We start from the raw sequence: 144,179 nt of genomic DNA, 5'->3' as shown, positions 1-144,179 counted from the left end.
CCCGACATTTAAACGTTTTCTGTAAAACATTTTTTGTTTGCTGAGCAGTAGATTATCAAAAAATGTTTTTTAAGGTTTTGAAAACGTTTTATACTCTTAATATACCCTTTACATAACCCGACATTTAAACGTTTTCTGACAACCTTTTATAACCTTTTGCGAATGATGTCGAAAACGTTTTGTGTTTGCTGGGATATCTGATATCATAACATCCACTCCAGCAATGAGAATCGTTGGGAGCACACGACAGGGAACACACAGAACTGTCAGACCACCTGTGAATATAACATCAATTACAGTGATAATGAGGGGGATACAAGTTGATATATGTTTGTAACCAATGTATAAGTGTGTTATCAGACCACCTGTCAAGTTGATATATGTTTGTAACCAATGTATAAGTGTGTTATCAGACCACCTGTCAAGTTGATATATGTTTGTAACCAATGTATAAGTGTGTTATCAGACCACCTGTGAATAATGTTATGATTTTCGAGACATAACATCAATTACAGTGATAATGAGGGGGATACAAGTTGATATAAGTTGATGTAGAGTAGAAGTTATCACACTCTGTTGGCTGCGCCCAACTCGTGTGATAACATACACTTATTACATTGTCGACATAGCGAATTTTTTAAAAGTATTCGACAAAGGACATAGCGTACCTTATCTCCACTTTAGTTCAATATTATAATATCAAGATACAAATGTTACAATTACAAAATAAAATACTATTGGGAGATAATCGAAAGGCCAAAAAGACTAGATATGATCATCCCCTAACCTAAATGTTTAAACAACGCTTACAATGTTCAATATAATGAACTTTCGACAATCAGTGACATTGCGCTGGGGCTTACCACCAGGTTGTCTCATATCCAATAATATATCTTCCATAGCTTAAGAGTTGACTAAAAGTTTTGCACTCACATATTCAAGGTCATTCTAGAATAGTTAACACATTGCGGTTAACAGGTCTGAATCCTAAAAACCCGGGCTTAAAAAGTATCTTTCAAGATCAATAACATCATGAGGAGATTTGGTATTACAGAAGTTAATGACATTCAACTAATCTGATAGAGACATGACTATTACAACATCGACAATCTATTTGTCTCATACATCAATCTTCAAATCTAAAGTATTATCCATTTGGTCTGAGTGGAGAATATCACATTACACGCAGAACTTCTTTGGTTTAAGTAGGTTTCTCAAGGTCGATTGTCTGGTCGCTAAGCTTTCTTGTCTTTTACATTAGATTAATATCAAATTTACTGGGATTCTGGACTGCGATGCACTGATATTGATCAGCTTAAGATGTAGCCCTAGACGGAAATGAAAAGCGGATTACAAATCACATGGATATACATAATAGTTATTGCAATATCGAAACACATGTCTGGCATATAATCTTCCAAAATGGGTAAAATAAATTTACCCAACTTCTTGCTTTTTGACGCATGCTCTGTTACCTTTGCCAAATTGTTCAGGTGTTGTTTTTGGTAAAACATAATTTTTTTCACTGGCTGCCATTTATGTATATGGAGAATGTGTTCAAAACCTTTCTCATATAAAATTTAAACATAAAATAATATAATAGTATAATGTATAACTCTGCAATAATGATTATATTTGTTTTATTCTCTATACTGCCCCCCCACCCCCTGGAGAGCATTATTACTGCCCATGGTCTCTCCTGTATGAAGTTTGCTGATGATTCTCAACTGTATATCAGTTTCAATGTCAAAAATCAGGACAGCGCTATAGGAAAAATTGAGAATTGTGTCAAGGACATAAAAACATGGATGGCCTCTAATTTTCTTGTTTTAAATGATAGCAAAACAGAAATTATTCATTTCACTTCTCGTTTTGCAACGCCTCGCCAATTACCTTCTATCAGTGTGGGTGAAGCTGCTGTCAATCCTACACCCCAAGTGAGAAATCTTGGTGCAGTTTTTGATCAACATCTTAGGATGGACAAGCATGTCAATAACTTGTGCCGCGGCGCTACATTTGCATTGAACAAGATTGGGAAGCTGCGCAAATACCTTGACCTGGACTCCACTCACAAACTCATCCAGGCTTTTGTCATCAGCAGGCTAGATCATTGTAATTCTCTCCTCCACGGTCTCCCACAGAAAGATATAAACAAACTCCAAAGAATCCAAAACATGGCCGCTCGCCTAATTTCTGTGACTAAAAGGCGGGATCACATAACTCCAATTCTTCGCGACCAACTTCATTGGCTCCCAATTGAGGAGAGAATTCAATTCAAAATCCTCCTCCTCACATACAAGGCGTTTCATTGTATTGCACCCCCATACTTGTCTCAATTGATCAGCCTTTATATTCCACCTCATGGCCTTAGATCAGGTAATGTGCGTCCCAATGACCATCTGCAAATTGTCTGTTCCCGAACAAAGACCTATGGCGAACGGGCTTTTGCTGTTGCCGCCCAATACTGTGTGGAAAGCCCCTCCCGGAACAGATCCGCAAATCACCCACTCTTGCTCAATTCAAATCGCAGCTAAAAACCCACCTGTACAGAATTGCTTTCCTTGTTTAACTTATGTCATGTTTTCCCCACATTATTTATTTTGCATTGTAGTGAGTACTCTTTGATTGTTGCTTTTGTCATTTTGCTTGTTAGCGCATTGAGATGTTTTTTTACGTCTATGCGCTTTATAAATGTGTTATAATAATAATAATAATAATAATAATATATGCTAAAGACATGACGTACGAAAATTTAGTAAACTTTGGCTCTCGTAAAGGCACATACATAAATAACAGCCAGTCTCTCACTGAACAGTGCAAATATTATCTCGTTTGGACATTAAGAATACAGCACTAATTTTTTAGGATGAAAAAATTATTATCCTGTTTTGCCAAATGAAACATAGCTAAATCTTAATCCTTTGTTAGTTCTAACTGGCAATACAAGTAAAAATTTTAATATTTGCCAATTTTTTTGGATGTTTTTCGTATGCTATGACAATCAGCATGTGGTGGCTGTATGGAGTTATGTGTACATGGTGTAAGTGCTGGCAAGTTTGTGAATGGCGTGTTATACATGTGAGTTTGATGTTGGGGATGTGTGGGGGTGTATATGTGTGAGCAGGGTAGGTAAATGAGGATTAATTGCTGTGGACATTGATTATTTTGCAATTTTGATATTTATTATATTGTGCAATATTAGTATATCTCTTTTCTTAATTAATGCTATTTTGATCATTTATGTGTAATAATTTGGTTGCAATTTTTGATGTTTTAATATTTTAATATTGTAAAAAATGGCAGCAATTTGGCCGGTGGGCCACGATGTTATTTTTAATAAAATTGAATTGAATTGAATTGAATTGAATCACACCCAAAGACTAAGACTAATTTCAGTTTATGCATTCTAATTTTTTAAAAAGGCATGTTTCATTTGTATAACCAATCATTTAAATATAGTAACACAGCAAAAGTGAGAATTAGAGCAAAATTTCGGCATATATTCAATATTAAAAATATGCTTAAACTTGTTTTTGATTTTTAGGAATCGATTGTCAGAAATTAGTTCTTTTTTCAAGAAATTAGTGAAAATAGTGAAATTTTTCTACTATCTCCAATTAGTACTAAATTAATGATTAGGATTGAGCTATGTTTCATTTTGCAGAATTATAATATTTTTACTCCCAAAAAATTAGTGCTGTATTTTTCTGGAATAGGGACTTCCAAAAAACAATCTTGATATCGTCAAATTTGAATTACGATCTGGTGTACCAGAACGAAATTACAACAGTGGCCTATAGGCAGTGTATAGAGTATAGTGTGTATTATAGAGCAGTGTAATACACATTATCATGCATAAGTCACAAATGCAAAATCGGAATCGAAATTTTGGGAATAAGCTTTTTTCGTGGATATCTACTGAAAATGTCATAATAAAAATTCCCTTTAAAAGGGAAAGCCAGCCTCAATGTAGAAGAGGTCTTGTAATTAGTTTTGGTCAATGTGAAAGGCATTTTTAGGATCACGGCTTACTACATCCATGTTACATGACAGTCCACCAAACCATCAACGGTGAGAAGATGTACACTGAAACTGCAGAAAACATTAACTCCTAATCTCCTGTCAACTCTTTAATTCATTATTGTTCATTATTATTAATTCATTATTGTTCTCTAAATTGTTCTGTTCTGGTTTTATTTGTCTTTTCAGCTTTTTACCCACGATATTTCAATTCCAATTTTTTAATACCATAACTTACGAACTCAATTTCTTCGCTTAGGAATGTCCGATTTTATTGGGGAAAACGGCGTTGTGGAGCAAAATAGCTCTTTATGTGAAAGCCTCCAAATTTATAAGCTGTCCAAAAGATGTCTGTTTTTGACATGATACGCCACATTTCTTAAAGACCCATTCAGTGATCCCAGTGCAAGAGTAAAAAATTAAAATTGTTTATAAATTGCTTAAAAGAGAAGGATAGGCCTAAGTCATTCAAATTGTCATTTGGTATTTTTGATACTGTCAGTATCTAAAAATACAGATTCGTGTAAAATGTCTTATTTTGTCTTAAATAGGCCTACACGGCTTTTGGCTGAACCATTCGCAGACTTAGCACATCTATGTAATAACAAAGGTACGGTACCAAAATTTTGATGATTTTTACGATATTCCGGATGAGCAAATCACTGAATGGGCCTTTAATATTAATAATAGATAAGCTGCCTTTAAAAATATAAATTGCTTAAAAGAGAAGGATAGGCCTAAGTCATTCAAATTGTCATTTGGTATTTTTTGAAATGCCAAATTTGGCAAAAAATGAAGAAAACAGCAGTACTGACGAAGTTCAAGCCCCGCCATTCAAATACTTGTAGCTAATTTTAGATACTGTCAGTATCTAAAAATACAGATTCGTGTAAAATGTCTTATTTTGTCTTAAATAGGCCTACACGGCTTTTGGCTGAACCATTCGCAGACTTAGCACATCTATGTAATAACAAAGGTACGGTACCAAAATTTTGATGATTTTTACGATCGTCCGGATGAGCAAATCACTGAATGGGCCTTTAATATTAATAATAGATAACCTGCCTTTAAAAATATAAATTGCTTAAAAGAGAAGGATAGGCCTAAGTCATTCAAATTGTCATTTGGTATTTTTGAAATGCCAAATTTGGCAAAAAATGAAGAAAACAGCAGTACTGACGAAGTTCAAGCCCCGCCATTCAAATACTTGTAGCTTATTTTAGATACTGTCAGTATCTAAAAATACAGATTCGTGTAAAATGTCTTATTTTGTCTTAAATAGGCCTACACGGCTTTTGGCTGAACCATTCGCAGACTTAGCACATCTATGTAATAACAAAGGTACGGTACCAAAATTTTGATGATTTTTACGATCGTCCGGATGAGCAAATCACTGAATGGGCCTTTAATATTAATAATAGATAAGCTGCCTTTAAAAATATTATTGACAATGTTGAGAGTAGGAATTACCTTGAAAAATGTCTCAAAAATACAACATGCCAGTTATATTCCGGTCTGAAACGATCAGACAATATTTTAAACATTAATAACATCATAAACCCAAATCGTGAAAAAATCACCCCGGGTAGATTTTTGGCTATTTCTCCAATTACGATCCTGCCCAAAAGTGTCTGCTTTCGATATACCACGTCACAAATACTACACTGCACTGACTGCAGGTTTTAGTTAAAAGGGCATTTCGTGATCCACAGCATCATCCCCTAACTTTTCTCAAAAAAGTTGAGATTTTTATATCACTGGAAACCTCTGGCTACATAATGTTTATGTACAAAATATTTCTTGCAGATTAATTCGTTAGCAAAGTAATCGTGAATTTGAATTTCGTTCTGGTATACCAGAACAAAATTGCAACACATTGTGTACACATAACCATGCATAACTCGTAAAGGCAAAATCGGAATCAACTGAAATTTTTAGAATAAGCTTTTTTGTGGATATCTACTGAAAAATGTCATAAAAAGAGGATGCTAGGATCACGAAATACTCCTTAAATTCGCCATATAACATAATATAAACTCACCTTACATGTACATTTTTTATTTTAAAATAATTTGATATTAATTCGCAATGTATAGTTTACTATATGATAGATGGTGGCAAGAACATTTATAAAGGACTGATTACTCACTGCAATCTTCACTCTTGTGTGTTTTGACTGTAAGTTTATGAATCAAATAAAAAAGATAGAAAGTAGCTTCACTTACGTTATGTGTCATTTTATTTATAACATAGAAGTTATTAAATTAATAAAGTAAGACAATTTATTTATCTATAAGTGCATGTCAAATGGGTACATTGTTCAATACTATAGGCCTACATGCATAAATTATGCCCATATTATAGCTAGGCCCTAAAAACTTTATTTTGCATCGGATTTTTCCCGTTGAAAAGGCAAAACTGATGTTCATGATAGCAACTATTTCATCAATAGCATTTTGAGTCATTTTTATCCATAAAACGACACAGGATAGGATAGATAATTACTTTGACATCAATATGGTCCATATGATGAAGATTTTGATTCTTAGATCTGTTATCAACATGATATCACCACATCTGTGATATCACGCTGTTCAGTGGTCAAGGACCCCGGGTCAAAGACACTGAAATGACATACTTTTCTTCTGCTGACCATATGATGCTGTATATTAACTATTATTGTTACATTTTAGGCCTATACCTAAAACTTTTAAAGTCATATTAATTCAAACATAACTTTGGTAATACTCACTCGTTTTCGTTCGTTGAAACGGCAAAACATACTTACTTTTCCTAACCAATCGAATTAAAATATTTAAAAAAATTTAACCACAAAAAGTAAAAAAAAAATCATTCCAATACCACTAAAATATAATCTCTTGAGTAAACTGACCCCAAACCTGAAACAGATCCAGCCCCGAATGGGCTGGCGAAAAGAAGATGCTAGGATCACGAAATAAATACTTCTTTCAGTTTTGAAACGGTTTACTAAGTTTTAATCAATTTTAAGCTGACAAGGCAAAGCAGAGACATTTCCTCTGGTACTTGTACCGCTATCTTAATCCATTTCAGCTGAATAGTCCGCATTCCTCGATTAATATGTATACGTCATGTACGTGTGGCTGTCACGGTGATACTTCTTTATTTCGTCGGTCGCAATACTGCAATGGTACTTTTCTTCTTTATGGCCTTGAACATATATCGGTCAAGTATACTTTCACCCTCGATGCTTGACAAGGATTTCATAAGAATCATGAGTCACGAGGAATGCAATTTTCTTTTTTGCGAACTATACTCCCCTTTCCTAGGAAATGTGGGGTAAACTTGTGGGGATACAAAGCGGGGGATCAGATGGTGGAGAAATAATGGGTATGGAAATGGAGTTAAATGTAATTAGTATATGAGTACAGTCCAAAAATACTTGCCCCATCATGTGCTCACATTCCCCGAGATACGCGATCTTCGATATCCAGGGCCGGATTTACCATTGGGCCAGATGGGCCCGGGCCCAGGGCCTCCAAATTTGCCCTGTGCATCTTCCTTTTTAGGAACACCATGATTTGGGCCCAAATAGGGTAAAATTGCCACATTTTTGCGCGCTTCGCACGCACTGGCCAGTTATATAGCAAAATTCACCTCACCTTCATTTTGCGCTAAAATAGTCTGAAATTAGTCTAATCTCTCTCTTTAAATTATAATGCTCCAGCCGATACCGTCGATCTATACCTAAACCAAAACTTGGCCACTTAAGTGCACATGCCTTCCTCACGGTGTGTTAAATACCAGAAAGTTAAATCCGGTCCTGTCGATATCATACATCGGAAAGACTGAATGTTCTCTCAAATCCAGATTTCTTGAAGCACTACTTCGTCCGAGGTTCCAACCACATCCATATTGAGTCACCGGGCCATACACATCAGGGCCAACCAACCATCTCTGAACAAGGACGCAGGGCGCTACAAGTTACCAATGGTCTATGACCCGATTATTACGTCACACTTCAAGTGTGCTCGATCGGGTCATTCCGCTGATGAAGGCTGTAGTAGCAACAGCTGAAAATTACGGAGGTAAATATATTTTATTGAGATCAAGAGTTAAAATATTTCTATAATTATATGGATTACCAATACAGATGAACTTTCATGCTAATTATGTGACATAAAAATATGATTACTTTTCAGTAAATAAGGTAAAATTGATGGAAACTACATATTTTTAAATATGTAGTTTCCATCAATTTTACCTTATTTTATGTTTAAAAACACTGCACTATTCGTTATAGTCCTTGAACCTTTATTGATTGATTTGTACCCAGTATGTGTGCTACATTATGACTCCTTATCAAGTCAGTGTCAACAGGTGTATGTATGAATGAGTTAACGGAAGTAAAAATATTTAAAATTTGTACCTGCATCATTTGCCGTCATATCACAAATAAACCGGAACACCCTTGTACACATTGTGATCACATTAATTGATCTTAACTGTGGAGTCTCTTCAAAAACTGGTGCCATATCTATTGTGCGGACTTTGTACTACATTTTTAGCGTTTTGGATTTGTTCGAATATGGAAAAGGCAGCAATTGAAGTGCTAATTTGAAGGAGTTCACGATAATTATTTTAAAAACTGGAACCCGTTAAAGATGGATGACCCGATCAACAGCCTCATCCCCCCATTTCAAAATAGAGATTTTGGCATCAGAATAAAGCTCATATTTTTTCATAATCCCGGTAAAAAGTGATAGCCTTGGTGGTATACCACAAAATTATATGGTTCTATGGGCTGATGTGAAACACGTTTTAGTTAATATCAAAACGGCTAGTTCAATTTACCTCAAAACTTTGGAATTATATTATTTTGATACAGGCCCCAATGTGAGGTACAAAACACAATACAAAATAATCTGACCACCTACCTTTAACAAAATATTAGCTCTTGTTTGTCGCGTCTGAAGTTGTCGGAAGTGATGTCAAGATACCGATATGGCGGTTAATGAATTCTGTTAATTATTTCTCTTCCGTTTACTTTTTTGCATAATTCAATACACTTCAGTAACCTAAGGGGACACATACACTTGCCATGCCACAGCACGGCAACCAGTGAACTTGAATTCATAAGGTGTTCGTTAGAGACGAGCGATTGAATTAAGACCAATGAAGTTGGTTGCTCTTTTGGAAGGAACAAGACATGACCGGGCCTTTTGGTTACACGTTCTCATCGCTACCGGCTATTGCTGCAACTGAAGTGTTATTTCCGAGTGTTGTTTTTGTATTAGTCAAGTTGCTCTCCTTGCATGTTTGCTTTTTCTGTAGCGATCAACACAAACGTAACGTTCTGCGATAGATTGTCCGCTATTCCACGAAACGTACTAATCTTGATTATACGTTTGATTATACATATTGTTAAATCATTTACCGTTTGCATTAAATATTCACAAATTGATTTTTGAAATTGAAAGACATTATGACATCAATATTTTTTATATTCAAGAATATAAATTATCAAAAACAAATCAAGAACAAAGTCTAAAGTAAACCACTTCTGAGCCTCTGACAATGAGTCTCCGGGCATAAACTTCCTGTACCGCCCAGAGCCCCTGAAGTCCCTGAAAAACACGTCGATGGGCAACAAAAATGGAGGATCCCGAAGGCACTGGTACTTCAACACACAAAACACTATTGGGGGTTTGGGGTTGAGTAACAACCTGCAAAAAGGTATTCGTAATTTACGAACAGTTACTTGAGTTACGAAGGGTAAAATATTTACTGAAATACACCCCACAGGGTTTGTTATGTCGAAAGAAATAAGATGCTCTATCATGTACAGTGTTCGACATAGCGAACCTTATTACATTGTCGACATATAGCGAACCTTCAATAAATCGAACTCTGTCATTTTTTGATTTGATTTGTTCGGGTTTTGACAACCTTGGATAACCCAAGAAAGCCTCTATTGAAGCTTATTTCCATTGGGGTCCATTTGAACACCGGGGCGGGTTGGGAACAGTCAGGGGTTAACACCCTACTCTTTTCGAAACTGGCTGCGAGATACATGTACAGGTATGGCTCTCTGTACACGGGACCGACGGCTTAACGTCCCCTCCGAAGGACGGAGTACTTTCATGATTCATTTACCCAATTCTAAATGAACCATGGGGAGAGCGGAAGTCTGACTTTAATCTACAGATGTTGCCAATTAATTTCAGACTTTTTTTTTCCAAGTCAAGATCCCAGCAAATCGCCACCGCCGGGAATCGAACCCGGGACCTCATGCACTAAAGGCAAGTACCCTAACCATTGCGCCACGCTCTCCCATATATTCGACATAACAAACCCTTGACATTGACTACCTTATCAATCAATCAAACATTCTTTCAATATCATAACCTTAAGATGCAAATCTTAAAACGACAAGAAATTATTTTGGAGAGAAGATTGAAAGGCCAAAAGGACCAGATTATGAACATTAACTAACCTTAATGTTTCAACAACACACAGAATATTTGGTATAGCAAAACTTCGATATACAGTGATATATGAGTATCGCCATGCACCAGGTTTTAACCATCATAACTCAAAAGTTGTGTATTTACCCATTCAAAGATCATTCAAACATAGTTTGCATATTGAGGTTACAGGACTGAATTCCAAAAAAACAGGGCTTAAAACGTGGCTTTCAAAATCAAGAATATCAAGAAGATTTAGACACAGAAGTTCATGACTTTGAAATAATGTGATAGAGAAATCACCATTACAATATCTGCAATCATTGCCTTATAAATCCATCTACAAAGTGTTATCCACTTTGCTCTGAGTGAAGAAGATCATATTACACGCAGAACTTCTTCAGTCCAAGAAAGATATTTTCAGGTCAACTGTCTGGTCACTAAGTTTTTTGTCTTTTACATCAGCTTTATATCAAACGTACATGATCTCAGACTGCTATGTACGTGTGTTGCTTGCGTATATACAAGTGAAAAAGTGTATCCTCGTATATGACTCTGCAATAAAGTAATAAAGATATGACGTACGAAACATTAGTAAACTTTGTTCCGCGTAAAGATATTAATGATAATAAATCAAATTAAAAACTGTTTTGATCTAAGTCAAATTATATATATCACATTACATGCGATACTTGTGCCGTCAAAGTAGGTTTTTCAAGGCCGAATGTCTGGTCACTAAACTTTCATGTCCATTACACCAGCTTTATATCAAATTACAGTGTAAGCTGAATTTATACTCCATCGCAGAGCGACGAGCGATTGGTACCTATGAGGTAGCGCGCTTTTCCCAACGCAACAACAAGCTCTCCACCTCATTGGCTAAAAACCAATCGCTATCGCTCAGTCAGCTTTAGATTCAGATGGAAATAGAAAGATCATAACTACATAGGAGAAAAACAACTTGACACAAGGACGAAAATAAATGATACTTATTCAAAATTGCTTAGCCTATATCTAAATAAGTCTCTCTATTAACAGTAACAATCATTTGAACGTCAGTATTATAAAAATGATTATACGAGGGCCATTCAAAAGGTTCTACCTCTATCATCACATCTCTGTTATATCTTACTTACCAGAATATTTAAATTACTCATGCTTATACTTTTAAATCTAAGCTAAAGAATACATGTTATTTGATGAAAATGGTTGTTTAGATATGTTGTTTAAAGCGAATACGGATTTGGTACGTCGAAAAAGGGTACAAACTGAAGCCAATAGTTCAGTAAGCATCAAATTATAGCTTTGGATAAGCGGCATAAAAATGCCTAACTAACAAATAAAAGTCAGTCGCTTTTGGAATAATTTTACAAGAGCGAAATGAAAATCATTGATTTTACTATAGAAACAAATGGTGGACCTCACGAACGTTTTTTTTTTTATGACGGGTTAAAATCTTGTGGTGGGGTTGGTATAACCCCCCCCCCCCTCGTAGTTCTAGGGTTAAGGGTAATTCGTAATTACGTCACTATTTTAAGCAATCGATGCATCTTGACGTGGAAATAAGATGAACAGTTCGTTAACAAATATGTAGCCCATATACTTACCAAGTAAAGAAACTGTGCATACGACTTATTTGATTTTAACTTATGAAACAATTAATACGCCTTAAACCAACAAGTGCTCACTCTATCGAAGTCAACAACCAATGGAAAATGGTCAATATGAAGTCTATTCTGAACATGTATAGATTTTGTTGTGCAAAAGAAACACTTTACAATCTGCAGGCATTAGATATTGCTTAAATTATTTGAACAATAATAAATCAATTTAATCATTTTTAGAAATAACTCTGTAATGATTTCTACAGAGATGTGGGCAGTCTTTTTAATCAAAACAAGTGGTCTTTCTTTTCAGACCTTTCAGACGTACCAAATCTGTATTCGCTTATTAAGGTGGTACGTTTACTACACCCCCTGATACATTTTATGACTAAATTTGTATTTTTCTCAAAAAAACAAACAAACAAAAAAAAACACTACACGGTGTAAAGAAAAGTTATGTATATTATAGGGGCAAGGAATCCAATTCTCTGAAATTTCAGTGATTCAATACAAGTGGTTCATGAGGTACATTCTAGCGGTACCTCTTTTCTTATCATATATAACGTACCGCTTGTCTGGATTCACTGAAATTCCAGTGTAGTAACTGGAGTCCTTGCCCCTATAATACACATAACTTTTCTTACCAGTGTGTTATTATTGTTTGAGAAAAATAGTCACAAATTTATCAAGGGGTGTAGTACCTCCTTAAACCAACACATCTTTTAAGATGTTAAAACAACCAACAAGCACATTGTAATCAAATAACTTTTTTAAAGCCAATATATAAATGTTGATTAATACCCATGGGTACATGGTGTCCCTTTGCCATTTTAAACGTTTTTTAAACATTTTAAACTCAGCAACTGACCACAAACATGAAGCTAGCTTTGTATAGAGAAAGCTCGTGCAATTATTTTGACACCAAATTTGACTTAAATATACCAGGCGAGTACCAGGCTTTGACGGTTCGAAACGACAGAAGTATTCCTGGTTTGGGTTGTCGTTCTCACCAAATTTCTTGACCTTGCAACAATCTATGGTGATTTGACCCCAGAAGACTCCAAAATGTCCGAGAATAAAGGCGGACAGACAAACTCACAGGCAACCACAGCTTGTTATTATATAGATATTATACATAAAGCAATACAATAAGATTTACACATCTCTGGATCCCATTACCTTCAAGTATACCTTCTCTCTCGATGCTTAACTAGGATTTTATAAAAGTCACGAGGAATGCTCCTCTGTTTGTAAAACCCGATTTGGTCAAATTACGTGATATTCGATATTATTTTTTATAAAAAGCATATAGAAAATGTATTTTAAAGTGATTATTTGCATCAAAATGTCATGAACTTGTTTAGTTCTTAAAATAACCAGTTCAAAATAACCCGCAGGTTATTGAATTACTTTTAATGACTATACCGTTTTCACTGTGCAAACTGATTATTGTTAATTTGCTTCCTACCGATAAAATATTCACATATCATAATCTGATTTGTTATCTAAGCCATAAGTGTATTTACCAGCAATATGGTATTACATCTATGATCTAGTTTCATCTCTGTTAAAGTAAGCCTACGGTTCACAGCAGGAAATCAGGGCGGAGTGAATAACGGAAGAATGTTTATGTACCAAAGTAAGTAGAAGTAACGGTTGTAGTGATTGAAGAAAATGTACCCATCACAATCGTCATGCTTAATATGTTCTCTGAACTCTGTTAGGAATGGCAGTTATTCTAAGAGTAACGATAATCATAAATATTAACCCTGAGTTATACGAAGGGTACCAACACCCCCAGGTTTTTCATTCGGTATTAACATAAACTACACAATTAACGCCCAAACTACTTAAGTTAATTGTAGATCCATCCTTTGCGCTCATAAAATTTTTACCCCAGCACTTTTACCCGTCAGTAGGGCCGACCATTAAAAATGACCTTGCAGGGAAGTTGATTTTCCCAACTACAGTAGGCTACAATCCATAATTTTCGTTTTATCAACTTGGTAATTACTTGGTAGTTAGATTGTTTTACATTGTTTTACCTTGTAACAAAAATAAACATAGCAAGACTTATTTATATGGTAAAATGATCTATCAAGGCTCATTTCACCATATCAAATATACGAAAAGTGACAAAAATGGCAAAGATATGTTCTGCTATCTTCAAAATGAAGCACGGTGGTGGATGTCACCAATGGAAAGAGTGCTCTCAGATTACCCAAAATATGGATTTATCTCAAAATGTCCAAATTTCAAGTTAAATCGTTTTACCAAATCAGGGCTGATCGGCCTAATAAAACCCAAAATTAAATATAATAATTACTACATGATAATGTGATGTATTATCTGCAAAACCAAAAACAACAACAAACAAACAAACAAACACAAACAAGAAAGAAACAATGCAATCGCGATCAATACCAAAAAAACAAACAAGGGGGAAAGCTACGTTTCATCATACAATATACAAATACATAAAAACTACAAAATACACACATGATACAAGTTACAAGTTATATAATTCTGTTGTATCACTGTTAGACATAAATATATTTATTTATGATATTGGCCAAGTGGGTGCTCTATATACCGTGTACAAAGATTTTCTTATATCTGTTATCTATTGTTTCTCATTAGAAGAAGCAACAGAGCAGAAGTAATGTAAATGTCACGCAATGATTCGTTCAACGCGAGAGTTTCATCAGTTTGAATTGTTTTGGAGATTCCATATTCTTAGCTCGAGATAATTAGCCCTGTATTGCTTTACAGTGCTAATTATACGCTTGACTGTGTTACGCTGACAATATTTGTTCTTCTTTTAAATTATTTCAGCTAACGCAGGTGTTTTTAATCATTGGTTACTTGCAGCGATTTATACAAGTTATAATGATCGTGCGTGATATGTGCCTTGATTAGGAATTTACTTGTACGCAATATTGTATGTAAATTGTGAATTTCGAAATGTTGGTTTAAACCCTCTTTGAAAGTAATAATATTGCCGTTGCATATATTAACTTCGCTTATGTAGTTGTCAATCTTTTTCTGAGTGCACTGGAGGTGATTGAACAATAATTTACCAGCGATCGTTCAAACAACAAAATTTCATGAGTACGTCTTAAAACATTTGAGAAGTTTTTATCAATTTATTTCGCTCCAAAAACTTCAAATATACATAATCGGGAGTGTGAACATTAGGCTCCCTATATGTTGACTAAATACTGCATTTCTCATCTTCGGTAAGATCAGTTTTGCAGAAAATACAACAGAGTCAAAGAATGTGCCACCATTACTATACCCAAGTATGTCACTGATTTTAAATATCTTGGTTCCATGATGGTCTCTAGCACCAGTGACCTCTCCCGACGGAAGGCGCTAGCTTGGTATGCATTTTGGAAACTGGAGCATCTGTGGAGAAGTCCAATAATCACTGATGCAACAAAGGTCAAGCTGTTTCACATCACTTGTGTTACAGTATTGCTCTATGGCTGCGAGTCCTGGTTGATATCTACTGACATGGAAAATAAGATCAACGCTTGTGGTACATCATGTTACAGGATAATGCTGAACATCAAGCGCACTGACCATGTTAGTAATGAAAGGGTCTATACCATCACCAACACTGTGCCTCTTATCAACTCTGTCAGATCACGACAACTGCGATTCCTGGGACATATCCTGAAGATGCAGGAAGATGAACCATGCGGAAGATATGCTCTCTACACCCCCATTACATGGTAAAAGAAGACCTGGAAAGCAAAGAACATTCTACATGTCTTATGTGCAAGAACTGTTGGGAATTTCAACTTTCTACTGCCAGATGCCATTTCCACTTTGGCTTCAGATCGTAGTACATAGAGAAATAATAATTTCTTGAGTCCCTTGAATAAATTGTGCAACATATTCTATCATTTATTATTTTTCACATTGACTTATTAACCAATTGAGAATTTTAAATGATGATGACTTAATATTGCGCTTTTGATTCGATTAGCCAACATCATTTACAATATTTATAGTTTTGAAAGGAATGCTGTATAACATTAATTTCTGTATCAAAATGTTCATTGATTCATATTAAATACTGTGAAATAAATATTTCCGTTTTGCCTTTTCCCTCGTTCAGCTCCGTTTGCTCTTGATGAGTATTCAATAATATTAATATGGACAATAATTATATTGATTAGCGTAAAGTTTTTTGCGAGGTAGAGCAAGTATACTTATCAAACATGCCGCGGTTAGACTAGCAACCCAATTAATTGTGAAATAAAGTCAGCTTCCTTCAGCGAACACTGACCGTCCGTTATATCAATATTGCCAAGGTTGACATTCATCTTACGTCAAATATTATTTTGTATGATGTTTAGTTGAGTTTAAAAACATGGGACTAGGGTCAGCGTTTCAAGCAACTACGCCAGGGTAAACACTCCAAGGCAAACACGTCAGATGATACATGACATGAAACATTAATTGCCGCCATTGTATGACTTTAAAACTTTAGAACAGGATTTTTGACCACTAACTTTTTCAGTGGATTTTCATTGCTTATAGGCTGCAACTTTAATTGTGCTTGCCATAGCGAGGTTATTGTTAGGACATTTTCTTTCAATTTCAAAACAAGACCATATTTGATTGATGTTTCAAAACAATATCTTCGCACTAGGACTATCATTCTATATATATGCCGAAATATGCCGGTGGACGACAATGATTGTATATTTCATGATATTTTGTCAGGTATAAAGCCAATAATAATATTTGAAAATTGCGACAACTTTTCTTCTGACAAACAATCTTCTGACATAAAAGTATATTAGTTATAATTTGACATTATGAACCTCGGGCAATCTGACATAGAATAAACTGAGAGACTCAGCGGGGCTTGAACTACCGACCGTCACTCGATCATACGGTGCAGATCTATACCATTGCGCCACTTGGGTTCTGAACTGGTATCTTATAATTATGATTAACTACTGTCTCAAAGCTGGCAATTGTCACTAAACAATGGCGGCACCAAGGGGAGGGGACATGGGGCAAATTCCCCAGTCAGTAGAAGTCTTGCCCCTCCCCCAATTGCCCCACTAAAAACCCAAAATTACGAAATTGTCCACGTTTGTGGCAATTTTGAGTAAAATTTGTTGATTTTGGCTCCCGCTAAAATTCACTATGCCCCCATGCCCCACCCCGAAAAAAATACACACTGAATTATCCAAATTATTGGTAAAGTTTGAAGTGATACGTGCAGATCTTGATGTCTTAGGCGGTGTTTGCTACTTGAAAAATGCAAATATTTCACCTCTTGTAATTGCATTGTGCCACTGTGTAATGGAATCAGCATTCCATTTGCTACTACTGTCTGTTCAATTAGCTTAGATTCTTGTATTTTTAAGATATTTGAAAAAATACAAAATTGTGGTCAAAGTCATCAAAGAAAAGTGTTAGCGCAGCCTTAGACCTAACGTGATTTATACTTTTCAAATTCTTAAGTTCAATTTAAAACCCCATTTCTTTTCAATTTTGGTCTTTTCCCGCGATATTTTTATAACAAGCCGCAGAACGTCGGGTACCATAAACTTTTTGAATCAATCCATTTAGAGCAATGGGGACGAATGTCATAATGCGCTGAGATAGTATTTATTCGACCATCCGCATCAAGAAGTATTGTCCAGCAAAATAGCTATATTTGCCAGTATGCCTATTTGTGTTGAAATCCTACTGTTAAAACATTACGTTATTATTTATGAACTAAGGTTTTCTAAAATATGCTCAGCTTATATAAATGCATTCCTTGCATATTTATTTATTTATTTATTTATTTATTTATTTATTTATTTATTTATTTATTTATTTATTTATTTATTTATTTATTTATTTATTTATTTATTTATTTTGCGAATGGGTCTGAGAAGGTGTGGCTGTAGGCCTATTATAAAACTACACATTTATTTTCAATTTGTTATTTCGTTTTGTTTGTTGAATATATACAAACTATGAGAAGGGCATTTGGAAACAAAAGAACTTATGTACAAGAAAATATTATTTAAAACAATCAGGTTACAGAAAACAATTCTTGTAAAGTCACTGTATCTGAAAATGTCAAGCGAATGCTGATATTCTTAGGAAGGAATGATGGTATTAAACAAAACTCAATTTACATTGTAAACCAGTTGAAATAAGAACGAAATCCATAATTGCATTGTTGAGGTCAAAATAATGCTCAGAATAATGTTATGCATAAAACGTAATCGCGCCATAATTATAATTTCGTGTAACAAAAACCGGTGGACCATCATCACCTATAGAACCTATCCAATAACCGGAACGGTATAACAATTGAAATGGCAGGACAGATTGTTTTGCTAAATTGGATAGGGTATATGCCCTAAGTTGAGAATGGACCGTCCCACTCGAATTGTAAAAAGGTCGCGAACCCTTTTGGTGGACCCAAGTAACTGCCTAAAATGAGGCAAAATTGAAAAGAAATGGGGTTATAAATTGAACTTGGGAATTTGAAAAGCAAAAATCACGTTAGGTCTAAGGCTGTGCTAACACATTTCTTTGATGACTTTGGCCCCAATTTTTAATTTTTTCAAAGATCTTAAAAATTCAAGAATCTAAGCTAATTGAACAGACAGTAGACATATTCCGTTTCTCGTTTTAAGTCCCGTGTGGTTGAAAGGGGGCTAAATTTGGTTTCATTTTTGCCCCATGCATATAATTCAGTTCGAACGTGCTTTATTATAGATTTATTTTCTTTCGTTCTCTTAGAAGTCTGGCTTTTAGGGACCGTTCACAAACACTTGTTAGGGGGGCCTGATGCAAAAAGGGGGCCCTTAAAATTTTTTGACCCTCCTAAGGGGGGCCCTGAAAAAAATGACCACAAATTTTTCTGGGAAAATTGAGTTTATATGCTTTTCTATGGGGATGACCCATAATTTTAATATCAAAAACGGGGGGCCCTGAAATTTGTGAGGTCTCAAAAGGGGGGCCCGAAAAAATTTCGCTATGAAATTTTTTTGCATCAGGCCCCCCTAACAAGTGTTTGTGAACGGACCCTTAATGAGTGGTGAGTGGGAATTTCCCGATGATATTTTGCACTTGTTCAACCTCTCGTCTTCTTTACAGTTTCCTGATTACAACTGTATCATGTTGGTTGTAATTTCTTGTTGTATAAACCATTTCTCGCAAAGTTGATAAAATATAATATCTAAATTAAGAAGGCGGCCTATCTGTTTCACACGAGCCGACAATAGTTAATGGATAGAGCGTTTCATTAACTGACTATCTGAAGTGGTCAAGGCCAGTTATCGATCGACAAATCACTTGATTATAATGGACGCTTGCAACTTCACTCGTTCATGTAGAAATAACAATATCCTTTATATTCCTTCAATTTCCATCAAAAGCACTTAATATCATCTGGGAAATGGCTTAATTTCAAGATATACAATTGTTTTATCATAACACCTATCACAAGCAATTAGGTTGGAAATTTAAATCTAGTAGTATTTCTACTCATTAATTACAATTTTTAATATTTCTTGGAGAAAATAAGTACGTGCGTTTGAAAAGCGATACAAGAAATGTAAATGAATAATTAAAGAGAGTTTTGTGAAATGCCGTACAGAAACAGTTACTTCCGGCCTATTAAACTGATTATGCTATATATTCAAAACCATTCTTCTGGAAGTCTGAACGTCGGCGTGATGAATATGCTTGATATAAAACTAATTATTTTACATTTCCTTTACAAAATTAAAATGTGTAGATTATCTAGCTGGAATACTAAATATTTGGTTTGGGTAAAGAGAACGCTACATGTTGAACATATGTTAAAATAATTTACTACCCAAGTCTTTTTATAGATTTGTGTGTGATTTCAATTTAAATATGCTCAGAATCTATCGATGGACGACGATTTTTGGACAACTTTCATAATAACTATATTAGATAGAAAGGCAATATGACCATCTGATGGTGAGTGACCAGATTAACATCCCCTTATCCCTATCAACATTTTGGCGTGAAATTCAAACTGACGTATTCACAAACCAGTAACATTTTAGGCCTGAGATATTCTCTTTCAGAAACTATGAACAAACAAGTGGTATGCCTTGCACCGAAAGCGTGTACTCTTAAATGCGACATTGCAATACGCACTTTGATGAGTATTTCGTGATCCAAACGTCCTCTTTTTATAACATTTTTCCGTAGATATCCATGACAAAAGCTTATTCCTAAAATTTCAGTTGATTCCAATTTTACGTTTGCGAGGTTTGCATAATTATGTGTGTTACATGCCACTGTGATGTACTGGTACACCAGAACGAACTACAAATTTGGCGATATTTAATCGGCAAGATTTTTTTTACATAAACATTATGTAGCCAGAGGTTTCCAGTGGTATAAAACTCTCAACTTTTTGAGATGGGGGATACGGCTGTGAATCACGAAATACCTTTAATGTCAAAAATAATGCTCAAAATGTGGTTACGTGGATCAAGTATGTTTGTAGTAATGGGCTCCGTATAAAATACCATGGTTGTCATGATAAAATCACCCTTGCGATAAATCAAAATCTCGGGTTCTATAAAACTATTTTCCTGTACATAACTGAATTAGTAGAATGTATCTTGATTTCTACAGGGAAGCTTACTGCATGAGAAGTTCACTAAGCTACCTATTTTAATTGCATTGTGCGGCTGTGGAATTAATTCAACATTTCATACTTTTTCTCCTTTGAGTCCCAAGTGAATTCCGTTTTTAAGTTTAATTTGGTTCCAATTTTGTTCTATCTAACAGAATTCTGTTTGAACGTGCTTTATTGTAGATGAGGAATGTTTCTATCATTTCGAAGTTTTGCTCATAATGTGTCGTGTGTATGACGGTCTTGAGAATTAATATGCACCTGCTCGTCACATCTTCTTCGTTATGGTTTCACTGATTAAACCACGGATAGTGGCAGGAAGGGATTAAAATATCCGCTCTAATTCTATAGAATTATCGAACGGAGCAGATGCTTTGGTAGTTTCCTCCTGTTTTCCCTACGTATTCCATGCATTCATTAGACTGTTGCGCAGAATTACGTAGATACTACAACAAAAATGAAAGAAAAAATCGGGAAGGCAAACGAAAAGAAAAAGGATGAGGAGCCCGTTTTCCACTAACACACATCCCGATCATGGGCCAAAATAGTGTAAAATACACATTGTTGAACGCTACGATAATACTGGTTGCATATATTAACTTAGCTTATGTAGTTGTCAATCTTTTTCTGAGTGCACTGGAGGTGATTGAACAATAATTTACCAGCTATCGTTCATACAACAAAACTGCAGGAGTACATCTTAAAACATTTGAGAAGTTTTTATCAATTTATTTCGCTCCAAAAACTTCAAATATACATAATCGGAAGTGTGAACATTAGACTTTCTATATGACGACTAAATATTGCATTTCTCATCATCGGTAAGATCAGTTTCGCCGAAAAATAACAGAGTCAAAGAATGTGCCACCATTACTATACCCAATTTATCGATGGAACATCGCTATACCGCATTTGTTGACAATGTAAACCAAAACCAAAACCAAAACCCAACAATAAAAAATAAAATTAAAAAAAAAAAACATGAAACATCCAACTAGGAACCGTGAGGCTGAATGCAGCAAATGCAATTTATTAACATAAATGTGAGAAAAGAATTGGTTCAAATTTAAAATAATGCCCTTGAATAAATTGTGCAACATAGTTTATTCTATCAAGTCCGAGGCTTAGCGTCATAAAAATGTAAGGAAAAATATAAATATGTTATATTTTGTTTATTGTTTTTTGCATTGACTTATTAACAAATTGAGAATTTTAAATGGTGATGAATTAATATTGTGCTTTTGATGCGATTAGCCAACATCATTTACAAGTATACATAGCTTTTGAATGGAATGCTGTATAACATTGATTTCTGTATCAAAATGTTCATTGATTCATATTAAATACTGTGAAATAAATGTCTCCGTTTTACCCTTTTTCTCGTTCAGCTTCGTTTGCTCTTGATAGGTATTCAATAATATTAATATGGACAATAAATAGTTTTTTGCGAGGTAGAGTAAGTATACTTATCAAACATACCGCGGGTAGACTGACAACCCAATTAATTGTGAAATAAAGTCAGCTTCCTTCTGCGAACGCTGACCGTCCGTTATATCAATATTCCCAAGGTTGTCATTCATCTCACGTCAAATATTGCTCATTCGTATGATGTTTAGTTGAGTTTAAAAACATTGTACTTGGGTCAGTGTTTCAAGCAACTACGTCAGGGTAAACACACCAAGGCAAACACGTCAGAAGATACATGACATGAAACATTAATTGCCGCCATTGTATGACTTATGATTCAATGTTGCAGGCACGTATACAGAACAGTGTTATTGACCACTAACTTTTCCAGTGGATTTTCATTGTTTAAGCTCCAACTTTAATTGTGCTTGCCACCGCGAGGTTATTTTTAGGACATTTTCTAGAACTTTTCTTTCAATTTAAAAACCAGACCAAATTTGATTGATGTTTCAAAACAATATCTTCACACTAGGACTATCATTCTATATGCCGAAATATGCCGGTGGACGACAATGATTGTATATTTCATGATATTGTGTCAGGTATAAAGCCAATAATAATATTGATATTTGAAAATTGCGGCAAGTCCTTTTCTTCTGACAAACAATCTTCTGACATATAAGTATATTAGTTATAATAGTTTGACATTATGAACCTCGGGCAATCTGACATAGAATAAACTGAGAGACTCAGCGGGGCTTGAACTACCGTCACTCGATCATACGGTTCAGATCTATACCATTGCGCCACTTGGGTTCTGAACTGGAATATTATAATTATGATTAACTACTGTCTCAAAGCTGGCAATTGTCACTAAACAATGGCGGCACCAAGGGGGGTGGACGTGGGGGCAAATTCCCCAGTCAGTAGTCTTGCCCTCCCCCAATTTCTCCACTAAAAATCCAAAATTACGAAATTGTCCACTTTTGCGGCAATTTTGAGTAAAATTTGTTGATTTTACCTCCCCTAAATGCCCTCCCCCCCCTCCCCGAAAAAAAATACACACTGAATTATCCAAATTATTGGTTTTGAAGTGATACGTGCAGATCTTAGGTGGTGTTTGCTACATGAAAAATACAAATATTTCACCAAGCTACCTCTTGTAATTGCATTGTGCCCCTGTGTAATGGAATCAGCATTCCATTTGCTACTAGACATATTCCGTTTCTCTTTTAATGTGGTTGAATGCGGGGCTAAATTTGGTTCAATTTTTGCCCCATGCATATAATTCAGTTCGAACGTGTTTTATTGTAGATTTGTTTTCTTTCGTTCTCTTAAAAGTCTAGCTTTTAATGAGTGGTGGGTGGGAATTTTCCGATGATATTTTGCACTTGTTCAACCTCTCGTCTTCTTTACAGGTTCCTTGATTACAACTGTATCATGTTGGTTATAATTTCTTGTTGTATAAGCCATTTCTTGCAAAGTTGATAAACTATAATATCTAAATCAAGAAGGCGGCCTATCCGTTTCACACGAGCCGACAATAGTTAATGGATAGAGCGTTTCATTATTAACTGACTATCAAGAAGTGGTCAAGGCCAGTTATCGATCGACAAATCACTTGATTATAATGGACGTTTGCAACTGCACTCGTTCATGTAGAAATAACAATATCCTTTATATTCCTTCAATTTCCATCAAAAACACTTAATATCATCTGGGAAATGGCTTAATTTCAAGATATACAATTGTTTTATCATGAAACCTATCACAAGCAATTAGGTTGGAAATTTAAATCTAGTAGCATTTCTACTCATTAATTACAATTTTTAATATTTCTTGGAGAAAATAAGTACGTGCGTTTGAAAAGCGATACAAGAAATGTAAATGAATAATTAAAGAGAGTTTTGTGAAATGCCGTACAGAAACAGTTACTTCCGGCCTATTAAACTAATTAGGCTATATTCAAAACCATTCTTCTTTGAAAGCTTGACTGGAAGTCTGAACCTCCGCGTCATGAATATGCTTAATTTAAAACTAATTATTTTACATTTCTATGTGCGCTACGAAACTGAAATTTGTAGATTATTTTGCTAGAATACCAAATATTTGGTTTTGGTAGAAAAGCACGCTACATGTTGTACATTATGTTAAAATAACTTTCTGTTCCATACGTGAAGGTTTTTTACAGATTTGTGTGTGATTTTCCAATTTCGGTATGCTCAGAAATTAACTCCCCCCTTATCCCCATCAGCATTGGTATTTTGGCACGAAATTAAAATTGACGTATTTTCAAACCCCCGGGCTATTCTCATTCAGATAGTATAAAAAGGGTGGTAGACCATACACCGAAAGCATGTACTCTCTATTGCCACGTGAAATCGCCTCCAAACGTGGACGCTGTTGAGGACTATGCAAACGTGGTCGACTGTATCTGTGCTCAATCGACATTCCGAGGACGTTTTGGCCAACTGCGGACATTATACCTTATATAACGATAGAAATCGTATTTCGCAAATATATTATACATGCATTTGCGGTCGTTTGCAGACCTCCAGAAACCGAGGATGGTCCCCCATTGCAGAGTGGTCCGCGGTTTGAATGTAAAGTGCGAGTGTGTGTCCTCGTTTGCTGGCAAACACCTACACACGTTTGCTTTTAAAATATAAAATATTACTCAAAACGAGGTTACATGGAACAAATATGTTTGTAAAGGTGGGCCTCAAATAAAATACCATGGTTGTCATGATAAAATCGCCCAACTATCATTAATTAAAATTTGCGATAAATCAAAATCTCGGGTGCTATAAGACCATCTTCCGTTAGATAACTGAATTAGTAGATAGTTGAAGTATGAAGCAGTAAGTGCCGATCATGATTTCTACAGGGGCGTTTACTGCATGAGAAGTTCACCAAGCTACATATTTTAATTGCATTGTGCGGCTGTGGAATGGATTCAACATTTCATACTAGACAAAGTATTCTTTTTCTCCTTTGAGTCCCAAGTGAATTCCTTTTTTGAGTTTAATTTGGTTCCAATTTTGTTCTATCTAACAGAATTCTGTTTCAACGTGCTTTATTGTAGATGATTAATGCTTCTATCATTTCGACATTTTGCTCAAAATGTGTCGTTTGTATGACGGTCCTGATATTTAATATGCACCTGCTCGACCCATCTATCTCATTATGGTTTCCCTGATTAAACCACGGATAGTGGCAGGAAGGGATTAAAATATCCGCTCTAATTCTATAGAAATATCGAACGGAGCAGATGCTATGGTAGTTTCCCTATTGTTTTCCTTACGTATTCCAGGCATTCATTAAACTATTGCGCAGAATTACGTAGCTACTACAACAAAAATGAAAGAAAAAATTGGGAAGGCAAACGAACAGAAAAAGGGCGAGGAGCCCGTTTTCCACTAACACTCATCTCGACCATGGGCCAAAATAGTGTAAAATACACATTGTTGAACGCTACGATAATACTGGGTCAAAATGATGCCTAAGTACTTTTGTTAGGAGGCTGACCCAAAATTCAAACCAAAAAATCAACTTTGACCAATAGCTTTTTTTACCCCTTTTCTCTCCTCTCCCCATGAAAGGAATTCCCAACGAAAGGACTTTCGTTTATAGAACATCGTCGGACTATTGGTTTGTTTCCTTAATACAGCCGGTCAAACGAAGTCAATAAATCAATAATTTTGATCAACAATAATTTACCTAGCCACTTCACTACAATCATATCTATCTGAGATACTCGTAAGATTTTTAAACCAACATTACACAGATGGATAAGTTGTTTCATTAACGGCACATCAGAGAAGTGGTGAAGGTCAGGCCAGTTATCGATTTTATAGAAGTCTGTTCTAAATTATTTGATTTTAATCGAATTGTTGAAACTACGCTCATTCCAGCAGAAATAAAAATTCTTCAGAAACCTTCAGTTTTTTATCAAGAGCACTAATGATATGTAAATTCCGACTCAGTTTCAAGTTATACAACTTTGTCATTCATACGCGAGATTGAAATAAATGGATTTTAGTGCTTGTCGATAAGAACATATTCCTATGCAAATTACATGTTACTTTTTACATCTTTTAAATTAAACTTGTAATACTTTGTGCAATTTGGCCATGGGGCAAAGAAATACAATCTGAGCCAAATATATTTCTGTTTTCATTGATTGCATTGTCATCGTTCTTATTATTCCAAAGCTTAATACCAACATAATTGTAAAAATAAAAACTGAATTAGTAATTCAAAGAGCTAGTAAAATGTAACATTTCCATACACTCCTGAAGCAAGTCTATATAACTTCCTGCTCATTATATTCACACCTCTCATTTGAGACTCTATTCACGTGCTTGCTACCTTCGTCTTGCGTGATTTATTTTCCTAGTTTGTCCTTGAAATAAGGTAGTCGGTTGTTATAACTATTTTAACTAGTTCACTGTTGCTGTTCTAAGTGATTCCACTAGGCTTTTTAATAAATCGCTTATTTCCATATTTCTTTCTTAGTTCAGGAATTTTTATTTCGTTTGTGATATTCGATGCAATTGGTTTTAGCTATTGAAAAATTGAGTTGTAGATATTCTTCTTTGTAATTGCTGGTTTTTTTTTTCAATTTTGATTCATATCAATTTCATACCTTGTCAATTTTTTCCATACAAAAATTACATAGCGCAATTACATTAGAACCATAAGACAACATGCAAGTAATGAAAATGCTTTAACTAAATAGTAAACAAAACCATCACGAAATACCAATTATTTTTAAGAAGTTAAAACTTCAGCCATAGTTTGACGTCGTTACTAATATTGATTTTGATTGGTGGAGCAAAGTATGGAAAACGTACTATGACAGCGAAATTGCTATAGCGAATAACCTGCCTGCATGGTACTTCTGGAACTTTTCTGAGCTGAGTTATGCGTAGAAGAGTTCATATTCTTTATGTCTATGTGCATCAAAAGTAGACTAAGCTTGTATTGAATTCCATGAAGAAAATACACTCAGGCTTTCATATCTTTGCAGGGGCATATGCTCCACTTAAGTCCAAGTTTCATTTGATCCAAGTGTGTTTCAGTATGGAACGACCATCAAATAGAATACCGTAGAATTCCGTCTAGAAGCATATATGCCTCTAAACGAGGGTTTCTTTAACGAAAGATATGAAAGGCCAATACCCTTCTCAAAAACATTGCAATAGATTGGTCTTACAAATATAAATGTTTGTACAGCCGCCTTTATCAGTAATATAGTTGTTCAAACTCCAAATAACGTTTTTGTTGAGAGTGTCTGCCTCTTGTCTCTTGTGTCAAAAAAAACCTCGTTTAGAGGCATATATATGCTTGTAGACGGAATTTTACGGTAGTTAATAAAAGCACCGCCGTAGTTTTGAAACTTGTTTTTATTTTCCTTTTACGAGAGTGATAACTTGCAATTGTTTATTGACTGGTTGGAAATATCCATATCTGGCAAGAATTAGAACTTCGGAAACTTATAGTTCGGCAATATGATTAGACTTCTCCGTAGTCTACTTGCCCATTGTGCATTCTCTGGCTATGTATAAAACTCTGATTTGTATTAATTTATGTACAATTGATAGATTTTCAAATCTGATCTTTTATAAGTCACCGCCGTACTCCCTCTGTTTGTTAGCTTCTGCTAAACTGGTAGATCTCAAAATCAATTGTTCAGTAAGTGAGCTCTCATTATAATTATGTCAAGATATGTTGCATTTAATATTATACGTATACTTTACTTTACTGTCACTATTGTTTAAACTTTTTATGACAATTATTGAATACTTTAATTGTGATAAACATCAGTATAATTTCGAGTTCAACTAAAATGTTTTTTTTATTGATCAAAAATCGACTAGGTATAGACTACAATATGATCAACAACCGTTTTGTTTATAAATCGAAGACGTTACAAAAGAAGCCCCAACCCAGTTTTACCACAATTAGTTAGAGGTAAATCGGAATCAGATAAATTACTCCAACGCCTTAGGGATCTTCAGCGGCATCATTGATCACCACGTTAGCACGTTTCCCATCCAGACAACTAACTTCGTTTTACCGTAATTTAATCAGAGACACAATTTAAAATTCAAATAGGTGCAACTTTGCATTCTTTCAGGAAAGGTCTTTTTGGGGTGCCAGATAATGAGTTTGGAAAGTTAGAAATTTCTCACTTTGGGTATTTGTGTTTTCAAAGAGGGCAAATTACTGCCATTAGAGACGCGATATTTATATATTATGTGCAATCTAAATTAAATATACCAGCGAGGTTTAAAATAAATCATGTTTTTCACAGGAGAAGGAACCCTGCTAAAACAGGCTTCCGTCTCCTGGCGAATTCGTTCGTACATCCCCTTTAAGGATTTTTGATATTTTGTAAACTATGTAATAAGGAACAGCCATCTTATGTTTCGAGTATTATGAAAAAGCAAAAAAAAAAAATCTGCTGCGATTTGCATGAAATGTTAATAGAAACACATTTGAGTAAAGGTTTTCATATCTTAAGGAACTATTTGTGTAATGTACGTCGTATACCTTGGAGTTATTTATTTACCATACAGCTAACTATGAATTACAGCAGCTAACTACTCACCATGTGTATTTTACATATTAAGTAAGGTTTGAAAGATTTGGAATGTTGCGAGTTATCCTGGAATATCAATTACACTCACAAATGTAAAGTCAGACTTTGTTTCAAGTCCTTAACAGCGTTCTGTAAAAGTTACAGATTATCTAATTTGTTGCGAATTATAACTTCAAGAATACAGAATTACACCTAAGCAAGAAGTATCTGTAATTCAATCATAGGCACATATCGGAATTCGTAGTTTAGGTATATGTTTGCATTTCTCTGAGGAAGAATTTGTGGCAACTTTTGGTTCGGAAATAGAATTAAAACTGAACAGGTATGTAATTAAATTGATTGGTAATGTAAAAGTCAACATGGGGATGTGTTACTAATTCGTATCTGTATTTGATTTCATATACGTTGTAATGTTACCACTCTTGCTTAATTTTTGCTTATCTTCAACTTGCACTCTAACTTCCTTTAATGAATCTCGCAACATTATATTTATATTTACATTTTTATTGTATATTGTTTTCATGATGATTGGATTAACAAATTTGATTTGATTTGAACATATCCGTTAATCAATTAGATACAGATTTTTAGAAGAATGGGGAGATTATTTTATTTTCAACGTAATATCGTTTTATAGAATAATACTCGTACTCCTAGAATAGCATGTGACAAAAAGATAAACATTTGAATTAATGGACAATTTTGAATTTTTTTACACATAAATGTAGGATACGTGTTTCTTTCGAATTTTACCACATGTATATCGAAATTGGATATGGTTTACCGTTATTTTATACAAGGGGTGTTATATTTCTGAACACAATATTCGCATTCCCTCAAATATGCTATAATTTGTGTAAGTGGTTTGTTATGTATTGTTTTATCTTCCTTACAATATCAAGTGAATCTATAGGTGGCTTTGTGAATGAATGATTGAATAAAAGAGACAAAACTTGAAGTAGAGAATATGTACATAAAAATTGCCTTCTTCTCTGACATTCCTAATATTTCTGATATTTTCATTCAGAATTAAAACTGGAGAATAGAGCACCTTCTGTCGAAGAACATTGTTTAGGGACAGTTGCGTTTTAGACCTGATAGGGCTTCCCGGGAGGACCCTGGTCAAAACAAGCTTAGCTACCCGATGAAATTTAAAGACTTGGACGGAAAAGCATGACCCCGAGATCGATAGTGCATTCAAACAGCAATTTGCGATGGCCAATTTCAAGTGCTTTGCTCTAGTGGTCAATTATAATAATAGCAGTGAGTACCGTCAATTTACAAGATCGATTCTCACGGCGGGCGGTTGTAATGCTCATCTCAATTATATGGTTTATCAATGTGACTTTTTCATACATCAGTGATTCAATGGACAAAGAATGGTGTAAAGAACACTGCCCGATTATGTATTCGTCTAGCTTGATCGTCAGACCAGAAAAAACAGCGGGTCTAATTCGCAATTGTCCTTTATGTAAATTACTCTGCGATCTTATCTTAGATTATCTCGTTAAGTTGCGAATCCTGTTTATGGTGTTCTATCTACATTTTGTATCAAAATTAATACATGATACTCTAAAGTCTCTCAGAATCACGTTGTTGTTATGTGAATCTTCGCATGAGTTGCTTTGATAACGTCCATCAGTTCCTTCCAAGATAAGTTAATTCGGCCTTGTTCGATGGAAGAGGGTATTTCCTTAATCGTATGTTTCAGATTCAGTATTCACAATCTCTCTGCATTAAGGTGTTTGCTATGAGAGTCTTCACCTGTTCTGCTCTGAAGACGTCAAGGCATCAGTCATGACAAGGTTGGTCCTAGATAAGATATCGATAAGTTTCGATTGGCGCGGGTATTTATCTTATCTTAGCTCATTATCGATAATCTGTAAGTTACTACAGTAAAATCAAAGCTAAGGTGTACATCAAATTTGATGTTGGCGACGAAGAGAACGTTGTTGATGAGGATGATGTTTATCCATATTGGTGCTTGTGATGTTGTCGCTGTTGCTGCTCATGATGATGATGATTTCAGGTGATCAATATTATTATTACTATAACGACGTTGATACTGATACTTCAGCATAATATGATGATTGATGGTGATGATGACGAGATTAAAGAAGAAGAGGGAATTAAGATTAGGACGATAGTGAGAAAAGTGGTGAAAAGAGAGTGTAAAATGCTTATTGCCCGACGAAAACCTAATTGAGAAGATAAAATTCATCTGTCGAATTCTCAGTTGGTAAACATAAATAAAACAAAGATAACAGCTGCTGCATATATAATTATATATTTATTTGTCAGGTACTTGGATGGTTTATGACCACGCTAGTTGTTGATTGCTCTATTTTCTTCTTCGTAGAATGATTGAAAACAGAAAATGCCCTATAACCTTAACTACTAACTATTTTATAGGAAGGACATTTTTTTGCGCTGCCGGCATATAACAAGTTATTCAGCTTGAACTAAGCAGATAACATTATGACCTTCCGTCGGTGATGCGATTCATGTACAGCATGTTATTTGCCAGGATATTTAAAAATTTGACAAAGCTAGCGATGAAATTCAAAATGTAGTCATTGACTCATACTATATATAACCTTTTGTGAAATGTTATCGTTATTGTGTGATATCTTTAAGGGGGTACTACACCCCTGTGGTAAATTTGTGACTATTTTTGCATTTTTCTCAAAAAATAATAACACACTGGTAATACAAATTATATATATTATTGGGGCAAGGAATCCAATTACTACACTGAAATTTCAGTGACTCAAGACAAGCAATTCAGTATTATATGATAGGAAACGAGGTACATCCTAGCGGTACCTTATTTCTTATCATAAATAACATACCACTTGTCTTGTGTCACTGAAATTCCAGTGTAGTAATTGGATTCCTTGCCCCTATAATATACATAACTTTTGTTACCACTGTGTAATTAGTTTTTGAGAAAAATGCAAAAATAGACACAAATTTATCGAGGGTGTAGTACCCCCTTAAAGGATTTAAATAGCCTCCAAATGTTTTGTTACTTAAAACATACATTTCAACGGGTTTAATGACCTTTTGATCTTGTTGCAATTAAAGTTTGTTTCATGGCGGCAACATTTATGTTGTGTAGAGAGTAATGAATGATTGAAAACAAATCTGGTTTGGAGGCAATTATTGTGCATTAACAATGTGTTATAATACTTTGTTCATATTAAAAGAAAGACAACGATCAACACAAACCAATGTTCAACTTGGCGTCACCGCAAAACAAACAAGAAGAATAAAAGGTGATAAATCAAACATTTTATCGCTAATATGAGTGTGAGGGATAATCCTAAGATTAATTTAAGTCATTTGGTAGCTTAGCGTTTTATTATCTTATGAATATAAGGGGTAATACACGGTGGTCGAGCGGAACGGGCTCCGACTCATAATCGGAAGGTTGCGGGTTCGAGCCCCGGCGACGCCATCGTGTTGTGCCCTTGAGAAGGGCACTTTACCCAGGTGTATAAATGGGTGAGTCTGGCACAATCGTCAATGAAAGAGAGATGGGCACTCCGATCACTGTTTATACAGGATCGTCTCCTTTACCTTTACCTTTACCTTAATACACTCTGAATAATCCAAATTATTGGTGAAGTATGAAGTGATACGTGCAGATCTTGATGTCTAAGGCAATGCTTGCTACAGGAAAAATGCAAATATTTCACCAAGCTACCTATTCTAATTGCATTGTGCCACTGTGTAATGGAATCAGCATTCCATTTGCTACTAGACATATTCTGTTTCTCTTTTTAAGTCCCAGGTGGTTGAATGGGGGCTTAATTTGGTTCCACTTTGCCCATGCTTATAATTCAGTTCAACCGTGCTTTATTGTAGATTTGCTTTCTGTTGTCCTTGTAAAAGTTAAACTTTTAATGAGTGGTGTGTGGGAAATTCCGGATGATAATTTTGCACTTGTTTGACCTCTCCTCTTCTTTACAGCTTTTTTTTTTATTACAACTGTATCATTTTGGTTATAAAGGTTATAATTTCTATTGTATAAGCCATTTCTCGCAATTGATTTCCGGGGGATGGGAAAAATGAGACAAAAAAATGCTTTTTCTACTAGTGACACATTGATGAGTAAAAAACAACTCCCCACCCAACTTCTGTATAACGGAATACATTAAAATAGAAAAATAAAATTGCCGCCGAAGGTGGTGAAGAAAATTCCGCCCAACCAAAACTCCCATGCCCCCTGAAAATCTAATGGTGCGTCCCTAAAGTTGATAAAAATAAAATCTAAATTAAGAGGCGGCCTATCCGTTTCACACGAGCCGACAATAGTTACTGGATATAGCGTTTCGTTAACTGTCCATCAAGAAGTGGTCAAGGTCAGGCTAGTTATCGATCGACAAATCACTTGATTATAATGGACTTTTGCAACTGCACTCGTTCATGTAGAAATAACAATATCCTTTGTATTCCTTCAATTTTCATCAAAAACACTTAATATCATCTGGGAAACGGCTCAATTTCAAGATATACAATTATTTTATCATGAAACCTATCACAAACAATTAGGTTGGAAATTTGAATATGTCATTAATTACACTTTGTAATATTTCTTGCACAAACTAAATACATGCGTTTGGAAAGCGATAGATACAAGAAATGAAACTGAATAATTAAAGAGAGTTTTATTAAATGCCGCACAGAAACATGTAATTCCGGCCTAAATTATTATGTATTCAAAATCATTCTTGTTTGAAAGCTTAACTAGGAAGTCCACGTGATGAATATGCTTAATTTAAAACCCATTATTTTACATTTCTATGTGCACTACAAAATCGAAATTTGTAGATTATTTTGCTAGAATACCAAATATTTAGTTTGGGTGAAAAGCACGCTACATGCTGTACTTTCTGTTCCATACGTCAAGGCTTTTTACAGATTTGTGTGTGTTTTCGAATTTCGGTATGCTCAGAAACTATCGATGGACGATGATTTGTGTAAAGCTTTCATAAAAACGATTTGGATAGAAAGACAATTGTGACCAGAAACATTTAAAGATGAGTGACTCGGTTAACTCCCCCCTTATCCCCATCAACATTGGTATTTTGGCATGAAATTAACATTGACGTATTCTCAAACCCCTGGGCTATTCTCATTCATATAGTATAAAAAGGGTGCTAGACCATACACCGAAAGCATGTACTCTCTATTGACACGTACCTCCAAACGTGGACGCTGTTGAGGACTATGCAAACGTGGTCAACTGAATCCGTGCTCAATCGACATACCGAGGACGTTTTCCGACATGTTGTTTGTGTATTTTTGTGTGTATGGAATTTAACCTAGCAACTGCGGACATTGTATCTTATATAACGATAGAGGTCGTATTTCGCAAATACATTATACATGCATTTGCGGTCGTTTGCAGACCTCCAGAAACCGAGGATGGTCTCCCATCGCAGAGTGGTCCGCCGTTTGAATGTAAAGTGCGAGTGTGTGTCCTCGTTTGCTGGCAAACACCTACTCACGTTTGCTTTTAAAGTACAAAATAATACTCAAAACGTGGTTACACGGAACAAGTATGTTTGTAATGGTGGGCTTCGTATAAAATACCATGGTTGTCATGATAAAATCGCCCAACTATCATTAATTAAAAATTAAATCAAAATCTCGGGTGCTATAAGACCATCTTCCGGTCCATAACTGAATTAGTAGATAGTTGAAGTATGAAGCAGTAAGTGCCGATCATGATTTCTACAGGGGCGTTTACTGCATGAGAAGTTCACCAAGCTACATATTTTAATTGCAATGTGCCGCTGTGAAGTGGATTAAACATTTCATACTAGACAAAGTATTCTTTTTCTCCTTTGAGTCCCAAGTGAATTCCTTTTTTGAGTTTAATTTGATTCCAATTTTGTTCTATCTTGAACGTGCTTTATTGTAGATGATTAATGTTTCTATCATTTCGACATTTTGCTCAAAATGTGTCGTTTGTATGACGGTCCTGATATTTAATATGCACCTGCTCGACCCATCTATCTCATTATGGCTTCCCTGATTAAACCACGGATAGTGGCAGAAAGGGATTAAAATATCCGCTCTAATTCTATAGGAATATCGAACGGAGCAGATGCTTTGGTAGTTTCCCTCCTGTTTTCCTTACGTATTCCAGGCATTCATTAAACTATTGCGCAGAATTACGTAGACACTACAACAAAAATGAAAGAAAAAATTGGGAAGGAAAACGAACAGAAAAAGGGCGAGGAGCCCGTTTTCCACTAACACTCATCTCGACCATGGGCCAAAATAGTGTAAAATACACGTTGTTGAACGCTACGATAATACTGGGTCAAAATGATGCTTAAGTACTTTTGTTAGGAGGCTGACCCCTCCCGGAAACATAAGTGTTAAATGTTGAAAATTCCAACCAAAAAATCAACTTTAACCAATAGCTTTTTTTACCCCTTTTCTCTCCTCTCCCCATGAAAGGAATTCCCAACAAAAGGACTTTCGCTTATAGAACATCGTCGGACTTTTGGTTTGTTTCCTTAATACAGCCGGTCAAACGAAGTCAATAAATCAATAATTTTGATCAACAATAATTTACCTAGTCACTTCACTGCAATCATATCTATCTGAAATACTCGTAAGATTTTTAAACCAACATTACACAGATGGATAAGGTGTTTCATTAACGGCACATCAGAGAAGTGGTGAAGGTCAGGCCAGTTATCGATTTTATAGAAGTCTGTTCTATATTACTTGATATGAATCGAGTTGTTGGAACTACACTCATTCCAGCAGAAATTAAAATTCTTTATAAACATTCAGTTTTTATCAAGGGCGCTAATGATATATAAATTCCGGCTCAGTTTCAAGTTATACAACTTTGTCATTCATACGCGAGATTGAAATACATGGATTTTAGTGCTTGTCGATAGGAATATATTCCTATGCAAATTACATGTTACTTGTTTACATCTTTTAAATTAAACTTGTAATACTTTTGGCAATTTGGCCATGGGGCAATGAAATGCAATCTGAATCTGATCCAAATATATTTCTGTTTTCATTGATTGCATTGTCATCGTTCCTATTATTCCAAAGCTTAATACCAACATAATTGTAAAAATAAAAACTGTATTAGTAATTCAAAGAGCTAGTAAAATGTAACATTTCCAAACACTCCTGAAGCAAGTCTATATAACTTTATGACTCTATTCACGTGCTTGCTATCTTCGTCTTGCGTGATTTATTTTTCCTAGTTTGTCCTTGGAATAAGGTAGTCGGTTGTTATAACTATTTTAACTAGTTCACTGTTGCTGTTCTAAGTGATTCCACTAGACTTTTTAATAAATCGCTTATTTCCATATTTCTTTCTTAGTTCAAGATTTTCTATTTCGTTTGTGATATTCGATACAGTAATTGATTTTAGCTATTGAGCAATTGAGTTGTTATATTTTTCTTTGTAATTGCTGCTTTTTAAATTTTGATTCATATCAATTTCATACCTTTTCAATTTTGTCCATAAAAAAACCCATTTATATAGCGTAATTTCATAAGAACCATACGTGCAAGTAATAAAAGTGCCTTGACTAAATAGTAAGCAAAACTTTGTACCACCAAGATTAAGAAGTTAAAACTTCAGCCATACTTTAACGTTTCCGTTCCTAATATTGATCTTGATTGGTGAAGCAAAGTGTGGAAAACGTACTATGATATTGAAATTGCTATAGCGAATAACCTGTCAGCGTGGTACTTCTGCAACTTGTTTGAGCTGAGTTCTGCGTAGAAGTGTTCTTATTATTTATGTCTATGTCATGTATGTGCATCAAAAGCAGACTTAAATTTCATGAAGAAAATACACTCAGGCTTTCACATCTTTGCTTGGGCATATGCTTCACTTAAGTCCTAGTTTTATTTGATCCAAGTGTGTTTCCGTATGGAACGACCATCAGATATAAAAGTTAATAAAGCACCGTCACAGTTTTGAAACTTGTTTTTATTTCCCTTATACGGGAGAGATAATTTGCGATTGTTTATTAACTGGTTGGAAAAATCGATATCTGGCAAGAATTAGAACTTCGGAAACTTATAGTTCGTCAATATGATTAGACTTCCACGTAGTCTACTTGCACATTGTGCATACTGTGGCTATTACATTTATGCATAAAACTCTAACTAGTATTACTAGTATTAATATGTGTACAATTGATACATTTCCACATCTGATCTTTTCAGTCACGGTACTCAATCTGTTTGTTAGTTTTCCAAGTGACTTTTTACTCACGCTTTCAACTGGTAGATCCAAAACTCAAAACTGTTCAGCAAGTGAGCCCTCATTATAATTATGCCAAGATACGTTGCATTTAATAACAAACGTACACTTTACTATACTGTCACTAATTATTTAAACTTTTTATGACCATATTGAGTACTTAAATTGTGATAAACATCAGTATAATTTCGAGTTCAATCATCATGATTAATAACATGTTTTTATTTATCAAAAGTCAACTATGGTATAGTCTACAATATGATCAACAACCGTTTTGTTTATAAATCAAAGACATTACAAAAGAGGCCCCAACCTAGTTTTACCACAATTAGTTTGATGTAAATCGGAATCAGATAAATTGCTTCAAGGCCTTAGGGATCTTTAGCGGCATCATTGATCACCCCGTTAGCACGTTTCCCATCCAGACAACTAACTTCGTTTTACCGTAATTTAATCAGAGACACAATTTAAAATTCAAAATAGGTGCAACTTTGCATTCTTTAGGGAAGGTCTTTTTGTTGTGCCAGATAATGAGATTGGAAGGTTAGAGATTTCTCACTTTGGGTATTTGGGTTTTTCAAGAAGGCAAATTACTGCCATTAGAGACGCGATATGTACGTAAAATCTGAAATAAATATACCAGCGAGATTTAAAATAAATCATGTTTGTCACTTTTGATCATTACGTTTAGTTTCAGTGTCGAGTTAGCTCAAGCAAAATAATTATGTTTGACATCTGTGTAATGTGGTGTGGCGAAAAAAAATTTTAGAACATGTAAATAATGCTTCAAATAAGCCATTTACTATTAGTTGTGGTCGAATTAAACGTATTCGTTCGTATATTCCATTTTAGGATACCTGGTAAATAAGGTACAGCCATATTATGTTTCGAGTTTTGACTTTACCTTAATTTACTGCCTTACTGATTATGGAAAAGCAAAAAGCAAAAAAGATCTGCTGCGCTTTGCATGAAACTTGTACACATTTTGTAATTAGAAACAAATTTGATTAAGGTTTTCATATCTTAAGGAACAATTTGTGTAGTTTAATTTACAACAGCTAACTACTCACTGTGTGTATTATAAATATTCAGTAAGGTCTGAAAGATACGGGAATGTTGCGAGTTATCTTGGAATATCGATTACACTCACAAATAAAAAGTCGGACTTTGTTTCAAGTCCTTAACAGGGGTCTGCAGATGTTAAAGATTATTAAATTTTTTGCGAATTATAACTTCAAGAATACAGAATTACACCTAAGCAAGAAGTATCTGTAATTCAATCATAGACACATATCGGAATTCGAAGTTTAGGTATAGTTTTGCATTTCTCTGAGGAAGAATCTGTAGCAACTTTTGGTTCGGAAATAGAATTAAAACTGAACAGGTATGTAATTTGATTGGTAATGTGAAAGTCAACATGGGGATGTGTTACTAATTCGTATTTGTATTTGATTTCATATACGTTGTAATGTTACCACTTTTGCTTAATTTTTGCTTATCTTGCGCACTAACTTCCTTTAATGTATTTCGTAACAGATCCGTTAATCAATTATAATATGCTATGAAGTGACATTCTTCTTGATTTGTGTAATTGGTTTGTTATGTATTGCTTCATCTTGCGAGTGTTGCTCAAAATATCAAATGAACCTATAGAGGTAGCTTTGTGAATGAATTTGAAGTCTAGATTTGCCTTCCTCTCTTTCATTGGCGATTGGGCCAGACTCCTCCATGTAATGTTGTTATAGAGGGATCGCTACATCTCCTCCCACATTCCTGATAGTTATTATTTTCACTTAAAATTAAAACTGGAAGATATAACACCTTCTGCCCATGAACTTTTTATGTACATATACCAATTACTCTGCGATCTTATCTTAGATTATCTTATAAGTTGGAAATCCTGCTTATGGTGCTCTATCTACGCTTTGTGTCAAAATTAATACAATCATGATACTCTAAAGTCTCAGAATCACGTTGTTACTATTTCAATCTTCGCATGAGGTGCTTTGATGACGTTCATGACAAGTTCCTTCCAAGATAAGTTAATACGACCTTGTTCGATGGAAGAGGGCACTTCTTTATCTTATGTTTTAAATTCAGTATTCAAAATCTCTCTGCATCAAGCTGTTTGCCATGAGAGTCTTCACGTGTTCTGCTTGGAAGACGTCAAGGCATCACGTTGATGATGAATGATGGTGAGATTAAGGAAGAAGAGGAGAATGAGATTAGGACGATAGTGAGATGGTGAAAAGAAAGTGTAAAATCCCCGACGAAACCTGATAGAGAAGATAAAATTTATATATTGAATGCTCAGTTGGTAAACAAACAAAAAACAAAGATAACAGCTGCTACACTTAGTTTAATAACTATATATTTATTTGTCAGGTACTTGGGTGGTTCATGACTGCGCTGGTTGTAATTGCTCTATTTTCTTCTCCGTAGAATCATTGAAAACAGAAAATGCCCTAAGCTTATAACTACTAACTATTATAGGAAGGACTTTAAGAGAATGGCATGTTTGCGCTGCCGGCATAAACAAGTTATTCAGGTTGAACAAAGGAGATAACATTATGACCTTGCGTCGGTGATGCGATTCATGTACAGCATGTTGTTTGCCAGGAGGATATGTAGAAAGTTGACAAAGCTAGCGATGAATGTAGTCACGACTCATACTGTAAATAACCTTTTGTTAAATGTTACCGTTATTGTGTGATATCTTTAAAAGATTTAAATAGCCAAATGTTTTGTTACTTCAAACATACATTACAACGGGTTAAATGACCTTTTGATGTTGATGCAATTAAAGTTTGTTTATGGCGGCAACATGAGTTGTGTAGAGAGTAATGAATAATCAAACACAAATCTGGTTTGGAGGCATTTAATGTACATTTAAAAATACTTTGTCTACTTAAAAGAACCGATTTTAAAATTGGACTTTAGTCTTATCGCCCAAACTCTGTGTCTATTATATATTGAATACATGCGAATACATGCCCTCTTCTCTACAATCACAGCCAAATCTTACCGAAGAATTTTAATCGGAAGTATCATGGACACATCTAAACAACTACCAACACAGCGCACTCAAACTTTGCCCTGTAGGGACTGATTAAGGAACCAGGTTATCTGGAAGGTCGCATCAGGGATCGCTTCCATGACAGCTACGAGTACAACATTTTGATATCACTGCAGCACGGAGAACCATCGCCAGTCGCTGCCATCTTGAGTATATAATATATTTTGCATGCAGGGCATCAAATCATGTTTATAACGTAAGTCGACGTATTCAAAATGCCGTGAGTCTTGGTAGAAAATGTTTAGAAAAATTATTAGAGTAGGTATTGAACTCTTATAACGAGTTAAAACTCGTTATTTATATAAGGTAAAGGTAAAGGAGACGATTCTGTATAAACTGCGATCGGAGTGCCCATCTCTCTTTCATTGGCGATTGGGCCAGACTCCTCCATGTAATGTTTGCTATAGGGGGATCGCTACACCTCCTCTACAGCGAGTCTGTTACCTTCCCAGAATTTAAGAATACCGGTACCCATTTAAACACCTGGGTGGAGAGGATTAATCGAGATAAAGTGCCTTACTCAAGGACACAACACGAAGGCGTCGCCGGGGCTCGAACCCGCAACCTTCCGATCAAAGTGACTTAATATCCTTTAATCCTTTAAGCACCCAAAGTCATTGGCGTTGACGAAGCTACCGCTATCTCAACACTCAACATCGGCAGTCTGCTTTAAATACGGCAAGTATCAACAGCTACTGTACATTTCTGTATAAAATTAAGACCAGCCACTGCCCAGCAATAATGTTTATATAGGGGTGCTATCATTGATTTAAATGTACAGCCCTCTTCCCTAGTAAAAGTGGCACAATTGTGCTTTTACCCTTTCGTTGTTAACTAAACATATCTCGAGATTAAAACAAGTAAATTGAACAGAACAAACATCATTCGAGAGCTAAGACTACGCCCTTGACGTTGATGTAAGCATCCTGTCACAACAGTATTTTCTATTTGCCAAAGAGGGCGCTTTTTACTTGCACAACTTTTTTTGAGACAGGCTGTATATTGATTTTGTTCACATTATGTATGAGCTTTTATGGACTTTATGTCACATTATATATTTTCCTTGGTCGACTACTCTCAAAATTACCCCATATGTTTATATAGGGGTCAAGAATGTATATTTCTGTGATCCCTACTATCAGATGGATAATTGTATATGCTTTTGAGAAAGACTCGAAATAACGCTTGATAACCCCCATTTTAGTCCAAAATGCTTCAATCATTTTACACAAGCACATTATTTGATATTTTGCTCTAGTTTATTGATTGGACCATCAGAGCTCCTTTTAAAGTTATCAGTTTTATTCAATATATCTTTCTGTTCATTGACCTTGTTAAATGTCTGTTGGAATATAATTGTTCAACCTTTGACTTTTAATTGGTTCTACCAAAACATGGATGTGTATCGTACCAAAAGTACAGTCGTTCTCATAGGTAGTGAGTGTTACGAGTCGTTTATGACTCAATGCCAAAAACACCTTTTACCCAAATTCACTTCAGAATGCACAAAGAAAAACACTGTTTGATTAAGTTAACAATATCTGAATCTTTAATCAAAAGCAAAGTATGATTTAACACTAAATTTGTAAGTGACAAAAATACATATAATCAGTTAGAATCAATCAAATACACTGTTTAGTAATATTACCTAACCAGCAGGCTTCTTCTTCAGTTGATTACAAAACTCTGATGGATATCCTGATTCACTTGTCCTGTGAAGATCACTGTTCAGGGAATTCCACTGAAGACCTTTATATCCTTTGCATAATAATTTAAAATCTCCACACAGATCTCCAAAATGGTGCTCTTTTCATCTTTCACAAAAAATCCTAATGGAAAACAAGCCTGCATTGCATGAAGTCCCCCAGTTTCCACTTACATTACAGGTGTGTTTTGTTTTATAAAACAGACTTCAGCAAGTCGACAGAAGAATTGGATATTCCGTTCTTACTGGATATCAGTATAATTGACTACTTAAGATTGTGTCTAGTTCGCAAGTTCCTTGCTTTGAAGGCATATGGACTGTAGGCACATTAACTAGCCCACAACTACACTATAATAATTATTCGCTTCCAAAAATATACATTTTCTCATTATACTATATAAGCATCAAAATGTCCCATTATATTAATAGTCCATTACTTTATGTTCTCAGGATGGGACTCCCATAACAGACATAAACACAGACATAAAGCCCTGACCATTAGCATCGTATTGTGTTAATGTGCACAGTTCATTTAATTTAGTGAAAGTGCAATATTACATCCTGAATTGATACATTATCCATCAGCGGTAACACAGGGCATTAAAGTGAATTGTTATTTTACCAATCTCGTGGCGAAACGGGATACGAATTTATTTGCGAGACTCAACCTGTATTTTGTATAAAAGTAGGCGTACTTTTAAACAGCTGAAGGTCGTGGCACTTTGATAATGCTGTTGGTGGAAGAAAGCTAATAGATTATGACACGATATACAATCACATTGGTGTGCCCCCAGCCTGTCTAGGCTATAATAGAGACCGCACAAAAATTAACTTATAAATACGTTCATTACTTAACAACTATTAATCGTATTTGGTATTTTGAAATAAACAGATAAAAGAACGTTTATGACATCTCGTCTGTTACAATAGAGGTTATCCACTTTACTCATGTGTGACTTCTAACAAAAGGCGCTATATAGTTCCCGTAGTATTCCTCATTCAAACCAATTCAATGCATGACCTCGGAGTTACCTGCATGACTTTGGCGGGCTATTTCAGTCATGGTTGTACATGCAGGTACTTCTTTTGAAAGTCCTAAACAAGGTATAGCAGTCGCTGACATGATATGCAGCTTATAGAACACGGATAACCTCTATTAATTGAGTATTATTGTGGTCTCATGCAGTGTAGGTTCGAAGGGGACAAGTGCCCATTTTCATTTTTGCAGTCAATTGTATTTAAATTTACAGCGAAGACAATGGCGGAGCTTTCATGTCACAATGCTTGCAAAATAACCATTGATCCTTCTGTAAGTGCTACATTTTTTAAATGCTTGTAAATAAATGATCGTTCTTTTTATTTCAAATATCGCGATACAATCTAAGTTATAAGCGTATTTTTTACGGCTGGGTTACTCTTTGTGAGGTATGTGTGTTTTTGAGTGGTCGTTTAGCAGAAAAGATGTTGGCTCAGATGTTAGTATCTAAATATCTAGTCAGTTTAAAATTTTAATTAGGCCTTACTGCTGTTCCGTTTAATTTTCTTTGGATATGTACCTTACTGCTTCTTTGGAATATAAATATAAGTGGTCGAACAATAGAAATAAAGTAGTAAAGAGAATAAGATTGACATAGAAATTTAATTAGTTTAGGATAAATAAATGACTACTTTCACGAAGACGACGCTGTCTATTTAATAAAAAGTAATCTATCACATTTTGTCGGTGGTATTGTCAGCTTATATATCTGAATATTGGAGGCTCCTTTCTATACATGCAAACCGCAAAAATATTGGGTGAAGCGTCCGTCCCAAGGCCAACAACAATTTGGTAATATCATGACAATGGTTCAAACAGTAGCAGCCGAAAAACATAAAAATATAACAGTTAACAATACCTTCTGTCTACTTGAACCCATCAATCGTATTAATCTCATACCATATTATTTATCCCTTGTAAATATCAATTTTTATAATAACATGCCAGCATTCATTAGTAAATAAGTATATGTGTACACTATTTTACATTGACTTTTATGATGTTAATACCTAGACGCTGGCGCCTGTTTATTAAATTTTAGCACTACAATATACATAGCATGAGTGAGATTTCTTACAAAGATTGTAGGCCCGCTTTTATATATATATATATAGAATGCTAGAGTGAACAATAGCCCATGAGGAGTGACTCAGGTCAAGAACTTATATAGGCACTTAGGCACTATAAAAGACAAACACATGGGCCAATCAGTGGTTCACAGCAGCTTAGGAACAACAAGAGTGAAGGAGTACAAAAAAGCATCAGATGCGTGAAATCAGCATACTGCAGTTACTGTCCGTTTTCCTATACACAATACACAGTGCTCTCACCATTGACGCGTGACCTCTACAAATGATGTATGTTGGAAGAATGGACACTTGCCTAGTTAACATCACTGTGTGAAAAATAACCAGCCAATATTTAATTTATTCTCCAAACTTCTAGCAAATATATTTATCTAACATGACCTAAAATTACAGCTAGGTTAGATGTTCAGAAATGGTCGCACTTTTGTAAAATATGAGTGAGGGCAAGGCATAGCTAGCCAACTCCTCGTGTTAATTGAATGGAGATTTGACCGAAAATATTGGTATCGGACCACTCACTTCTGAAAAAAAAAAAAAAAAAACGGTACAAGATACATTTAAATTATTCTATGAAATTCTAGAAAATATAGTTTTGTAACATGTCCTAAATTTTAGCTAATTTAGGTGTTTGGAGAGGGTCGCACTTTTGTGTTTTAGGAAGGATATGTAAACGACAGATAACACCAAAAATATGAAGAAATTATTTCCAAACCGTGTTAAGTCAACAATCATTATGTTGCTCATTTTCAAGAATGCTGGTTTACAAAAAGCACGCCATTGTCTCATTTCGTGAACAAAGGTACACATACCATTGTTTCCTTTCGTTTCCTTTATAATCGGTTACCCAACTGAAGCTCTAATACCAGCTTTATAGCGATATCGCACATGTAAAACAGACACTTGTGCACAACCAGAGAAGATCCGATTTAATCAGTTGAGCTGTTTCAATGAGTGTTATCTTGGTTTAATAGCTTTTAATGGGGTTTAAGTCCTGCAAAGGTCGAGATGAATTCTACTGTAGACATGACTGCATCATGGATGCTAAATACCCTCTGCTCTAGCAGGTTGGTGCGCCGTTGTCAGATATGTCTCCGACTACTTCATCTGGTAGGCTATTCCAAACGTGAACTGCAGTGTAGATGAATGTTCTGCCAGAAGATATGGTTCTAGAAACTTCTGACTACAAATGGCTTTGGTAGGCACAAGCTGGTGTGCATTTTGTAGAGGACTGTTGCTGCACTTGACGTCTTTGATGGGGAGATGTGATGTGTACTTGCTTCCTCTGCGCTCACGCCATACCAATGATTCGAATGGCCTTCCTCTGGCAATTTTAGAGTGGTGGCGCTGGCACTTATCCAAAACAGTCAGGCGTATTCCATCATACTGCAAACTTTAGCCTTGTAAACGGTTGCTGTCTAGCTGTCTAATTGGGAAACACTTCATACTTGTAATAGCGCAGCTTGCTGCTTGTCACTAATTGAAATAGTGTATTAGTATCTTCTTAAAACACACAACGTGACAATTGGCCCACCAGATATCACGCCCGACCACACATTCATCCCAATTATGTTTCTTGTCATGGTAATTTAAATTCAGCCAATTTAATGCTTGCGGGTACAATATTATTAGAAATAAGCGATAGATTCGAACATTGTATGAATTTTGTTTCCAAAACTATCAGTGAACTGATCTGTTGATTATTTTGCAAATGCTGGAAGTATGGTAAAATCAAGATGACCGTCCATGTCTTCATGGTCTATGGTTAAATACATCTACCTCAAAAATACGAGATATCGGTAACGGTAAGAACGCGTGTACATCTTACAGAATAATAAACATAGGTTCCTGGGCTTTTCATCTTGTCATCATAGTCGTGAAGCTTAGCATATTCTTTATTATTTCGATAGATGTATACGTTTTCTATTAAAAAAAAAAAACCGTGCAAGTCAGTTACTCTGTACAACAATTCAAATCATTTCCTATTTTCTGTTTGACAAGCGCTGCAAAACACTTAACATAACACTTACGTGCTGCATAACTGCATTATTAACACATTTGTGTTCTTTTTTTTTTTTTTTTTTATCTCACATCAAATGTTGCAAAATGGGCCGATCGGATAGCTCGATGCGGTCCGATTTCATGCGCTCGGTATTCTTTAAATCATCGTTTAAGTTTTACCTGTAAAAACAATTGTGAACGCCGCAACGCATTCCTGTAACCTGAGTTGAATCCACAAATCCCAGATGCACTATACGAAAGTATTCTTGGAAAGCTAACGGAAAAAATTGATTTCATCTTACCGTTTACTTCAAGGAATGTTTTGTTCGAATGTGTGTTCTTTCCTTACAAAATTTGTAGCATCGGTATCTGTGTATGTGGGATATACTTAGGTACCCAAAGAAAAATCGTTGATACTGGAATGAAACAATCTAGTTTAGGGCGCATTTTGATCATCTACCTATTCTTGTTCTCGCACATTCCTTAATAATTGCTATGGAACGACATTGGCATAAGAATATCGTAAAAAGTATTATATCAAGAGCAATAAAATGGAAAATATCAAATTATTTTTGGGCCGATCGGATATCGCGACTCGGTGTAATCCAATTGCACATATTTATTCGCGCGGGATTCATTAAATTATCTCTTAAACTTGTAAATAAATTGTAAAATAAAATAATTTTTCAAAACGCAATCATGGTTAAACCTGCGTTGAAGCCATAAATCTCAGTCACAAATCCCAGTTAACCTATAGGAGTATTCTTGGAAAGTAACGAAAAAATTTCATCTTACGGCGTACTCCAAGGAATATGTTGATTGTGTGAGTGATCCTTCGTTATCTGTGTATGTAGGATATGATAGGTGTTTCTAAAAGAGATCATTGTACTCTACTGGAATGAAACGATCTAGTTCAGGAAGCATTCATGTTGATCATTATAATAGATTATTATTCTCCCCATTCCTTTTTCAATATATCCCATAGTCATGGGGTCTTGTAGCCTCACTTCGGCACAAGAATATAATATCATAAAAAATATGCCACAGCAAAGAAACAACAATGGTGTGCTTATTCGGTTATTGTGTTCACAAAGGAACAAATTTACTTTGTGCAATTTGTTTGTCACTAAAAATCATATTATTATTACCTGTAATAAACATCAGCATGACTGGTAGCACATTAAAGCCCCGCCTTGGAAATCATCGTTTCCCAGGAATACAGCAGACAACAGGCCAGACCAATGTCAGATAGTAACATGAGTATGTTAACTTCACCTTGAAGGCATACATAAGAGCTTAGATATATTAATAACCTCCAGTGGTGTTTGCACAGTAAAGAGCAGAAGCAGACAAATTTACTTACACAAGTTTTGACATGGTACAATTGTTATTCATATTACATTGCAGGTATTGTACGGGAGATAGTTAGATCTCGTGTGCTTTTTGAACAGCCATTCCCTTACTTCTACATCAACCACAGCAAGTCCTATTGCTCCATTTGACAGGCGATAAAGAGGGCACTCGGAGATAACATAATCAACGGTCTTTTGCTCCGCTCCACATTCACATGATGGGCTGTCGAACAGACACCTTCTTTGCATGTTGGCCTTGAAAATTCCAACCCCTGAGTTTCACCCACGCTTGTCGACGGCGCCTGAACCTCTTTATGTTGGGTCGCAGTAAAGTTCTTGCTGTGCCACCACTTAATTGTCCTATGGTCTTTGGTCTCAGTGGGCAGGACAGATGGAATGAGTTCCTTGCCACAGGGAGCAAAGGGGTGTCACATGATATCATCAAAAAGGAATATCCCGAGTGTATCATTACAGCATCGCCATCTACTGGAAACACATCGCAGGTCACCAAAAAAATAATGTAAAATTTAATATTGAGGTTAAACGCTTTAGTTATTATAAGAGTAAGAGGAAAAAAAAAATTGATTCCACGATTATTATTTTATTTATGTTTTATACCCTTATATTCATAACAATATTTTTTCTTGAACTGATTTCTTATACTATCCCAACAATAACACTATCATGATTATGTTATTTTTTGCGTTTTTGTATCAGCTATTTAAACTCTTCTTCATTATTCATTCTTTAAGCAGTTCATCTTGTTCCCATTTGTCGGTGTTTTTTATCGTAATAATTTCAGCATCTTTGAGACATCGTGTGATGTGTTTTACCCATGTAATATTTTTAACCAATATTACACAAATCGATATAGTATTTCATTAACTGTGCATCATAGAAGTGGTGAAGGTCAGACCCGTTATCAATTTTAAAGAAATCCGTTTTGAATTTCTGATTTTAATCGACGTTTTGTACTTCACTCGTTCTGAAGAAGATAACCATATTCTTTATAAGCCTTCAATTTATTTTGATCAAAAGCACTTAAAGCAATGTATAAACTGGATCAATCTCAAGTTATACAACTTATATATGTTATTAAACCAATCACATGCAATTAGTTTAATAATTGAAAACCTGGCGATATATCTACTCTTAAATTACATTACATAATTTATTTGAAAAACAAAGTAAGTCATTTGAAAAACGAAAATTAATATGAAAGATAGACGTAAAGCACTTTTCATGCTTTCGCCTGCGTGTGTGTTGGTTGCATTATAAAATATTGATTTTGATTATTTACCTTACAAGGCTAGATTATTTTGGATTTGCATAATATTGGAAATAAATCTTACCTCTCATTTGTTCTCAGTTGCATATTTTGATTCGTTTCCTGCGCGCAATTGTAATTAATGGATATTGCTTTCGATAGGCATTATGTAAATTAAACTTGTAATACCTTGGCCATGGGGCACGGCAATACAATCTGAATATGATTCGAATATATTTCTGTTTTCATTGATTGCATTCTCTTACCAAAACTCGTTCTATTATTCCAAAACTTAATACCAACCTATTGTACTGATAAAAACTGAATTAGTGGATAAGTAATTCAAAGAGTAAAATCTAACATTAATTTTTATATACATTCCTGGAGCAAATCTAGATAACTTCATGTAGATTTTAATCACACTTTATTTTGACAATTGCTACCTACAGCTTTCGTAATTTATTTTTCCTGATTTGTCCTTGAATTAGGGCAGTCGGTTATTTTAATTATTTTCTTAAATATATTGTTGCTGTTTCTAAGTCATCGGTTATTCTCTACAGTTGCGACAGAGACATTAAACTGTAGGAGTGACATTTGCCATGTTTGCGAGCAAATAACACGGAAATGTAAATGTCATACTGTTTTATCCCAAACTGAAGATGAATTTTAGGCCAGTGCGCGCGATGCGCGAAAATGTACTATCTTTATTAATTATTTGTATGAGACACATGCCTCCATGGCCACGCTTCCCACGCTTCCGCCGCCAATGGCCAACTATACTTGTTGGCAGATCAGTTTGCCTTATTTCTTTCTTATTTCAGTAGTTTTTATTCGCTTATGACATTTGAGGCATTTTTTTTTAAATATGCATGCTTTGAAATGAGCATTTTGAGGTGCGATACTTTGTAATTGCTGTTTTTTGTATATAATTTTGATTAAAGTTAAAGAAAACTTTAGGGCCCTCCCCTTCGTAGGACGAGAGCTAAGATCAAGTGAGTTATATTAATTCACATATGTAATTCAAAACTATCAAGGGAATGAAATGCACAGAGGATTCCATATCCTTGCTTAGTAAATTTGCTACACTTCAAATTCAGTTAGATCCAAGTGTCTTCCCGTATCGAACGACCATGAAATAAAGAAATACAAATCACAGCCGCAGTTATGGATCTACTTGCTATGGATCTACACGCTAACTGGATTGAAGAACTTATATTTGCAGGAAATAGAACTTCGGAAACTTAAAGTTCAACAAAAAGGCCCCAGCCTAGTTTTAGCACAATTAGATTGCAGTCAATCAGAATCGGATAAATTACTCCAACGCCTTAGGGATCGTCAGCGGTGTCATTGATCACCCCGTAAGCACGATTCCCAGGTAGACAACTCCATTTTTTTTATCGTGATTTAGTCAAAGCCCAAATTTAAAATTCAAAGCAGGTGCAACTTTGCATTCCTTTTAGAAAAGGTCCCTTGTTGTGCCAGAGAATATGTTGGAATGGTAAAGGTTTCTCACTTTGGTATTTAGGCCATGATTTATTTCATTATGAATGTGGTAGATAGTAAGTTTTCAAACGGCAAAAGAATTAAAAGAAGGCAAATTAATGTCATTCGAAACGCTCCACGCATCTATATACCAGCGAGATTTAAAATAGGTCATGTGTGTAAAGTGATCATTATGTTTATTTATGTTTAGTTTCTGAGTCGAGTTAGCTCAATCGAAATTTGGCAATACATTAAGGACACTCTGCATTTACAAAGATACAGTGTGACAAAGATATAGTGTGAACAAGAAGCATACCGCTGATTAGTCCAGTAAATTTAATCTCGTCAGATAATTGAAATAGCTTATAATGCCTTTGGATAATAAACTACCTGCTTATTCTGTCTCTGTTTACCCATACGGTATCTCGGTGAGCTGATCTTGGTTAGAACAATGCAGGAGAAGAAGCATTTTATAATACTATTCAAAAATGTGAAGGATCATACTTTTACCCTTGAAAAGGATAACGTGGCCCATGCTTGGTTAAGCACCAAACAATAGGATTATTTACAATTGCTCATTTATGCGTTTTAGATTCCAAGTCAGCAAAAGTCTGAAACACATACCAGAAGGGACTAGAAAACAGGTTGTGATGTGTTTTGCATAGTTCCGGAACAAATTCAACATTTCATTTGTTGCCATATTGTGAGGACTTGTATTGCTGTTCGACGACAGATAATTAAAGTTGAAGTTGCCAAAGCAGATCAAAAGTTGGAAGTTGGGGAAGATTCAGAATTGGTTGGAGAATGGAAGTGGCTCCGTGTGACAGTAGCAGGGTTGTATAAAGGTAGAGAGACTGGCGAGTACCATAGGAGAGCTGGAACAGTTTATCCAAGGTTACATACACTGGTCAGGACCTTAACATAGGAATTCTTACACTCAGATACTGGTTCTACATAGCGGTCCAACAGCGCACTGCCTTTCACAATGTACAAGAGTTCAGGCCAATCGCACTCGTCTTCACATTCTTCACGCTCTTTACGTTCTAACTCCCTCAAACGGCTGAGAGTCCCTGGTGCGATACGCACAGTTGGATCAATCAACCCATTCTCTCTGCTAAAAGGCAAATAAATTTATTAAACACCTCACAGTCTTAAAGTGCTAATATTGAGCACTTTATTGTAGTGATAGCACCCTCTGTTATATTTAGTGCCATTACATTAACGCTATGCAAAGGTTTGTCAAGTTAAAATACGTTTAATAAGGTTATGCAAGGATTTGTCACGTTATAAATACCAATTCCGTTAGAGACAGCTCATCAACCATTTCATATTTTAATCAAACGTAAGGAAGCGACAGCGATGAACACAAATACTTCCATAGTAAAGACTTGCTTATGATGTGGTTGGTCCAATTTAGAAGAGCCCTGCAAAGCTAGTAAGTCGACTTCACCATTACTTCCCGTGAAAGTCACTCATTTCATATTTAACTTTTTACTCCTAACTGGTTTGCTGATTTCAGAAAAGCTACTCGCCGTTTGAATTATAAACATTCATTTAGCTTTGAAAGGTATGAATATGTTAAAAGTTGTCTTGAAATATCAATGTAAAGTCTGTCCTTAAAAGTGGCCTGTAAAAGTTACAGTTTATATACTTTGTTGCAAATATAACTAATACCGAATTACACATAAATAAGACTTGCAATTCAATCAGAGACACCTATCGAAATACAAAGTTTTGGTATAGGTTTGCATTTGCCTGATATAGAATCTATGTTATGCACCACTGAGTTTGTCTTTGCTTACTAGATAACAATCTCCTTATTTGTGGCAAGTTTTGTTTCGAAAATGCAATAAAATTTAAAGAAAATTTCTTAATGCGTAATGTGATAGCAAAAATGCTGCAATTGCTTTCTGCATTTGATTTCATATGCCTTGCTATGTTTCAAATCTTGTTTCATTTGTACTCATTTTCAACTAGGTCACTGACTTGGATCTTTTATTCGATCTTATCTTATCAGATACAAATTTTTAGATTAACAAGATTTACACATGTATTCCTCTAAGAAAAAATGTTGATATTGTCGATGTAATACTGTTTTATACCATAGTGCTATTTTTACGATTATACGCTGGCGAAGTAATGTAATAATCGGATTAACTATCATAGCAATAGTGAAAACAAATTTTGAATACATCGCACTTCAAGCAGGTTGCACTCTTCACCTGTGTATGTTTGCAATCATAGATTAAATACAATACCTGTCTTTTCAAAGATACTAATCTTACAGGTGCTATTGGGAAACATTTGTTAGATTTGTTGTGCACACAAAAATATGTTTAAATGGCAGATTCAAACAAACTAGATATACAGCTAGAAGACAAGGTTGTTACGTCGGCACGCATAGTAGTAGGTGATAAAAGTGGTTTTCCAAGTAAAGTGCCTATAAAATAAACGCCGTGTCAGACGAAAGTCTTTGAACATGGGAAAAGTTCGAAGCTGGGGCCCGAGCACTGATGAAGACCTCAGCATCGCTGTATTTCGATGTTTTTGCTGACTTCGAACTTTTGCCATGTTCAAAGACTTTTGTCTGACACGGCGTTTATTTTATAGGCCTATTGGTCTAACGGTACGCATCCAACACGTTACTTGGAAAACCACTTTTATCACCTAGATATACAGCGTCGTTTATCGTAGTTCCTTACAAGGGATAGGATAACGTTATTATTTTTTATGTTCTATTGCGATTGTTGCTTAAAATATCAAATTAATGTGAATGTAGCTTTGTGAATGAATAATTGAATGAAAGACAATCCAGGGTATGTAAATACCTTTGCGCAACCTAAAGACATCCCTAAATATTGCTTTTTGTTCTTTTTCATAGGTTTAATAAGAATGGCCTTCTGTCAACGGACATTTCGTATGTATTTCAATAACTTTGCGATCGTCATATGGGCAAGTTTTTAATCCTGCTTATGGTGCTGTATCTACGTTTTGTGTCACAGCTAAGACACGATTCAGTACTCAAAATCTCTCAGACTAAAGTTGTTAGCTTCGATAGTCTTCACAACATGTGCTTGAAAGACATTGAGATAATTTGTCATGACAAGTTCATGTCCAAGAAAAGTTAATAGGTCCTGGTTCTAGAGCATTTTTTATTCTATCTTGGGTCATTATCGGTAATCTGAAAGGGTATTTTGCGACATCTGGCAAACAAAATGAAAGATATAAAGCACAGCAATCGTGATGATAAAGATGATGATAAACGATACTGCGTTGCTGCTGTTTTTGTTACTGCTGCTGCTGCTGCTGCTGCTGCTGATGATGATGATGATGATTATTACGACATGACGACACGACGACGACGACTATAATGATATTGCTGTTGCAGATGGCGATATAATAATGGTGAAGAAGAAGGAGGCGGTTAAGGAAGAGGAGAAGAAGGAGGTTAGGAAAATAGTGAGATTGTAAAGTGGTGTACAGTCGTTATTGCTGTAATTCAATACTCAGTCGGTAAATAAAAAGAAGATATAGAAAACCTTTGTCACAAAGATCACCTCTAGGATGTACTTACATAATTGAGCAAGAATAACAACCGCATAATACTTGTGTGTCAGGTACTCCAATGGGTCATGCCCGTGTTGTTTGTGGTTGCTCTATTTTCTTGTACAATGATTGAAAACAAAAAAATGCCTTAAGCTTAACTAGAGACTAGGAAATACTTGAATAGAATGACATTGTTACGCTGCTGGCATTGATAAAGTTTTCAGGTTGAGCTAAAGATGTGTGACCTTACGTTGGTGATGCGGTTCGTGTACTGCATAGTATTGCCAGAAGGGTATGTTTTCTATGTAGGTAAAGAGTTGGCAAAGCTAGCTATGAATGCAGTCATTGACTCATACATAAATAATCTCTTGTAAAATGTTACCGTTATTGTGTGATATCTTTAAAGATTAAAATGTTTAGATTCTTACGATGTAAGTTTAGAAGGTTATAATGACCTAATGATCTTCCTCCAAGTAGAGTTTGTTTAATTGCGGCAACATAAAGGCTATGTTAAGAGCAATGCATAATTGAAAAGAACTGTTTGGAGGTTATTATTTTAAACGCATTTCGAAATGGACTTATATTCAAAACGGCGTGAGTCTTGATCGAATATATTTAGTTAAATACGTTGGCGATTTTTTTTAGAAATAGCAGTTGTGGCTAAACACAGGGTACTAGTATCGGAGAGACAACAAATAACCAAATACACTGCGGTTAGTGCAGAAAGCGATTAATGTGCCTAGTCCGTACATAAGAAATCTCACAAACGTGTCACTGCGACTACGGGATCAACCACAAAGTAAGTATCCACTTAATTTTACATTCAAGATGTTTATACCGATACAGTGGTGTGGTATTAGCGTCAAAAATATTACCAGAAAAGCCTCAGGAGATTATGTTCCAACTGCTAACCTTGTTTATAATAGAACAGACAAATACACATTGCATCATTATCATCCCATATTCTCTACAAAATAAGCAAAGAAAGACCCAAGCAATAATATCGAGCAGCGTTACCATATAATGAATTACCTAAACTGTCCACACACAATGGTCGTTACACTTTTTTTTTTTTTTTTTTATTGAACAAATTAATAAACACGTTGGTTGCTCCATTTTATTATGCGAATTATGAAACATCGTTTGTTGCTCTACGATCTCGTTTATAAAAGGTACAAGCATTTGAATGGAAAAGAGTCGGATATCAAAAGTTGCAGTTAGCCATCTACAAAGGATCCGACACATCAAGCTCTACAGAAGCCATCACATGCAAAGAGAAACGTGGGCATTCAAGAAGCATCGAATCTCGTGTTTCAATGGTGGAATTAACCCAACATCAATGATCATTGGCCTTTTTGAAGCCGGTGTTTCGGTTAGATGGACAGTCAGTCAGACAGTGACTCAACCAACAATAGAGAGACGGAGAAACGGGTATACAGGGACAGGGAACGTTAACAACCTTAATGAATATACATCATTATGTTACAAACCTTGTTAGAAGTTACTTCGGCAGGGGAAGGTCCTTCCTTATTGTCCGTGTTTCTCTTGGTCGAGGAATTCTGTTGGCTAATTGTACTCATCTCAAACGACTGTGGTATGATTTCAATAATATATTTAGTCCTTTTGGTCACAACCGATGCGTTCTATTCGGCTGACATGGCTAAAGCTATCTTTACATCATAAAATTGTTTAAATTTGGCATAAGTATTCAATGATTAGAACATAGTGTTAAGGTTTTTTAGGTGACTGGCTTAGACGACTATGACTTCCAATGCATAAATTTTGCTGAAACATGACTCCCGCAACTGACATTTCGCAACTGATAACATGCTGTTGTAGAGCCTAACCGTTAACCAAACATTGTGTTAGTTTGAACAGTCCATTTAAGTAGTTCAATCATTGAGGGCACTGATTTAATTTAGTGTAAGTGCAATTACATCCTGAATCTTTATTACCGTAGTGCATTACCCTTCAATTGTAACGCGGGCATTAAAGCAATAAGCAAAATGTTATTGTATCAAGCTTGTGGCAAAATGGGATACCAATTTATTTGACGAGACTCAACCAGTATTGATATAAATGTAGGTGTACTTTTAAACAGCTTTCCTGAAGGTCATGGCACTTTGATAATGTTTGCGGCGGACGAAAACTAATATATGGCACGACATGCAATCACATTATGTGCCACCGGACTGTCTATGTATTTGATTTGTTTTTCAGTGGAAGCTTAACAGGAAGGGTGTTGGCTCAGATGTCAGTATTCTAAAAACTATAATAACCGGGAATCTATTAGTCAATTGCTGATCCGTTCGGACATTATATCTTACTTATTTAAGACTAGCGGGATACGTAAAGATGCGCTAGATGAGTAAATGGGAACGTTCACTATAACAGGAAGAATTACTGAACAGGTAGAATCATTGAAAAGGTACATTTTATTTATCTAAATCTGTCTCTTCTTACATTTCCATTTTTTCTTTCTTTTCAGTTTCTTCTACATGGGGCTGTTTTGTTCCCATTAAAAAAAATTGCTGCTTAGCTTGTGATTTTCCGTTTTTTTTATTTGCTGCTTGTGATTTCCCGTTTCCATGTTATTTATTTAATTCTGTTCTCATTATTTTAGCTTCTTTTTTTCTTACATTTCCTGATTAGTTTCTTTCCTTCTTTGTTTCGTTCCCGTTTCATTTAGTTACTTTAACCCGTAGGCCAATACTCGTACCGTTTTTGTTCTCATTTTAATTTCATTTTACTTTATTATACCGCTTCATGTTGTTTATACAACACACATCTTTTTCCCGTTTTTATTACGTCCTCTCATAGTGTGTCTGCGGACATGTTCATCGGGTGACCCGCCCATGTACCTTTTTGTCCTTTCTTTTTACTTCTTTCCGTATCATGTCCACTGGTCTCTGGCTCGCTAGTCGCGTGGCTCTGCGCCGTTACGCGCGCATTGGCGTAGTGCGCATTACGCACGCGGCGCCGACGCGCTGCCTGCCAGCTGCAGTGACGCGTAGGCTGACAACCGATTTTCATGATAAAACCGCGTTTTTACCCATATTTTCACTGTTTTTGCAGCTAATTCTTGACCGATTTCAACCAAATAAAGTCCAGTCCATTTCCCGTATATTCCCCGATCTCCCGTATGAATTTGGCGACATTTGAATCAAAACTGACGGAGCCTTTCGATCTTCATACTAACATACAACATTAGCCTATTTATAGTAAGATACCGAATGCGCCTTGACTGCGTTGGACATACGCGCAGAGTTGCGCCGCGTCACGCGACGCGAATCGCGCGCGTAATCACAATATTTCGCATTCGCGCATTTCTGACTCATTATTTCCCGCCAATTTACTAAGCTGTCTTGAGCCATGTGACTTTTTAGAGTTAAAAAGAGTGAAATAGTCCATTTCCCGTATATTCCCCGATCTCCCGTATGAATTTGGCGACATTTGAATCAAAACTGACGGAGCCTTTCGATCTTCATACTAACATACAACATTAGCCTATTTATAGTAAGATTCGAAAATAATACCCGTTGGTCAACTTCAATGAAGAGGTTTTCAAATCTTTATTAAAGAAAGATTATTTGGCTAATTTTAAAATGCATTCTAATTTGATCAAGCATAATATTAAACCACACATGAATACATCATGTCCAAAGGATTGCATTTGTTACAATAGTAATAGGGATGTTCAAATATGAGGACAACCTACCCGGCAAACACACAACGTTTTACAGAAACGGTTTTTAAAAATATCGGATATTTAAAAATATCGGATTATGTAAAGGGTATAGAAACGTTTTAATAACATTCATAAAACATTTTTGAAATCGTGATGCAAAACCTGCAAACAGAAAGTTATTTAACTGTCGACAAAATGTTTTGCAAAAATGTTTGCCCAAATTGTTTTATAATAACGTTTTAAAAACGTACTCATGATCTTTCATCCTTTGGTATAGAGGCAAAACCAGCATAGCATAAAAGATGATACCGCTGTTGGCGCTATTGTGTATTCCATTCTTCTACTATCCGTAATTATATCAATGTGTTGTTTCAGGTTAATTTTCTTTTTGTGAATTTCAGGCATTTCTCAAAATGAGTGACTGCTCTATCTTGTGCAAGTGAAAAAAATAAACGTCGATGCACAGTGATTTTGGCAGGGCAAGTGAATATACATTAGTCGTCAGAGCATCAGAACATAAAGCGCAAACTTATAATCAACAAGAAAAAGACTGCCGGATAAGTAGTAATATTTTATGAGTTTGATTATATTGTATGTACATTTATTGTTCATGTGTACTGTCATTAAGACTCAGATATTGTTAACTTAATCAAACAGTGTATTATTGTTGTGCATTCGTGTAACGGGTGATTTTGGTCTTGAGTCTTTACGGTTCGTAACAGTAGACACAAGAGGAAACTGAGATATCAGGTGTTACCTTCAAGGGGTCACGAAATAATATTAATTTATACACAGTATGACATTGTTCCCAATAAAAGTAGACATTTAAAACTATATTACTATGGGCCATATGTACATATTAGAGTATTATTATTATTATTACATTGTTCGCGGGGCAATGGGGCATCGGGCCGAAGATCTGCATTGTGATAAAAACTAAATGGCAACATATTAAATAGTAAGCAATTTGAATATTAAAACAACATTGCCAAGAAACTTCAGCAAACATGATGTAAACAAATCCCCAAAATTGTAATCAGTCGGAGAACAATCATTTTGATACAGCTTGTGTTTTTTTACCTCAAAGCAATTTCACATAATGGATATAGTGTTTTATTAAATTGAGTTAGAGTAATTATTACATTATACATACAATAGGCTATCATTTACTGACAACACAAAAAGGTCTAGCATACTTGGTTCTAAAGTTTTTTATGTTTATTTTCTTATGTATTTTATTGTTTTTACTCCATATTTTTACCTTTATCTCAGTTTCAAATTGTCACATATCAACACACATAGAGTACTATTACTATTTCTTGACCATCAAATTCCTCGATTTTGTCGCCAAATGGACAATTGTCCACCTCACTTAATGGACGATTGTCCATGTTGCTATAAAATCTAGAAATTTGATGGTCACAAATTATGATTTAAATATAATAAGATTTGAAAATATATATATAATAACGTGTTATTATTACATTGTAGGTAGGGGCACGAGACATCAGGCCGAAGATCTGCATTATGATCAGACCTAAATGGCAACATAATAGTAAGCAATTTGAATATTGAAACAGCATCGCCAATAAACTTCAGCAAACATGATTTAAACAAATCCCCAAAATTGTAATCAGTCGGAGAACAATCATTTTGATACAGCTTGTGGTTTTTTTACCTCAAAGCAATATAAGATAATATGTTAAAACCAACATTACACATATGGATATAGTGTTTTATTGAATTGATATAGAGTAATTATTACATTATACATACAATAGGCAATCATTTACTGAAAAAGGTCGAGCATACTTGGTTCAAAAGTTTTTTATGTTTATATCCCCAAAATTGTAATCAGTCGGAGAACAATCATTTTGATACAGCTTGTGGTTTTTTTTACCTCAAAGCAATATAAGATAAGATTTTAAAACCAACATTACACATATGGATATAGTGTTTTATTAACGACACATCAGAGGAGTGGTGAAGGTCAGGTCAGTTATCGATATTATTGAAGTCTTTTCTAAATGACAAATCACTTGATTTTAATCGACTTTGTGTAACTGCACTCGTTCTAGCAGAAATAATATATTCTTTAGGAACCTTCAATTTTAATCAAGAGCACTTAATGCAATGTAAAATCCGGCTCAATTTCACGTTATGCAACTTTTGTTATTAAACCAATCAAAAGCAATTAGGATAAAAATTAAAACCTGATAATTATCTCTATCATTTATTGTGTAATAAGTAAATGCATTTGAAAAGGGAACAAAATGTAAATCAATGACGTAAATCGACTTTTATTTCTGTGTGTGTGATGATATAGGTTTGCATCAAACATTTATTAATTGGGGCTTTATTGTTTTACAAGACTATATTATTTTTGATGTACACATTGAAGACAAAATAGTAAACCTCATATTCTCAGTTTCATAATTTGATTCGTTTCATTAATGATATGGCTGCTTATCGATAGGAAGATATTACTATGTAAATTGCATGTCACTTTTACATGTTTCAAATGAATTGTGTAATAACTATAACTTGACATATAAAACTGATGAACATTCGAATTTGTCAATTTTGGAAAATTTTAGTGCGCACAAAACATGTTTAAATGACAGATGACCCATTCCATGTCAACTCCAGGGATGTGCACCGCAGCACCTCTTCAATTTTTTTTTTTTTTTTTGTGGTGGTAGATATTGATGAGAAAGTAAAATCCCGAAAATTTGAGCTTCATACTTCATTTCGTTTTCCCGTGGCATCAATTTGAAATTTAGGGGGGTCCTTCAGATATCCCACACCGTACTAGATATTAAGTATCGTTTGCCGTAATTCCACACAACGGATAACATAATTCTAAACAATATGTTCGCATTCCCTTTGCTAGCTATGATTCTAAAATTTGCATTTTTGCTCCATGTTGTGCAATAAACCAAGAGGTAGCTTTGAATGAATGATTGATTGAATAAAAGGGACAACATTTGTAATCCAGAGTATGTACATAACAATCTCCTCTAAGACATCCCTGAATATTTCTTTTCTTATCATTCGTTATGATTTAGAAAGACCAAACCCCAAGTCACTTGGGTTTTGGTCTTAACAAAACACCCTCAACTAATCTTTAATCTTCAATAATATGAACAGTGCAGCTTTTTGTGCCTATTTTTATAGCGCCTTAGTGCAATTTTTTGCGGGGTTTAGGTACTTTATAAATTTAAACGATTGATTGATTACTAGATTGATTGATTGATTGATTGATTGATTGATTGATTGATTGATTGGTTGATTGATTGATTGATTGATTGATTGATTGATTGATTGATTGATTGATTGATTGATTGATTGATTGATTGATCGATCGATCGATCGATTGATTGAATGAGTGATACAAGATGAATTGTGTGCAGTACATAATATATCATACAAGAAGCTCAGGTCTTACTACAACATGTTAATATCACCAGCTTGTTTTTGTTGCAATGTCATGTTGCATTTAAAACTGCGGATGACTCTCTGAAGTAATGCCCAGCTCCAAAATCCACTGCAGACTTCAGGACAATATTTTCAATGGCAATGATGGCACACAAAAACAATGTTACATTCACCAGTGACCCCTGTTTCAGAAATAGTTGATCCGCCCTTGACAGACAGTAAAATCCTCAAACCGGACGACTACGCAGACCAAATAATTATACAGCCTGTCTCAAAAAAAATTGTGCAAGTAAAAAGCGCCCTCTGTGGCAATTAGAAAATACTTTTGTGACATTATGCTTATATCAACGTCAAGGACGCAGTCTTAGCTCTCAAATACCGTTTGTTCTGTTCAATTTACTTGTTGCAATCTCGAGATATATTTATTTAACAACGAAAGGGTAAAATCACAATTGTGCCACTTTTACTAGGGAAGAGAGCTGTACATGTAAAATCAATGATATAGCTCTAATGCACTCACTCTCCCTTTGGGGCTCGTGCATTAGACGCATTATTCGCATCAACATCAGCGCGCGTGCATTATTTTGTCAAATTTCTCTCCCAACAAGTAATATAAACGTATAAGGTCCGTATGCACGAAAGAGTTAGACCGGGTCTAAAGTTAGACCCGATCTAAGTGGAATTTAGTACCATGAGAAAAGACATTTTCCTTTACATTTGCTTAAGTTATTTTGTATTATTTTTGAACGTTGCATTAAAAGCTACTCTAGGAAGGAAGGAAGGAAGAGTAAAGGACCATTCCTGGTGGAACTTAATTCCAGTTAGACCTATACATTTAGACCCTCTCTAACTCTTTTATGCATACGGACCTCAGTATGCAATATTTGTTTGTCTTTACACATGTCTTGAGTGACTAAGAGAACAGTATTTACCATGATAAAATCATTGACGTGCACATGTATTTAATTTTACAGCAGAATGTGAAATATTTATTTATCCTTTCTGTGGAAAAAGAGAATCATTATTCCTGCATCATGATAAAATAGTAAAAACAGTAAAAAAAAATTGTATTGTGTAATTGGTGCATTCTTTTGATTTTACGAAGGAAGTGTTGATAAACTTGATGCTATCGCTGATTTACATGCAAAGCTCTCTTCCCTATTAAAAGTGGCACAATTGTGATTTTACCCTTTCGTTCGTTAACTAAGCATATCTCGAGATTAAAACAAGCAAATTGAACAGAATAAACGGTGTTTGAGAGCTAAGACTACGCCCATGACGTTGACCTAAGCATCATGTCACAATGGTATTTTCTAATTGCCAAAGAGGGCGCTTTTCACTTGCACAACTTTTTTTGAGACAGGCTGTATATTTTGATCACGCAAAATCAGTTTCAAATTGAACATATACAATTTTCAGTTTCTTATAGGGTTGTAAATTCAAGGGAGTTTTCCTTTTGTGTGATTGGTTGAAGATTTCCCTTCCCATGGTGCTCATCAAACAACCAAATTATGTTTGAAAAGACTGCAAAACCTTCTGTCTAAGGACATTTGTATGTACTTCAATCACTTACATTAATTTCGTTCAGTTATTAATCCTGCCTATGGTGGTCTTTATACGCTCTGTCATGTTTGTGTCACAAGAAATAAAGGATTTTGTACTCACATCCTATCAGCATCAAGTTTTTTGTTACGAGAGTCTTCACATGATGTGCTTAGAAGGCGTCAAGGCAATCTGTCATGACAAGTTCCGACCACTATAATCTTATTATGTCCTGGTTCAATGTGAGAGGGCATTTCCTTTATCTTTAGTTATTATTGCTAATGGGAAAGGACATATAATGATATGTGGCGAACAGAAGCAAAGCTCAAAGCAAGCAAGGAATCACATGATGATGATTATGATGATGATGACGATGATGATGATTACCGATAATGCTGCTGTTGTTAATGTTGTTGCTGCTGCTGCTCTTCATGATAATGACGATTATTGTTATTATGATAACGACGGTGATGATATTCCTGCTGCAGGTGATGGTGTAAGATGGTGATGATGATGATGACGAGGATAAGGAAGAGGAGGAGGAGGAGGAAGTAAATAAGATATTGAGATGGTGATGATAAGGTATGCAATTGTTATAACGATTTTACACCGTGGGGAAGATAAAATACATCGATTTAATGCTCAGTCGGTAAATAAAAAGAGAACAAAGAAAACCTTTGTAGAAAAAAGATATCACCTCTAGGATGTACGTATAGATTTTACCAAAGATAACATCTGCACTTAGTATAATAATAATAATACTTATGTGTCAGGTACTCGGATGGGTCATGACCGCGCTATTTGTGGTTGCTCTATTTCCTTCCTTGTACGATGATTGAAAACAGAAAATGCCTTAAGCTTTAACTAGCGACTAAGAAGGACTTTAAGAGAATGACATTGTTGCGCTGCCGGCATTTAACAACTTATTCAGGTTGAACTAAAGAGGTAACATAATGACCTTACGTCGGTGATACGGTTCGTGTACTGCATGTTATTGCCAGGAGAATGTGTTTTGGGTAAAGAGTGAAGAAAGCTATTGAGCCATGGATGCAGTCATTGACTCGTGCCACAAATAGCCTCTTGTGAAATGTTACCATTATTTTGTGATATCTTTGAAGATTCAAATGGCCTCAACACGTTTAGTTTCTTATCATTTAAGTTTAGAAGGCTATTATGACCTTGATCTGGTCCTAGTAAAGCTTGCTTCATGGCGGCAACATAAAAGTTATGTTGAGAGCAATGAATGATTGAAAATGGTTCGGAGGAAGTTATAATAGCATTGTGTTTTAATTAAAGATACTTTGTCTTATATCAAATAACACATTTGGCAATTGACTCGTGATTTATAAACCCTGATTGTAGATGTAGGATTCTTTTGTGTCGTAATATATTTGAAATCATGACCTCTTTTGATTTTTTACTAAAATGACTGTTGTTTTTTCTTTGCTATAATCACAGCAGATCTTACTGGAGTATTTTAATTGAATATGTATCCTTTGTATAATTTGTTTAATTGTACTTATTTGTTTTTCATGTCTGCGCCTCGGAATAGTTCTACTAGATTGATGGCGCATTACAAATGCTTATTATTATTTATTATCATTATTTGTATCATCCACACATCTAGACAAACAATACATCATCATCATCAGCAGCCGTATTCAGCCCACTGCATGCAGGGCGAAAGCCTCCCCAAGTTGGCACCAAAGATTCCTGTCATTTTCTTTTGCCATCCAGCGGATCCCTGGAGTGTGAAACTTGATATCTCATCCCTCCATTTGACTTTCTGTCTGTCTTGGTGTCTTGAGCCCAGCCAAGGCATCAATTCTGTGATATTATTTGTCCATCTATTATCTTTATTGTATAGATTATGTCTGTAACCTCAGTTTGGCTCCTGATCCATGCCACTGTTTTCCTGTCCCGTTTAGTGAAGCCCAGCATACATCTGTCCATGCTCTGCCATGCGCGTATTTTTGGCGGGGATTTGGGGGCGCCAGTCCCCCCGGGGTAACGAAGGGGCGGCGGAAGAAGAAGGGGCGGCAAACGAAGGGGCGTCAGTAGAAGAAGGGCGGCAAAAAGAATTAGTAAGGGCGGAAAAAAGCGCGGAAAAAATTGTAGTACACATTGGTTGAAAAACGGATACGTAAGCTTAACCGATAATTCACTGAAAACTCCAATCCGCACCAAATTGACTTCCAACCTGTATTTTACAACCTGTTTATTATGACTGCCTGTAATCAGGGATGTTATGATCTTTAATACTAGCTCTCACTGAAAACCATGTAAGCTCTATAATAAACCCTATCATGTAACTGTTGCTTCCTTGTTCACACTAGGTAGGCCTACATGTAATACTAAGATAAACACCGGCTGAATAACAAGCTAGAAATCAGACCATTTATTAAATTTTACCTTTGTATATGATAATGACTTATCTGTCGTTATAACCTATGAACTAAGCACCCTAGAACAATATGATAATTGACTGTTTTATTACTAGTGATGAGAGTAACAATTTGAAATACGTTACAGCATGATATGGCCATTTTTGAGTTTTAGCCTCATTATGACTTTCAACCTCTGGAAGTATACATAGGAGGCAAAATGAAACCATTTAGTTGAGCTTGCCAAAAAGCTTTGGTTCCAGTAATGTAGTAAAATAAGTCCCAAAACACAGCGCCATTATACTAACGGTTTATTCTATAATAGTAAACACCCTTTGGTTTGGTAGTGACCATTTAAACACAAATCAGAAATAAGCGACTGTGGTATGATTTCAATTGTACTATTCACGCCTTCTTGGTCATTTGACGTCTTCTGACACGGCTGAAGATATAATTATGAATTTGAGCTGGAAATTGTTGACATTTGGCATTTTTTCAAGTGACTGACTTGGATGGATATGACTCTCAATGCATATTATTTGCCAACACGGGACTGAAAAACTGAAAACATGGTGTTACGAAGACTGTCCGCTAACCGCAAATTGTGTTAGTGTGCACAGTCCATTTAAGTAGTTCAATCATTGAGGGCACTGATTGAATTTAGTGTAAGTGCAATTACATCCTGAATCTATATTGCCGTAGTACTTTATCTATCAACGGTAGCTCGGGGTATTAAAACAGTAAGTAAATTGTTATTTTATCATGCTTGTGGCGAAACGGGATACGAATTTATTTGACGAGGCTCAACCAGTATTGATATAAATGTAGGTGTACTTTTAAACAGCTTTCACGAAGGTCGTGGCACTTTGATAATGTTGGTGGCGGAGAAGGACTCATCTATGGTACGACATGCAAGCACATTATGTGCCACCGTCTTGTCTATAATTATCATCCCATTCACACGTAGCCATACCATATTTGGCTACCTTTGCCATACTGTATGCCTACGTTATGTAGGCAGACAGTACCAAGTATACAAGCTGTTATTTTTCTCTACTGGAACAGGTGGTGAACACCGTGTATTCTCTAAATTCAGTAAATTTCCTTTGTCAGCCGTGTAATTGAATGGGATTATTTTGAAATTTAAAAACGCTTAAAATACCACAAACAAGTAGGCCGAATATATAATGGCCCCGCAGGGCAGGTGAGCAATAATAACCTTAATATATAACGTTGACCAACAGAGGGCGTCAATGTGTAGTAAATTACAGCAGAAAAAATTACATGCCGCTTAAAATTAATTGTTTTTCAGAGCTTCCCGAACATAGTTATTGCACAAAAACTAATATTTCAGTAGATTAAGGACCTCTCCATGCATTATTCCTTTATTTATATTTTTCAAAATGATACTTTTTTTGTGTTGAAAATTAGTCGCGTGGCAAGAACCGTCGTGACGCCGTACAAAACTGTCAATTTGAATGTCCACCGTGCGTATACTCCGTGCGGTTGTAACAAAGATGTCAATCGCAATCACTTTGTGTATACGGCCGTTTTCACACAAGAGCAGAGGGGCACAGAGATAATAGGCAATAGCCTATATGATGCAGAATTTGGAAACAACACCCTTGATTTCTTGTTTGAATCGGATATATGAACATTAACAATGTGGCCACTCTGGGATTATTATATTTCCACGGCAAACCCCGGGCCAAGTACGGCCAGGTGCATAGCAATTCCTGGCCCTTCGGCAAATACCGGGCCAAGTGCGGTCAGGTACATAGCAATCATTGGCATCAAGTGCATAATGTTTACTCCAATTTACACTGTACATAGCTTCCGTTTACTCAGTGACCTAAATGTGTCCAGTTTGCTACCCAATTTGAAAATTATATTTGAACTAAACCCTTCTTTTGAGGGCTGGTAAACACATACCCGTCACCTCTAATATGGATGTCACCCATCCTCATCCTCCTCCTCCTCCTCATCCTCATCCTCCTCTTCCTTCTTCTCCTTCTCCTCCTCCTTCACACAAGGTATTCCGTTTTGCTAACAAAATCTCGTTTAATGAAAAACTATTCCACCTTCACTCGTTGATATTTTACTTCTCCCAATGTAGTCAAACGTGTTTGATATTCCTTTTAGAATGAAAGAGGAATATATCAGCTGTATTATACATCACTGCATATTTTGCTCAAGGTAAAAAGAATATAAGACACAATCCTAATTTGAGAAAAAGTATAAGCAAAGTAATGAATAGCTGTTAAGTGAGACTGTCTGTACTAGCGTGTTAGTCGATGCTTGATTCATATGTCAGAAGCACCCATACAGGCCCACCAGATATCATGCCTGAGATAAGATTCATCGCCATGGGAAAATTTTATTTTTCTTATCATGGTAATTCGAATTCAACCAATTCAATGTTTGCTGTAAGGGTGTGCAATATTATTAGGTAAAGCGACAGATACGAATATATCATCAACTTTGTGCAAAGTAGAGCGGAGTTTCTTGAGCTACCTGAGCTACGGCTTAATTTGCAAATATACTGCGAAATCGAATCTTAATATTCTATATCAAAGGGTGAAATTTTTGTGCTTGCGTTTCAAAAAACTTGGACTATTTACATCAATATTTCCGTAAATTAATGCTTTTTATATACTTTGCGTTAAGTGATGTAATGGGAAGCAACATAATAATATTTATCATTTAATTCTGTTTTAGGTTTAATTTATAAAATGAAAGAATTCAAAGTAAACATTGATCCTGCTAATGTACAATTGACACGATATTACTGTTAAATACCGATTACATTAAACATTCATAATCAACATTCAAACAACATTCACCATTCCACGTCAAATCCAGCTGGTATCTTTTTAAAGTTACTGGTACCTATTGCTAATTCTGAACATGGAGATCGGAAACAATTACGTTAGACATTCATAATTAACATTCAAACAACATTCATCATTCCACGTCAAACGCAGCTGGTATCTTTTTTTTTAAAGTTACTGGTCTTAAAATTCTTAACATGGAGATAAAACGGAAACAATTGAGTGGCTTGATATCTCGATGTTTGATCATTCATAGGCGTTCGTACTAGTACATCGATACCAAAATATAACATTATATTATATACCGTATATTATAAAATCATAAGGGTACAACTCTTGTTCTATCCCTTCATGTTATCAAAATGGCTCATTAGAGTGGTGCAGTGCTTTCATCGATAACCATGCTAATTGAAGCAGTAGAATATCAGGCGCGGCAAGGGGACGAGTGTCCCAGACCAGACAGCTTTTATCGGGTTAGCCAGCTCCATCTACCAGGCAGAAATCAACAGGAATGTGACTCTTCTTTTTAGAAGAAGAAGCTTGTGTTAAAAATAGTAAATACATTTGTACCTTTTTTGGCTCTGAAATTGAGTGTGCATAAATTACGGCCCCCAGAACATTTTCATCTTTGAACAACTGAACATGATACGCCACTGCGTTTCAGTGGCCATTCTAACTTCCAATTCACACCCCTTGTGGTTTAAGACATATAAAAAAATATAAAAAATATTATCATTCGCCTTGTATCGGTCACCTTCTTGCTTTCCTTCCGGCCATGGAAATATCGTACATCTATACTTCAGCGGCGATTCACCTTTCTTATCAAGGTCTATCACCGTACTACCTAATGAAATATAGCCAAGTGCAGGTGAAACCAAGGGGTTAAGGACTCACTTTACGTGTCATATAAGACTATATTATTTTCCTCAAGTACCTGTCTTTACCTTTATTAACTTAACTCGCTTCATTAATGCTTTGGACATATTGGGAATTCACCGTCAATATGGCCATGATTCCTGTAACGTTCTACCTGTACTTTTTGTGTTTACCAGGGTGCGTTTGCACACAACTTACAATTCTGATATGATTTAAAGATATTTTGGATGCATGACATTATAGTACGCCTGTCAACATAGTGGGGTTAATTCGTTATGTCAGATGTGTCGTTATCATTACTACCGGTAACAACGTATACATGTTCAGGTACAATTTTTGAAACACACATATTATTCTTATTTTATTATGTCTATTGTGGTTTTAGTTCAAACGAAATCCCATTCTAGATGAATTTTTGAAAGCTATCTGTCCAAGTCAGTTCGTTAACATATGTAACAATTAATGCATTTCCTATTTTATAAGGAACCCATATAAACACTTACGTGCTGCAAAAATCCATTTTTGCACATTTATATCTTTTAGCTGACAATGATAAAGACTGTCAAATGGGCCGATCGTATAGCGCCACACGATATTATGCTATTCCACATATCTATGCACACAGTACTCTTTAAACCATCGCTTAAACTAACAATTAATTATTGTTATCAACGCTACGCAATCCTGTAACCTGAGCTGAAACCACAAATCCCATTATAACATAATAAGAGTGTATTCTTGGAAAGCTAACGGAAGATATTGATTTCATCTTACGACTTACTCCGGGGAATATTTTGATCGAGTCAGTGCTCCTTGTTTGTGGGATGTGCTAGGTACCCCCAAATGGAATGAAACGATCTAGCTTTAATAGCACGCATTTTATTATTTACCGATTCTTATTCTTATTCTCACCCATTTCTTGTTCCATCTATCTATTTATATTTTTCATGGGATCTGGTAGCTTCACGTCGGTACAAGAATATTTTTAAACCATTTTACCAGAGCAATTTGTAAGATATATATAAAAAGTTAAAAAGTTAAATCCTTCCCAAGCCTTTCGGCCCATTGGGCGGCGCATATCTCCGTTTCATAACCCTAGGCCACATTTCTGCAAGCAGAAAAGCTACAGCAGGGGGTTAGTCTACTGGTAGCCATGTGTTTAACTTTCCCTACTCCATTCTTTCAATGCCGAACGCCTGGCAAGAAGGCAGTAGGTACCATTTTTAAAGCCTTTGGTATGGCCCGGCCGCACACCGACATCGCCTGGCTATTAATTATTTGATGCAGCAGTGATATTCAAATAAATACACGGGATCGATACACGTGAATTGCTATGCACGATTTTGATATCAGACGAAAATCTTCGGATACCGGGTTGGAAAATGATGAATATCTCCCGTAAATGATTTTTTCTCAAGAAACCAGATTTGGTCTCATACACTTGAAAATACGTGTTGAACAGATATGATAGTCGTTAGTTTGCGCTTTGAACTTTGAGCTTGCGTTTTGAGCTGAAAAAAGTGACCAAAATTCAAGATTTTAAATAGCGCAGCGTAGAACCTCGTGGAGGTAGTCTCAGGCCAGACTATATGTGGCTATCACGAACATACAGGATCGACGAGTGTCAGACCGACTGACACAAACTGGCTGTGTAGGAGACTATCGAAGAGACAGTCTATAAGCATATGACAATGGTGAATGTATGCTCGCTGACCGTACAGAGGTCAGTCACAGGCTAATGTCATTAGCCTTAGTCGGATGTCCTTCAGCCTACTCTGCATTTAAAAACTATTAAACAGGTGGGAATACAATGGCCATCCGTGGCTGTGGATTCAACCTACCATGGCATTTTCTGCCATGAAGATATCGGGCCGATGACACTGTGGGCCGGGATTTGAACCCGCGACCTCCCGATCGTGAGGCGGACGCTCTAACCACTAGGTCACCACGCCGGTATATACAAGTATACTGTTGACAAGTTATCAAATTATGTCCTTTTGTGTTGTCTGAAGTCGGTCATATTCAATTATTAGTTTCTTATAGGGCTGGCATAACCAGTTCTGAAGATATGGACATTTAAAGAGTTTCCGAAACAATAGGAAACCAAATGAAATACTTCCTTTGTTTTGGGACAACCAGTTCTTATCTTAGATATGAACAGTTAAAGAGTTTCCGAAACAATAGGAAACCAAATGAAATATTTCCTTTGTTTGGCTATATCTCAAAATCAGTATTTCCACTTCGACTGGTTTTGCTTGATCACATCACATATAGTTCATTGCAGCTACCAAACCCAGATTGATTCAGAACAAATTTAAAACCCACATGATAGCTCATGCACACAATAAGTGGACTTCTATGAGCAAATTCCCTTGGGCAGGTGAAGCCATGAAGACCCAGAGATGAACACTTGTTATATTTTTGCAGCGTATATTCTTACCATAGTGATAAAGGTTCACTGGCTGATTAAGATATTTTCTGGGTTTAATTTTTCAAAATTTCTGGGTTTTGTTTTTTCAGACAAGCGAATCTCGTGATAGTGGTACTTGGTCGTGTCTTTTTTTTTGTACAATCAAGCAAACAATATACCTCGTCGTAGGTAGGGGGTGTTATACCCTTGTGTTTACACATAAATGACTTAAGGGCTCATATAGCGACGATTGTACAGTATTCCTCGTATTTAGAATACAATTTGATGTGCTCTCAGGCCCCTTACAAATACTGTGCAAAGGTGGGTGACCAAGCCCGTACACTATTAAATCATAGATCCAACATTTGCCCTCATATTAGGGGTCAAAGGTTAAGATCCATGATTTCATTCTGCTCTCTGCTCTGAAGCATATGGACTTGAAATGTCATGAAAATCGCATATTTGTGGGGTTTTTAATAGTTTGTCTATACTTTTGCACATGGCCAAAATTATCCAATTTGCGAGGGCGCACTAATATTATGATGCCATATCGACATACGTATGTACTGTCTGTACTTATTTTGATATCAATGGGTAGAGAAGACCCGTTGCTATACATTAAGTGATGTGCGCGCGGATTTACAACGTCACGTAGTGGCACAGCACTCAACAACATGAAAACAATTATTTACCGAATTACTCAACTTTTTAATAATTTAATTTTTAGGTTAATTTGTAATACGATGATAATAATAGTATTATTTGTTTAAAAAAAAAACTACATTTCAAGACAGCTACATTTAAATAATTTTGTGCAATGTGACTCACATAAAAGAAGGTTTTTAAAACGTCTCCGTGCACATAATTGAAATGTAAGTAGCAACTAGCAAAGGAAAGAGAACGCAACCAAAAATACCGAATTGATAATTCAATTACTGATTAGCCTATATAAGAACTATTTTATTGAGCAAATAAAATTCTCAAGTTTAGTTCAAAGAAATCTTGTAAATAATTCTAAAATATCTAATTTCTCCGTACAATATAATTTGATTAAGATAGTGTGAAATTCAAGTTCGAGAATGTCACGAGAAAACTTGAATGTAGCTTACCTGAAATGTCTATGTCGACTTTTAAAGAGTATTACTACGTGTATTGAGCTGAAAGAATATTCAGAAGAATTTCCAAATGACTCAGATTTTGTAGAAAAATACCACAGCATTTCTCTGTTCATAACGATTCAGAAAACGTACACTGCAAATTTTCCCGAACACATGACGTGTTTTTGAAAGTATGATAAGCCTAGCACATTAGTGTTCTTTTAGTATAATGTAGAACATACAGTATTGATCAGACGTGTCACAAGTGTTCTGAATGATTATATTGAATACTGGTGTTCAAAAATGGAACGCATGAGGTAATGATACCGATGTGGATGAGCAGATAGAGGCGTTGGAGAGCTGCGACGTGTCAGCGAGAAATACACGGTGCTCCTTCGAAGGAGGGATATAAGTGACTACAACAACAATGGCGATGCAACGTGGAAACGCTCTTTTTCAAGACAAATGGGATGATACTGAGAGTAAATTCGAAGGATTTAGGGAAGAATGAAATTCAGGGCAACTTTGGGAGTCCGTATATCTGTTGACAGCGATGAACAAGCATCGGAGAGACACAAAGGCGAGATGGCCGAGCGGTTATAGGCGTTGCGCGGTCAGCCGGGAGATACGATCGGCGAGGGTTCGAGCATTGGGCTTGCCTTAGGTGAAAACTCTCGGATTTCATGGGAATTCTTCTGAACACCGCCATTATCTTGTTTATACTACCATGCATTTGTTTAATGTCGAGTAATGAGATTTTCAAAATGTATGAATAAAGGTTGAACACCAGCATTCTGAAAAGTAGTTGAACACGTGTCATGTGTTAAAAAACCGTTACATTTCTTTCATGTGTCCGGGGTGTTCATAGATAGTAATTTTGAACACCAGTGTTTAAAGGATTAGAACACGTTACACTAGTGTTCTGTGGTAATAACACCTGTGTTCTCTACATTAACACTAGTGTTCTCTAAATAAGTTGAACACGTGTCACGTGTTAAAAAACCGTTACATTAATGAACGCGTTCCATGTGTTCTGGCCAATTTGCAGTGTATAGTTTGGCCTATCTGCAACATACAGTTCTTGAGTATAAGCCAAAAAAGGTCACACCCGGGGTTGGTCAATTTTGTTTAGGTTACAACGCAAATGGTGATGCTTCAGTAGCACATATTTGCTTGTTCCAAAAGTATGAATAAAGTTTGATGTTAACCGTTACGCCCCCCCCCCCTCCGTGCCCCTTTGACTCTACGCCACTGATTGTTAAGAGAAAAATCGACGAATCATTGATACTTAGTAATCTATATATTCCCTTAAAGTAAATCCTGAAACCACTTTCCCCTTGATAAGTGATTTTATACTGTGATGTGCCCTGAGTAATTTAATTTGATTACTTATCTTTGTTTACCATTTAAAGTTATTTCATGAGAGAGATGAGATATGAAAATCCCCTTACAAGAGTTGGTCATGCAATCAAGTTGATCAATAACAAATTCAATCATATCTATTTTTGGATCTTTGGAAATTCCTTGTTTTCCAGAATGTTCACTGTACTACACCATGTAGGGAAATTATACCTGGGAAATACCAGTTTACCACTTTAGTATATAAGAGAGAGAAGGGGCATATTCTCGTGGCAGTTATCATGAAGAGAGTTGCTCTCTCCATCATGTGTTGGTAGTAAATGTCCTGCAAAAAGAGGTACCCATATAAGCCAGTCAATTTGCATAGCCAATAATGTGCTATTATTCCAGCAATATAATCGAAGGAGAAATAAGGGAATGAAGTCTTCTATCGACTTGCTGAAGTCTGGTTTACAAAACAACACACCTGTCAATATGGACCAGCGAAGAGAAAGCCTGTTTCCTGGAGAAAGAGATTGATATGTAAAAGCAACACAATTTTTGGAAATATTATTGTCATCTGTGCAAGGACATTAAACGCAAAGGATATATAAATTCAAGTAACCAGTGGACTTCGCTTAACAGCGATCTTCGTAGAGCATGTGAATCAGGATGCATCAAGAACATTGAGTGTAACAAAACTTTGTAATTAACAACAAGACGATGGCTGCTGGTTAAGTAACAGTCCTAAAAAGTGTATTTTATTTATTCTAAATAAATGTAATTATGCTCATTTGAAATTTCATTTGAAAGATCATTTTAGGTCAATGTTAAGTCATACTAGACTTTTCATTAAAGGAAATCTGTACCATAAACTAATCAATGGCTAATATAGTTATATACCCCTAAATTAAACATACCAGACGGTCTATATGAATTTCGGAATAAAAAAAAAAAAAAAAGCACTTTTAATCCTTCGTTTCTGCGATTCAAGGAAGCCGCCATGATAGCTGCTTGCGAATCCTTTCTGCCACAAGCGGTAGTGTAACCTTTCACACAGACCCTCGGCAACTTTTGGCGGGTGTGTGTTGCTGTGTGGCATTCGCGACTCCCACAGCGAATTTTGGTTTTTAGGGCTGTTTTTACATTGTTCGTTCTCAAAAGACATTGTTGATCATAAATATTGCTTAAAATACATTTTTTTATGTTCTTCTGTAGTTTTATGGGTAAAAATGGTTGCGTTTTCTTTTGAACGAATGTTGAATCTGAACTTTGGTAGTATTCGCTTCGTGTCTCCAAAGTTCACGAGGGACGAGGCTTGTGGCACGGATTTCGCTGGGGTCAAAATCGGGGTAACGTTACAGCGTAATAAAAATACATCGGGTATCAATATGGCAGCCACCATGGATTGCAAACTGACCGCTGATCGTCGTAAGGAATTAAGAATTTCTCCTTTATTTTGACGTATATAAGTTTGGGACTTTAACGGTTTGTCGTTTTTATTATTACTGCAACTATATAGTCATTGATTTATAGTTTATGGTGCAGATTTCCTTTAAAGATTCAGATATGAAGAATTGAATTGCAAAACTGCTTAGGGACCATTGCTTTTTTTTCAAAATTGAGTTTTTGATGTTAAGTTATAGTTATGTTAACTTAATCAAAAAGCGAGTTTTGATGTACATTCTGAAGTGAATTTGGGTATAAGGTGTTTTTGGCCTTGAATCATTAACGGCTTATAACGAAACGTAGTTGCTGAGCGACAAGCGATTCATATTTGACAAATGAAGTAGAGCGCTTTTCACAACGCAGCAGGTAACAGCTTCCTCGTTGGTCAAAAATAACCTCAATCGCTCATCGATCAGTGACTTTTAAAGTGTATAATTAATACGGCTTAAATTAATCCTACGTAGCCATGACGTCACAATTCTTATAGTATAATTAAGAACTTGATGGGATTAATCTATCAAACAGATGGGAGAAATTCCAGATTCAGGTTGATGAAGCTGCTAAATATAATACTGCAATTATGTATTTCTATTACAAGATGGATTTCCGCGTGTGATTGCATATTGCAGATTGTGTTCGGACGTGGATAAGTAAAGTTAAAGCACGTTTTTTTAGCCCACAGCTAAGATGTTTATAATGATCAGGTAATAAGGGAGACAAAATCCCAAATAACTGAACACAATGTGGTGATTTCTCAAAAGAATTATACCCGTGCTTTTTGTCCGATCATATTTCACGAGTTCAAAATCAACAATACTGTTGTGAAGATTAACTGGGTCATTATTGAATAGAGATTTTACCACATTTACACTTGACTAGAACGAGATTTCATCAAAAGAAATACAAATCACAGATATGGTACTTTACAATGATTTCTATACACATGAAAGACATTACTATGGTGAATATATGGACCAAGGATAGCAGAACTAGCACGTATGCTTCTTTGTTACTGGGCACGATCTCAATCATGTAGTTCTGGGTGATTAGATGCTCACATAACATAGCACGTATGAAAATGGCCGAAAGGGATCTATACCATCAACCAGTAGTTTCCCATTCCCAAAATTCATTTCGTTAGCTTCAAACTTTAATATGTCACCGATCTTGTCTGGAACTAGTGCTAATATAGTGGGATATGTGTAAATGGCATTGTCATGGCACATCGTAAGGAACGATATTAAGACTACCTGAAATTAAGGAAGGAAATAATGTAGACAGCTGAAAGGTGAAATCACACCACTTATAATTATAGTAAAACCTAGAAGGTACCTTAAGTCGAACAACTTCTACCCCTCGCGACTTCGAGTTAATCACACACACTATTGGGCGTTTTAAGGGGGCAGGCAGGATCACTCAAAGTGAGAAATTTTAGGCATTGTTACGTATTGTATCTTTAAAACTAATGATGATAAGTATATAAAAGTATACATCCAACTAGCACGGCATATTTCTACAAAAATAAGAAAAGCGTTAAAATTGATTTTCCATGCCATTTTTTTTTGGTCCGTCATAACAAATTTTGTCTTCGTTTTAAAAATATGGGTCAAATAGAATCTTTGACTTTGACTAATACAATTTTGGATATTTTAAGGTATATTTTTAAAACGAAGAACAGCATTTAATTCAAAACTTGATAAAAAAAAATGTCTAGTTCTGTGTCTTTACAACACAAATATGCAATTTTCCTCAATTTATGGTAAGTTGTTATGGTGGACCAAAAAATTTGCATGGAAATTAATTTTGGCGCTTTCCTCAAAAATTACTAATTTTTCGCTGACATCTGCTGTACTAGTTGCATTTCTTGCATCATTTCCTTTCTGAAAAGGTATACTTTTATGTACTTTACATCATTACTTTTAAAGATACAATGCAAACAATGTCTAAAATGTCATACTTTGGGTGGTCCTGCGTTTCACCTTTCAAGTTGTATTTGTTCAAATACGCGTGTAGCATGTGTCATGTGAATTGGTTATCTGATCTAATCAGATTGGTGAAATATATTTAAAATGTTTCGAAACTGGTTAGCTTAGTTTGTTTTCTACTCTTATCATTTTCGAGGTGTGAAATGGTAAGTAAGATCTGTGAGGGAATAAGCGTGTATGTAAACTCCTATCCGGTTGCGTATCAATGGACAGCTAATTCATTCTACTTTACAACATGTTACAATGACACCACATTTGAAACAATCACCTTTTTTCACTGTTGAGTACATGGCTTGTGAATGTAGTGGGGTCCCCGGGGTGGGGTCTTGGAATGTGCCAAAGTGACCATTATTATGTGCATCAATCTTCAATCCCATATCTTTGCAATCTGGGCGATGGGATCTAACATGACTAATACAATCTTCCAAGATGACAACGCTTGCCCCCACAGAGCCAGGGTAATCAAGGACTACGTACAGAATATGGGAGTAGAGAGAATGGGATGGCCTGCCTGCGACCTCAATCCAATTGAACACTGTACCAGCTTGGTAGTGATGTGCCTGCCAGAGAAGCCAATGCAACGACATTGGATGACCTGCGACGAATCTTGGTTGAAAAATGGAATGCCATCCTACAGCAACATGTGACTAGGCTAATGAGCAGCATAAGGAGGAGGCCAGGCTGTTACAGCTGCGTAAGGTTTTTCCACCCGCTATTGAGGTTAGTGACTAGTGTTGTTTGAGCACAGAATTATGGTCAATTTTGCACATTGTGTTTAAGACCCCCACTACATTCACAAGTCGTGTTCTCAGCCGTCAAAAAGGTGATTGTTCAAATGCTGTGTCATTGTAAAGGGAAATATATTAGCTGTCCATCGATATACATGTACAACACATGCTGATAACCTGAGATAAAGATGCTTGAAAAAACTTTCCAAACTTTTTGAGGAGAAAATATTTCATTAAAAGCAACCTGTACTAAACAAAATCTTTTATATCTCAAAACATGCAATACGGTTATGAAGCTATAGGTACAGAAAGTACGGAAGGTATACAACCCTCACCCATCCTCACAGAAAGCCCCTAATGGGTATCAGGATATCACTTTTTCATCAAAAACCGAAAATATAACCAGGTAAGGTGAGTCATACATACCTTTCACTTAAAAAAAATGTTGTCACAAACTAATTGCAATATATTTTTGAGATATACCTTGAGATATACCCAAAGGACAACTCGAAAATATCCTAAATGCTTTACAACATACACACGTTATTGAAAAAACAATGAAATGCAGTATACATTTACCAAAATAACTAATAGAAGGTCACCCGAGACTAAAATTCCAACTCTTTTTCATATATAATGCATTTTCTTACTGTTAAAGCTTCAATGAACAAAAACATTAACTGAGTGAATATTGTTCAAATAATCATGCATTTAGAGAGTCGGATTTCGTGATCGTGAATTTATTTAGCTGTCGACTAGGTAGTTTATCCATCAGATCAAAAAGAGATTTTAAAAAAATTGTTTTTATAAAGACATCATTTAAATAAATAAATAAATAAATAAATGTAGATATTTATATAGCGCTTTATGCCGTAAACAGCCTCAAAGTGCTTTACATTTATTCCGCCGTTATTAGAATATGTCAGAACCACGTTTGCTGCCTACAAATGGCGCAGGGTTCATCAGTACAACGACTGTGACTACCCCTAACAGCTTCCCATTGCACCTGGGTGGGGTGAGGCAAGCGTGACAAAGCGCCTTGCCCAAGGGCGCAACACGGTGGCGGGACAGGGACTCGAACCCACGCACGTCAAGCAAGCTCTCAGATTATGAGTCCAAGGCCGTAACCACTGAGCCACCGTGCCCATGGTTGAATTCTGAGCTTGACCCTCAGTATGACCTTCAATCACTTTTATTTATTTGTTTAGCCAGGTTGGACCGTGAGGGACACATGCTAATCAATGAGAAATCCATGGACCGTTCCAAGCTCAGGCAATAAATGCACAAGCCTGGATAGCCAGTATAGGCTAGTAAAGATGCATGCTGGCCCAGATAGCTTTGAAAAACAAAGCAAGAAATGGAATAAAATAGCAAGGAAATGGAGAAAGAAGAGAAGCCCACTCCCAAACACAATTGTACAATTTTACTCTTACCCTTACTTCGTGAGAAAGTAAATTGGAATTCCAATCTCAAGCCCCGATGCAAAGGCTTTAGCACTTATTCAATTGACCTTATCAGTAAATCCAATAATTCATTATAGTTAGACCTGAGATGTCGTCATTTGACGCAGGCGGCGTGACGTCAAATGACGACATCTCTGGTATAACCGCAAGGGATTATGGGATTTACCGAAAAGGTCAACAGGGTAGTGACTTCAAAGCAATTTTGTGATAGTGCAAAATATGTGTTATTTCAAAGATCACTTATCTATCATATGTTGCTTTAAACTACAAGCTCTCTTCCTTTGATGTAAATTCAAGGACCTGCCCTATACTTGACCAAACCCCAAGTGGACGTTGTACTACCGCCGAAAGCGTTGCTGCTCTTTTTTTTTTTTTTTTTACGACATGGCATAACTGGGCATTAACAGCAGAGACAAATAAATCATTTAGAAGCTGCTGACGAGGATGCACCCAGAAAGCGATTAACCTCCCTGCTAAAGCTGGCCCTCGATCTAATGGCTGGAATTTGGGCAGGTAGAGAATTCCATAATTGGGCTGTAGATGGTAGAAATGATCTTTCATGGCTGACAAGGTTTGATCTTGGGACTTCCACTGCTAGGTCATGGGATCTCACAGACCGTCGCAACCTGGGGTCATGGACATGGATGTCTGGCATCAGCTGGCATAACAACTCAGGGGCCTCCTTGTAAAACATACGATGGAAGAGGGTGGCTGCTCCAACTGCCCTGCGGTGGCTCAATGGCTGAATACGATGATCTTCATACTCATTTGTTGGCAGACCAATGACACGCTTAGCTCTATTTTGGATGGAGTCAAGCTGAGCTAGTGAGGTGGGAGTTGCACCAGTCCAAGCACTGCTGGCATATTCCATTTTTGATCGTATCATGGCCTTGTAGATGATGGCTCTCTGTGCAGGTAGAATATAGGGCGAAGCTCTTCTGAGGAGTCCCAGTCGCTGACCGGCTGTCTTTGACATTTTGGTGACTACTTGGTTCCAGGACAAGTTGTTATTCAATGTAAGACCTAGAAGGTCCACGCTTTCAGCTTCTTCAAGAGTTACACCAAAAAAGTGAAGTGGTGGATGGTTGGCATCAGCATCTCTTCGGTTGGAGATGGTAGTGGTTTTACATTTGGCAGCACCAAACAGGACATTCCATGTCTTAGCCCATGTCTCGATCTTGGCTAAATCCCGGTTGAGAGATGCTGCAGCAGGAAGTCTATCTTCTCTAGATTTGATGAAGGACATAATGGTAGCATCATCTGCGTACAAGATGGACTGATTGTTCAGATCTTGTGAGATGTCGTCAATGAAGATGATAAACAGGAGGGGGCCTAGTATGGAGCCCTGGGGTACCCCAGCATTGATTTTTTTCGATCCAGACTCCCTCCCATTCAGGACGACCTTCAGTGATCTATCTTTGAGATAGTCCGTCAGCCAAGCATGAAGAGTACCTGAAAACCCTAGTGCAGAAAGTTTCTCAAGCAGACCAGTGTGCCACACACGGTCAAAAGCTCTGCTGATGTCAAGGCAGACGACCCGTGCTTCTTCTCTGTTGTTGAGTGAGTTGGCAAGACATTGCGAGACATATGTCAAAGCATCTGATGTAGAGTGACCAGCCCTGAAACCAAACTGCCGAGGGGAGATCAGATGATGTTCATCCAGGTGTTTCCACATTTTCTTACTAACAAGCTTCTCCATCACTTTTGACATAATACACAGCAGAGAGATGGGCCTGTAGTTTCCAGGTGTATGTTTGTCACCCTTCTTGTAGCATGGGATGACATGCGCACACTTCCACTGAGCTGGCATGTAACCTTTGTCAAAACATAATTGAAAGAGGCGAGCGAGTGGAGTAGCAAGTTCAGGAGCCGCCATCTTCAGGACAAGAGCAGGAACATCATCTGGGCCAGAAGCTTTGTTGATATCTAGCTTCAGTAACTCTTTCTTAACTTTGCCAGTTTTCTTCTTTAAAGCCTTATCACACTCCTCATTCCACCACTCAGGATGATTGACAAAAGAACGGACAGTCTTTTGTGGGATGTTGCTGTGCATCGCTGTCTGGATGGCACTTGTGATGTTAGAGCAAGCAGTCTCCGGGTCTTCTTTTGTCAATAGCTCATTCCACCGGACGGCAGCCAGGTCATTTCTTAAGTTGTCCCAATCAGCCTTTTTGTACATCCATACATGTCTTAGAGGGGATGGTTCAGAGGGAGGAGACACCTCTAAGGCAGTTTTGACAAGGAAGTGGTCTGAGGTACCCACGTTGCACTCAGTCTCATTTGGTGTGAATAGGTTTGGTGCATCAGTCATGATGAGGTCAAGACGATTTCCCAGTTGGTGGGTTGGTCCATTGACAATTTGAGTCAGTCCATGAGAATTACACAGATTTAGTGCAATCCTGCCTTCTTCATCAGTTGGAGATCTGCTGCCAAGCCATTCCTGATGGTGACAGTTAAAATCACCAGCTAGGATGCAGATGTTGGCCTTCGTTTTGGATAGCAGGCGGTCTAGGTTTTTATCATACCATGCAAGCGATCCTTTTATTTTATTTTGAGGGCAGTACACCAACGAAAGTAGCACAGTTCCACTTTCAGATTGTATGGAAAACACCATCAGCTCATATAACTTTGGTTCTAAGTTGGTTTCTCGCACTATAGGAAAGCCATTTTTGTAATAGATAAGACAACCGCCCCAACCACTGTCATCGCTCCTGTCTCTACGCATGTGAGAATAGCCATTGATGTTGATATGTGAGCTATCGTCTGGAACAGAGCTGTCAAGTTTTGATTCAGTAATCAAAATTAGATCTGGCTTTGAAGAGGGTGGAGCGAGCTGGATCCTTGCCTGCAGCTGTCCAATGTTTGATCTTAGACCTCTGATGTTTAACAGCCATAAATTCACATTCCTTAATCGTAGTCGTTGGACGTTTCCAGAGTTCGTCGTCGTTGAATCTGTTCCATTTCGAGGCTTATCCTTATAACTTTTAGCGACAAACTATGCAGAAATAGGGATGTCAGCCCTTAAGGAGGTTGTAAAGAAGCAACATAAGAGAAAAACCAGCACAAGATATACAGCACGATTAACACTGCATCTCTACAAACAAGGTTGCCTGTGCGGGCAAAGGTCATTCTCTGCTTCTTCGACATTGCTCTGCAACAAAGTCTCCCTTTCTTCTGCCTACTCATACCGCACTGGCGAGGTGAAATGGTAGAGGCTGGATGAGCTCCAAGTTGGAAAAGAAGAGTTCTTAAAGTCAGCTCTTGCTGTTATACTGACAGGAGGTCTCAGCGCCCCCTGCCTTCCATCATTGCGCAGTAGAAAGGAGACCATTCCCTAGACTCCAGCTAGTAGCTCTCCAATCTCTAGAGAAACCTGCCAGTAAGACCAGTCAATTGACTTCATCTTCTGCCTAGTATCTCCTACTGAAATCTGCTGCTGCCCAGATCCAGTTGTGGATGCCGTTGACTATTCCCCAAGAATAGCTCATTTGGCTCTAGCTGACATTTCCTTCATCAGGGGTCCCACTACCCCACTCAAGCTGCCTGAGTTGGCCGGGATTGTTTACCACCGCGTTTACTCTCTCGTGCCGAAACCATATCAGGTAAGATACGCAAGCTGTGACGCTATTACAGCCATTCTGCTCAAAGAAGGTGGCCCGTTTCAAACACATGACCTTGAAACATCACGTTTTACCCACTGACCTTCCATTTATTTGATTTAAAGAACATAATCGTGCGTAAGATCATTTAGAATAATATAAAATCCTATTGACCTGTATTCAGTGTCCGTGGAAGGAAATGTTTTCGGCTCTCCTTGGATTATTCTCTTTTACATGAATTTGGAAGAGGTCAAAACATGTGATAATCAATAACAATTGTCATTATTTACACCACTGGTTTAAGTGATCACAATATTCAATAATTCAATATTTTCTGTGACCAACAAGGTCACAAGATGTGGAAGACTAAGAATTTACATCTGTTGGTAAACAATGGTAAATCTGGCAATCAGGAAATGTTGAGTCTACCTTTTCCACTGAAAGGACAACTATTTATATAGGCCATATTGAAAGGCATGTTTTGTGTGGGGGTGGGTGGGGTGTGTTGGGTGTTTTTTTTTTTTTTTTTTGTTTGTTTGTTTGTTTTTTGTTTTGTTTTGTTTTGTTTCTTTGGATAAATTAACATATCTTGCCGTAGTCCTTGAGATATCTACAACATAGTTTAGGCTCATTGTGCTTCAACGTACGAAACGCAAGACTGTGGGAGCAACATTTGATTCCTTCACAGATTACCCTCACTTGACCATTCTTCATAAAGATAAACTCTATAGCTCGTTAAAGAAGATAGAGCATGCACCCTGCAGATATTTGAACAGGTTCTACGGAGAATGTAGTTAGTCGATAGAAATGAATAACACGAAAAGAGTTCATGACAATTTACAATCTGCCTGCATTCAATCAAAATTGAGCAATTCTGGACATACTTAAGTGTCGATTTTGTGCAAACAAGTAAAGTAAAGGTCATTAAAAATCTCAAATGAAGACAAGTGAAAAGTGTTCTTCGCTTGAGGGGACATGTAAAGTAGAACGAAGTCGCCGGCATTTGGCGTTTGGTTAACAACCAATGAGAACGTTTAGTGCATCTTGGTCTATAGAAATTACGGTTCGTTGCATTGGCTATTACCTAATCGCTGATCATAACCGTATACCGACTCAGCCTGAGAGACTCGTGTTGACCATTCAAGTTACATTCACAAAGACATGTAAAGACACGTGAAAATTATTCATTAAATCGAAGTCAAATGATACCATACTCTTCCTAGTGTAATTTTCGTACATAAAATCAGTACAATTATCGCGTTTCACAATACGATACGCCTCGTCGCTGGGTCGAGGCCAAAATCCGCAGTGCATCATGGGAAAATGAGTCGACATCCAAAGCCCGCGTAATACGAATAAAATACAGGAACATGCATCATTGTGGGTTTAAATGTCATTATAATGATGTTACATGCAAATGCACACTAAAACAACAATTTACAACTATAGTAGATCCACTTTCTATCTATTGATCACAGGGAATCCTTCGTGGAGCTGTTTTAAACATATTTATTATCACACTCGCGTGAAAATTCAATAACAGCTAGAACGGCGATGCCGATTCTAAAGGCGAAAATTTGACTGCCAAAAGCAACCGCTGGCGGCGCATCGCATTGTGAAGCACGAGAATTGTAATTTGAACACTTATACTTTCACATGTAACATGATCTAATGTAAGGTGGGGAATGTTTCAAAGTGACGTGCGCGCGAAGATGTATACTAGTACTACCCAACATCAACTACAATATTGTCAAAATTTTCATTTTTATCCCTAAATTGTTTAGCGCTTTTCTTTAACTTAACGTAATAAGTAGGCCTATAACTTAATTGTAAGTAATTTGTACTTCTAACTGCTTTATGTTTACTTACACTATGATAATAATACCATAGCAAAACCCAGATTTGTTTCCAATTAAATTTGAACTACATGTGACTACAGCTTGAAAAAGTCATGCATACCGATTCTTAAATTTTTTTGTGTAACACGACTCTCGATTTTAAATAAATAATACGAAGGTTTACGTTCATTTTGAAATATAAGTGACAAACGGAAGAGAAACCGGCCACCAAAGATATGGAATTGGTAATAGCATTACATATTAGGAGCAAACTCTATGTAATCTTAGAGGGTTCGTTCAAAGAAAACGTGTAAACAAAACCAAAATATCTCACTTAGCAATATAATTAGATTAGGAGGTTCTTGAAAACCGCGTTTGAAACTGTCTTACTGAGTTTAATATCTAACTTTCAGTATAATGTAGTTTTTCAAAATATCATTTTTTCGCAGGTATATTCTCTAATAATTATGTTCAGCTTTATTCCATGCCTTTGTCAAGACAAAGAAAATATTTCTTTCGAGTGGTAAACTTCAATGTACTCTTTGACTTAAACCAACGCTATTTTTAATAGAACAAATATTTGTGCAATTTCTTCAACACATAATTATCCTTAAACAGATATTATGAATTTTAATAGACTTTCTAAACCTTGAAAAATGCTAACGAGATTTTTGGACCACCCTGTATAACACCCATAATACAGATTTGACTTTTAGTATGGAATATTTTTTTCGCAAAATTCCAAGACTGATCTGGAAGGGATGTGCATAAACCGCACGGGCTAAATATTAATTAGGGTGTGTCGGGAGGTGGTGTAAAATATTCTTTGACAGAAAATATGCTTTCCATTAGTTTACATTATGGCGATCATAATGTAGTGAATTAGTCTAAAATGGCTTTTTTAAAGCGACTGAATTGGATTTTTGTGGGGGTAAAGTTTCTGAATTTAAGCAACATTATTTTGATTATTTTCATAGTGAAATGCATTTGCAATCTACCAGTTTTGAAAGAGGGAGGAGCTTTAAAAATATGGCTCTTTAAAGTGGTTAGCAACTCGGAAAGTTTGAATGGCTCCCTGTGGCCAAATGTTAAAAACTTACTGTACACAAAGAAGCAGCGTGAGTTCATTGGACAACCAGAAATATTCAAACATTCTGGGTACGTACCACTTGTAAGAGCCATATTTTAAGCTCCTCCCATGTTCATAAAATTGGTACATTGCAAGTGTAATTCAACTATGATAAAAGCCAATTGCTGACGAAGTTTAAGAAATAGCACCTCAAACCTCTATAAATTTTGATAATAACAGAAAAAACTCAAATTCAGCATCCCTAAATCCACCATTTTAGGCAAATTCGCTGCATTATGAGCATCATAATGTAAACTTATGGAAAGCACATTTTATATTAAACAATTATTTCCCACCATCTCCTGACACACCCCAATTAATATTTAGCACGTGCGGTTTATACAGACCCCTTCCAGACCAGTCTTGGAATTTTGCGAACAAATATTTCATACTAAATGTCAAGTCTGTATGATTAGGGTATGATATCCTTAAAAGTAAAACCCAACCTTATCTCTAAGGATCTATTTCAAAAAGAGTGAAAGCAATTATTGAAGAATTATTGAAGAATTTATATTCATAAAATACAAAAGGTCAATGACGATCAAGTGCGAAATAAAAAAATGAATATAATGGCATATATATTGGCAATTTGTTTTGATAGCTATATACTTATTAAATCATAAATATAAGGCGTATTACTTTAATTATCTTGAGGTCAGTGTGCCTTTCGATCATACTCTCAGACCAATAATTCCATTATGCAAGATATTAAACGTCGCTTGGTTTGATTGCATTGAGTATTAATTTTGTATCATGTATTTCCTTAAAGTAGCATATTACATTGTATAATAAAACTGTCACTGGGCTATAATCTGACAGGTCACTTTTCCTAATTACTACCCTCAGACAAACCGTTTCACCAAACCAAATGTAGAAGCCTACGCCGTTGTCATTGAACTTATTCTTAGTCAATACCATTTTATGTCAATTTTAATCAAGCACTGAGACTCAAGGAATGCCTTTATGTCACCTTAATTCCAGCATTAATACATCACCAAGTGTTACGACTTGGGTGAATTCACTTACTTCACCACTTTACTAATTATTTTCATCAAATTATTGTTTTAACCTATAAGTCAATTTAACATTACTTAGTTACTCATATCGAATCAAATCATCCAGTGGCGGCATCAGAAATTTTTCGGGGGCACGGGGGGGGGGGGGGCAAAGTAAATTTGAGGGGGGGGGGCAAAATCAACAAAATTTGGGCAAAATTGAAGCAAAAAGTGGAAATTTAAGTAATTTTGGGGGTTTTGCCACAAACCTGGGAGGGGGCAAGAAAAATATTTTTTGCAATTTTTTTGGGCAAATTTGCTCCCCTTGCCAACCACCCCCGTAGCGCCGTCACTGTTTACATCACTTATAAGAAAAAACAAATTAGCGAAAATTAAGCCGTCGAGCCATTAATTATCACATGTATACCACAATACCACATTCCCTTGATAAAAAAGTACTTGGTTTTTCTTAGCCATGACGCCATAAATATAAAAATTCATAGTGCATAAATCTTTAAAAACGTAGTTTAAAACTTAAGGGTATTGACCTGACCAACAGATGGGTGAAAATATTAATGATAATTGAAGCTATTAATACTAAAACTATGCATTTTTATGGCAGATGGATTTGTACATGTGATTGGTTATTACGACCATAAGCTTCTTTAGGATACTATGTATAATAACAGATTTTGGTCGGAAAACATGGATAAGTTGAAATCAGGCAAGTAATTCAGGCCACAGGCTAGGATATGTTTATTCACCGATCAGGTAGAAATAAGGACCATAATGAGTCTAAATCCCAAATGACTGACGGCAGTGACTTTTTAGGTTGATGCAATTTATTAGTTAAATTGCTTAAACTCAAAAAAAGGTGTCTCCTGCCATCCCACTCACCTCATGGAAAGAAATAATGCGGCAAACACAGGTGTGAGGTAAAATCACACCCCTTACATATTGGTATCGTAAATCGCACATTGAATTTAATTTACACCCCCATCATGCCCATGGAGTAAAGTAATCTATGATAACGATATTATTTGATACCGGATGATACTCTGGTATGGTTTTGAAAATGCAATGCTGAAATTTACAAACCAGATTCGCTGCCACTCGCACACATTTAAATAAAAACAATTTCTTACAATTACACACATCTGTCCGTCACATCCATACATTAGCACGTCAAGTGGCTGCACCAACATTCCTCTACAAAATGTACATCACATATTGCCCACCAGATCTTAAGCACTGCTACCTAAGCCATTTTTAGTCAGAAGAGCTACCCACTCCAGCTTGTTCATGCCTTGCCATGCTCTCACAGTACCAGTTTCTAGAACCATATCTACTGGCAGGACCTTCATCCACACTGTAGTTTATGTTTGGAATAGCCTACCAGATGGAGTATATGAAACATATCTGCCAACGGCGCATCATCCTTCAAGAGCAGAGTGAATAATCATCTTATTTCACGTGTCTGATGCTTCACTGATGCTTTCACTCTTGTTGTTCCTCTTGCTGCTGTCAACCACTGATTGGCCCATGTGATTGTTTTTTACAATGCCTAGGTGCGCGCCTATATAAGTTATTGACCTGTGTCACTCCTCATGAGCTCTAACCTACCACACACATTTACGTACCTATACACACACCCCTATCGACCCCACACTCTACAGCCATAAAATATTTACAACCAAAAATGATCAAATTTAAATTATTGTCTGTGATTCGTATGTTCCTGCTTAACAGGTTATCACTTATAATGGAACAAGGAATATTATCCAAAAAGTATATTCATGCGTGATCATTGAATTAAGGTAAATTTGAAGACACTATAATTGCATCAAATCAACTAAAAGGCTTTTAGCGATGTAGTAAAAGTTGATTACGCTGATAACAAGTTAACTATATACCTTGAGCAACATCAAATAAGCGGACATAAGAAGCTTTTTACGATCGTATTCAAGGTAGTTTATTTTAGGTGCCACATGTGAGAGGATGAAATACCAAAATAGTGTTGTTAATGACACAGGTAATGTATTTCTGCCATTTAGAGCGTCAATGAATGGAAAAACACTAACCGAGTGAAATGTGTACAAAATGTATTGCATTTAGATATTCAGATGTTAGAAAGCATTATCAGAACATGGGGAATAGGATGAAATGATAATGTAAAAAGATCAGTTTCGTTTAACAATGTTAAACGAGTGGTCGCCGTGCTAACCCCAAAGCAATCCTCAGCCTCTTGCCGAAATCAAATCAACAGTGAGCAAACGAGCAATGAAGATTCCGAGTTCATTAAACATTACTCATGACATCATCTACCGCTGGATGGTCAAAATTTAAAAGTCATGTCAAGTATGTAATTTTCTGAAAACATACTTTTTTCTTAGGAAATGGTGTTCATTGTTTGATAAACATCCTAAATTGCATAAATCTACATATTCTTGGTATTCTTGGTAAAAGCAGCAAAACTAAAACACATCAGCTGCTTTGTGCTGTAAAATTTTTGGAAGAAATTATGCATGTAAATATAAAGTTTATCAGTAACTCAAAATATAAATACCAAAAATGTTCATATTACGATTTTCAATGGGAACGTATCGTTGTATTGCACACAAGCACCACGGGCCAATCAATAAAGCACACAGTGTAACAGGCACAATTGAATCGTTAAAATTGCAACTTTTCATTTTGGGGTTTGAGAGTTTGGAGGCGCATATCTTGGTCAATCCTTGCTCAATGTTCACGAACAGGGTGTCAAATGAGAAAGAAAAGATCAATTAACAAAATGTATATTTCAGAATAATCCAAAATTATCAAGTTATTGAACAGCAAGGATGAATATAATTGACGAGTTTCTTTTTGTGCCTGGTGTATCTGTTCTGGGCTGTAAGAATGTCCAAATAGAACAAACATATTTCCATGTTTGTTTGAAAGCATCTTCAGAATATTCATAATGAGATGAGAAAATAATGTAGACATATCAGTTTATTCTAAAAATATTAACCAAGGCAATGTAAATATAAGCTGCCATGATGTCAATATGAAAACAGTGTTGAGAAAATAAGTGTAGTTCTATATGCAGGCATCTCGAGGACAAGTCAACATGTTGATGTTTGACTTAATGGTACATCACTCGGTATAACCTTCAATCACTATTAATGATATACGTCATACATGACACTAATGAGACCGCTCAATTCAACAGGTAGTGCCTTCAAATCATACTGAGTGCTTGTGATAGTGCAATTTATCTAGGCATATGTGCTATTTCAAGCATCACTTATCTATCCTGAATATCCTCTCTCTGCTATAACTACACACAACTTTTCCTGTGATGTAAATTCAAGACCCTATTCAAGGATCTGCAATGCACTTGACCAAACCCCAAGTGGACGCCGTACTTCCCCCAGCAGCTTTCCTGCTACCACTTGCAGAAAACAAATCAAGCAAGCCATGTTTTATTGAAAAAAAAAGTGGGTAATGGTGAATCCAACGGACGAGGACACAAAACACATCAAGGATCAATAAATGATACAAGAGGATACCTTGAATATAAACAACAGAAAGGAAAACGAGCAAGGTACACCAACTTGATGTGGGGAAACAAGTAAAATACAGACTAGACAATATGCAGGGGGGGGGGGGCCAAAACCAGCAAATGTAGGCATAGGAAGTAAGCAAAGTTCGATAGCCAAAAATTACCAGTTCCAAGGCTCACAAAAGTGCTAAACCTGCAAAAACAACAAGGATCAATGGTAATACAAAACTGCACTAGAACATAGTGATGAAAATCACTGTGCATATAAACAGACACGCTAAACCAAACATCCAGAGTAGGCACAAAACAAGCAAAGTTCGATGGCCAAAAATTGCCAATTCCAGAGCCCACAAAAGTGTCAGGAAAACAGTACACTTACTTTTGTGCCACTGGATGTTTGGTTTAGCGTGTCTGTTTATATGCACAGTGATTTTCATCACTATGTTCTAGTGCAGTTTTGTATTACCATTGATCCTTGTTATCCTTGGCTATCGAACTTTGCTTACTTCCTATGCCTACATTTGCTGGTTTTGGCCCCCCCCTGCATATTGTCTAGTCTGTATTTTACTTGTTTCCCCACATCAAGTTGGTGTACCTTGCTCGTTTTCCTTCCCATGTTTTATTGGTTTTAATGTATGAAATGTCCTTTATGATGTGCCCGCAGATGTACACGTTTCTGTGTTGTAGGCCTGCTACACTCAACAATATTTGCATTATTTGTATACATCTATTGCACTAATGAGACCGCTCAATACAACAGGTAGTGCATTCAAATCATACTGAGTACTTGTGATAGTGCAATTTATCTAGGCATATGTGCTATTTCAAGCATCACTTATCTATCCTGAATATCCTCTCTCTGCTATACTCTAAATTTCAAGGATTTAAAATAAATCCCAAGGGACTGTAGTTAGGGACCAATCAAGTGTTAGATTTAAAATTAAATCGTTAAGATTTAAAATTAAATCTTTAAGATTTAAAATTCAAATCTATAAGATTAATTTTAAATCTAAAATTGATTGGTCCCTAACTACAGTCTTAAGGATTTATTTTAAATCCTTGTAATTTAGAGTGTATAACTACACACAACTTTTCCTGTGATGTAAATTCAAGACCCTATTCAAGGATCTGCAATGTACTTGACCAAACCCCAAGTGGACGCCGTACTTCCCCCGACAGCTTTCCTGCTACCACTTGCAGAAAACAAATCAAGCAAGCCATGTTTTATTGGTTTTAATGTATAAAATGTCCTTTATGATGTGCCCGCAGATGTACACGTTTCTGTGTTGCAGGACTGCTACACTCAACAATATTTGCATTATTTGTATACATCTATTGCTTTTTATGTCAAAACATATCAAGGAATTGCCAGCTTTTATCATTACGGTAAAACTGTCGGGTTGGCGCCTAGATAGCTGAAGCTGGCTCGTTTTACAATTCCAGGATGTATGATCAGGTCGATTCTTTCTCAGAGGGTGTATGAAATTCAGATGGAATTGCCTAATGTGCTCATTCCATTTGAAATTCATACTTTCCCTGTGGCAGATAGATATTTTCAAAATCTTCGACAGGGGTAAAGTGGATTTTAAATAGAATAGCCCATTGTTTGTCAACATTACTCTTATCGAATGCAAATTTTATATTTTGTGTCAGAAATGCAGACCAACATAAGAATTCATATATTGGGTGACGTAACTGACGTTTGACGTCCGCGAAGACTTTTGATGTGTAGTATATAACCAGAAACAACATCATTATGGTTGACATCGCTCATCGGGTACAGAACGAAAAAAATATTATGGAACCGTTGGAGTATTAGGTAACACCTGAAAAACTACCTTCCCCTTAATAAAAATCACTTAATCCCTCTTAGCCATAAATTGCATTACTTTTAGAGAGATGTCGTTTTACCCTGAGGACATTAACCTGACAAGCTGAGGCGAGAAGAAAAAATCCAGATTTAGATTGAAGCTGCTAAATACAATAATAAGAATATGAATTTATATAATGCCAGATGGATTTGGGAATGAGACCAGACCTCAAGCTTTTGGAAAACAGGTTTTGTCGGACAGTTTGGATAAGTTGAATTCAAGCAAGTGATTCAGGCCACAGGCTGTGATATGTCTATAATGATCGGGTAGAAATATGTATCGAAAGGAGTCGCAATCCCAAATGACTGATGACTTGCGGTGACTTCTCCGCAGAATTATCTCATACTTCTTGTTAGTTCCAATAAATGAAACTCCCAGCTCCGACCGGGATTTCTAAGAAGTACTATACTGTGTATGTGACGTTGCAGTTTAATGTACATTCACATTGACACTTAGCCGTCGCGTCGGAATATTTGCAATTATTTTTCACCACAAAATATTATATGAAAACACAGGTGAGCAATGTATGAAAATATGAATAGGTCAAACAGGTTGTTAATATTGTCAATATTAATACTTTGCACTATGGCACTTCCTACAACTTGAGAACAAGTCCTCAAACATTCGAAATTTGGAGTTACTACAACTGGCTTCTTGTCTCATCATATTGCATCAGTCGTCGTCGACAATCAATACCGGATTTACCATAGGGCCAATGGTCCCGGGCCCAGATCCCCCAAATTTTGGGGGCCCCAAAATTGCCCGATGCAGTATCCATCTTCCGTTTTAGCCGAAAACACCATGTTTGGGCCAAAATAGGGTACAAAAATTGCACAATTTTGCGCGCATAGCGCGCACTGGCCTGTTATATAATAGCAAGGTTCAGCTTCAATTTGGGCTAAAGGGCCCCCAAAAAACTCAAAAAGGTAAATCTGGCCATGTCAAAAATATCGTTATTCACTGAGTCATTTTGGCCCGCATTTTGGATTATATATTTACCACTTTATCAGCTTGTTCCATCAACTCGTGACCAGAAAGAAATTTCATGAACAGAAAAACAAATTACAGACATTGAACATGGGAATTATTTCTATATACATCAAAGTAATATGGTGTATGACGTATGTGTCTTTGTTCATAGGCACGATCTCAATCATGTAGTTCTGGGTAATTAAATGCTCATATAACACAACACGTATGATAGTGGCCGAAAGGGATCTACCATCATCCAATTGTTTCCCAATCCCACAATTCATAGCGTGACTATCAACATTATGTCATCGATAACAGCTGATACTACGTGCGTGCAAATTGCGTCAATAATAATGGCGTTTATTTGACACCAACCTTTGTGGGATATGTGTAAATGGCAGTATCGTGTGGAATGAAATCAAGGAAGAAAATAGACACAGCTGAGAGGTGAAATCACACCCCTTACATGGTGAAACCTAGAAGGTATCATAAATCGAATAGAACATCGGATTTCACACCTTCACTAGGCAACCTAGATTTGATCGTATTTATCACGTTTTAGGCGATTGAAACTGAGATACATCCTCGTGCCATTTCAAGTAGATTTCGATCTTTTAGGCCTACGTGTGTGTCGTGCAAATTGGTTATTTTGAATCAGGTTGGTAAAAGCTTTAAAAGTTTGGCTTATTTTGTTTACCGTTTTAATTTGAGATCCCTGTTTTGAGTTACCTGCCCACTCACTCACCCCAACCTACAACATACATCCCTCACATATACACACACACACCTACTCGTATCCACCGCCAAACGAGGACACCTAACTTTTAACAGTAAAACCGAGGACCTTATACATTTGAATTTTCACATTCTAACCGTGGACTTTTGTGTGAAAACATGACAATTAATCGACTAACCGAGGACCTCGACATATTACCGGCATTGGGGACCTACCCCCTATGCAATTTTGAGCTGTATAGCGCCCTCTGCAAGCGTTAAAAAAACGAGGACGTCCTCGTTTTTGTGTGTGTCTGCAGTTTGTAAGTGAAATGTCAAGTGGGTGTCCTCGTTCGTAGGTGAAAACGCACGCGCACTCCCCACCAAACACCGAAAACCCACACACCCCTACAGGTATTTTTCTGATTTTCTGCGCTACGCTGCACTTGCTTTGCGGTGCGTTGCGTTCTCGATATATCGATTACTTTATTACCTTATTATCAGTGCACCTAAGCCCTCCTCTGTCAAATATATAACCCAGGTATCGCGAAACTGGTCAACCACTGCAGAGTCAAATGTCCCAACATAGACGCGCCAGTTCAAGTGGCAACGATTCAGCTGTCTACAAACACCTTGAGGGCAGTGGTCACATTTTTGCTATTGACGACATTGTCATTTTAGACCGTGAACCCCGTTGGTTTGAACGGGCAGTCAAAGAAGCAGTGTGGGTACGAGCCGAACAAAACGTCCCTCAACAGGAGCGAGGGTTAGAGTTAATCTGTCACATGGTTGAGATCGGGTCATCAAGCAACTTCCTCATCGATTGACCTCGAATGACCCTAAATCATCCACCCAGCTGAAGGACAAAGGTTTTGGCCGCAACGTCGGTGATTCCATCAAACCGAAAGAGTTTTTTCTAGTTGACCAGATTTAATTATCAAATAATCATGTTGTAATGATGTTATCTCAAATTGTTCCGCTTATCACAGGGAATAAAAAAATCAATTACCATAATTTTTCTACGGTTTAGTTTAGGAGTTGAATACGTACAAATGTCAAAACTTGCATTCACAGATGTTGTTTGTCGGTTTGGCACTAGTCTTGAATAGTGTGGTAATATTTTACGCACGGATTTTTAATTCTCCCTGCACGGATTTTTATTCGCACTGCACGAACATGGCAGGAGGTACGTTGAAATATCTCGTGTTTTAATAATTTTCTCTGGGTTGACTTGTTATGACCACACACAATGTGACACCTGGGTAATTGAGTACGTCGTGGTACACATTGTTTGTTTACCGTGATCTGTCGAATATCAACACTGGATCCAGCATTTGTTTGTGTCATGTGTGCATAAACGCGCACATTTTTGCTGAATTTTGTTGATTGGAGGGAAGGGAGGGAAGTAGAAAGAGGAAGGTGTGTCTTCTCAACAAACATACTTTTCATGAATTTCACTGGATGGCAGAGCGGCAATGAAGTTTTCAAACATATTGTACTAATATTCGAACTATTTTGTCCTTGATTGTAGCTCGATAATCCTAGTAAAGCATGACTAATCATTTTTGTGAAGATTAGTCAAGGCGAATTTGATTCTGTTTCATGAAGACATTTCTTGTGATATCGTCGACTACAGAAACCAAATTCAATACAATACGCAGATTTCGGGTTGCTCTACCAGATTTGTGCCGAAATTACTCTCCACAATGCAACAGGCATATTGCATAACAATAGATACATTCTGAAAGTTTTTTTTTTTTATTTTATTTTTTTTTATTTATAACATTCAGCCGAAGCCATGGAAAGCAATGGTGACCAGGGGCCGCTAAATTAAAAGGATGCCAGCCGAATAAGACGGGACATGGATATGGGAAGAGGTTCAATTTTATAGAGGCAGGAGAAAAACTTGGGAGGACGAGCGTGGATAAGCAACAAACCTCAACAAAACTCTGAATTTCCTCTATTAAACGTCCTATATTGTATATTATTTAGTATCAATGTATAGCTATAGTCTCCTTAATACCGTGATATCAAATAGGTATAATCATTTTCTACGTAATGTGTTTGCTCCTTCGTGAAATTTGAACCTACTGATAAAAAGGTCGATTGAAACTTTGATGTAGGAGGATGGAAATACCAACTTAATGCTATTAAAGACTCCTTTAGTGCTTTTCTTTCAGTTAAAGCTTCAATGAACGAAAAACATTAACTGAGTGGAATGACTGTCTAATGTTTTGCATTTAGAGAGTCGGATTTCGTGATCGTAAGGCTGTTTTGTATGACAATTTATTTGGCTGCGATAATGTAGTTGATCCATTGGAACGTCATTGCTTGTCTTATTAAATCTAACGGACGTAAAAGAACAAAGTGATGAATATATATTTAAAGAAAGTTGAAATGTCACTCTTTTACGTTACTAGAAATACTTTCTCTTTATATTCATCATATTTGTTGCAAATTTTTTACTATGTGAAATCATATGCTGCAGCTGCTGCAAAACGCACATGTACCCCCCCCCCACACACACCCACACACACCCACCACCACCCCAACGACAGAAAGATTGATCTTAACCAAATTGGCAAACAGATAATTTAGTTATGTTTTCTGATATTGGGCTATTCCAGTTGAAATCCACACTACCGCTGTGGAAGATCTTCCACAAGAGGAGTATGTTCTTCAATAGTAATTGGTCAGGGTTAATCATTTTGAAACCCATACTCCCCCTGTATCATGCCTTTACCTGCATCTTCCACAACTGAAGTGAGTATTTCAAATGGAAGTTACCCATTTGTCTATTCTATTCAATATTAATACTCCCTCTGTGGAAGACTTTAACTAAATCTTCCACAGGGGTAGTGTGGATTGTAAATGAAAAAACCCACTGCAAGCGTCAATCGCATCACATGTAGCGACCGGGGAGTATGAATATTGTTCTGAAGGAGAAAAGCATTAAAAGCTATGCACTTCCTCTATTTTGTCAGTGAATCACGTTTTATTTAGATTTCAATTTAGTTGTATTGACATTGCGTCTGGTATTAAGGTTGTTTGCAAGAACGTCTAAGTGGAACATATTATGTGCATGTTTGAAGGCATTATCGGAAGAGAATATGAGGAATAAGATGAGACTGTATCTAAACAGATCAGTTTCTATTAACAATATTAACTGAGACAAGGTAAATATAGGCTAGTATAATGGCCATATTGAAGTATTTTTGGCATTTGGATTGAGAAAAAAGTGCAGATTTGTCCGGTTTATTGATGTCAAGTAAACATAAAGGCAAATCCAAGTAATCCATTCGGCACGCAATGTTAAGGTAACATATAGGAGCTGAAAACGTTCTTGAAGAAAAACTAATGTTTGCCGGTACTTTGTGTCAAGTTGGTCGAATAGACAGCCGTTGTGTACAAGTTTTTGTTTCTGTTTTTGTGTCTTCACATAGGCGTTCTTTATTGAATAAACATCTTAACCTTTCTAAGAATATGTCACAGCTAAAGACGTGAAAAATAAAGAAAATAATTAAATATCCAAAGCTAACGCTAAATACGGCGCCTCCGCCTAATAATGCGTCATCATTTGACAGAAATCAAGCAAATACCCTTCCGATATTTGTACAGAACGTACTTATGGAGTCTTCAAATGAATAACACAAAAGTTTTGCCCGAAAAACCTGGACATGCCAGCAAACACAAAACGTTTTCGACATCATTCGCAAAAGGTTATAAAAGCTTGTCAGAAAACGTTTAAATGTCGGGTTGTATAAAGGGTACATTAATGGTATAAAACGTTTTCATAACATTAAAAAAACATTTGTTGGTAATTTTACTGCACAGAAAACATTTAAATGTCGGGTTATATAAAGGGTATAAAAACGTTTTAATAACATTCCAAAAATATTTTTGAAAACTTGGTACAAATCATTCTAAACAGAATGTTATTTTGGGGTTGAAAAAATATTTTGCAAAAAATATTTGCCCAAAATATTTACAATAAGGTTTTTAAAATGTTTTCACGACCTTTATATAACCCGACATTTAAACGTTATTAAAACATTTGGTAAAAAACATTTTAAGAACATTTCTTTGTTTGCTGGGTGCAAATATTTTAACATAATGTTATTTAAGTGTTGACAAAATATTTGGCCAAAAATGTTTGCAAAAATAGTTTACAATGACATTTCGAAAACATTTTAAAAATATTGTTGTAGTGTGTTTTCATACAAAACGTTTTAAAACGATTTCATGACCTTTATATAACCCGACATTTTAATGTTATTATAACTTTTTTACCTAAACCAAAACCCAAAATATAACTTATTTAAAACGTTTTAAAAACGTTTTTGTGTTTGCTGGGATAGGCCTACTATGTACCAATTTGTTACCAATAAGTAAAACCTAAAATCGGAATCAGCTGAAATTTTGGGAATAAGCTTTTTTCGTGGATGTGTACTGAAAAATGTCATAAAAAGAGGATGCTAGGATCACGAAATACTCCTTTAAATTCTTCAAGTAATTCTTTCTCACTATCAGGAGCTGAATCTTGTCATAGCCTAAGAGAGGTCGTGTTGGTCATTTAATGTTCTTTTAGAAAGACATGCAAAGACATGCGTTACAAATTATTTATTAAATCGGAGCCGAATGGTACACTTCCTTGTGTAATTAAATGGCGCATAAACTTAACTTGGGTATTTTACTGGGTTTTACTTGGGTAAGCGAAATGCGACTACTACAAAGTGTTACAGTAATTATTTATATACGTACGAGCAGGTTTATGATATTTTTGCATGCCTATTTATGAGAGGAAGCTACTTCATCTTGATTCCTCCGACACCATTTTTGGATGTCGGTTTACAATCTGTGAACTCGCGCGCGTGGTCTCATTTATAGCGGGGGTTATTAATATACCTCATACCTGAGACGCTGCTAAAGTTATTATGACAATGACTATTATTGTTAAATTCTGAATTTAATGCAAAATTAAATTGAGTGGCATGATGCAGTCATGTCTACAGTAGAATTCATCTCGACCTTTGCAGGACTTAAACCCCATTAAAAGCTATTAAACCAAGATAACACTCATTGAAACAGCTCAACTGATTAAATCGGATCTTCTCTGGTTGTGCACATGTGTCTGTTTTACATGTGCGATATCGCAATAAAGCTGGTATTATAGCTTCAGTTGGGTAACCGATTATAAAGGAAACGCAAGGAAACAATGGTATGTGGACCTTTGTTCACGAAATGAGACAATGGCCTGCTTTTTGTTAACCAGCATTCTTGAAAATGAGCAACATAATGATTGTTGACTTAACACGGTTTGGAAATAATTTCTTAATATTTTTGGTGTTATCTGTCGTTTACATATCCTTCCTAAAACACAAAAGTGCGACCCTCTCCAAACACCTAAATTAGCTAAAAATTGGGGCCTTGTTACAAAATTATATTTTCTAGAATTTCAGAGAATAGTTTAAATGTAGCTTGTACCGTTTTTTGGGGCATCCTTCAGAACGGAGCGGTCCGTTACCAATATAGCTCAATATTTTCGGTCAAATCTCCATTCAATTAACACGGGGAGTTGGCTAGCTATGAGCTAGCTATGCTTTGCCCTCACTCATATTCTACGAAAGTGCGACTATTTCTGAACATCTAACCTAGCTGTAATTTTAGGTCATGTTAGAGAAATATATTTGCTAGAAGTTTAGAGAATAGTTTAAATATTGGCCGGTTATTTTTCACACAGTGATGTTAACTAGGCAAATGCAATATACTTCTAACATACACTATTGGTAAAGGTCGCGCGTCAATGGTGAGAGCACTGTGTATTGTGTATAGGAAAACGGACAGTAACTGCAGTATGGTTTTTAGAATTATTTGCCACGGAAAAAGTATCAGTTGAAAAAAAACCTCAAAGAACTAAAATGTACATTCATCGAACTGTGTGGCGGAGAGCAATTCATCTTCAGAAGCGCCCAATTTTTTCTGTGAATACATTATATAGTACTTTTTATGTTCATTTTTATCAAGCACTTGTTGTGAGTCTCAGGAAAAACCTTTTATTTATTACATTCTTGGTCTGATACGACGCCTGGTGTTACAAAACAATAATTTCCGACTGGGAGCAATGTCATACCGTCGTTTTATCTTTTCAGTTTCTGTTTCCGTATCCGTAATAGTTTTTGTAAGTCATTGTTATTTTGAAGTGGTAGTCTCCCAGGTGTGACCAATCTTTTATTCTAGCCTTTTGTTAGTTACTGAAAATTTGAAGCTCGTGAATTTCAGTTTTCGTTTTGGTAAGTTATATTGATTTTTTACATAAAACCTTGAGATGTGCGGTTGGGTGCTAATCTAGACAAAAGAAGAGTCTAAATTTTACGGTCCTAAATTCGCGGTAAATTGTACGGCTTCAAAAGACTTGTGTTTGGTGTATATGCACTTACGCCTAGACGTAAGTGGTTCGTAAAAATTGTCTTGCATTGAAATATATACTAACCATTTGCCAGGTTATAAGCAAAAGTTTTTCATATTGGCGATGAAACGAGCGTCTAAAATAGTCAAATACCTCCCAATGAGGCGCGTACAAGTGGTGATTTGGGAATCATGTTTTATATTGAAATGCAATACAAAAGATTTGCATTGGAGCAAAGATAATGTATTCTATTCATTCGTACCAATTGCAAGCTAATCTGATAATTGGTTGGGTCTATATGCAAGGCTCGGGTTTATTTTAAATGTTTATTTTTGCAGAGCTTATTTTCAGTCATGGATCATACTGTTAAATTTCGCAAGGGATGGAGAGGGAGGGAGGGAGGGAGGGAAATACTTGAGACTGAACAAGTGAGAGTGGGAGGGGTGAGGAAGAAAGAGAGGAGAGGGAGAGACGGAAAGACTACAAAAAGAAGAACTCGAGAGGAGAGAGTATGGACCGGGAGGGAGTGAGGAGACTGATCATCTATTTTAAAATAGGGAGTAGAAATAGACATTGATGGAAGGGTGACATTGTGGTCATGCACAAGTGATCTGGGGTTCGACAGGCTCATAAGCGGACCTTTTGTGATTTTAGGGCTTATTTGCAACGTTTTTACAGAAAAAAGTGGACTTTGTCATTCGGATTAGCATGCATTTTGTCAAATTAATGTGGACCAATTTACCAATGTAAAGACGAGAGGGCGCTAGACCATTAAAAACACTGGTGTTAACGTCCCGGTTTTATTGACATATTAAAGCAATCACCTCTATTGAAATAAGCTGATTGGTACTTCAGAGTTAACAATGAAGTCAGATTACAATAACTTACTGAATCCCTTGCGTTTTCGTATCTGAACAAAAGACTTATGGAAACTGAAAAGATAAAAAGACCCTTTGTCTCTGAACACTTTCTAGGCACCTATTTTATGTCAACTTTTATCAAGTACTTACACCTTTAGTGACTCCAATAACTCATTAATTTACTTGTTTTTATCAAATAAAAGTTGGATTGTGCATAAAACAGCTTAATTAAAACACTCAATCGAATCAACAAACATAAGAATATATTCAATGAAGAACTTGGGTTAGGATAAAGTAGTGTCCAAACGGGTGGAAAATTCTGCAATTCCCCCGAACCATTAAGAATTCCCGAACCATTAAGTAACACTTGAAATACCACCTTACCTTTAAAGAAAGGCACTTTAGCTCTGGTCAAATAGCAGCTCACTGTAAAATTCAGCTTAATTACTAGTAATTTGTCGTAGCTATGATTTCATATCTACAACTCATGTAAGATGTCGTAGAAAATTTGAGGGCATTGACCTGGCAAGCAAATGGGATGAAATTAAGATTTAGGCTAATAAAGCTGCCAATAGAATAATAAAATACGTATTTCTATACCAGATGGATTTGCCCATGTGATTGCTTATTAAGACCATAAGCCAGAGATGGCAATTTTGTGTTGTTTGTACAGGTCAGTTATTCAGTTATTCAGGCTGTAGGCTGTGATATGTTCAAATAATAGGGTAGAAATGAGTACTCAATGGAGATTATCAGATTCTTGGGGATTTCTCAGACTAACCATACCCAACTGATCATGTTTCATGAGTTCAACGTCGTCGCTATCGTTTATATTATCATAAAATCGTGACTAGAACGAGATTGCATGAATAGATAAAAAATTCACAGACAGTGCACATCAGCACATCACAATGATTTATATATACATATTAAGACATCACTATGGTGAATATTTGTTTTCTGAACCATGCATGTATATTTCTTTGTTACTGCGCACGATCTCAATCATAAAGTTCTGAGTGATTAAATGCTCATATCAGGGTGCACACAAGTAAATAGTCCCCATTTACTTTCTGTACAAACAGGGCCGGGAAACATCATTTTCTTGATCTGAGAGCGACTCAATTCTTCAAAACGTACACTTACTGCAAGTTGAAGGTCAGATAAAGACAGGCAATTCAGTGAAATCATACGTAGTCTGTTCGTAGTCCGGTGACTTTTCGCAGAAAATTGCCAACTAAATCATCCTGTAACCCACATCGCTTACGCCAGCTCACAAATAGCTCGGTGTTTCTTAAAAGTGTAACACATTTTGAAAGTTTAGCCAAATCTTCATAAAAGGCCGGATCATGCTCATTTTTCATGGACATTCTATTACCCGGGCCTAAATGAGGAATAAATATGAATCAGAACCTAATACTTCTAATGTATTACTTTAAGTGCCATGATACTTTCTCACTTTTTGAAACACTGATTTTTCTTCCAAGGGTATAGAGGAGATTTTTATTTACTGGTGTGCACTCGTAACATAACACGTATAAGACTGGCCAAAAGGGATCTCTGCTATCATCCATTAGTTTCCCATTCCCAAAATACATAGCGTCACCGATCTCGTCTGGTAGGCGGCGTGTCAGCAACATCAATAATGATAATGTTAATTTGACACCGGTGCTAATATTGGTGGGATACAATGTTTATGTAAACTGCATTGGCATGGCCTGTGAGTAATGATAACTAATCTGAAATTGAGACAGGAAATAAAGCAACAGAAACCGCTGACAGGTGAATCACACTCCTTACATAGTGTGATGATACCTAGAAGGTATCTTATATCGAATAGAACATCTAATTTCACACCCTACTCCTCCCGCACCACATACCCGGGGATCACCTAGCAACTTAGAGTTGATCGTACACACTTTTAGGCGATTGAAATCGAGACACATCCGTATGTCATTCAAGTTGATTATTTTCGTTTCAGTACGTGCGTGTCATGCAAATTGGTTTTCCGGAATTAGGTTCAAAAATATACTGTTCAAACGATTGAAAAGAGTTAGCTTATTTGATTGTACTACCTATGGCTTGTGAAATTGTAAAATGGAAAACTTTCTATGTTTCTTTGAAACAATTCAGTTTATCATTGTACTTTTAGCAGCTCCACCCAACCAAAGTAGTAATTTTACATGGGCTCGTGGCTATTCTGTTCCCTGATGTACAGAAACCCATATCATCATTGTTGTTATTTTTCCTAGAAATTTGAAACATAGGTTGTCATAAAAAACCCATAATTTTTGCATTTACATGGTCAATGTAAAACTTCAACAGTAGCAGTTAAGTTTAGCTCAATCGATAAGAAGTTCGAGTATGGTGCGAGAGATTGCAGGTTCGAGCCCATGCGGTGGTTAATACGCTCTCGTGTAAAAATTGAGTTTAACAGCCTGGATGGGAAGATGGAAATCAAGACACGCAGGCATGAAGGACAATCAGCAAACTCACAGAAATCTGGATGTCAGATATTAAAATACCGTATATTTAAAGAGGGAATCTGTGTTGCAGTATGGCTATGAAACATGGACTGCCACCCCACGCTGGCCAGGGGATTAGATGGTTGTTTCATCAGGATGGAAGCATCGATGGAAGCATCACCTAACGAACACTAAGCTGTATGGGGACATCACTAAGATGTGTGCGAAGATCAACGTGAAAAGCCTCAGATTTTGCTGACCACTGCGTGTAAAACCCTGGAATCCAAACTACTTCACTGGACTTTAAGACATTGTAAAAGACATCAGGATGACCTGCTCTGACCTTCATTGAAGTGCTCAAGCAAAATATACTGACCTAGAAGCTACAGACCTTGGAACAGCAATGTAAGACTGAAAGTTGTGGAAAACAGTCTGTCATCTGTCAGTATTACCTGTGATCCAAGCTTGGTAAAAATATCTGTCTATTCAAGTGTTTCTCATGCGTTGACCTCGAAATGACCTGTAACCTCAAATATGTGACCTTTCTAAGTCATTCTGAAGCTATGAATTTTGGTATTCCAAATAAATTCCTGAAATCATAAATACATGAGATCCAATTTGGGTTATATTCGGCTTCGAGGTTGAAATGGACATTTTTGTCAAACTCAAACACACATACGGTGCTGAGTTTGTTTTAAAAAAGACCCACTTTTCGAGGAATTCGTATCAATTTCTTAAACACTTGTGGCTGAAGAATGGAGAAATTGACTCACAACAAACGTCATGTTTAAATCTCTTTTCAAATTGATTTTTTTTTCATCTTTTTCCCGGATTTTCGCACAAAGCGATTTAAAATAAGCTAAGTGCATTATACCATACCAAAAAACGGTTGTACACAGCAAGGAATGCAATGCATATTACACATAGGTAGAAGTATAACATTACCAGAAAATATCACTTGAGAATTTAAAGTAAGAAGATGAAAAGACCAACAAAATGCCTCAATGAGCTTTAATGAAAGAAAAACATGAACTGTCTTGAATTTAGAGAATCAGTAAAATTGACTTGAAGCAGAACCAGACGGAAAAGGACACAGTGCCGAATACGATTCTTTTAAAGAAATCTGTATTTCATCTGTTCATCAGAAAATTCATCACATAGTTTACCATAAAACATCCAAGAAAAAGGTCCGAAAAGGTCATATTTGCTACAGTGTAACATCAAGATAAGATAAGAGTTTTAATATGGGTTTGATATTGTACTGACAAAAAAGAGATAATTTAGCTATGCGTAATCGCCATCTCGTCACGTTTTATGATATGGCAATCGCTAATCTCATGAAATGCAGCGATCTGTCAGTATGAATATACTTCAGATGTAGTTCTGAAAGAGAAAAGCATTAAAAGCTATGCACTTCCTCTATTTTGTCAGTGAATCACGTTTTATTTAGATTTCAATTTAGTTGTATTGACATTGCGTCTGGTATTAAGGTAGTCTGTACGAACATCCAAGAGGAGCACAATATTTGCATGTTTAAAGGAATTATCGGGAGAGAATGTGAAGAATAAAATGAGACGATATCTAAATAGATCAGTTTCTATTAACAATATTAACTATGACAAGGTAAATATAGGCTAGTATGATATCCATATTGAAGAATCTTTGGCATTTAGATTGAGAAAAAAGTGTGGATTTGTCCGGTCTGCTGATGTCAAGAAAATTTCTGAACAAATTCAAATAATTAATTCGGCACGCAATGTTAAAGTGACTTATAGGAGCTGATAACATAGTCTTAGAGACAAAATAAGGTTTGTCGACGAATTTACTTACATTAGGTCAGTGCGGATTTTCTTCGCCGGAACTTTGGTGTAACGTTAGTCGAACGAACAATCCCGTCATTAGGTATGGGGTTAAAAAACAAACAAAAAATACCATATTAAATAATTACACGGTCCTGCATGCTGGCTGGCACTATTTGAAATCCTTGAGAGATTTCAGATTTGTCTTATTTTTCAAAAAATATTTTTACATTTCTAAAAATATTTATGTCACGACGCTGTCAACAAAGCTACCAGGTGTGATCTTTTAACACAAATTGTTGAAGACAAAGCAAATACCCTCCAGATATTTGTAACGAATGTACTTATAGAGTTAGTCTAGAAATGAAGAACACGAAAACATTGCAAGAGAATTTGCAACATGCCTCAATCAAAATTGTGCAAAAGTGGGACATACTAAGTGCTGATGTTGTGCTAACAAATAAAGGTCATTACAAAATCTCGAATGAAGACACATGGCAAGTGTTTTTGCTTGAGGGGACATTTAAAGTCAAACGGGATTGATGGCATTTGACTCTTGGATAACTGCCAATGTGAAGCTTCATTGATGGGACATAGTAAGTACGGTCTATTACATTGACCGATAGCCAATCGTTGGTTTATGACTCTAACATCATAATCAGTCAACTGAAGAGCAGACGACTACACGAGTTTTCTTAACTACGCGATCTTTGGCCATTGAAAGTTCGCGTCCGGCTACACAATTCCATAAATATTATCCAATGGCGCTGCTGTATTGCAAATACAGAGTGGTCTGTGGTCCGGATTTCCTTCATGTGTGGTGGATTCGACTAAGATGGCATATTCCTCACAGGCTCATTGTCCGGTAATTACGTGGCCCAGGAATTTTAGTTAGTGGCGTAGCCAGGGCGGGAGGGGGTCGGAGGGACATATTTCCGAAATACAAAGGGTATCATTATTCAAAATTGAGCCACAATGTTTCTTACATTCTTCAAGTAATCCTTCGTTACTAACAAGGGCGGACTTTAGACCCAGCCTAGGAGATTCGTGCTGAAAGACATGCTAAGACACGCGTGACAAATTATTCATTAAATCAGAGTTAAATTGTACCATACTCTTGCCGGTGTTATTAAGTTGCGCAATCGGATCGACCACAAAGTATTACAATAATCATTTTACACCTACTCTGTTGTTATGATCTAATTTTAAGAGTGGAATGTTTCATTTGTAACGTGCCTACGGATGTAAATCATTCAACGTCAAGAACTATATACGCGTAGTAATTGTCAATTGTATAGGGCTGTTCAACATGTAATTTAGTCTTTATTTTGATGTGAAGATGTTTTTCAATTTAAACTACATGTAACGACGAACGTAAAATCCCCCTCATAAAGTTTTAAATTATTTTAAGCAATGCGACTCACAATTTCGAAGGAAAAGGGTTGTCAAAATATTTACGTGCCGTTTGAAAAGTAAGTAGCAATGAAAGAAAAACTAGCCATTGATATCGAACTGGTAATTGCATTACTTCGAAGCTGTTTTCTTGAGCAAAGTATATGTTAAATTCTAGAAGAAACCGTGTATAATCCGAAATATCTATTTTCTCTTAACAATATATAAATTTGATTACGTTTTATTGATTCTTTAAAATTGTTTTAAAATGTCATGAGAAATTTGATGTATGTAACTTACTTGATATAGCTTTTTAGTGGACAATAGTTGTTAAATATGCCCTAAATTACGAGGGGCAATCGACAAGTTCATACAACAAGGCACAACAAGTGGGATATTTTAGACACTGTTTTGCATTGTATCTTTAAAAGTATTGATAAGTTTTCTTACATTTTTTAATTTGATTTGACTTTTTTGGATATTTTAAGGTATATTTCTAAAATGAAGAAAACAAATTAAAAATTTTGTGTCTTTAGAACACAAATATGCAATTTTCATCAGTTTGAATATGTAGGGTAAGTTGTTATGGTGGACCGAAAAAAATGGCATGGAAAATCAAATTTGCACATGTCCTTTCTTATGTACTTGTTTATCATCATTACTTTTAAGATACAATACAAAACAATGCCTAAAATTTCAGATTTTAAGTGATCCTGCGTGCCACCTTAAAAATCACCTGACCATGGCACTTTCTTCACCAGTAGAATAGAAGTCTTCTGAATGCTCTTTCCGCCACACTTCAGCAAATCTGATGTTATATTATGTAATAATTCTAATAGGTTTCAATAACTGGAGGCCATATCTGGACTGCAAGATAGTTGCTTGAGTTACATGAGGCGTCTGTCATAAAGGCCAGCTTAGCGCTTGCTCGGTGTACAGGTGCCTAATCAGAGAACATCATTCCTTCAACCACCAACCTTCTTCACTTCACTGTTTGCTTGAATATTACCATTAAACTTATATGATAGATGCCCATCAAGACTAACATTGATCCCCCGAAAATATCCCTGAAGATGTAACGCAATGGTGGCAGAAATGGCATCGGGAGATTTTTTTTACTTCACTTATTGTTTCACTTAAAATTCTTATCCTATTACTTTGATAATAATCAGGGTAATTTTCGGCCTAAAACAGACTGCCTACTTGAATGACTGTTATTGTTAAAATGTACGCAAAGCTAATTCTGAAAGTTGAATTGAAGACCTGAGCGCAAGAAGACCGTAAGTCCACTTGGCCCCTCAACATATATACACTAAAGTAGCTCAGGTCTTCAATTAGAAATTAGCCTTGAGGTTCTTAGAATCCTTGGCGGCGGAACCAGTATCATTTGGAGAAGGAAAAATCCATGCATTGAACTAAAGAACCGAAATGTGTGACTAAAAGTGATTCGTCTTCAGAAGCTCCCCAAATTGCCTCTGACCACTTTCTAGTTACTTACGTATTGTAGTAAGACTCAGGGAAAACCTTTAATTTGTCACATTTATTCTTGGTCTGATACATCGCTGGGTGTTACACGAGCATAATTTGCCATGCAACTGAGAGCAATTTCTTTGTCTCTTAACACTTTCTAGACATTTCGTTTACGTCAACTTTCATCAAGTACGTATACCTCCGGTGACTTCGCTAACAACATTACTTACTTTACTGTTATCAAATTAAAAGTTGCATTTTCCCTAAACAACTCAATTGAACGTATAAACAACATTACTTACGCAATCTTATCGAATTAAATGCTGAGTTTATGTCTTGAAGGAAAGTGGTCCAACGTAAGAATATATTCAATGAAGAACATAGGATACAGGAGTGTCCAAACAGGTGGAAAATTCTGCAATATCATGGTTGACATCACTTATCGGGTAGGAGAAAGAATAAAATGGATCGCATTATTCTGGAAACCGTCGAGCCATTACGTAACACCTGAAATGCCACCTTATTTTTGATGAAAAGCACTTAAAAGCTTTTAGTCAATTAGCAGCTTTACTACTACCTTCATGATCTGTAAAGATGTAGATGAAAACTTAAGGGCATTGACCTGGCAAGCAGATGGCATGAATATAATAATATAATAATGTGGATTTATAATGCTCAAATTAATGGCTCTCAAAGTACTATAAAAATTACCATGAACTATAAAATAAAATTAACTTACACTACAACTTACTCAATACATATACAACAATAATCAATAGGGGAACCAAAATATGATGACGCATATCAGTAAAATGCTTCTTTATTTAGATGAGTTTTTAAAGAAATTTTAGAAACGAACTTGATTTAACTGGAGTTGGTAGGGTATTTCAGAGACGTCATGAAGCAATTGTAAAAGCCCTGTCCCCCAAAAAATGCTTTGAACGAGGTTCGCAGAGAAGTGATTTGTCGCTGGCACGACGAGGGGGTTATATAGTAACAGTTTGTAACCAACCGTCAGCCAATGTAACTCCCTTAAAATTGGACTGATGTGAGATATCTTTCTAGTGTTCTGAATACACTGATGACGTGCAATCTGATCTTAAGGAAGGCCAAACAAGAGGGAGCTGCCCATATCAAGCCGGGAGTTTACAAAACTCTGAACAACCCAGATTTCTGCTAAAACTACTCCAAACGTTACTGATTACCCTCTATTGTTATGCATAGTCCTGTTGGAAGTCGATCGATACATGTTGAAACATCACAATATTATTCTGAGATACACTTTTTTGCTTTGCAATCACTACAAGACTAGTGATAATGCTGACATAATACGGCACCCGTCCCCGATCTCGTCTAATGCGGCGGTGTGCAACCGGTGATAATATTGGTTGAATATACATGTATGTAAACTTCATTGCCATGGCCTGTGAGTAATGATAACCAATCTGAAATTGAGATAGGAAATAATGTAGCAGAAACAGCTGAGAGGTGAAATCACACTCCTTACATGGTGATAGCTAGTAGGCTTCTAAATCGAATAGAACATCCAATTTCACACCCTCATCCTATCGCATCACCTAGCAGCTTAGCGTTGATCGTACACACGTTTAGGCGATTGAAATCGAGACACATCCGTATGCCATTTCAAGTTGATTTCGTTCCAGTACGTGCGTGGCATGTAAATTGGTTATCTGGAATTAGAAAATATACTGACATTTTTGAAAAAAAAAAGGTACGCTTATTTGATGGAACTATCTGTTGCTTACAAGATTGTATGATGGAAAGATCAGTGACAGAATAATGGGACAAATGGGCTATTCGAAGCCTCTATACTTTGATCAGCTTATAATCGGCGGAAATTATTATGCTTTTACCACTACGCCGAAAAGTAGACCCACGTTAAGACCCAGCAAACACAAAAACGTTTTAATAACATTAAAATGTCGGGTTATATAAAGGTCATGAAAACGTGTTATATGAAAACACACTACAACAATATTTTTTTAATGTTTTTAAAAATGTTATTGTAAACTATTTTCGCAAACTTTTTTTGCCAAATATTTTGTCAACACTTAAATTACATTATGTTAAAATATTTGCACTCAGCAAACATGGAAATGTTCTTAAAATGTTTTATTCAAAACGTTTTAATAACATTTAAATGTCGGGTTATATAAAGGTCATGAAAACGTTTTTAAAACGTTATTGCAAATATTTGGGCAAATATTTTTCGCAAAATATTTTTTCAACCCCAAAATAACATTCTGTTTAGAATGTTATGTAGAAAGTTTTTTGAAAATGTTTTTGGAATGTTATTAAAACGTTTTTATACCCTTTATATAACCCGACATTTAAACGTTTTCTGTAAAACATTTTGTGTTTGTTGGGCAGTAGATTATCAAAAAATGTTTTTAAATGTTATGAAAACGTTTTATACCCTTAATATACCCTTTATATAACCCGACATTTAAACATTTGCTGACAACCTTTTATAACCCTTTGCGAATGATGTCGAAAACGTTTTGTGTTTGCTGGGGAGTCATGTAGTTGATCTGCCTGGTCAATATTTTGAGTATTAAAGGAAGTAGGCAAAATATAGGACTAATAAATAATTTGCGATACTTCTGGCGAGATGTTACAAGACAATTCTCCAAATAAATTATAATGGTATTAATCCGCGATGTTATACGGCCCGCCGATTACGATCTGATCAAATTACATGTATAATAAATGCATTTTTCTAAGTTATCCTCTAAATGACCTTTAACCTCATACATGACATCCGATTTGGATTGCAATCATCTACTAAGAAGTTGTAGAGGAAATATCATTTAGGGTTGACATTTTTGCCACCCACACCCCCCCCCCCCCCCCCCCCCCCACACACACACACACACACAACATACCCCTATTTATACTCAGACGGTGCAGACGGATATTTAATGCATATTACAGACATCTAGAAGTAGAACAACTAATAAACAGGTCACTCGAGACTTAGAGGTAAGAAAATGAAAATACCAACATATTGCCTTTCGAGACACATTAATGCATTTCTTTCTGTTAAAGCTTCAATGAATGAAAAACATGAATTGAGTGAATAAGTGTTCAAATTTACATGAGGCTGACTTGTTGTGACCGCTCCCGGCGTCAATTTATTTCGATGGTGACAAGGTAGTTGATACGGCCTAAAATTACTTGTTTACAATAGCCCAACAGACGTTAAAGAATAGCGTGCCAATTGTCAAAAAGTAGCTGAAATGACCAAAAATGGGCCATTTTGACAAAAGGGCCCCTTCCCCCGGATTGACGACCATGCAATAGTGCAGTATGTTGTTGTATGCTGTTATATTTTGACACAATAAAACATACAAATGACCTGATTATTAAGTTAAAGCATCCCATTTGTGTGGCAGAGGGGAAGGGTTGAAAAACAAAGCAAACTACAAAAAAGCAATAGTCATAAAAGGTTGGCCCGCATGGCTGAACAGAAACAATAGCGTTCAAGCTTAAACTATAAATTAGCCTCTGATAGAGGATAGGGCTTGAAGAATGGGGGAAATTGAGGGTTAAATATCGAAACGGTAGAAATATGCAATGGGTGACGGGTTGTCTCATCATGCTTACATGCCCTGCGGGGCTCTTCTATATTGGAACTCAATTAGTTGCAAATTTTAACTATGAAAGTCGGTAGTTTTTAATTTACAAAACCTTGCATATCCTGGTTTGTGAAAACCACAAATCAAATCAAATCATATCAAATCAAACACCCCGTGGAGTGTTTCAATTCAGTTGTACTAATTGATAAGCGAACAATTTCTTTTATCTGTTCCAACACTATAACGTTCACACAATATTATACCATACTGAGTTAAAGCCACAACACGAGTAATATCGAGTAATATTTAACAATATTCCTTTAAGCACGAAACGTATTATGTAAAAATGAATTGTTACAAAAGTTTTCGTCAAAACTACTCCGAAACACTATTAAAAGTATCATATTTCTTGCATGTAAGTAAAATAAGCCATAGGGCAAGTCTTAAAGTTACAAACATACAATATAATAACAGTATACCCTCCACTACTGTAACAACATCACACGTTATTTTAAAATTACAAATTACTTTCCAAAAGTTTTTAGTAATGTTGAAAAATTTGCTGACAATAGTAAAGGTTCGTGTAACAATTACATTTCTATAACAATAAACCAGCAAATCATATTGAAAAACAAAAGTTGTTGATATCATCATTTACATTTTCAACTATTATTTTTAAGCTTTTCAAATGCATCACTTGGTATTCACCACATTGTATTGTGCACAACGTAATTGACACAATCTAAATTATAGTCACCTTTTAACAACAACTAATAAACGTATCTGCGTATGTGCATTATATTTCATATTCTGTGATTTTTAAATCATTAAAATGATTTTCATTTTCCATGTTGTTGACAGTCGTTTGTACTCAAATATTGTACTATTAGGACAACAGTTCTTAGCTACATGTCAATTAAATAAAAGTCAAGATTAATTAAGTGACACAATCTGGTCCATAGGGCCAAAGGAAGCAAGTTTGAAATTGAGATGAAACCATAAATATGATAGAAAATAGAAATCTCAAACCTCATAACTTTAGAACCAAGTATGTTAAACCTATGTTGTTGTATATGCTAGCCTGGAGTTTGTATGAGGTAATTATTATAGTAACTCAATTTTCAAAAATGCCTCCTTCTGTCCCTTAGCCCCATGGACCAGATCGCTTCATATATAAAATACTATTTTTTTTCAAACATACACTCAACTTTCCAAATACGTTGTAAGCCTTTAACGAAATACGCGTTGGCGGAATACGGACGCCCTTCAGGAATTCATCAAAATATCAAGGACTTAGCTATTGGCGTAATCTCGAGCAGGGCGGAACACAGTTTTGCGTCGGAGCGTTTTAGATCCCCCTAATGCATATTCACGGTAATATGAAGAAAAAAAATCAGTGGCGAAACTAGCCTTAGGAAATTATACAAAGGTGGTGGGGGTACACGAGATGTTATTCGTAGGCCATCATGTGCGAACTACCTTTTTAAGGAAAACATGGATCTAGTGTTTGTCCACTATCATTTCGGCGTTCCCCTAAGGTGGCGCCCAAGGTGCGTGTCCCCCCCCCCCCAGACAAACAAGTACCTAGACATACCGACTTTGCTTCGCGTAGTGATGTCAACACAGCTTAGCAACAATTTTGACAAGGACGCATACCCGGAAGAAGGCAAGCAGACATGGTCGCGTCTACAAACATTTTGTATTTGACACTGGCGATAACGCCGCAGCAATCACGCGAACGACCGCGTCTTTCTTTCCAGACATGAACGCTTATTTATCCGTGTCCGACCACCCGACCAAAATCACCTTGGATACGTGACTTCACCTGCTACCATGGTTAGGGATGGGCAGTCATAGGTCTAGGTGGTATGTCTATGCGCGCCCCCAATCCCTAGCTACTCACTGCTCAACAGGTATTGCCTCCAAAGCAGTACTTGTGATAGTGCATTATATCTATGTGTTATGTCAAGTATCACTTATCTAACATCTTGTTGCTTTAAAACTACACACACTCTTCCTGTGATGTATATTCAAGCACCTGCCCTACACCATGTGTACTTGATCAAACCCCAAGTGGACGCCATGTTTTCCCCCAAAGCGTTCATGCTCTGAGCTTTCTCGTGCCGAAAACTAATCAGGTAATCTAACATGGGATATTAAACACTCGCATGACGCTATTTGCCATCTATATATATATCACACTTAAAGTCACATGTCCTTCAAACATCACCATTTACCCAATGAGTTGCCATTTCTTTCGATTTATTTTAAAGTAATAAATCGGTTAACACAACTAGAATCACTGGCGTAATAATAATCTTTACTGCCTACCTTTACTTGCTTCTTACAAACACTTCCCCTGTTATGCAAATTTAAGAACCTGCCCCAAAGCTTTCATGCTATTCTTTTAAAAATCAGGCTAGTCATTGAGGATCCCAAACTAATAAACCAATCGCGTGACGCAATATCATCCATTTATCGCATTTTAAAGGATCATGGTTGCTTTTGACCGTGAAACATTACATAAAATTATCGAAAATGGCGTTTCAACATATGGCCGTGAAACATCACTTTGGATATGTGGGGTTTCATTCCTTTTGTTTAATCTAACTGTTGGCTTGACACCAATATTCAAATAAAACATTTGCTTTGGCTAAATCCTGTTCAAGTGGTGGGTTACAAAGCACTGTATTTTGGCTAGGTATGTATACCAACAATTAACAATGACATGACATTCGTGAACCTCGTTGACTTGGGGATGATTTGAAATGACCGGCAATTATGACTGTTTGATATTTATTACCAGCAATGTGGAAAAAGAGACACATGTAGAAACGAAAAAGTTACCATTTTGTTGAAGGAGCAAAAGTTCAACAAACCATAACCCCGCTTCTGGATATCGTTTGAAGTCAAATGATATACCATTTTAAAGCTTATGATATATGTTTCTAAACACGAAATAAAACAAAATTAACCGGGGAGGAATTCGCCGCTCATTCGTCGTTTGGTCTATACCGTCAACATCCCATAGGTAGATGGTTGGTAAACATGAATTATTCAATTAAGCCCATGCCGTCATAAGTGCCCACGTCACAGGCTGTAGCGATTACTTTGATCGTGATTCCTAACTCCAATGCGATATGGCGATTTAATAGCGAGCTTGTGATTCGGTTTCATCTGAGCATTGACTACGTTGTGTGAAGTACCTTAGCATATGCCTCTGTAACTGCCCTGTAAGAATTAAAATGATTGGAAACGAAATTAAAGAACTGTAGAACCAAAATACACTTTCTTATATAGATTTTATGTTATCGTTTACCATGTTGAGTAATAGCATTCACTGGGAGACAATTTTCTGTCAAAATCTCTGGTTGAAACATCCGTGAAAAATCAGTGTCAGATTACAGATTTTTCACAGATTTTTCAGCCGATAGAGAATGTTTGTCTCATAGTCATTTGGTAATTGCATTTACGATCTTATTTTTGTTCATAAAAGCTTCACTCCTATCTCGATTATTCATTGTGCTTTCTGAAATGAAACGAGCAGAGATTTAAAAAGTGCAACTTTAACATTACGTTTCGGTTAAATGAGCATTTGTACAATGAACATAATGACACATTGTTGTCGGTAATTTGTAGATTCAATGTTTATTCAACTGAAGCAATTCATGTACTAAAAAGTGCACACGTTTGATAAGCACCGTTTAATTACTATTTGCAATGAATTATTCTGATCAAATATTGAAAAAGTTAATTTTTATTCGTGTAATCCAAGCGAAATAATAGGATCAAAAGTACACCCTGTGGTAATAATGTTATCTCTACAATTATTCTACAATAATGATAGATACTTAGATAATGTATTTTGATTGTGAAAGTTAATTGGAATTTTCCCATTCAGTGCACATAAGATTAAATACTTAGGCATATCTATTACCGAAGCACCGAGAGACCATTTCTGTCGTCTCCTGCATTATCTTTCAAAGTAAAAGCTAAAAAAGAACGTTCTGACAATAACCCAAAGCTAAGGTATTAAAACATACAGGCTCTAACGTTCGTAATGGAAGGTATGATTGGTTGACATTAGTATGAAATGTATACGTTTTATAGTATATAAGATGCTCTTCTGTGATTGCATTGTCCTGGTGAAAAATAGCGCATATACTACATGCAGTAAGCAGAATAATTAAGGTATCAGTTATGTTAACTCCCTGTATATCCTAAATGGGCGGTTTATTTATTTAGTGATATGTTCCTTCTTTTACCAGGTATTGGTTTCCTGTATGCATCTGTGCACTTTTCGCGAATCATTTTACGCATAGGTCAGAATAATATAGTCCAACTATGAAACCAATTATATTAAATAATATCGACTGGATGGATCCTGATATTCGTCATTCGGTCGGGTCGATCGTCGGGTCGATCGTCATCCGAGGTCAGCGATCAGATCCCCGCTTCGGTTGATAACTGGTTGTACTGAACAATCGGCTTTTGAACTGAAAATTCAGCATATACAGCATATATATATATATTGGGTGTTTTCTCAAAGTGGACCTAATGAGCTGAAGCATGATCCCCCACTCAGAGTCTTTGAAACTGCTGGGGTGACCTGAAAATGGGAATTTTGAACGCCGCATTATATCCGTACAACCTTCACATTTGAGGGGCCTTCATAGGGTTATGTAATAGTTGAATCGCTCTTTATTGGATTCGTGATCCAAAATTATCTAAGCGAGCATCATCATCATCATCCAAATCAAAAACCAAAGACAATGATCGTAATGATTGGTATGTTCAGCAATGAAAACTTGACTTATTGTTACCAACAATTTGTCATTTTATAGCACTAGTTCGATTGGTGCATGTAGAAATAGAGTCATTAATTTTCAATGGTAGACACTTGTATATTGCCATTAAAACTGAAATATGAGTAACAAACAACAGGGAAGTTTTGTAAAAGATATCATGTAGTGAAATGAATAATTCATTTTACTTGGCTAAATTGAAATTAAAAATATAAATAAATAGCGCCCTCAGTTTTCACACAAATATACAGTTTATAGAATACAAATTACCCCAAAAACAAAACAACATAAATAATTTCAAGGGGCTAATAGTTGGTATTTTCGAGATCTATGTATAATTAAAAGTTAGATGCTGTATTGTTAGGAAAAACTAATAAATGGATCTAGGGGGTCGGGGACGAGCATATTTTGTTTCGGTTTTACTGTGATTTTTATTGAGCGCGCGAAAAATTTAATTTCAGCTATTTTAGCCTCAAATGAATGTGTGTTTTGTTATTTGATGGGCCAGTGCTCGCGAAGCTCGCACATTTGTGTCCCAATTTGCACCCGAAATCAGGGGGCGGCAAAATGAAGGGCGGCAAAAAGAATTATTAAAGAAAAAAGGGGCGGAAAAATTATGAAAAAGGTTGAAACAATTCTGAAACAAATGGAACTATATTTGTTGTTGTTTTTTCTCGGGTAGGAGCGGTCATGGTACGCCACTGAGTACAATAATTGCTTTATGAATTTTATGGGGACGTGTCCTATACATCCCCTCACCTCTCCCCGCCTATGTCTACATGTACAGGATAGTTGAAAAATTAGTGTTGAGCATTTTTTTACTGAAAGTAGACCTTAATCCGCACCACTTAATGAAATTTAATTATAATTATGTCTTACATGTTATGGCGTCTGAACTTTGAATGCCATCATCAAATAAGTTGGATGATCGACCTTTCTTCAGCTTATTTGGCCGACAAGTAAATGCTGCTCGAAGCGCTTTTCTGTAAGATGGACTTGTACTGTTAAAAATCAGAGGATTTACCATAGCATTGATGTATAGCAGTAGACGGCCAACCCAAAGAAAAACTCGGTATTGATGATCGTTCAACAAAAAATCATCTGTGTGCTTATGCTCTGTGTCATAAATTACAGTCTGAACAAAAAACACAAAACATCCGATTTCGTATGGTGCCTGGCAACAAAAGAAGACAATGCCGTTAATCACTAACATCCGGGACACCTGATTTCGGACTTGTAGCAACTTAGCACGCACCATAACGGAATGTTCGCGACTAATTTTAGCACGCTCTTTCATCTTTAGGATAATGGCAGCATAAAATACAGTATTGGCTGCAATAGCGACGAAGAACAGCACAGTTTGGATAAGGTTTTCAAAGGCTAGCGAGCCAGTACCGAATGCCCCACAGTGTCCTACGGTCGATGGATACTCATCATAAGCTCCATTCTGAGGCCATATAATACACGTAACAGAAAGTTTTATGTAACCGGGTAACAGAGCCCCTGCCAAGAGAACCGACAGAAACCACGAAAACGTTAGCGCACATAATGTCCTTCTTTTGCTCCAAAAGACCATGTGTTTTAGTGGCATACAAATGGCACAATAACGTTCTAACGAAATCAAAGTGATGATTATAATTCCACTGAAATATGTGGTGTAGACGGTCATGTAGATGATACCGCATCCCCAAGTCCCTAAAAGATCTCCGTAACTAGGAATTCCTATAATGTGATATCGATAGTTTTTTTCACCGACAATTATCGAAAGAAAAAGGATGTCCGCGATTGACAAATTCATAAGATGTAAATTTGTTGTCGTTCGCATTCGTTTAACTCTGTAGACTGTAAAAAAGAAAGTGAAGTTACCTAATAAACAAATGAATGTGATGCTGGGCAAAATATAGCAAATAAGTGCTTTTTCAAATGCGGAGTACTCATAACTGGTAGCATTTTCAGGCGTCAACAGTACTGTTTCAAAAGTGTCTTGAGCTGTGCAGTTATCAATTTTAAATTCACTTGGACTGACTCCCATTATGAAGTGTTTTGTGGACGTTTATTCTCCTTGGTTTAAATACGTGTTCAAATGTTAATTGAAGCAATCGCTAGAACTACCATACATCAATGATAAGTGATTACCAGGTTACAGAAGCAAAACGTTATTTCATTAAATCCACAGTCCCAATCACATCTCAATAGAAAACTATAATAACATCTCAAAATGTCATAGAGAGGTACCGTCTAGTCTGTATTTTACTTGTTTCCCCACGTCAAGTTGGTGTCCGTCTAGTCTGTATTTTTCTTGTTTCCCCACGTCATGTTGGTGTACCTTGCTCTCTTTCTTTCCATAGAGAAATGTTGGATGAAATGTGGAAGTAGCCTCTGCTAATAAGGGTATCCACCACTCTGAATCGCTTTAAAACAAAACTGATGATTGACCTGAACAAAATTGGCAAAACATCTTTAGGTCCACGTCCATGTCACATATAGTACCTCTAAAATAATATATACATGTAGTATCCTTTGTTATGTTGTTAAACATCTGCAGATATCCGTACCTAATTCTTGACTCTTCGACAACTGTATGTAACTAGATTATATGCGCCTCACCCATCTTAAGTGCTTATTTAAGTTGGACATCGTCATCGACAGGTTATCAATCACAACCTATCAATCACTGATAACAAGTTGTTTTACAACACACGTCACGTTTTCATTTCTTCATATGCATCTTTGGATAAAATCAGCGTCTTTAGATAAAGAAAATGTCAAACGTTTAATCCTTTAAGTGCGATAACCATACGTAAATTCTGCAGTATTATTTAAACCCTGTCTTCGTTACGTGGATTAAGTAACTTTCTATGCAAAGGTAAAAACTTTAGTGTAAGCCTGATGGCCTTAAGGGTAGACGAGGTATTGTTGGTCGAAGCAACCTAAAAATCGATTTTCATTATCTAGATCAATATATTATTGAAAATTAACACCTTGATGCTTTGCAAAAGTTCATTCTACAAATCGTATACTTTGCAAACTTGCTTAATTTATTGTTGTTAATGAGTTATTTACGTTTTACAAAAGTGTTGTTGTTTCAGACCTCTTTACAACGTAACTCAAGAACCGCAGCACCTATAAAAGTATATCTGTGATATTTTAATTCTTCTACACGCTCGCTATGAATTGAGCAATGCAGTTTTTGCCAAAGCTCACTACCATTCGTAAGATGCTGTGAACTATCAAATCACAACAGTTTAAAATAATTAATAACCTTAAAGGTTGCAACAGTTTGAATTAACTCTTTACTATGAATATTTTAAAGTTGTCAACTTGTCATTATATTTTGAGCTGTACACATGACCTCACAATCTGGCTCAGAGTGCAAATGCTTTATCTACATCATCTTATTTAAAGAGTAGGTGAAGTGGTTAAAATGTTTCACACAATGAATTATCTGCTTTCACTGAATCCATTTAAATATAAGATCACGGCATCTTGTAATATTCTGGTACGTGCTTTTACAACACAGGGTGTATTATAATCCGAAATCCGGTGGATTGAGACAAGGCCATCGAGGTATATACTCGTTGTATGCCACAGTAGTGAATGGCTGGAATAAAAACAACGCATGCTGCGCTTTATGTTTTGGACAGCTTTTGGTCAGATTTATGGTAAAGGATATGTAAGGGACAGTGTTAAGGTTATCGAATTGTTATAATATGTAACCATTGTCAATTGTATGTAGCCATTGTCACAAGGCGTCTAAATCTACCAGAAAGGTATCACGAATTACCCACGTGATGTGTGCTATAACTCACACTCGATAAGGAAAGTGCTAATCATTGAACTTCTTTGACCCTTGGATTATGACATAACATGATTATTCGGTTAACCATTTACCGTTGTATTTGATCAGCTACTACTGCTAATACAGAACGGTTTATTAGTCTTTTCTAACATTCCACTTTTGCCATTTTCCTAAACTGATTATACAGTCTCTACGCAGGACAAACAATTTTTTTGTTATGCAAGGCTCACTCAGTCATTTAATGAGGCAATACAAACGATCGAATTTGGTGTTGAAATGAGCAAAATTTTGAGTTACACCTTTTCAATGTAAAATTAATTTTCTCGGCCAAATGAAAAGCAATAATTTTAGTCATTTAGTGTAAGATTTTCGCCTTTGATAGTCTTAAACTCTGCCGCGAGCCTTTTTTGGATCAACCTTTTAGCTTTTCAAAGTAATATAGTTCGCTAAAGAAGGATTTTCCCCAACTTTCTAACGCACATCACCGTGAGCGATATATCATAGTTTTGTCAGCATTTCCGTTTTGATTCCATAATTTTTGACTACCAGCTGAAAATTTTTCAAATCCACGCGTGAAATCTTAGGCTAATACTAGCATTGTTGATCGATATCTCTGGGTGCCCGGCCTGGCTACAGTGTTGCCAGAACTTCAATATAGCAAAGAAATTACCTAGTGTTTCAATTGTCATGAAGGTGACTGGGTATAGTGCCTTTTGTTTGTGTTTGTTTGAAATTGCTTAAACCCACCGAAAGTCATAATGAAGCAGCCAAAACAATACAAGGTTAAACATGGAAGTTTATAACAACCTATTATAATGACCTAAAGGAAAAATCATTTATGGCAACAATGAGCCTTGCATTGTAAGTCATGGTTAAAATGTGTTGAGTACCACCCCTACCATCCCTACATACACCCCGCTACCCACCTCACACACCTCTGCACCCACCCCACCCCCATAGGCCTACATAATATTACATACCGGTACCTAATAATATTTATATAGCACGGCTATAGCTATACATTTAGAAAGTAGGTCCTATAGCGCTAAATTATGACAAATAGGCCTACACAAACCCGAACGCAAGTCTGAAGGGTGTAATGAAAATGCCAACCCGCGATGGGGGGGGGGTCATTCAAAATTCACCTGGAGATAGGAGGGACAGAAAATTAAAACTAGATATATTGCATCCTCAGAAGGCTGCGAAGTCCAGCCGTGACCTTGAAGTGACCTTCTATGACCTTGAAAAGATTTGGAACACAATTGCCTTTCATAAAAAAAATGTTGGCATTACGTTTGATAACAATCTACCTAATAAAATAATTTGACCTTTGTTGACCTCTGATGACCTTGAAATGACTTCCATTTTGTTTGAAATCATATCAATACTACATATTCTAATTTAGATTTAAATTTGACGAATTTTGGAATTTGACCCATTTTGACCTTTGGTTGACCTCTGGTGACCTTGAAATGACCTCCATCATATTTTGAATCATACCGTGATTACATATACTAATTTTCATTTGAATTGGGCAAATTTCTAAATTTTACCCTTTTGACCCCAAAACAGACCCCTCCCCATGTTCAAGCCAAATCTGATTATAACCCTACATGCACCCAATGCTATAGTCATTTTGGCATTATTCTGATGATCACAGCACTTAATATGCAGGGAAAAAAGTGAACTTTAAGGTGATTTTCAGTAATCAACCCTATTTTACCCCTTCATGACCTTGAACTCAAAATCCGTGTTTACCCTATAGACACCAGCTAATGTCAGTGCATATGTGTCAATCTCATCTCTGTACTATGTAATCTGTAGGCAAGGAAGCATTTTGAAAGTATTTGATTATGTGCAGAAAAAATCCCCTTAATGATCTTTGACCCCAAATCTGTGTTTACCCCATAGACTCCAACTATAGTCGATGCCGATGACTAAGTTTCATTGCGCTACCATGTAATCTGTAAAAGAAGAAGCATTTTTGGTAAAATTCGCATTTTTAGCCAAAATTACTCATGCGTGACATTTGACCCCAAATGGGTCATGTCAAATGTAAAGGCTGGGGTAGTGGAGCCTTTGCCCAAGTTTGGTTAGAATCGGTCAAATAATTAGGGAGCTAGAGCCAATTATGTCAAATGTTGACAGAAAGAAAGAAAGAAGCAGAAACCACTGGGATGCAAGAGTCCAGCCGTTGCTCGGCTGGACTAATCACCTATAATAACACGCGAATTTTTCTAGGTTTGAACAGTGTTTCCCATGGACCTCATCCTAGGTAAATAAACAAACAAACAAACAGACACAATGGTTTTCATAATCATGGAATTCATAGCCCCTATAAATTGAAATTGCAGGCTATCACGGGAGCAAATTTCCAAATTTCACCTCATTTTCCAGAACATCCAATTGGGGATTTGGGCTACCAAATCGCTGGTCAGGCAATCCTGGTTTTCAATGGAAAAGGGACCTGGTTGACAACAATTGAAATATCGATTATTTCTGCTGGTTGCTCTCGAGATAAAGTACTGAGTTTGACATTTTCGGAGCATGAAGGGAAAAAGGGTAAAATAAAAACGGAAATTCTGACAAAACTATAATATATAGACCCACACGATGTGCCTTACAGAGGTGGGAAATATCTTTCTTTAGCAAACTATATTAGTTTGAGACGCTAAAAATGAATTCCGTAAAAAGCTCGCGGGCGAACTAAAGGCCTATAAAAATCAAAAATATCACACAAAATATGATGCTTGAATTTTAACACCAGGATTTTTAAAAAAATGTATATCCAAGCACTATGTTTTTAACTGACATTACTGAAGAAAAAAAATATTGCTTTATATTTGACCGAGAAAATACATTTCATAGCAAGAAGGTGTATCTCTGAATTGTGCTGATTTTAACATGTATCGATCGACTTTTAGCGCGACTACTCATTTCTAAAGAATTGGTTGTCCTGCGTACTGTATAGATAGTGATCAGAACTTGTTACGTTTCTTACAAGTAACTGAATCACGTGCGCCACTTTAAATAACTATAGAAAAGAATACATTTTGAGCAGTTTTAGTCTCATTCCGAGACTCATCAAAATGATCTGGTTTGTTATGTAACCAATCCTTCTGGAACCGAGACCAATTAATCGGAATATGTCTCTTAAACATTCTCTTGGAAAAAATGGGGAAACAACTAAATATGTAATGTTGAAGACTATTTGGAACACTTCTTTTGTAATTGCAAAACAATTAATTATGGGTAGAAATAAAGACAATAATCTTAGAGCAAACAGGAAAAACAATAAATCGTTATGTAACAGACATCTTGTTTGGAATTTATAAGAAATTGAGAAGAAATACTACTTCCTTAACAGACTTATTTTAATTAGTAAGTTATGCATCATAAATATGGAAAGTATCCCGATCTGTTGCTTTTACTTAAAAAAATACATTTAAGAAAGTTGTTATGAAAATATGAATTGTAAGAAGATCTAAAAACAGACGTGTAATAAAGTATTATGAAAGACAAAATTCTCAAGTATAACTCTCAGACTGTATTGAACTTTTTGCAGTTCTTACAGATAGGGTAATGCATCAGCAAACATATTTTGATAGGCTGTATTATAGGATACGATACATCTGTTATTTTTAACAATTTTAGTATATCAATATGAAACCAGAAGGATTAGGTGACTTGGATTAGGCAACCATACACGAGATAAGCTGACATATCTGGGAGGTGTTATAGGTCAATTCTCGCATTTCACAATAAGGCGCCGCCAGCGGTTTGCGATGTAATCGTGATGTTAACGTGGTGTATCATGGGAAAAAGTCGACATCCAAGCCCGCTCAATGCAAATATTACCATGCTATTACATGAGAACATGTGACAGTCTTTTTTAGTTTGTCAAAATAAAGGTGTTACACGCGAATCGATACTCAATAATACTTAATAATGTGATTTGAAATGTGCACAATTAATTTTTTCTCTATCGATTTGCTTGTAATACCGTTATATTGACAAACTAAAAAATATTGTCACGTGTTCCTATGTAATAGCATGGTAATATTCGTATTGCGCGGACTTGGATGTCGACCTTTTCACATGATACATCACGATTACATCGCAAATCGCTGGCGGCGCCCTTATTGTGAAACGCTAGAATTTAAGGATGTTGAGCTCGAATATCTCGTGTATATAAATTTTTCTCCTTAAAGCCATGATGGACGATTTCCATCAAATTTTTATTTTGTTGTTTTTTACCCAAAATGATGAAATAATATTAGCCAGCAAGACTTGCTGTCCGATTTAAGCTAAAATAACAAGGCAACCACTGGCTATTTTGGTCGTTTAACATGGAAGTCATAATTATGACTTTATGTCAAAATTGCTCTGTTGACCTACAAACACAACAAATTGGGGTGATTCCATTTGGGTGTGAGTTTGACAAGTGTAAAAATTACAACAACAAAATCAGGTTTAAATAAAATTATCTAATTTGGAAACATTAACTCGTGAAAGGAAAATACGTTTCAATAACTATTCAATGTTTGGCTTGTTTATTAACTCCTAGATTTATATATATAATTCTCGTGAATTATTGCAGTTTTAAATTTAACATTTTGCGGCACATTTCAATCCGTGTTAATGACACGACGAATACCTATAATCGAGGCATCAATCACAGATAATGCACACAGCTGCAGCATATTACGGTAACCAATACCTTCAATAGCATGTATTGTCAAGGTGAATAAACATTACAAACCATCGTTTCTTCACGCAGAAAGCTAGTGACCATCGGAGATATAGACCATTGTATGAGAATAAATAATGTATTAGTATCGGCGAATGAAAAGATGATTTCATTGTCATTTTTCTCTCTGCGTGAGTTTCACTATTATCTTGAGTCATTAATAACACTTTTAATAACACTTTTCAGCATTCGGTTGGTTCAGAATTGATTTTGGTTAAATTTTGATTTTGGTATATTGAAATTTAATTCAATGTGCAATGTGTGTCCTACTCAAATTTACCAAATATATTCGCCGTAGAAGTGATGATTGAACAGGATTAACTACCATAGCAATAGGTTTAAACAATTTTCGCATATATCGCCCTGTCTCTACAATCAGGTTGCACTTATTATCTGTGTAAATCTGCATACATAGATTGAATACGATACCACTCTTTTCAAGGATACTAATCTTACAGGTGCGAGTGATGAACATGATATGAATATTCTATATAGAATTATGATCCAGATCTTTATCCCTGTTCTTTGACATCTATTCCAGTTTACTGACACTTTGTAATCGTTGTTAACTTTCATCTCAGTTATGGTATTAGGGTGGCTTACTCTGTTGTGTCCTTGAAGAACAAAGAGGCGCTAAATTTAAAAGCGCTTTTCTGTAGCGTGAGTTTGTGATGATATAAATGTATGGATTTATGGCAGAGTTTATATAGAGAAGTACACGGCTTATCCATAAGAGTATCTCAAATACTTCGCTATGCAGACCACCAGCTGGTTCAATGCCTAACAAGGTTTGGATTCCTTGCGCTACGCAAGACAGTTGGTACGGTGCCTCGCAAACAAAGAAAATAACACCTGTTGCAATCAACATCCGGGCAATTTGATCGCGCGTGCGCACATGAGCTAACTTAATTTTCCTCCTCGAGGAATAATCTTTAAATATATTGGCTGATCTAGATGAGTTGATTGCTCGAATAATATTAGTGTATACTATTGCATTGGTTACCATGGCGATGAAAAATGGAACCGTCTGGGCTAAATTTACATAAACCACAACAGCTATGTTACTCGCATCGGGGTCGTTCATGTTATATCCAATAAATACGCAACTACCAACTTTTTCAGGAAGGTTTTGATATTTCTCATCTTCTGGCCATAACAAACAAGAATATATAATTGGGACAAACCCAGGGATAATGGTAGCCGTCAATGCTATAGCCAATGACCATGATATGACAATAAGACGAACAGTATATTTCTTCTGCCAAATAACAAGATGTTGTATGGGCTCGCAAACTGCGTAATACCGTTCAAAAGAAACGAACGTCAATAACGTAAGAGCAGCAAAAAACGGTACAAAGATTCCCGTGTGAATGATGGCACACCCCACTGTCCCGAACGAGTCTCCGTAGTGTGGCACCCCGACATAGATATAACGATACAACTTTTCCCCGACTGCCACAGTTAGAAACCAGCTATCGGCAATAGCAAGGTGCACCAGATATTGATTAGTAATCGTCCGCATTGTTTTTACTTTTGCAACAGTCAGCAGAAACAATAAATTTCCAAGTAGACCGATAGCTAATATGCAAGGCAGGACAGTGTTGATTAGGATTGTCTCAAAATTGCTGTACACATACCAATTGATCATTAAAGTATTGTTAATAAGGTCAATGAAGAAGTGTGCCTCACAGGTAGAGTTAGATATTTCCATTTGAAATGATGTTACAAAAACGTTGTGTCCAACAAGTTCACGTTGGCACGCAGCACACCAAATCCTTACAAGATAATTAAATCAGCAACCCCCACAATCCGCGACCATCATAGTTTATATATAGGCTAATAGATAAAACCAAACCTTATTTCCGTGGGAATGATGGACACTTCACTGTCCCGAGAACTTGGCACGCCAACATAGATATACCAATACAACTTTCCCCCGACTGCCACAGTAAGAAACCAGCTATCAGCGAGTGCAAGGTGCAAATTTCCAAGTAGACCGATAGGTATCATGCAAATCGCTGTACACATACCAATTGATTACTAAAGTATTATTGGTATTAAGCTCAATGAAGAAGTGTGAAATAACTGGTAGACTTTTCCATTTAAAATGATTTAACAAACACGTGGTGTCCAAAAAGTTACGGTGGCGCACACCAAATCCTTGCAAGATTATCACTATATACACGTCAACCCACACAATTTGCAGGCATCATAGTTCATATAACAGGTAAAACCTGGGTAGGTTTTGTCTTCAAAACTAAAAACGACGTGCATTGGAACCATTTAAAAGAGCAGGTAGGTTGCCGTGGAAATGGAGAAACTGAAAAGAAGACCAGTTTCTCCCACTCTTCACCTGTAGATGGATAGATTTGAATTACCTTCTTTTAAGAACAAATACCACGCTTTGCTTTCATGAGATCAATTCAGATTGTAAATCACGTATGTCCTTCCCAAAGAAAATATTAGAATATTTTAGTAGCCATGTGAATAAATCGCCACGTAAAAAGATAAATAACATTTATTGAGGTAAATGACTCCCGTTAGGTATCACTAGTCCAGAATATAACCCAAAATTTACATTGTTCTTGCTGGAGATAAAATGGCTAATGTGAGATCAATACGCTCCATTTCTGTTAAATATGCTTATATCACTCAATATTCCCAATTTAAAAGGTTGGTGGAGGTGTGTATCACTTGAACACAAAGTCCAAAACTGTTACAATAAATGAAACCTTAATTGCATCACTGCTAACACCTTAACGGTGTTATTAATTGCGGTAAGCGTAGATTAATCATAACATGATAAAAAAAATTATAGGATCATATTCATACGCGATATTGATCATCATGGTAATGATGACATGGAAATGTCAATTACTAACGCAAAATGCTTCTGATATTAGCAGGTGCTACGGTGATGATATAAGAAACTTGATGACATTTTAAAGATTTATTCAAAGTATCACCGATAATATATTCATTTTTCGCTACAATACTAATGTGATAGCCTTAGCCTTGCTTAATTTTAAAATAAATGTTATCACATCCGGTTGTCCAATATGAAAATAAGTCTTACAAAAGCTAAATAGTATTGTATTCAACACAACCGAGATATATTTGAAAGTACTGCGTTATGAAATGTTAATTATTAATAATAAAAATGTTAGCCATGCAGGGATAAAAGACCTGGTTGTATTCAAAAACAAAATTTTTAAGTGTCCTCGATGAAATATTCATTTTAGGATATGCTATCATTGATGTAATATACTTGGTCGTTGCCCAAGCGATTTTAAGGGAACACTGAACACATAAATGGTACAAAGGTATTTTTAAGTCATTTTAGGGTTTTTTCATATTCAATTTCAGCTTCAGTTTGCTTTTTAATTTGAAAGAAATTGCACAACCGTTCTCATTTTCATAAACTAATGCACGCATGCAATTTCTTTTATATGTTATTGTTTTACCATGTTTACGACGCTTTTGTTTTGTAGGTAAACTGGTTATTAATCCTATTTTATTAAAGAAAGTTAATTATGTTTTTATTTATCATTTTATTGCGATTCAATTTGCATTTTTAATGTATTGACCAATTTGCATATTCAGTGTTTCTAAACTTAAATTTTAGCATAGTGTCGTTTCGCGTCATTTTGAACCTTGCGCGCAGCCCTATTGTGTTGAAATTTGGCACATATGACACTTAGATATGTCTCAAGAAAAAAATGGTATTTGGCCACATTTGACGGACCGTAGAGACCAAATATTAAAAGAATAAAAAAACGGCTCTTTAGCCATTTAGATTTACATGAAATGAGGCAAAAGAAAAAACTCCATAAAATCGACCTTTGAAAAAAAATAGTTAAGTTACACCATCCAACCATATTTGCAGTGTCCCCTTAAACTCAACCTTAGAATGCCTTTTTGTAAGAAATAAGTCTACGAGCCTTCTGGGACCTTACAAATGCAAATAAGCAAAGTGAAAAGCTCGATCTCTAGCCCAGTTTAATGGAAAATTGTAATATGAAATAATGGCTTTGTAATGAGTTTGAATATATAATGTGATTGTCATTGACCTGATACGTCGGTACTTCAATGCATATGAAGGGTGCGTTTCGACATTAAGTTTCAGAACATAACAAACTCCTTTCCATGTCCACTGTATAATTGATTTAATGACACCAGTCTGACCCATTTTGCTTTGGTTGTAAAACCAATTCAATTCTCGCGTTTCACAATACGATGCGCCGCCAGCGGTTACTCTTGGCAGTCAATTTTTTGACTCTAGAGTCGACATCGCCGTTCTAGCTGCTATTGAATTTCCACACGAGTGTGATAATAAATATGTTGAAAACAGCTCCACGAAGGATTCCCTGTGATCAATAGATAGAAAATGGATGTAGTATAATTGTAAATTGTTGTTTTAGTGTGCATTCGCATGTAACATCATTATAATGACATTTAAACCCACAATGATGTATGTTCCTGTATTGTATTCGAATTACGCGGGCTTTGGATGTCGACCTTTTCCCATGATGCACTGCGTATTTTGGCCTCGACCCAGCGACCGCTGGAGGCGCATCGTATTGTGAAACGCGAGAATTGCCATGTATCCACTTTGGTGTACTCGGTTATTATTGACTGTTGGTTGTTCAAGTTATTGTATTTTTATGATACAGACCACTATCCCAGCAAACACAAAACGTGTTGGACATCAATCGCAAAAGGTCGAAAAGGTTGCCAAAAAATGTTTAAATGTCGGGTTATATAAAGGGTATACAAAGGGTATAAAACATTTTCATAACATTCAAAAACATTTTTTGATAACTTCCTGCAAATATTAATTTCTAAATTAATGTTATTTAAGTGTTGACAAGATATTTATCAAAACAATGTTTGCAAAAAACTATTTTACAATAACATTTTGAAACCATTTTATGGCATGTATTCATACAAAACGTTTTAAAACGTTTTCATGACCTTTCTATAACCCGACAATTTCTCTTATTAAAATGTTTTTACCAAAACCAAAACCCAAAATATAACCTTAAAACGTTTTGTGTTTGGTGGGATATCAAGGCATGTTAAGGTTTCATTTTGACAGCCAGTGTGTGAAAATGGCGCTTCCAAAATGCAGAGATTAGAGAGGCACAAGGTAATACACGCAATATAATTAAGGGGGGAGCTGCAAAAAGTAGCGCTCTGAATGACCATCTGACCCTTTTTGACATAAACATTTCTCATTTACGTTCGGCCATCTTGACAAATGGCGGTCATCTTGGACTTTGAATTGGCTAACGTTTTTTCTACTAAATGACCCACAAGGAATTACATAATGTGCCAATTCTATATACTGTGTCACATTATGCTAACATAATGCCCCAAAATCGATTAATCTGCGGTACCATCATTTGTTAAAGTTAATTTCTTTGACTTGACAGGAGGACAAAAATTAGCTTAAAACATGTCTGCCATAATATGTTTCCCCTTACAACGCCGACGGCGCACCGACCACCCTCCGCTTCAGCGTGCCTTAATCGTCCTTAGTCCAACAAATCGAACAGTTTGGGTGACCCCTCCCCCTTCAGTGGGCTGCGGCCGGGAAACACAGAGGACATCTCCAACCAAACCACCCGGAAAATTAGGATTCATTGCATTTGAAGAAATAACTACATATATCTCAACATTTTTCCTCACCATCTCACCCTCTAGTTTAACGCTAACGCATTTTTACTCACCATTTCACCCTCTAGTTTAACGCTAACGCATATGTTTGAATTTATGTTTATGGTCCATTCCATACATTTCCTGCACAGTTAGATAACAGGTGCTCGGAAAGCTTTTTCTGAGATTTAAGATTTAGGATCTACCGTTCTTCTCCAAGTCCAGGTTTAAAACCTCGTTTTGCCTAGCGGTTAGGCTTAGCTTCAAACATGAAACGACGGGCCGTGATTCTTTCATCTCAAAAAGGCAAACATGTATAATGTAGCAATTATCAGTTTAATTTTGAATGCCATATTGCAGGAGAAAAAACATCGTTGTTGAAATTGAAATAATATTATTGTGGAACATTCGTAAGGCAAACAATACGATTGTCAAGACATCTGAAACTAGAATCTTTTAACCATAGTATAATGCTTGTCCCATTGTCATCATATGGTCATATTACAACTGTTGTTCTAAATTTATTTCTTTGCCCCTAGTGAGGGATCCAATTATGCATAAGTAAATGAAAATAATAGCCCTCGAGTGGTTTCCAAACGAACAGTGATTACCCCCAATTTATATCCAGAACTACTAAAGAAAAATATTATTTTCATAATACAACTTGACCTTTGGAAGAATAATCAGAAAATAACATAACAATGGTTTACCCAGTTCTGGCACTGACACTAAAAGGAGTATTTCGTGATCCTAGCATCCTGTTTTATGACATTTTTCAGTAGATATCCACGAAAAAAAAGCTTATTCCCAAAATTTCATTTGATTCCGATTTTGCGACTTGTGCATGATTATGATGTATTACCCTGCTCCATAGACAATGTGTTGTAATTTCGTTCTGGTGTACCAGAACGTGATTCAAATTACACGATATTTTTGCCAAACGAATTAATCTACAAGAAATTTTTTTAGAAATGGGGGGAATGATGCTGTGGATCACGAAATGCCCTTTTAAGTCATGCTACATTATCAATTAGATGTTTCAACGGCCTTAAACATTTTTATGTTTTATAGCCATCGATATAACAACATGTTATGAAAATCACAACTCATTCTCTTCTTTGACTTGCCCTTCATAACTATTTGAGACATTTGTGCTTACTGAAGATGAAGATTTTCTCAAGGTAATACGTTTTATCGACAAACACGGAGCTAAAGTTAGTAACGCTTTCCTATAGCGTGCATTTGTAGCATTATAAATGTACGGATTTACTGCGGAGTTTACATAGAGAAGTATGCGGCAAGTCCATAAAATTATTTCGGATGTCATCATATGTAATACTTCATCTACTGCCTCAACATGAAAAACAAATTGAATAAAACGTCCCAAACACAGAACTTGGTAAGGAGCTTGACAAATGAAGAATACTGCACCAGTAATAACTAGCATTCTTGCGACTTGTTCATGCATTCGCACACTCATCCTCTTGAAACTATTTGAGTGGTTTACAGATGAAGCTGAGAAAATACCTGCGCGATTCTTCATGTGACGAATGATCTTTATGTAAAATATGGTGTTTGCTGTCATTGCAAACAAGAACGGTATCGTCTGCGCTAAATTGACATACACCATTGCACCAAAACTAATGGAGCTGCAATATCCGAATTTTGGCGGGAAATTTGTGTATTTTTCATCATCTTCAGGCCACAATATACATTGGTAGGCAATAGGTACATATCCCGGTAAGATGGAAGCTGTTAGACTGATGGAGATTACCCAGCATGCAGCGATAAGCCGAAGTGTGTATTTTTTATGCCAAATAGCGAGATGCTTTATAGGCTTACATATTGCGTAATATCTTTCCAATGAGACTACCGTAACCAACATGAGGGATGCAAAGAAAGGTATAAACACTCCACAGTATATTATAATACAGCCTACAGTACCAAACAAATCCCCGTAACTTGGCACACCTACCACCCAGTATCTGAATAACTTTTCACCAACTGCTATCGCTAAGAAACATGTATCCGCAATGGCAAGGTGGATCAGATAATAATTAGTAACCGTCTTCATTGTTTTAACATTTATAATTGTCATAAGAAACGCCATGTTTCCTATTAATCCAACAACCAATATGCAAGGCATCACTATCGTAATTACAACAGTTTCAAAACCACCGTATACATATCGATTAATCATCGATGTATCGTTGGTAAGGTCAACGAGAAAATCCCCATCACAAGTGAAGTTGATATCCTCCACTGTCATGATTTTATTTGAAATACCGCTCAACTTAGTGTGTCAAATAGTGGTAACATTGACTGCGTGAATACGACCTCTCTGACTTACTGTCTGTACTACTTTTGCTCCTCTAGTATTGATGTCTTCATGTAGTATGTTCTGGATACGGTAGTTAAATATCATCTTTCTTCTTAAGGTGACACTCAACTAGTAATCCCATTTAGAGATTTATTTTCAACCTTGTCTCCATAAGTAAAAAAGAGAAACTTGATACGTTTGTTAGTAAATACCTCTGAAATCATAACTGTATTCAAAGTTTAGTAGGTGCTGTGGGTCTTGCAATACAAAAGTATTATGTTGTTCTGATTGTTGAAACATATCAAATAAAATATAACTAGGACATGTATCAGTGTCATCTTAAATTTAGATCAATTACCCTTTTTAGTAAGCAAACACGCCATTTGATACCGTAAAAGCACTTTAGGGTTGAACACAAAGTCCAAATATGTGGCGCGTGCTATCATGATGCGGTATTTTTACATTTCGGGATGTGATAAATGACCCGACCGGTTATATTTTTTTCTTTTAATGTTACAGACAAGGATAATCTAGTTGGGTTTCATTTTAAAAATGATAGAAGAGAGAATGTTGGCATTTAGAATGTTTCATTATGACAAGAAATGTTGGCGATATCTGGTCACCGAATTAAAGTTACACATCTTTGATGCAGTCTTAGTCTGAGGGCTTACCAAACTTATAGTCGTAATGAATATAAATCAATAGCAAAATAAAAAACTGACGTTTTCAATCTATCCTTTTCAAACCATATTTACAATTCATGGAACATTCTGATTTCATAAACATCAACATTTACCACAATTCAAACCTGATCTTCTTGGTTACTATCTTGACACAGGCATGTAATTTGTTCTACCGCTTGGTAAAATAATAATGTACATTTGCAATGAACTGATATGTTAAAGGCTCTGTAACACATTGTATTTGTAAGTATCTATGTTTTAAAATTGATTTGTTAAAGAGGCACTAATTTGTGGGCTCTGTGCATGTTTGCTGTGTTTCCCTTTTCCCTAAACTAAGTAAACTAAATAATTAAACATTTTGCTAGGCAAATCCAATAAAAAGAAACTCACTTCTTTAGCTTTCGCCATCTGGTCTGATGGCTTGATCACAAGTGTCTTGGTCCACTGCTTTTCCCGCGAAACGGCTTGTTGACATTTCCCGGAAGTGATGTTGTTTTTGTTTTGAGCAGTGGATCGTATACGTGATCGAGAGAGACGATACCTTCGTCGCGGTTGATTGCTTTGGCCCCCCTTTTGCGGATTTGAATGGCTTCCTTATTCTTCTGGTGAATGCGTTTGAGTCCCTGTCAAGTACTTTTGCCCCTTCCCATTCAATGACGTGGTTTTCCTGAGCGATGTGGTCAGTAATGGCTGATTTGTGTTGTTCAGAAGTTGATTCTTTTCGGTTTGCTCTTGTGAATTTTCTTTCGGCTATTGTTTCAGAGTCTTTCTTGTGTTCTTTAAGTCTTGTCCCAAACTGTCTTCCTGTCTCCCCTACGTAGGACTTGTCACACCCTTTACACGGGATATTGTAGACAACGTCACTTGTCTGCTCTATGTCCTTCTTGTCCTTAGGGTGGACCAAAAGGCTTTTTAGCGTATTGGTAGGTCGCATCGCCGTGGAGATGTTATGTTTTTTAAAAAATTCTTTGCAGCCTCTCTGCCACGCCTTCCACGTAGGGTATGACCACCATTCCTTTTGATGGAGTGTCGTCCTTCTTTTTCTCTCTCGCTTTCGGTTGCTAGTCCTTCATTTGCTGTTTAACTCTATCCAAAGACCATTTTGGATAGCCACACTCTGCTAGCGCTGTTCTGATCTTTATTTCCTCCTCTTTCTTGTCTTCTTCCTCTGTCACGATGTTATCCATCCTATCCATAAGAGGCCGGATGACCCCAAGTTTTTGGTGAAGGGGTGCTGCGACTGAAAATTCAGATACTGGTCCGTATGCGTTTTCTTTCGATAAACCAGCAGCTTCAAGGACCCGTCTTCTTTGCGGACGATTAATGTGTCCAGAAAAGGGATTTTACCCTGATCCTCCTCTTCAAATGTGAATTTAATATTCCCAGTCGGGTCTACGGAATTTAAATGGTCAGTGAGCTTTTGAGTGCTATCCTTCTGTATGATCTCCAACACATCATCAACATATCTTCTCCAGATCTTTGGATTACAATCAAGGAACGCTGTGGCAACTGCTTCTTTCTCTAACCACTCCATGAATAAATTGGCGACGATAGCACTGACTGGGCTGCCCATGGCAGCTCCGAAAATCTGGCGGTAGATCTGTCCCCGAAAACTGAAATATGTTGTGGTGAGAACGAAGCTGAGAAGTTGGATGATGTCTTCAGCATTCAATTTGGTTCTGTCCTTAAGAGTGTTGTCACTTTCAAGCCTAGCTTTAATGACGTCCAGTGATTTGTCAATTGGGGTGTTCGTGAAGAGCGATACGACGTCATGGGAGTTCAAAATATCACCATCGTCTATCATCACGGCTGTCATCTCTTCTGCTAAGGCTTTGGAATTTACCACATGATGTTCAGAGGTACCGACTAAAGGCGCAAGTATTTCTGCGAAGCAGTGGACCAAGACACTTGTGATCAAGCCATCAGACCAGATGGCGAAAGCTAAAGAAGTGAGTTTCTTTTTATTGGATTTGCCTAGCAAAATGTTTAATTATTTAATCTACAATCCTACAAAATGCATCTATTTACTAAGTAAACTAAACTAAACTGAACTAAACTAAACTAAACTAAACTAAACTAAACTAAACTAAACTAAACTAAACTAAGCATGTGTTTTCCAACTGCTATGACTAATAGCATCTTGCCTTCACCATGATATCCACGGGGTATTGGCAAATGTTTCCAGTTATTACAATAAAATGAGTTCACCTTTTATAGACAACCATGAGACACGGATGATATTAAACAAAACATACATTTTCATTCACTTTCAATATAAAAATACCGAAATAATTTATTTCCATCCAGGTTATAAGTAGAGCAAGTCTCCACTTTTCATCATGTTTTTGTAGTGTTCTACCCCTCAGAACCCTCAAGAACCTGTCACAAAAGAATTAAAACAACGGCTAGCATTGTCAATCTCTTTTGTTTTTCAAAACCGGCAGGACGTGAGCCTTTACAGAATTTTTTGTTATCGAAAATATGAACAAAATTGTTCTTTAATTATCATTTGTAAAATGGTAAAATTTTGAAAGAATGCATAATAAATACAGAAGCAAAAAGGAGATTTATCAGAGGTTTAACTCAACTATGGCCTGTGACATCCGTTTCACAATTGTTCACATATCAACAAACCTTTGCTTTTTTGAGGATATGAGAGAAAGTGAAATATTGGTCCTTCTAAAAGGTATGTCTGGTGGATTATTATTGTGATCTCAGTTATTACTATCCGAATGAATGATAACCTTCACAATCGTAGTCTATTATCTAAACCTTTTTAGGCTCTATCTATTTTGAAATTGAATAATAAACACGTTGTCATATTTTTTTATCTTTTGACATAGTATGTCAGGCAAAATGCCTTTTATTCACATTAAATACACTATAAATATTATAACAACAAAAGATATTGCACTGCACATAATCCATATATAATAGTAGATGTTATAAAACAAATTTACATACATGTATATAATAAGAAAATCAAACAAATAATTTAAGCAAAATGACAGAGCCAAGAACAGACACGGAAGTCATCCAAGTAACTGTTCATCTGCGATCAACTAGCTAAAGTCATCGCAGACCAAACCTCTCATACGAAGTTCCTGCCTAAAGAGGAACAGAAGACAAGGATGATCCCCGTATCTGTATTTGCCAATGCACATTTTGCCAACACATATAACATAATTGATATAGTTTGTCATATTTGTTCGATCTATTCATCCATTTTCTGTGAATTGTAACGAATATGACATACAGGGTGAGTCAAAAAAAGTGCAATAGAGAAATGAATCCCCTTTTATTTAAGAACCGAGTTGAACATTTTAGGTTTTAAAACATTTTATAAATAATATATCCATTGGTGATCGTGTGTGAAAAAATCAAGGAATTAGCATATACCGTTTTGTTTTTATGACACATTTTATAGCGATACCCAAGTTTAATGTTTGTCCAAGAGTCATCTAAAATTTGAATGTCAGCCCACTCTGTGTAAGGTAGATTTGGACCAACTGCTATTTTCTTAACCTCATTGGCATTGAAATAAAATGGAGCATCCAAAGTGTTATTGTCCTTGGTTTGTTTAAGAAGAAGAAACATTATTTGTTGTTATTTTCATTTTCCCTTTACTTTAAAGATATTTATTCTCTATCAAAAACATATAAATTTGTAGGCGGGTTTTTCAAATGTCGAAATGAAATGCACGCAAAAGAGTTGGAATCGAATGAGATATGAAAGACTTAAAGTAATGTTAGAAAGTTTGTATGAACAGAAAAAAAGAAATTAAAGTAACGCAAAAATCAACCATATTTAAGTTAAAGTCAGCTGGTGCCATTATCGTGCATTGTGTGCTCTAATTCAAAATACATGGTACCTCGTGGACAAATAATGAAATTGGGTATCGCAGGAAAAGGGCTCATAAAAATTAAACGGTAGTAGCCAGTCACTTCAGTGTTTCAGGGAAGGTGACTATTGAGTGTGGCATTTAAAAAAACTTTCAATAATGGGAAAGTTCAACTTGGTTCTTACATAAATATCGATTCTTTGCTCCATTGCACTTTTTTTGACTCACCCTGTATAAAAAAAGATAAAGATTTTTTAATGGTTTACATATTTTGTTATTCTAATGACGGCACATTCAATCAAAAACATGCTCTGAAATTAATGAGATTATGTTATCCGTGGTAGAGCATATTACAAATCTCTCTAACGTCATTCTCCGGGGTTTAAGTGTGTAAAGCGCCTGTCACACTACACCGGATCGGTCTTCCGTACAAGAAATTGATGGTATTTTAATCAATCCGTTGCTGTTCGTCAATGTTCGTTATATGTCCTGCTATCATCCGCCAAATGCGTTTCGTGTGAGGTGATATTCGTTAAGTCCTTCGGCGAGTTTTGTGCATGGACAGGTGGAAAAAAACATGATATGCCTCACCGGATCGGCCCTACGTACAAGAAACGGATGGTATTTTAGCAAATCCGTTAGTGTTCGTCAATGTTCGTTTCATGTTCTTTTTATGTCCTGCTATTTTCCGCCAAATGCGTTTCGTGTTGGGTGATGTTTGTTTAGTCCATCGGCAAGTTTTGTGCATTATTCTTTCGTTTATATACCGCAGGTGTTCGGGAGGTTTCGCTGGTGCTTGTGTCGGATGAAAGGCCTATTACTGGAGAACATGTGCATCGATCATCGATTTAGTAGGCCCATGTCAGTAGTATTGGGGGAGGGGCACTTTCTGAAGGGTAGAGGACGCGATATCAAATTCCTCCCAGTTTTAGTGACTGACAAGAAAGAAAAAAAGAAAGGGGGAATGAGAGAAAAGAGAAGAGAAAGTGCGAAAAAGAGAAGAGAAAAGGTTAAATTGCACGTTATTGAGTAGGACCAGGACAGTAGTAAGCCTGTGATTATTATATGCAGTGCTTTGGTTGGTCCTTGGCCCAAAAGCCTGTGAAAATTACTGCCGGCCCGTCGATATGCAGGGCCCGTGACATTTTGTCACCAAAGTCAGTATTTAAGACGGACTTAGGCCTATTACTGACTTTAACATATCAAGCCATGCATGCTTTACCTGAAATTGCGAGTCTGAAGTCTTATATCTAAGTGTCAGTGGACCAGTGTTACATTTTAAATTTGGCAAATTCAGTTCGGCCTTTTGAAAAATGGACAAGTCTTCCTTTTTGCTTTTGCGCGTTATGTTTAAAACAATCGTTTATTTCTACAATAATGGTGAAAACTTTTCAATGGCTTCGATTATGCTTTCGTCTCACCAATTTGCGGCTTTTTCAAATTAAAATAGTATCCAATAATAGTGCTAAAATTGATCCACAAATGGCTTCATTGTCCAAAGGTTTCGCACCTCTATTACCCACCCCCTCCCCCCGCTGGTTGCCCTGATATGTAAGATTTGTAGCCCTTTTTGTACTTTTTAGCCCATTTTGGACCATTTCCCCCCTTAAAAGTTGTCTTTCCCCACTTTGTCCACCCTCTGAAAAGGTGTTTGCTACGCCACTGCCTCTGAGGGCCACAAACCCTCTCAAACACCCTCTCTTCCCCCACTTTTCTGATAGGGTAGACGTCCCTGCCGGGGCCACATGGGACAGATTCGCCGGTCATTTATCGGACATTGAACGATCGGATATAAGACGCCTGCAGGATTATTAGCGGCCACAACGCATAGAGAGACGAACGGGAATCGGACCCCAAATCCGGTCATTTGTCGGACGTTAAACGATCAGATATAAGACGCATACAGGATTATTAGCGGCCACAACGCATGGAGACACGAACGGGAATCGGACCCCAAATCCCACCGAATCTTCTGCCGGACTGATAATTTTTCCACCGGATAAAATATTTTTGTATACGGTGTTGTTCGTTGACCCAGTCCGTCGTAGTGTTACAGAGCCATAAACACAGTTTCTTGTCGGGAAGCGATTTGTTTGCCGACTAACTTCAGAAACAAAATTGAAACATGTACTTCCACACTTTTTTTACAAATAACAAAACACACATTCTGTGAAAATTTCATTCAAATCCATCGTAAAATGGCCTCCCGTTACTCTTTTGAAGGCACAAAAATGCAAAAACGAAAAAAATTCTAGAAACACCTTTTTAATTTTCTATGCAAATTAGATGGCAATTTATTACATACAACATGTAAAAGAAGCAGGTACTTGACTTGTTAGAATTTGTTGTGAAGATAACATGATAAAAGCTTATTTGCTTTTTGAGATGTAGAAATGTTACATATCGCCATTTGAAAAACAATAAAATTTATAATAAATTTCACTGCTTGAAAAACAATAAAATACATTTATAATACATTTCAAATATTGCAGTTTCTTGGGAACCGTAAGTGCGATTTATGTGAAAGAAATGACAATGAAATATGACCATAAATGGGTGTTTTTGCTGCACTTCTTCCCTTAAGTCATGTTGCATTATCAGTCAAATGTTTCAACGGCGTTGATTTTTTTATGTTTTAGAGCCATCTGTTTAAACAATCAACATTGACATAACATCATCTTATGAAAATCACAACTCATTCTCTTCTTTGACTTGCCCGTCATAACTATTGAAAACATTTGTGCTTACTGACGATGAAGATTTTCTCGAGATAATACGTTTTATCGACAAACACGGAGCTAAAGTTAGTAACGCTTTCCTATAGCGTGCATTTGTAGCATTATAAATGTACGGATTTACTGCGGAGTTCACGTAGAGAAGTAAGCGGCAAGTCCATAAAACTGTTTCGGATGTCTTCATATGTAATAATACATCTTCTGCCTCAACATGAAAAATAAATTGAATAAAACGTCCCAAACACAGAAATTGGTAAGGAGCTTGACAAATAAAGAATACTGCACCAGTAATAACTAGCATTCTTGCGACTTGTTCATGCATTCGCACACGCATCCTCGTCATTCGATCGGTATGGAAATTCTTGAAACTGTTTGAGTGGTTTGCAGGTGAAGTTGAGAAAATACCTGCGCGATTCTTCATGTGACGAATGATCTTTATGTAAAATATGGTGTTTGCTATCATTGCAAACAAGAACGGTATCGTCTGTGCTAAATTGACATACACCATCGCGCTAAAACTAGTGGAGCTGCAATATCCGACTTTTAGCGGGAAATTAGTGTATTTTGCATCATCTTCAGGCCACAATATACATTGGTAGGCAATAGGTACATATCCCGGTAAAATGGAAGCTGTTAGACTGATGGAGATTACCCAGCATGCAGCGATAAGCCGACGTGTGTATTTTTTATGCCAGATAGCGAGATGCTTTATGGGCTTACATATTGCGTAATATCTTTCCAATGAGACTACCGTAACCAACATGAGGGATGCAAAGAAAGGTATAAACACTCCACAGTATATTATAATACAGCCTACAGTACCAAACAAATCCCCGTAACTTGGCACATGTATCACCCAATATCTGAATAACTTTTCACCAACTGCTATCGCTAAGAAACATGTATCGGCAACTGCAAGGTGGATCAGGTAATAATTAGTAACCGTCTTCATTGTTTTAACATTTATAATTGTCATAAAAAACGCCGTGTTTCCTATTAATCCAATAACCAATATGCAAGGCATCACTATCGTAATTACAACAGTTTCAAAACCACTATATACATATGGAGTAATCATCGATGCATCGTCTGTAAGGTCAACGAAAAAGTCCCCATCACAACTGAAGTTGATACCCTCCACTGCCATGATTTTATTGGAAATACCGCTCAATTTGGTAAGACAAATAGTGGTAACATTGACTGCGTGCAATACGACCTCTCTGACTTACTGTCTGTACTAGTTTTGCTCCTCTAGTATCAATGTTTTCATTTAGTATGTTCTTGATACGGTAGTTAAATATCATCTTTCTTCTTAAGGTGACACTCATTTTGTCATTTTAGAGATTGATTTTCAACCTTGTCTTCTGAAGTAAAAAACAGAAACCTGATATGTTTGTTAATAAATACCTAGTTAAAGGCCCATTCAGTGATTTGCTTATCCGGATGATCGTAAAAATCATCAAAATTCACATTATGATACCTTTGTCATTGTCATAGATGTGCTAACATAGCCTGCTAGTGGTTCAGCCGAAAGCAGTGTATTTAAGATAAAATGAGGCATTTACATGAATCTGTAATTTATATACTGACAGTATATAAACTAGCTACATGTACTTGAATGGGGCTTCAGCTTCGTCAATACTGCTGTTTTCTTCAATTTTTGTCAAATTTTTACTTTTAAGCAATTTATAAATAATTTTAATATTTCACACTTGCGCTGGGATCACTGAATGGGTCTTTAAGTAGGTGCTGTGGGTCTTGCAATCGGATGGAAAGCATAGGAAAGTATTACTTTGTTCTGATTATGGAAACATATCAAATAAAACATAACTATAGGGAACGTATCAGTGTCACCTTAAGATTCGATCAGTTACCCTATCTTGGTAAGTAAACACGCCATTTGATACCATAAAAGCACTTGAGGGTTGAACACAAAGTCCGAACGTGTGGCGCGTGCTATCATAATGCGATACTTTTACATTTCTGGATGTGATAAATTACCCGACCGGTTTTTTTTTCTTTTAATGTTTCAGACAATGATAAATCTAATTGGGTTTCATGTTAACATGTTAAAAAAAACGATAGACGAAAGATGGTTGGCATTTAGAATGTTTCATTATGACAAGAAATGTTGCCGATATCTGGTAACCGAATTAATGTTGCACATCTTTGATGCAGTCTTAGTATGACGGCTTAACAAACTTTTTGTCCTAATGAATAAAAATCAATAGCAACATAAATGACTCATATTTTCTATCAATCCTTTTTTTATTTACCATTTTCTGGAAGGTTATTCATGCTGATTTCAGACATCTTTATCATTTACCACAATTCAAATCTAGACACAGACATGTCATTTGTTTTCACGTTCATATCACTTGGTACAGAGGTCATTTGCAATGACCTCTGTGTTTAAGACTCTGTCAGTCGGACTGTCACACATTTAATATTGTCCTTTATCACCTTTTATCTTTGTACCTGTGTAATACTGCAATTATATAATTGTAGCTTTTGTATTTGCAAGTATCTATGTTTATAAGTTGATGTAAGCCCTGTGCCTGTTTGGTGTGTCCCTTTTGCCTAAAATAAACTTAATTAAACTAACCTAAACTAAACGTTTGTGAAGGTTGTCGATCATCCAAATTCATAATCAAATATAAAATTAGATTAAATTAAGACTGTTCAACTGGACTCACGGTTTTTGAGAGGCAACAGTTTCACACCTTATCCTAGGTGCATCTACAGGCCGTCTGTCGGCAATTGGTCACTGAACACTGGCGAGATGGTGTTGCCAAATCTACAACCTCTGGCAACACCACCTAGGATAAGGTGTGAAACTGTTGCCTCTAAAAACCGTGAGTCCAGTTGGACAGTCTTAATTTAAACTAATTTTATATTTAACCTAAACTAAACTAAACTAAACTAAACTAAACTAAACTGAACTGAACTAAACTAAACTAAACTAAACTAAACTAAACTAAACTAAACTAAACTAAACTAAACTAAACTAAACTAAACTAAACTGAACTAAACTAAACTAAACTAAACTAAACTAAACTAAGCATGTGTTGTCCGACTGCTATGATTGATAGCATCTCGCCTTCACCATGATACCATGAGACACGGATGATATTAAACATATCATTCACTTTCAATATCAAAATACCGAAATAATTTATTTCCATCCAAGTTATAAGTAGAGCCACTCACAGCCCTCAAGAACTTGTCACAAAAGCACTATAACAACGACTAGCAATGTCCGCCGGCAGGACGAGTCTTTCCAGATTTTTTTATTTTTTTAATTTTTATATGGTATGCATAATAAATAGTGAAGTAATTAAGGAGTATTTCGTGATCATGGCATCCTCCTTTTATGACATTTGTCAGTAGATATCCACAAAAAAAGCTTATTCCCAAAATTTCAGTTGATTCTGATTTTGCATTTGCGAGTTATGCATGATTATGTGTATTACACTGCTCCATAGACAATGTGTTGAAATTCAAATTTCACGATATCTTTGCTGAACGAATTAATCTGCAACAATTTTTTTTACATAAACATTATGTAGCCAGAGGTTTCCAGTGATATAAAAATATGGGGGGATGAAGCTGTGGATCACGAAATGCCTTTTAAAGAGATTCATCAGAGGTTTAACTCAATTGTGACCTGTGACATTCGCTTCACAGATCAACGAACGTTTGTCCTCTCTGAAGTACAAAGTGACAACGCGCGTGTATACAGCGTGTAACCGTGCATAGTGCTGCATCTCTGCTGCAGGTAAGCGTACCTTCAAAATCGGCACAATGCGTACGTCCGCGTCGGTACTTTGTACTTCAGACATGGTAGGAAGTGAAAAATTGGCCCTTGTAAAAGGTATGTCTGGTGGATCATAATGTGAGCTTAAATTTATAGTAATTACTATCCAAATGAATGATAACTTCACAATCGTAGTCTATTATCTAAAACTTTGAATAAAAAACACGTTGTCATATTTGTTCGATCTATTCATCCATTTTCTGTAAATTTTAACGAATATGACATATAATAAAGATAATGATATTTTAATGGCTTACATATTTTGTTATTCTGATGACAGCACATTCAATAAAAAACATTCTCTGAAATTAATGAATGAATGAAACAGTTTCTTGTCGG

General features: G+C 36.2%; 2 protein-coding genes across 2 annotated transcripts; both read right to left on the bottom strand.

The window, feature by feature from the left end:
- Nucleotides 1-50,889: 50,889 nt before the first annotated feature.
- Nucleotides 50,890-134,381, bottom strand: LOC140172740 (uncharacterized). The gene is made up of 4 exons (XM_072195871.1): nucleotides 134,082-134,381; nucleotides 79,635-81,774; nucleotides 67,446-67,503; nucleotides 50,890-51,118 (listed from the first exon to the last, which is right to left on the bottom strand). The coding sequence occupies exons 1-4, from the start codon at nucleotides 134,379-134,381 to the stop codon at nucleotides 50,890-50,892; spliced, it is 2,727 nt and encodes a 908-aa protein (XP_072051972.1).
- Nucleotides 134,382-134,618: 237 nt separating this feature from the next.
- Nucleotides 134,619-135,263, bottom strand: LOC140172739 (uncharacterized). The gene has a single exon (XM_072195870.1). The coding sequence runs from the start codon at nucleotides 135,261-135,263 to the stop codon at nucleotides 134,619-134,621; it is 645 nt and encodes a 214-aa protein (XP_072051971.1).
- Nucleotides 135,264-144,179: the final 8,916 nt, after the last annotated feature.

The sequence above is a fragment of the Amphiura filiformis genome, chromosome 16 (genome assembly GCF_039555335.1).
Source record: "Amphiura filiformis chromosome 16, Afil_fr2py, whole genome shotgun sequence".
NCBI lineage: Eukaryota > Metazoa > Echinodermata > Ophiuroidea > Amphilepidida > Amphiuridae > Amphiura > Amphiura filiformis.
This window is presented reverse-complemented; position numbering and strand designations above follow the sequence as displayed.

Coding starts and splice junctions, on each gene's coding strand:
- LOC140172740 (XM_072195871.1), bottom strand. CDS start 134,381: ATGCGACCTACCAATACGCTAAAAAGCCTTTTGGTCCACCCTAAGGAC. Junction 81,775..134,081: donor TTGAATGGGAAGGGGCAAAA/GTACTTGACAGG, acceptor ATTTCTGCATAG/TTTGTCGCTAAAAGTTATAA. Junction 51,119..67,445: donor GCTGGATTTGACGTGGAATG/GTGAATGTTGTT, acceptor TTTGCCTTTTAG/CAGAGAGAATGGGTTGATTG.
- LOC140172739 (XM_072195870.1), bottom strand. CDS start 135,263: ATGACAGCCGTGATGATAGACGATGGTGATATTTTGAACTCCCATGAC.